Raw genomic sequence first — 111,783 nt, forward strand, 5'->3', positions numbered from 1 at the left:
CTCACCAGAAGGATCTTTCTTAACAGAGGGACCCTGAGTAGAAGGACCATCATCTCCATCTGCACCATCTCCTGCAGCATCTGCATCTCCTCCTGTAGCTCCTTTACGCTTTCTGCTTACAGTGGCCACCAAATTTACTGGATTGACTTTCACATTCACAGCAGAGTTGGAGGGAGTAGAGGAATTTTTTGCAGGGTTAGCAGGAGCAGAGGGACCCTGTGCAGGGTTGGCAGGAGGCGTGCTTTCAGATCCTGCAGCCACTGCTGGGTCCGTCTGGGCAGCAGAGGGAGGAGGAGGAGACTGTGCCTCGTTAATGGCGTCTGCCTGCACAGCTATGTCTGTCTGCGCAGCCATTTCTCTCTGTGTAACTATGTCTGCCTGCACAACCATTTCTCTCTGTGTAACCATGTCTGTCTGCGCATCCATTTCTCTCTGCGCAACTGTGTCTGTTTGTGTACCCCTGTCTGCCCGTGTACCCCTCTCTGCCTGTGTAATTGAGTCTGTCTGTGTCACCGAGTCTGTCTGTGTAACTATGTCTGCCTGTGTACCCGAGTCTGATATCTCAGATTCTGGCAAAGGTCCCGCAGCTACTGCTGCTGGTTCTGAGTCAAAACTATCGGCAGCTTTCTCACAAACCTGAACTGTGATTTTCTGGTCACCGTAATCAGAATCAGAAACCAATTACGAACCTCTCTGAGCTTTTCTATGTTTCCTCTTACATCTACGCAGGTCGGAAGAGCAAGTAGCCTTACGTCTTTCGTGACACAGTGCTATCAGCAGCCATATGATTATTCCAAGAAACAACAAAATTAAGGCTAGCACAAGATATCTAGGGTACCACTGGTTCCAAAGACCCTCTGTAGTTGTAAGAGGAGTAACAAACTCAAATGCGTCTGCTAGCACATCCATAGTTGAGTTACCATATCTTCTAAGCCCAATAAGACCACAACAGAATTCAACAGCATTCAGTAACTTGTTCTTAACCCAAAGAAATGACTTATATGCCACATATCTCACAATCTTGTCTATCATGCAGGAAACAGCCCATCTGTAGACAATCACACTGATAATAGACAAAATAGAATGACTCAGAACCCAAAACAGCTTCATTTTGCTTCCTAATCTGAGCAGAAATAAATCACAAGCAATCGAGCCCTGAGCTGGAGCGCCAAAAATAAAAAGTGTGTCGGTGTGAGCTGTAATTCCCCCCCCCACCGACAATAACCAGGCTAGCCCAGTCTGGAAGCCAATGAAGGCTGTATTTAAAAGCAGATGAAATGCAATGAATATGTACAAATATACAAAATTCACAACATTCACAAATATAAACAATCAACAGGAAAGCACAACCAAGCTCCCTTTGCTTCCCCCCAAGGGGACCCTCCCAAAGGGGCCTCCCTCTCCCAGGAGCTTCCCCCCCAGACCCCCCTGGACAGAGAAGCAGAATTAGTTAAGCAGAAAGTTGTTAACTTAGCTGCCAAGGTCAGTGTGTTATCTTCAGCCAGAAGAGAAGAAGAAACAGCAGCCAGACAGCCCAGCAACTGCCCCCACTGCCGAACGCAGAATGTGCAGAATGCCTACTTTGTTTTGGGTAATAGTTCTTAAACATTTCTATCTATCCAATGGAAGTGTTTAGAACAATCGTTATTTTGATTTCTTACACCCAATAGTGACTTATTTACACTCTTTCACTTTCTCTGTTCTGAACTTTGCAAGGAAAAAATTAAAAAGACAGTTTCAAACCATCAGAAGTGGCCACCAAATTTACTGGCTTGGTTTTCACATTCACAGCAGAGTTGGAAGAGCAAGTAGCCTTATGTCTTTCTTGACACAGTGCTATCAGTAGCCATATGATTATTCCAAGAAGCAACAAAATTAAGGCTAGCACAAGATATCTAGGATACCACTGGTTCCAAGGACCCTCTGTAGTTGTAAGAGGAGTAACAAACTCAAATGCGTCTGCTAGCAGATCCATAGTTGAGTTACCATAGCTTCCTAGCCCAATAAGACCACAACAGAATTCACCAACATTCAGTAACTTGTTCTTAAGCCAAAGAAATTACTTATATGCCACATATCTCACAATCTTGTCTATCATGCAAGAAATGGCCCATCTGTAGACAATCACACTGATAATAGACAAAATAGAATGACTCAGAATCCAAAACAGCTTCATTTTGCTTCCTAATCTGAGCAGAAATAAATCATACAAGCAATCGAGCCCCGAGTTGGAGCGCCAAAAGTAAAAAGTGTGTCAGTGTGAGCTGAAATTCCCCCCCCACCAATAACCAGGCTAGCTCAGTCTGGAAGCAAATGAAGGCTGTATTTACAAGCAGAGTCTAAAATCTACAATGAAATGCAATGAATATGTACAAATATACAAAATTCACGACATTCACAAATATATACAATCAACAGAAAAAGCACAACCGATCTCCCTTTGCTTCCCCCCAAGGGGACCCTCCCAAAGGGGCCTCTCTCTCTCTCAGGAGCTTCCCCCCAGACCCCCCTGGACAGAGAAGCAGAGTTTAGTTAGAGCAGAAAGTTGTTAACTTAGCTGCCAAGGTCAGTGTGTTATCTTCAGCCAGAAGAGAAGAAGAAACAGCAGCCAGACAGCCCAGCAACTGCCCCCACTGCAGAACGGAGAATGTGCAGAATGCCTACTTTGTTTTGGGTAATAGTTCTTAAACATTTCTATCTATCCAATGGAAGTGTTTAGAACAATCAGTATTTTGCTTTCTTACACCCAATAGTGACTTATTTACATTCTTTCACTTTCTCTGTTCTGAACTTTGCAAGGAAAAAATTAAAAAGACAGTTTCAAACCATCACAGTTGCTCTTCCCTTCTCTGGCCGTGCGGTGTTGCTTTTACAGCTGGTGGTGTGTGCCTTTTGCTGGTGTTCATCCCGGTAGGGCTGTGGTGGTTCCTGTCGGGACTCTCTCCCTTGGAGTACTTTTCGAATTTGGTGTTCGCAGCTTTTTCCCGGGGTTTTCCTTTCGGGTTGCTGTTGGACTTCGATGGCAGCTTGTTTTTTTCCACAGCTTGCAATGATGCTGTGGTGATCTAGACTCACATGCTGAATCTGAGCCTGAAGTGGTGCTCTCTGTGCCTTTACGGTCATGGTGATTTCCCTTGCTGGGATGCCGTGCAAGGTGTTGAGCTGAAGTAGCTTTGTTGCAGGAGGTTTTGTTTCCTGATTGCCCATTCGGGCTGCCCAGTTGCTGGAAGCTTGTTTCTCTGCTGGCTTGGGGGTTGCCTAGCTACGCTGAGTCGAATCTCGCCTTTGTTGAGGAGAATTGCCGATCGTTGGAGCTGATGGCTTCATCGTTGCCTGGGGGTGTGGACCCTGGTCTGGCTTGCAGAACCGGTTTGGTAACTGCTGACCCTCCTGGTGGGGGTTGAGCTGATGTTGCTCACAGGATGGTACTGGGCGTCTCCTGAATTTAAATCAGCTGGCTTCTGCTTGTCAGCTTGATCAAGCAGAATGAGAATCACGGGTCGTATACCCTGAATGCTTCGGAGGTAGCATTTGGTTGTCCTTGTGCCTTGAAGGCGGATATGGTTTCTTTCATGTGCAACTCGACTGAATCGCGGAGTGTCTGTCTTTGCCTCTGACTTTACCAGTTCCCTTTCCAATTGGAAAACTTTTTGGTCAAAAAAATTGATTTCCTCCTGCATCTGTACATCTGTATGATGCAAGATGTCAAGAGAACAGTGTGCTTGCTGCTGGATTAATTTAGTTTTGCAAAAATGCGGTCTGGGTTTTTGCAATTTTGCTACAGCCCACTCCAAATCTGAAGCTGTAATTTAGTATCCCAAGTTATAGAAAATATTTTACTGCTGTGCATCCTGCCAACTCCACCAATTCTGTGGTGATGATTAGGGATGGAGGATGATAGTTATTAATTATGAATTGTGAAAATTATTGTTTATTAAATATTAAAATTATTAATATTCTATTAATGGCCTTTATATATTAATTTGAATGCACGGTTGTAAAAATATATTCCATAACTGGTTTAGTATATAAAATTTGATCCAATTATAATATTTGCAAAGTCGATTTCTAATTAAGGGAACGAAAGGTGCAGTTCCGCCTCTTGTCCACTAGATAGAGACTCGACAAGATGCTGGGTGGCTTGCAACTATGTACAGAGAAATTTATAATGTTATCACAAGTGTATCAGTGTGAGCTGAAATCCCCCCACACCGACAATAACCAGGCTAGCTCAGTCTGCAAAGCAAATGAGAGCTGTATTTACAAGCAGATCTACAATCTATGATAAAATGCAATTAATATGTACAAATATACGCTACTCACAACATTCACAAATATATACAATCAACAGAAAAAGCACAACCAAGCTCCCCTTGCCTCCCCCCAAAGGGGACCTTTCCCAAGGGGCCTCTCTCCCGGGGGCCTCCTCCCCCAGACGCCCCTGGCAGAAAGCAGAGTTAGTAAAAACCAAAGAGGCTGTTAACTTAGCTCGCCAAGGTCAGTGTGTTATCTTCAGCCAGAAGAGAAGCAGCAGCAGCCAGACAGCGCAGCAAGGAAGCGAACTCCCCACTCCGACTGCCCTAGCTTTGTTTTGAGTAGTGATTCTTAAACATTTCTATCTATCCAATGGAAGTGTTTAGAACAATCATTATTTTGCTTTCTTACACCCAATAGTGACTTATTTACACTCTTTAGCTTTCTCTGCTTGAACTCTGAGAAGAAAAATTAAAGAGTTTCAAACCATCACACACAAGGCAAGTTAATCTGGTATGTCACACGACTACGTGCAGGTGCTTTGAATGGATTGTTACTAAATGCTGCACACATGAAAAAATACAGTGTGTGTCTTTGTAGCGAAACAAGTTGCTGGGTTACGCTAGCTACTCGCTGCTCTGTCGGCTGTCTGCCTGGGGCTGGTCCGTCCGGGCGGTGCCCTTCTTTCTCCTCCCACCTCCGCGGGTGGGGCAAGGCTTGCTTTCTCCTCCCATGGCCGTGGAGAGGCAAGGCTTTCCGCCAATCAGCGGTTTCCCCAAATAGGGTTGACCTGGCAGGGCCGGTCTGGAGGAGTGATCCTTTGTGGCGGGGCCAGGTCCTTCGGGGTTGGCCCTCGCGATCGAGATGATGGTTCCTGGTAGGCGGGGTCGGCTGTCTCCGATCCTGGAGACGGGTTTCGGGGAAGGGGTGCGGTGAAGTGGCACTTTCCCCGGGCTCGAAGTGAGCTGATAATGCTGATTCTCTCGGCGACTGCTTTCATTTAAGGTCATGTGCAGTCCTTGGCTTGATCTCAACGGAGAGGATATGTTTCTCTAGGGAAATCCCGGGTTACTTTACCCTGACGGCACAGGGCTGTGGAGCGGCGACAGTGGGCAGCTCCTTTTCTCTCCTGCAAATGGCAGGGGTCACGCAAGATGAGTTGCTGTTTGATTAGCTGCTGATGGCTGCAGCAGTTCTGGACTGCCAGGCTTGGGCTAGTCCCTCCCCTTCTGGGCTAAAGCTTACCCTTGGGGTGTCCTCCAGTCCTCTCGAAGATGCAACTGGGCTTACGATGCTGGCTTTCTGCATCAGCGAAGGGATCATCCTATGCTGGTTCCTCGAGCAGCTCAGGGGCTGGCTTCTTTCTGTATTGCAGAGGCTTCTAGTATGCTTGCATGTGGGAGTGAGAAGACTTACATCTTACGCAGCGCGAGCTTACGTAGCGAGAGAAAGCAAAAGGAGAGAGCAAGTTGGTAAACAAATGGAGAATACTTATAGATTTCTTGAGGCTGGATCTGGCCAATGGGCACACTTGTCAACAACCTGTTTCAACCTATAGATAGGGTGAAGCTAGAATTATGCCCTTAGATGGAAAGAGCACGAGCATGCCATGCGATGGGTGCTTGTAGTTGTTTACTCCTTAGGAGACAGGTTGGTGCCTGGGCCTTTGTCCTCCTCTCCTGAAAGGAGGGTGGAAAGGGGGAACCTACCAAAACATGTTGGGTCAAGTTTTCTGGTATTTGGGGACATAATTCTGGGCATATGGTGCCTTCACCACACTGAGTCTTTCAGTTTAAAGCCCACCTCACCAAGTTGGCCAGCCTGCTGCCAAAGATTCCCTTACTTCTTTAAGACAGGTGTATTCCATCCCTCCCTAAACCATGACCCTCAGCACCACATCTATACATACAGATTCACATGTGCAACTCCTGGACCCAAACAAGCACATTGGCATATTACCTCTTGTTTTTTGAAGCACCTCTTATGAAAGTTAATTAAAGCTTCCAGTGCACTGCTGTTCTATATTTGAAAACCAGCATTAAGCAATAGCAGGAGTTGCATATTATAATTAACAAGTCCTTACAAGCAATTTTATTGGAGTTTAAAATTTCTTTTTGCTGATTTCTTATATCGCAAACTTAATTAGAAAAGTAATTATCAAGAAATGTTATAGTTTCAGATAAAATTATAGTCTTATATTTCTTACACATTTTATCATATTATTTGTCTTTAACCAGAACTGAGTAACTGATTTTTTTTAATTGTTGGTGTAAAAGCCAAGCAAATTTATACGAAAATCGTAATAACCATGCTGTCCTTTTGTAGCATTTACTTGAAATGATGAAAATTACCAAGAAGGGAAAATGGAGGAATCCTTTATATTTCCTTTCCTCTTTTATGCCAATATTGCTTTTATTTTCTGTTACACTTCTTCCTATCCCACACTCCATTTCTTTTCCCATGCCTTCCTTTCTCTTTTCCTCAGTGGGATTATGGTATCACTGTTTTGCATTCCTGTTGTTTCTCCCCATCTATAGTTACCTTAATGATTTGGACCGCATAGCAGATTTGACCTATCTGCCAACTCAGCAAGATATACTTAGAGTTAGAGTCCCAACAACAGGGATCATTGAATATCCATTTGACTTACAAAGCGTCATTTTCAGGTAGGAACAAAGTTTTACATTGATTTGCTTTGTTTCTTTTGTTTCCTTTTACATTAGTAATACCATGTATAGGATACTGGTTAAAAGTATAAATTATTCAATGTTTTTAATATTTGAGCTTGTTCATTTTTTCATGTTTTTGTTCATATGTGATTAGCAGAGATAAACAGACTTGTCTTTTTCAGAAAGCAGCTGTTATTGATAGAAATATTTTTAAAATAAAATTATACGCAGTTTTTAAATTAATAACAAATGATTAAATGTAAAGGTACCACTTCTGTATTTGATTTTTGGAGAGAAGTGACATTTTGTAATTTTAATACCATTACTACAAATTTTCCTCATAGCTCATTTTGAGTGCAAATACAATTGCTTAAATAATAACTATGCAATTACAATTTCAAGTTAGACACTTGAGTGTCTAGTTACATTAAGATCCAGAAGGAATTGGGAGTATACTCTGCCAGCAAATTTGAGTTTTTATTTTGACTATTAACAACTTTAGTAAATGCAGATTATATTCTATTTATATTCTTAATTAGGAAGCATTGACTAATTTGGAATTCTGACTGATAATTTCTTGGGAGAAAGACAGGCCACCAACTTCATTCCATGGATGTGTGTTTCTGCAGAATATACAGAGCATATGTGCTAGAATTGTGGCTCAGAATCATTAGAGTTTTGAATATCAGAAATTTCAGGACTTTGTGACCCATAATAATTCAAATTCAGAAGGCACATCAGGCTAAAAAGCAAATACAATTACCTGTTTACTTACAACACGTTCCATTAGTCTTGAATACAAATGGCAACATTTTAAAGAAAAAACAAATTGTAGTTTTAACTAAATCCTTGAATTCAGGGTTCCATATGCAATTGTATGTTTATCTGCTAAAGTATTTGTGGAGTTGATATGATCATCATTAATTTTGCAGAATGGTGGATGTAGGAGGCCAACGATCAGAAAGAAGAAAATGGATACATTGCTTTGAAAATGTCACATCTATCATGTTCCTAGTAGCATTAAGTGAATATGATCAAGTGCTTGTGGAGTCAGACAATGAGGTAAGAATCAGCATAAAAAATACAGGTTTTAAGAAAAAATAATTTAATTAATTTTACATTTTAAATATTATTTTAAAATTATTATAACATATGTTTGTAGAAACCTTCAGTATAACTGTTTGCGTTTTTACATAATTATTTGTATATTAAATTTCTTGGACCAGTAAAGTATCATAATAGATGGAATACTTCATGCTAAACAGCAAACATAAAGTTGTTAGTTCTTTTAACACATTGTCAAAGCATACAGACTTGCCCAATCCTGGCTGTTTTCAAAATGTCTACCAGCAGTCTTATGCAACTACATATAATGAAATGAGAAGTTCTACAGGGATTAAGAGGCTAATCCGAAATAATACGACACAAACTGATCTCCTCCATGGAGAGTCAGTGGAACCTATCTATTTTGTGTTAAAAGTGGAATGGTTGACTGTAGAGAAATGTTCTTATTTTAGCTATTGGCATAGTTAGTGTTATGTAGCTGAGCCATAAATATAGACAGTGGGAATTAAAACATTCTTTGCTAGAACAGACCCTAGGCTTATATTTTCTGCTTGTATTGCTAATTCAAAGAATAACAGAAGTAAGAAACTCATGGGTGGTGATGTAGCATCTGCTTATGTCAAGTGGCCCCAATCAGGGTCAGGGAGTGGTTTGACTATGACTGGAAAAGGGGTCATGACAGCTTCAGAATGAAAGTGCTGGCTAGAGCAAAATATCATGGGGCTTGAAGTTTGGACTGTAACATGAGAGGCTTCCTGTTTCCAGTTGCTGTTTCTGGTTTTGGGGTGTGGGTCTTTTCTGCTGGGGTGGCTGCTGTGTGCTTGGGTAGGGGGAAACATTTTATCACTGGCTTCTGCTGTTGCTTTTGCTTTTGCCAAGGTAACTGTGCAGCATATCATCTTGTTAAACTCCTTATCTCAACCCAGAACTCTTTTTTTTGTGTTACTTTACCTCCTGTCTGCATGTGAGGGGTTTGCACCTACAAAATGTTAAAATATCTTTCTTAACTAGTAAACAAAACACAGTCACTTTAAAAACCCAAAACAGCTCCTGCAAACTGTGAAAAACTCTGAGTGAGGGGGAGAGAGAGGGAGAGAAGCCAGATAGAAGAGAAGGGGGTGTGCCACTCTGTGAACAGACGATGGTGGACACAGCAACCTTCTTCCATTGTTTACAATCCATTGTCTTCAGAAACGTGCAGGTTTTCAAGCATTAAAACTAAGGTCCCAACTGCATGAACACTGCTTTTGGTTCCAAAGCCCCCTTTTCAGTAGCTTCTTGGTGCTGAAAAAAACAGGCTAGTATTCCTTTAAACCAGATATGTGCAAAGGAAAGCCAAAGGTGGGGGTAGTGGAAGATAACTGAGTTCTGAAGTTCTTGGCAGCTTTCTTATCAGTCATAGAAACTATAAATCTTCACCACAGAGGGAAATCTCTCTTGAAACTTGAGGAAGCTTGCAGCAGTTGTATTAACACTCCTTTTTCCTGAGAAATTCCTATGCTGTTTTTAGAAGAGATGTGAAAAATATAGCAGGCTTAAGAACAGCAGTGTAAGTAATTTTCCAAATAAGAATAATTTCTTTAGGTACATCATCTCTTAATTAACTGCAGTTTCTTCCCTATGTTGTCCATAGAGCACTATTAGTTGCTGAGAGACATGGCTCTAAATCCACACTGTAAAATGAAGCTTTTTTCCCCTCTGATAGCAGATAACCCCATGCTAATTGAAAAATATTTGCTGTGACTGCTCACCTTCTTGTCTAGCAGGGGTGATGAAAGATGCATACGTGCTATGCAAACACCATTCATTTCGGCCACAGATTTCATCACTGGAGAATTCTTCTTCATGTCTTCAAATCTGCCAAACCACATTGAAGTGCCATTTGTTGTTCCTCCTCTGGTTCGGGGGCCATTGGTTGACAAATGAAGGCATGAACCCCATTGGGTTGGAAGGGACCTCTGGAGATCATTTAGTCCAACGCCCCTGCTAGAGCAGGATCACCTAGAGTAACTCACACAGGAACAGTTCCAGGCAGGTTTTGAATACCTCCACAACCTCTCTGGGCAGCCTGTTGCAGTGCTCTGCCACCCTCAAAGTGAAGAATTTTTTCGTTATATCTACATGGAACTAGTTTGTGTCCATTGTGTCTTGTCCTGTCACTTGACACCACTGAGAAGATTCTGGCTCCATCTCTTTAGATATTTATTATAAACATTAATGGGAGGATTGTTCCATATTCACAGAATCACAGAATCAATAAGGTTGGAAAAGACCTCAAGGATCATCGAAGTCCAACCTGTCACCCAAGACCTCATGACTACTAAACCATGTCACCAAGTGCCACGTCCAATCCCCTCTTGAACACCTCCAGGGATGGTGACTTGACCACCTCCCTGGGCAGCACATTCCAACATCTAACAACTCTCTCTGTGAAGAACTTTCTCCTCACCTCGAGCATAAACTTCCACTGGTGCAGCTTGAGACTGTGTCCTCTTGTTCTGGTGCTGGTTGCCTGGGAGAAGAGACCAACCCCCTCCTGGCTACAACCTCCCTTCAGGTAGTTGTAGACAGCAATAAGGTCTCCCCTGAGCCTCCTCTTCTCCAGGCTAAACAATCCCAGCTCCTTCAGCCTCTCCTCATAAGGTTTGTGTTCGAGGCCTCTCACCAGCCTTGATTGTTGTGGTTGAGACAAAGACAGTTTAATAGGTAAAGCAAAAGCGGTACATGCAAGCAAAGGAAAATAAGTCATTGACTACTTTCCATTGAAAGGCACATGTTTAGCCATTTCCAGGAAAGTAGGGTTTCATCATGTGTTAGCAGTTACTTGGGAAGACAAATGTCATAATGCCAAACATCCTTCTCCTTCTCCCAGCTTCTTGTGCACCTCAGCCTACTCACTGGCAGGCTGGAGATTTGCGCAAAGGGGATCTCTATGTTGTAACCAGTTCCTAATCTAACTCACTGTCCTTCTATACCACACTTCCTGAGCTTACTCACAAGGATGTCATGGGAGACAATGTCAAAAGCCTTACTAAGGTCAAGGTAGACTACATCCACTGGTCTCCCTGCATCTTCCCATTCAGTTATGACATCATAGAATGATATCAGATTAGTCAAGCATGATTTCCCCTTGGTAAATCCATGCTGACTGCTCCTGATCATCATCTTCTCTTCCAAGCACCTAGAGATGACCTCCAGAATGAGCCACTCCATCATTTTTCCAGGGATGGAGGTGAGGCTTAGTGCTCTATAGTTTCCTGGAACCTCTTTCATGCCCTTTTTGAAGACTGGAGTGACATTGGCTTTCCTCCAGTCCTCAGGCACCTCTCCTGTCTGCCAGGATTTTGCAAAAATAATGGAGAGTGGTGGAGCGACAACATCAGCCAGATCTCTCAACACTCTTGGGTGCATCTCATCAGGTCCCATGGACTTGTGAATATTCAGTTTATTTAACTGATCCCTCACCCAGGCTTCATTGACTAGTGGAAAGTCCTCCCTCCTCCAGTCTTCTTCTTCATCCAGGGTCTGGACTTCATAGGGGATTTCAGCCTTAGGAGTAAAGACTGAAGCAAAGAAGGCATTCAGCAACTCTGCCTTCCCTGCATCCTCAGTTATCAGGGCTGCCTCCTTGTTCAGCAGTGGGCCCACCCCTTCCCTATTCTTCCTTTTCCTACTGATATATTCGAAGAAGCCCTTCTTGTTCTCTTTTACTTCCTTTGCCAGTTTTAGTTCCAAGAGGACTTTGGTCTTCCTTGTTGCCTTCCTACATGCCCTGGCAACTACTCTATAGTTCTCCCAAGTGACAAGTCCCTTCTTCAATGAACTGGAAGTGTCTTTCTTCAATGAGTTTTCCTTCAGAAGCTCCTTGCTCATCCATGCAGGTCTCCTGGCACATCAACCCCTGCACCTGGGGAGAAATAACCTCCTGCATCAATAAAGATATAGGGTTGACATGCCAGAAAGCAGCCTCATGGGGAAGGACGTTGGAGTCCTGGTGGAGAATGAGTTATCCATTGGACAGCGATGTACCCTTGTGGACAAGAAAGCCAATGGTATCTTGGGGGGCAGCTTTAAACCATCACACCTGCCTTCTACCGGGGGAGATAAGGGATAATGGAGATAACAGAATCTATTGGGATGTGTACATCCAGTGGCCTGGCACTTCAAAATTTCAGAAGTATAGGGCCTTGGTTGACATAGGAGCTCAGTGCACCATAATACCATCAAATTATCAAGGGGGAGAATCTATAACTATTTAGGGAGTCACTGGTGGATCTCAAGAGTTGTTTAAGATAGAGGTTGACATAAGTTTAACTGGGAAGCAGTGGAAGAAACATACTATTGTAACAGGTCCTAATGCACCTTGTATTTTGGGAATTGATTTTTTGAGAGAAGGGCGTTTTAAAGACCCTAAGGGTTACAAATGGGCTTTTGGAATAGCAACTGTAGACAGTGAGGGAGGAAAATTGAAGTTGTCTATTAGACCTGAGCTTTCAGATTAATCTGCAGTTGTGGGACAACATGAGATAGAGGATGTGAAGTTGCAAGTTGCTTCTCAAACTGTGCATCACAGACAATACAGAACCAACCGTGACTCTTTGGTGCCCATTCAAAACTTGATTCGTCAACTGGAGAGACTGTCATCAGCAAAACTCATTCACCTTTCAACAGTCCAATCTGGCCTGTGAGAAAGCAGAATGGAGAGTGGCGTCTGACAGTTGATTTCCATGCCTTGAATGAAGTAACTCCGCCCATGAGTGCAGCTGTACCAGATATGATGGAACTCCAATATGAGCTGGAATCCAAGCAGGCCAAATGGTATGCTACCATAGACATTGCTAATGCTTTCTTCTCTATTCCCATAGCAGAGGAATGCAGGCCTCAGTTTGCCTTCACGTGGAGAGGAATTCAGTACATATTCAATCCTTTGCCCCAGGGGTGGATTCACAGTTCAACCATCTGTCATGCCGTGATCCATGATGCTTTGGAGAAAGGTGGAGCTCCAGGACACATTCAGTTCATCGATGACATCATCGTCTGGGGTGAGACTGCTGAAGAAGTCTTTGAGAAAGGTAACAATATCATTGACATTCTCTTGCAAGCCGCTTTCGCTATCAAGCGAGACAAGGTGAAAGGACGTGCTAGAGAAATCCAGTTTCTGGGAGTGCAGTGGCAAGATGGTTGCCGTCACATTCCAATGGATGAGAAAGAGTCTCCACCATAGCAAATCCCGTCAATAAGAAAGAAACTCTGCGTTTCTTAGGCATAGTGGGATTTTGGAGACTGCACAGTCCTGGATACAGTCAGATTGTGAAACCTCTCTATGATGTGACTCGAAAGAGAAACATTTTCCAGTGGGGTCCTGACCAACAAGCAGGCTTTGACCACATAAAGAGAGAGGTAGTCCAAGAGATGGGTCGGGAACCTGTCTGAACTGGTCCAGACATTAAGAACATTCTGTACACAGCCACGAGTGACAATGGTCCAACCTGGTGCTTATGGCAAAGAGCTCCAGGAGAGACACGAGGACGTCCCCTTGGTTTCTGGGGTCGTGGCTACAGAGGCTCAGATGATAACTACACTCCAACAGAGAAAGAGATTTTAGCTGCTTATGAAGGAGTGAAAGCTGCTTCTGAAGTGATTGGAACTGAGTCACAACTTCTGCTAGCTCCTAGATTGCCAGTTCTGAATTGGATGTTCAAAGGGAAAGGTTCTTCACCACATCATGCAACAGATGCTACCTGGTCTAAGTGGATGGCTCTGATAACACAGACAGCTCGAATGGGAAATCTCGAAAGGCCTAGTTTGGTGGAGGTGATCACAAACTGGCCAGAAGGCACAAGCTGTGCAAAACCTCCAGAGGAGAGAGTAACTCGTGCTGAGGAAGCTCCTCCTTTCAGTGATCTATCTGATGATGAAAAGAGATATGCTTTGTTCACAGATGGTTCCTGTCGTCCTGTTGGAAACAAGAGAAGGTGGAAGTCTGTAGTGTGGAGTCCAACGTGCAGAGTTCAACAGGCAAGAGATGGAGAAGGAGAATCCAGTCAATTTGCAGAGGTAAAAGCTGTCCAGCTAGCTCTTAACATAGCTGAACGTGAGAGATGGCCAAAGCTTTATCTCTACACCGACTCATGGATGGTAGCCAATGCCTTGTGGGGTTGGCTGAAAGACTGGAAAAAGAATGGCTGGCAGAGAAAAGGAAAGCCTATCTGGGCTGCAGATCTGTGGCAAGATATTGCTGCTCGCATTGAGAGGATCCCAGTGAAAGTGAGACACATCGATGCTCACATTCCTAAGAGCAAACCTACTGAGGAACAACAACACAACCATCAGGCAGATTTAGCTGCAAGAGTTTCCCAGGTGGACACAAACTCTGATCCTGATCTTGACTGGTAGCACCGAGGTTTGTTGTCCTTATCTGAGTGGGCCCATGACTCGTCAGGACATCAAGGCAGAGATGCAACCTACCGATGGGCTCGTGACAGATCCATTGACATTTCCATGGATGCTATCACACAAGTTATCCATGACTGTGACATTTGTGCTGCTATTAAGCAGGCAAAGAGAATCAAGCCCTTGTGGTACGGTGACCGATGGTCCAAGTACAAGTATGGTGAAGCATGGCAGATTGACTACGTCACTCTATCGCGTTCTCGATCTGGTAAGCAATATGTGCTGACTATGGTAGAGGCAAGCACTGGGTGGTTGGAAACTTATCCAGTTCCACATGCAACTGCACGTAACACCATTCTTGGTCTGGAAAGACAAATCCTGTGGAGACACGGAACTCCAGAGAGGATTGAGTCAGACAACGGAACTCATTTCAAAAACAATCTTGTGAAAAACTGGGCCAAAGAGCATGGCATCGAGTGGATATTCCACATTCCCTACTATGCACCAGCTGCAGGGAAGATCGAACGCTACAACGGTTTGCTGAAAACCACTCTCAAAGCCATGGGGGGTGGATCTTTAAAAAAACTGGGAGAAGCATTTGGCACAAGCAGCCTGGTTGGTGAATAGTAGAAGTTCAGTGAATCGAGATGGACCTGCCCAATCAGATTTGTTGCAACAGGAAGAAGGTGATAGAGTCCCTGCTATCAGAGAAAAGAATGTGTTAGGTAAAACTGTTTGGGTATTTTCTCCTTCAGGAGAGGCCAAACCTGTCCGAGGGGTGGTTTCTGCTGAAGGTCCTGGTCACACCTATTGGCTGATGCAAGAAAACGGTGAAATTCAGTGTATTCCTCAAAGAAATCTAACTTTGGCTGAGAGAGGTTAAATTCAGAGTGTTGTACAGATACAACATCGCGCCAAGAGGAGAATCCATGAGATCTACAATGGACCTACCCTGCGAACCCTGAGAGCCCTGAGTCACCTGAGAGTCCCTGTTCCTTTCTTCACTCCATCTGTGAAGAAACAAGCTGTTTGCTGTTTTTTCCTATGGTTTGACTCTTTTGAATCATCTACATCTGAGATAGCCGGAAAGGACTATGATCTTTATTCACCTATTGTTGTAAATATTATTTTAGAATAGACGAATAGTTGTAGCAGCCAATGGAATTGTTTAGAAGGGGTGGACTGTGATGGTTTGAAGCTGTCTTTTTAATTTTTCTTGGCAAAGTTCAAACAGAGAAAGCAAAAGAGTGTAGATAAGTCACTATTGGGTGTAAGAAAAGCAAAATAATGATTGCTCTAAACACTTCCATTGGATTGATAGAAATGTTTAAGAACTGTTACCCAAAACAAAGTGGGGCACTCTGCACTCTCTGCATTCTGCAGTGGGGGCAGTTGCTGGGCTGTTTGGCTGCTTTTTCTTCTTCTCTTCTAGCTGAAGATAACACACTGACGTTGGCGAGCTAAGTTAACAACTTCTCTGCTTTAACTAACTCTGCTTTCTGTCCAGGGGGGTCTGGGGGTGAGGCCCTTGGGAGAGAGAGGCCCCTTGCGAAAGGTCCCCTTTGGGGGGAATCAAAGGGATCTTGGTTGTGCTTTTCTGTTGATTTTATATATTTGTAAATGTTGTGAATTTTATATATTTGTACATATTCACTGCATGTCATCGTAGATTGTAGATTTTGCTTGTAAATACAGCTTTCTTTTGCTTCCAGACTGAGCTAGCCTGATTATTGTTGGTAGGGGGGGAATTTCAGCTCACACTGACACAGCAGGGCACCCCTAATTGTGGGGATTACATCCACATGTACAGCTGGCACAACGTCTAGCACCTGAGTTAGACTCAGTCTATGAGCTATCAGAGCTGTTCTGGGAAACTGAGGAAGTGACAGCTACCCTTCTGGTATTGCTACCTCGGGCTCTGCCACTCTGCAGTTCCCGTAACCTCCTGGAAAGATCAGAAGTATGTTGACCATCCCATCTGGTCACGTTTTTACCAAACTGATCACGCAGAGTTATCCAGATTCTCCGACGTGATTGCCTCTGTTGACTGTATTGGTTTGGCCTGTTTTGGAATGGCCTCCTTGGAGGACGTCTGTTTCTAAGAGCTGAAACTTGTATCCATCTGGAAGAAGAAGAATTGGCATCATCCCCCTTCTCTCAAGTTCGATTTGGAGGTTTTAAGTTCCTTTCATGCAATTCTTTATCTCTCCAGACAGAGTTTCAATGGCTGAGACCAAAGAAACACGTGTGACAATGTAGGAGATTGGCCAGAATCAAGACACGGACTCAATATGAGTTTAAAATCTTGCTCAGCCAGAGTCAAGACACGGACTCAAAATGAGTTCAGGATCTTGCTCATTTATTGCTAAAAGACACAGGCTCTTCTGCCATGGGACAAGCCAAAGCCACCATGTGGCTCCCTGCTGTGGCTGGCACCACTGCTCTGAGGCTCCTAATGGCCCAACCAGGGGCCATTTCCTCTCCCTGCTCCACACTGATGTCCGTGCTGTTTGAAAAATCAAAGGCTGGGGGAGAATCTGCAAAAACCTCCACTGCCAAAGTCTCTGGATGTTTATGCGTGCAAGCTGTTAGCACATCACTCAGAGCAGTATTTCCCAAGGCACACAAAACTCATTGGCAATCAATGTTTCCCACTTACTTCTCCAAGGCAGCCTCAGTGTTGGGCACTGCTTTAATCTCTCTGATCTTATCTTCCTTCTTAGCATAGTCCCAAAACTTAGCTCTGATCTTATCCCGGATTCCTGGGTCATAAACTATCCTTCTAGTGTTAGAGAAGTGGTGCTCAGTTGCTGAAAAGAGCATCTGCTGAAGAGCAGAGGTACCGATAGACTTCTCATATTGCTTAAAGAGTTTCTGAAAGGCTTCTAGGACAGGTTTCTGCTCCTGAGCCATACGTTTCCCCTGCTCTTTAAGAATATCTCTAAGAGTATTCAAAACAGTTTTCTTTCTTGCATGCAAGTCCTGCACAACTTTCCAGCCCAAAACTTGATGGTTATCCAGCTGAGCAGTCCCTGGAGCCACTTTTTCCACAGGGAAAGCCATGGGCTCACTAGAGTTATCAGAAACACTCATAATGGAATGCATCTGCACTGGAATGGTGATCGTATGTGGCACTTCCAGCTTTTCCACTAAATCCAAATCACCCTCTGAAGCAGCTTTCTGATGAACCAGCTGCCAAAATCAAGCTGGTGATGGAGGGGTCACAGTTACACCACAGGGAGGTAAAAGTCCATGAAGTAGATGGATGGGGAGGTCAACATCCTCCTCCCCCATAGTCTTTTGCGACCTCACAGCCCGGGGTGAGATCTCCTTCTCACCTTCTTCCTCACTGTCAGATGGGAGGGGAGGGAATTGCTGCTGCTGTTGGGGATTATTAGGGTCATTACGATTCTTGTTTGTTAAGTGCTCCTTCAACTGATCGTGTGGAGATTGATAGACCAATGGCAACTGAGCAAAGTCTTGGGGACTTTTCCACTTCATAAGGATCTTAAGCTGCTCATTAGGAAAAGGATATTTCTGCTCTCCAGTGCCCTTTTCCTCTGGCGCCGACGAGCAGCTGAGCAGCTAGGGGCAGGGGGGGCGGAGGGTGCCGGCATGTCCTCCACTGCTTTAATTACCTCCCCCACACGCAGCTCAATTCCCTTTTCTTTTAGCTCTGTTTTAAGTTCCTCTTCCTTTTTATCTTGCTCTTCCTTGGTGTCTTTTAGCGTTTCATTAAGTGTTCGCCAGGTAGTAGCTATATCTACAAGTTCAAACCCTTGCTGCTTACCCCATAAAAGCATCCTCCTTAGATCATAATCACTAACTTTTACACCTCTACACTTCAGGAGCGTTTTCCAAGTTCCAATGAGTAAGTCCTCTTCCTTTGATAGATTCTGTCCCATTATGTTCCTGGTGGCTCACCTTAATAGGTGCGAAGTACAGGTCCAGGCCAAGGCAGATTCCTGTGATGCAGGCTGGAGGGCCTCTCTGGCAGGGCCGCACGCCTCAGCGGTGGGACGTGGCACGGTTCTCTTGGCTCAGGCGGCCCCTGGGTCCCTTGCCGGTGGCAGCAGCGGCGGGGGGCGGCACTGGTCGTCCTCCCCCATCTCCCGCAAGTGGGTCCGCAGCTCCCTGCCCAGCTCCTCGTGTCTGTGTGTCCGTCCGTCTTGTCTGCAGGGCTGCAATGGGGTGAGTGCCCCCCACCCCTAGTCCCATTTGCACTTCAGCTGGCCCTGCCTCCTGCCTCTCTGTGATACTAAACATGAGTTCGTGGTCCTTAAAACGTCCTTTTTCTTTTGCCCGTTGACAAAGCTCTTTGAGCTTCTTCATGATTACGCCAGCACCTCGCTTAGCAAGTAATAATAGCGTGAGTGAAATGTGAGTGCCGCGTCCCGACCCATACTTGGTGAAGCGGTCTTACCGTTGCAAGTCCGAACTGGCGCGCTGAGTCGGAATCCAGCTGTCTCTCCAGGATGCCACCCGCTCCAATCTCCTATCCCCCGTCTGCACCTTTTTCTTCATGGTCGTCAGACGTGGGGTTCCCAGGGTCCCTTACAGGAGGTGAGTCACAATCTCACATCCAGCTACTGCTGCTTTTGCCATGCAGCACCACACCTGTCCAGGGTCAGGAATCGTTGCACGGCAACCATCTCTCTGCCAGCTTCTGCCACTACTTCTTGACAGAGCCTGTTCTCTCGTTGCAATGCAACTAAATCCTTAATAGAGACGTCCTGATCTAGTCCCTGTTCGGGCGCCAAATGTAGGAGATTGGCCAGAGTCAAGACACGGACTCAATATGAGTTCGGGATCTTGCTCATTTATTGCTAAAAGACACAGGCTTTTATAGTATTATGTGCTGTCCATGCGAATAACATTAGCTCACTATTGGCTAACATACATTGTTCATGCGCCCATTGCTGTATGCTGATTGGAATATAATATCAGCAATGTCTTCCTGCCTTGCAGCTTCAGCAGGATTCAGAGTTTTATGATCTCCATACATTACTTCTCGCACAGCAAACAGTCTCAGATGCTTAATTCCCTCATCCATCGTGTTCCAAGGCCAAGGGTTCCATGGTAGATCATCTCTGCTAGGGTACCTCATAAGGACCACCAGTAGGAGGCGTGCCTACAGAGGAACCTTACCAAGGCACCTGCCTAGATGCCTGTCTATTCCTGTATCTTTCGAAAGTGTCCCAAGCTACAATGCTGACTTGTCACCTACCACCAAAGCTGGAGCTCGTGAGTCGTAACATCTCCCTAGCCAGTTCAGGATTGGCTCAGTGTCTCCTCCAATGTAATCTTTTCTTACATGCCTAATTTCCTGCCTGGGTGCATTAGCTGACTGTATGTCATCCTTATCATCATCATCTTCCTCTTCTTCTTGAACCTGCTGTCCCCATGCTCCTATTGCAAGCCTCCGTGCAATTTCCTTAAGTTCAGAAGCACCTCCATTAGTTCTTAATTTACCAGGACTCATATCCTCTCCTGCATCTCCACCATCGATGGGTGGCCTCATAAAATCATCCAGATTTTTAAGGCTAACCTTTTCTTCCTCTTCAGAAGCATCTTTTTTAACAGAGGGTCCCTGAACATAAGGATCCTGACCTCCTTCTGCACCTTCTGTACCTCCTGCATGTCCTTCTGCAGCTTCTGCACCTCCCTTGCGCTTTCTGGTCAGGGTAGCAATTAGATTCACTGGTTTTGCTTTTAAATCCACAGCAGGGTCAGCAGAAACAAAGAGATTCTGTGCAGTGTCAAGGCTGTCTCTGCTGCTCTCTGCAGCTGTTCCTGTTTTGACTGCAGAGGCCGGAGGAGACTGTGCCTTGTTAATGGCCGTTGCTTGTATAGCCGCCACTGCCATCTTAGGTCCTGGCAGAGTTCCCTCAACTGCTTTGGGCTGTGTCTGCCTTTCTCCTGGCATAGTGCCAGAGACACCGCTTTTCCTGTACAGTATAATCAAACTCTCTATTTGCCCCATTACTAAAACTGCCTATATTTGACCCAGATTTTTTATGCCTCCTTCTACATCTAAAGCAAACAGCTCCATGCCTCTCTCGGTCCAGTGCTATCAGTAGACATGCTATTATCACCACCAATAGGAAAATTAGGCACAGCAAATAAATTATTTTAGTGTCCCATTTCCCCAGATATGATTCTGTAATAGGAATGGTGAATTCATACGCTTCTGCTGGCAGAGTTACAGTCGAATTACCATAATTTCCCACTCCAATAAAACTAAGGCAGTAATCACCAAATCTCTTCAACTTGTATTTAAACCAAGGAAATAACTTCTATGCGACATATCTTCCAATCTTATCTATCATAGCCGAAACAGCCCATTTATAAATTACCACAGTCAGAACAGAATATATTAAATGCCACAAAATCCACAGCAGCTTCATTTTGCTACCTAATCTGTGTAGGAATTAATCTATCAAGCAAGCAATTGCCCCACACTGAAAGGTGCCAAAATTAATTGTTGTAGTGTGGTGGGCTGAAATTCCCCTCCCACATTAACAACACCAGACTAGCTCAGTTTGGAAGCAAATGAAGCTGTATTTATAGGAAAAATCTACAGTCTACAATGTGAGCTCTTTAATACTGCTGATCAATATCACTGGCATGTTATGGGCTTTGTGGAATCTGGTGCCATCATGGCATGAAAGGAGACAGCCTTTGGGTGAGGAAATACTGAAATGTGCCTTGAGGCAGCCGGACCCTGGGTGGCAGGGTGTGTGGAAGGATTTGGGCAGATTCCTAGGATGGTTATCACCTCCCATAGCCTGGGACTTTACCCCAGAAGAGACATGCAATCCTGGTAGACTGACTTGCCACCTGATAGAAGGGTGCCTCGCCTACCCCAATGAAAACCAGCAACTTCTAGCAATGTATTGGGGCCTGGCTTGTGTTTACTGAGCCACAGTTAATCACTCAAAGAGAACTGTGGCTGAGGCAGGCACCCAAATGTCACTTGAGGATACCATGGTTGAGATGGGGACCCAAACAGCAACCAGAGTGATTGCCCCAGTAGTGAAAAAGAAGCAGTGGACAAGAACGTCAACAGGTCCCTATCATCAATTAGTAAGCAAGGAGGAGGTGTTGTGGTTGAGGGGAGGAAATTATTTATTAATTACCCTCACAACAATAATAAACGATATGGCAAATGGGTATTAATAAAAATAGTAACCCTTTATTAATGAAATATGCCAAAACTCGTTGAATAGGATCGTTGTATGGTTGGAATATATAGTTACAATAGGAATATGCAGTTTTAGGGCAAATATAAACAATTCAATGCAAATTAGGAGGCAATAACTTGGAAAGAGAAGGTCCCCGAGAGCAAATAGAGCTCGATTACATCAGGGGGAGGCTCGATAAGAACCTTTAAACCCAAAGGGCAATGAAGTAATTACTCACAGCTAGTTTTACCCACATGGGGATGCTGCTGCTGCTGCTGTGTGAGAGTTTACCGCGTGGTCCCAGGCTGATCTGGCTTCAGCGGACGGTGGCCAGTTAATGACGCTCTTCGCAACGGACGCTTGCTTGGTTTCTGGGTAAACTGAGGCACGGCACAATTCTAGTAGCAAGTGGAAGCAGGCTAGGCTTGTGGGTTCTCCGGCTTGCGGGTTCTCCGGCTTGCATGTGTATGGCTCGTGGCTTTATCCCAGGGTTTGGACCAGGCACTCGAGGCAGGCCAAGGCAACTCGAGGCAGGCCAAGGCAACTCAAGGCAGCTTCTACGAGACGGGTCCAAGTAGGCTTGAAGCAAGGTTTGAAGCAAGGCAAGGCAAAGGTGACTACCCAGTCACTTGTATATATGCATCTTGCCAGAGATTGATTAGTCCAATGGGGCACTGAAGCTAACCTGTAGCTGCCCAATGGCATTCTGCCAGGCTATAACCATAAAAGGCAGAAACAAAACCTTGTATCTGGGGGAACAGTGGTCAGCTTACGTGCTCTCACCCCATCTTGCTTACCAGACAGGCAGGAGTCCTGTCCCCTTTGTTCTTTTTCCCGCATTGCCCTGTTTTTCTGCAGGAGGGAAGGGAGAGAAAGGGACCCTGTCTAGACATCTTAAGGCCTCTCTGGATTTGTACTGGGCCATGTCGTGGCCCTACCATGACAGGAGGATTCTGATCAAGGGGCTGGTCCATCAACTGGGAGATCAGAGGGAGTGAGTGAAATCAAGCACAAGAAAATTGCCTCTAGTGTTTGTTTTGTATGCAACGTATTTGAAGAAGCCCTTTCCATTGACCTTGACCTCTCTTGCAAGGTTTAATTCCAAGGAGGCCTTAGCTTTCCTAGTTGCCTCCCTACATCCTCTGACAACAGTATTATACTCCTCCCAAGAGGCCAGCCCCTCCTTCCATGATCTGTAGACTCTCTTCTTCCACTTGAGTTTGCCCAGCAGTTCCATGTTTAACCATGCATGCAGGTCTCCTGGCTCCCTTTCTTGATTTCGTACCTGTTGGGATGCTCTGATCTTGAGCTTGTGTACTGGTTTGAGGCCAGACAGATCGTCTCTTGCCCTGAGAGGGACAAAAGAATGACACTCACACAAATGGATTGGAGAGTGATGGAAAGTTTAAATGGAAAAGCAATTGGTGAAGCTACAAAACATTACAAAGCATAGTGGCAAAGAACATCCCAAAGCATACAGAACCCCTTACATAGTACCCAGAGGCTTCCCAATCCTTCCCTCCTCCCACCTGAGGGTATACCCAAAACCCCCAGGGCTCTTTCTTCCCCCCCCCCACTGCTAGGCAAGTCTCAGGTTGGCCAGGTCTGAGACTGCCCCCCCTCCATTCTAGTCCTGGCATTAGGCCTAGACAGGCCTAAGAGGCCTGAGATACTCCCCCACCGTTACCCGATAAGAGAAAGCATCTCCCATGGGGGCAGAGAGGGAAGAAAGAGGAAGAGAATGACTTTGCAGATGGATTTATAGGGTGCAGGATTTATGGGTAGAAATATGCCGTTTCCTGTGTCCACCCCATTGGGTGGGCACCTGGGACACCAGAGGTGTATCTCATGTGGCAGTAGCAGGGGGCACCCAGTCTAAACTGCCACAGCTTGGAAGAAGTGGTCCTTGAATGTTAACCAAGTACCTTTGCCCCTTTACCTTCTAGTTCCCTGTCCCATGGGATTTCCCCTAGCAATTGTTTGAAAAGGCCAAAGTTGTCCCTGCTGAAGTCCAGGGTTGTGATCCTGCTTGGTGTTTTCTTCCTACAGCACAAGATCCTGAACTCCACCATCTCATGATGGCTGCAGCCAAGGCTGCCCTTAACCTTCACTGCTTCAACCAGACCCTCCTTTTTAGTGAGTATAAGATCCAGTAGCGTTCCTCTCCTAGTTGGCTCATCCACCATTTGCATCAAGAAGTTATCATCAATGTACTGAAGGAATCTCCTGGAATGTGGATGGCTGGCTGAGTAGGCCTTCGGTCAAATATCTGGGTAGTTAAAATCCCCCATGAGAATTAGGGCCTGTAATTGCTAGGCTACTATCAGCTGCCTGTAGAAGGCCTCATCAGCTTCCTCATCCTGATTAGGTGGCCTGTAATAGAATCCCACAACAGTATCACCCATGCTGGCCTGCCCCTTAATTCACACCCACAAACTCTCAACTCACTCCTCATGCACCCCTGAACAGAACTTTGGGGTCAGACCTTTTAGTAGGACCTGTAGTGAAAGGACAAGGAGTAAACTAAAAGAGGGTAAATTCAGACTTGATATAAGAATGCATTTTTTATGATGAGGGTGGTAAAGTGCTGGAACGTGTTGCCCACAGGGGTGGTAGAGGCCCCATCCAAGGAAACATTCAAGGTTATTTGGGGATCTGAGCACCCTGTTCTATTTGAAGATATCCCTGCTCATTGCAGGGGGATTTGACTAGATGAGCTTTAAAGATCTCTTCCAACCCAAATCATTCTATGATTCAATATAGATTTGTTTTTATCATATCAGAACATTGCTTTATTCTCATCCTTTTCCAGTCCCCCTGTCATGGGTTGAGTTGAATGTGCTGCTGTTATTCATACCATGCTGCAGTCATGCCAGCTTCAAAACTGAAAGTGCTAACTGGAGCAAAGTATTATGGGACGTAAAGTTCAGATTGCAACATGAGAGGCTTCCTGTTCCTGTTGCTGCTTTTGGGTTCTGGGTCTTGGGTGTTGGCTTCCTGCAGGCATGGCAGCGAGACTGGTGGGAGTTGGGTAGCTCACTGGTTTTGGCTTTCTGTTTTATGCTGTTTTTTTTTCCTGTATTTCATCGCACTTCTGCAAATAGGCTGAACTAAGGTAATCATGAATTGCATTATTAAGTAGATTATTAGTGAAGGTAATTATGCATTGTGATTATGATATGTTATATTAAACTCTCATCTCTACCTCAACCCTGAGTTTTGTGTGTTACTTTTCTCCTCACTTTTGTGTTGGGGGAGCAGGCAGGTTAGCCCTTATGCTAAACCCAGAAAACAAGAATTTATTTCTTTATTCCACATAAAGTAGTGTATTTTTGTCAGAATGTGGGTGCAACAGGAATATGCAATAGTTTTAAATGTGCTAGTTCTCTTCTTAAATTAAGAAACTTAGAAGAAATATTATTCGTATTCCTTACTGTGATGTAATAGGTTCATTAAGGAAGAGAATAATTGAACTTGGATACTTGGATAATCAGTCCATGGATATTTTTTCACACTGCAATATTCAAATAACATTTGATCTGTGAAATAATATTAAAATTTCATCACTGAAGTGAGTCTGTATACATGCCCTACTTTTTCTTATGGATAGCATCAGTTTGAAGCTATGATAGAACCTAACGTTTCTTTTATACTTGTGCTTGTCATTTGTGTAAGAGATCTGACTCAAAAACTTACAATGTTCTGTTGCTCCTCTTGCATTGCTTTCGTGACCTGATTAAACAGTATAATTTTTTGGTAAGATGGCCTACTTTCTTTTTCTCTTTAGTCTACTCCATGATATTGCCTGAAGTATTTTTCCTTGTAGTATGCATTTAAAAAAGATAACTATTTTTTTTAAATTATCTGTGATTCTTTTCAGTTAATTCATTGTTTCATTAATCTCATTTTCATGCATAAATATAAATCTATAAGAATTATTATTTACCATTACGTGCATCTGTGTTTGCTTATGACTTCATCATTCTGAAACTGCTTAAGGCTGTTCTTAAGGCTTAAGTTTATATTTTCAAAATGTAGTGCTTGATAAACCTTCTGCTGTAAATCTATTTCTTTCTTTGTTTAGCTTATTCAAGAGAAATACATTTGGATTATAAATCAGATTAGTCTATAGTAAATTGAGAGTTTTCACTAGTATATTTCAAGGGCTTTTGCTTACTGGGTATGTATGAGATTGAGGTAGATGCTATTTCTGACTTCATATGCTTAGAGGAGTTAAGTCTTCAACTACTCTGTATGGGAACATGATGCATAGAAATGAGACAAGTGTTCAGAGTGTCTGTCTTTCAGAGCCCTGTGTAGGATGATGCTTAAATGATATATCCATGAAATTGCAATCTAGTGACAAAGATCCACTGCCAATCCAGTGACAAAGATTCAGTTAAAGAATTGGAGTTTTCAAATGGGAAGAAAAGCATGCATAGCTACCCAAGTTCTATTATAACTTCGACTCCTGCAACAATCAATGCTCAGAAACAACATCATCTCTCCTCTCTTAAGTATGTGTCTAGTTTGTACATAAATAAGCATCTTGATTTTGGTGCATAAATACAAAATATGAAAAATTGCTAAGGATCATAGAATCATAGAATTGTTAGGGTTGGAAGGGACCTCAAGGATCATCTAGTTCCAAGCCCCCTTCCATGGGCAGGGACACTTCACACTAGATCAGGTTGCCCAGAGCCACATCCATCCTGGCTTAAAAACCTCCAGGGATGAGGCTTCCACCACCTCCCTGGGCAACCTGTTCCAGCGTCTGTGGCGGTTTAGGCTGGGTTCCTCCTGTTACCGCCACATAAGCTACACCTCCAGTGTTCCGAGTGTCCAACCTAATAAGGTGGACACAGGAAATGGCCTATTTCTATCCATAAATCCTGCACCCTATAAATCCATCTGCAAAGTCATTCTCTTTCTCTTTCTTCCCTCTCTGCTCCCGTGGGAGATGCTTCCCTATTGGGTAATGGTGGGGGAGTATCTCAAGGCCTCTTAGGCCTGTCTAGGCCTAATGCCAGGAGGAGAAGGGGGGGGGGGGGGGGGGCAGTCTCAGACCTGGCCAGCCTGAGACTAGCCTAGCAGTAGGGGGGGGAAGAAAGAGCCCTGGGGGTTTTGGGTATACCCTCAGGTGGGGAGAAGGGAAGAGCTGGGAAGCCTTTGGGTGTTATGTAAGGGATTCTCTACGGTTTGGGTTATTCTTGTCACTATGCTTTGTAGTTTTTTGTAGTTTCGCCAATTGCTTTTCCATTTAAACTTTCTATCACTCTTCAGTCCGTTTGTGTGAGTGTCATTCTTTTGTCCCTCTCGGGGCAAGAGAGGATCTGTCTGGCCTCAAACCAGCACAGCATCTCACCACCCTCATGGTGAAGAATTTCTTCCTAACATCCAATCTGAATCTACCCATTTCTAGTTTTGCTCCATTCCCCTAGTCATATAATTAAATGACACCCTAAAAAGTCCCTCCCCAGCTTTCTTGTAGGCCCCCTGAAGATACTGGAAGGCCACAATCAGGTCTCGGGGCATTCTCTTCTCCAAACTGAATAGTCCCAACTCTCAGCCTGTCCTCATAGGAGAAGTGCTCCAGCCCTCTAATCATTCTCGTGGCCCTTCTCTGGACACGCTCCAATACATCCAGATCCTTCCTGCAATAGGGGCTCCAGAACTGAATGCAGTACTGCAGGTGGGGTCTCAGCAGAGCAGAGTAGAGGAGGAGAATCACCTCCTTCGACCTGATGGCTATGCTTCTCTTGATGCAGCCCAGGATGTGATTGGCTTAGTATATTTAAACATGTCTTTGAAAAATTTCAGATGATGTACAGACTTGAAATGCCTCTGTTTTCTTAAACGAGTATAAAAGGGCAGATAGATGTTCTAAATTCTGCCCTTAATAATACAGTATGTCTATCTAGTTACATTGGTGGAAATGAGGACAAAATTTGATTCAGGTGACATAATATATTCCTTACATTATTAGTACCGTAAATTAAGTAAATCTTCCCTCAGTCTGATATGATGTGATGAAGGGAAAGATAAGTTAAATTGTCAGATGTGTTTGACCTTTTCACTCTTCCAGAAAAGTCTGTCAGAATTAGTAGTGAGAGGAAAAACGAAGGGATCAGCTCTCTGATAAATTTATGTCACATTTTCCCTGAGGTATACCAGTGGATCTGGAGAAACTTCCAGTTTTATCAAAAAGCCGTTTAGAACTTTTAAATAAGTTATAATTATTTTTAAATTAATTTATTTATATCAACTTCTTTCCTTAAATAAAGGATTTGTTCCTATATAAAGCATGTTGCTATTCCATATTCCAGGATAAACTGCATTCAAACACGGATCACAGGTAGCTGTTCTAAATATATAAAATCTCATGGTCTCAGGACAATAAATAGACAAATGAGCTCCAGTTTTCCAGGAGAACTAGTAATTGAGTGGATTAGAGACAGCAGAGTATAGTTTTAAAATCTGAGTTGACAGAAAAAAAAATTTAATGACCTTTGCAGAGCTCATTAAGTAGTTAGTAATAATAGGAATGGCAAAACAAATAATAGTATTTATTGATGCTTGGACAAATGTCTTTTCCATGTTTAGACATGAAAAGTCTAAGAGTTATGATTTCATATAACTTTTTTAGTATGTATTCCCAGAGGAAAATAGAAAAGACACTTAGGACATGATTTCCTCAGTTCAGCTAAATTAATGGATTAAACACTGCTAAATTTATAATAGGCTGCATGAAATTCTGACTTTTAAGCTATCTAAAATAAAAAGTATTTTCTGAGATATCATTGGAGACTGAAAAGCTACAGAGGTAGTAGATGGCATAAAATATTCATTGATAAAAGATGACTTTTAGACATAAAGCAGAACATCCATTGGCCAAAACAACTGGAGAAGAAATGCCAGTTTAAAATATTTTGATCAGAGTTAATATATTTTGGTTGAATGAATATAGATAATATGATTGTAAAATATGAGTTTGTAACAGGATTGGATGCAAATTTCACTAGTATTTAGAACTGTAATATTCTTTCCCCTTTGACTTTTGAGTAAGGAATTTCGCTAGTGCCCTATATATAGAATCATAGAATTGTTAGAGTTGGAAGGGACCTCAAGGATAACCTAGTTCCAAGCACCCTGCCATGGGCAGGGACACCTCACACTACATCAGGTTGCTCAGAGCCACATCCAGCCTGGCCTTAAAAACTTCCAGGGATGGGGCTTCTACCACCTCCCCAGGCAACTTCTTCCAGTGTCTTACCACCCTTATGGTGAAGAACTTCCTAACATCCAATCTCAATCTACCCACTTCTAGTTTTGCTCCATCCCCCCTAGTCCTATCCCTCCTTGACACCCTAAAAAGTCCCTCCTCAACTTTCTTGTAGGCCCCCTTAAGATACTGAAAGGCCACAATAACGTTTCCTTGGAGCCTTCTCTTCTCCAAGCTGAACAACCCCAACTCTCTCAGCCTGCCCTTGTAGGAGAGGTACTCCAGCCTTCTGATCATCCTTGTGGCCCTTCTCTGGACACATTCCAGCATGTCGATATCTTTCTTGTAATATGGGCTCCAGAAATGGACACAATACACCAGGTGGGGGTCTCACCAGATTGTAGTAGAGGGGAAGAATCACCTCCCTCAACCTGCTGGCTATACTTCTTTTGATGCAATACAGGATACAATTGGCTTTCTGGGCTGTAAGTGCACACTGACGCCTCACGTTGAGTTTCTCATCCACCAGTACACCCAAGTCCTTTACTTCAGGGCTGCTCTCAAGCCAGACACTGCCCAGCCTATATCGGTGCTTGGGATTGCCCTAACCCAAATGCAGGACCCTGCACTTGGTCTTGTTGAACCGCATGAGGTTGGCTTGGGCCCAACTCTCCATCTTGTCAAGGTCCCTCTGGATAGCATCCCTTCCCTCCAGCGTGTCTGCCACACCACACAGCTTGGTGTCATCAGCAAACTTGCTGAGGGTACACTCAATGCCACTGTCCATGTCACCGACAAAGATATTGAACAAGACTGGTCCCAGGACTGAGCCCTGAGGGACTCCGCTTGTCACTGGCCTCCACTGGGACATGAAGCCATTGACAGCCACTCTTTGGGTGCAGCCATCAAGCCAGTTCTTTATCCACTGATTTGTCCATCCATCGAACCCAGACTTTACCAGTTTGGAGACCAGGATGTCATGTGGGACAGTATTGAAGGCTTTGCCAGGTCAGGTAAATGATGTCTGTTGCTTGTCCCTTGTCTATTAATGTTGTGACGTTTTCATAGAAGGCCACCAGGTTTGTCAGGCATGATTTGCCCTTGGTGAAGCTAAGTTGATTATACCCAATCACCTCTTTGTTACTCTTCTGTCTCAGCAGTGCCTCCAGGAGGATCTGCTCCATGATCTTACCAAGCACAGAGGTGAGACTCACTGGTCTATAGTTCCTTGGTTCATCCTTCTTTCCCTTTTTGAAAATAGGGGTTATATTTCCCCTTTTCCAATCAGTGGGGACTTCCCTGGATTGCCACAACTTTTGGAATATAATAGAGAGTGGTTTAGCAACCTCATCTGCCAGTTCCTTCAGCACCTATGGGTGTATCCCATCATGTCCCATGGACTTGAACGCTTTCAGGTTCGTCAGATGGTCACGAACCTGATCTTCACTCACAATGGGCCGTTCTCTCTTCCACCCCCTGACATTATCTTCCATGACTGTGGGAGTGTGGCTGGAGCCCCTGCCAGTGAAGACTGAGGGAAAGAAGACATTGAGAACCTCAGACTTCTCTGTGTCATTTGTCACCAGTTCACCCATTTCCTTTCTGAGGGGGCCTACACCTTCCCTAGTCTTCTTTTTGCCATTAATATACCTATAGAAATATTTGCTGTTCCCCTTGATCTCCCTGGCTAGAATTAATTCGAACTGAGTTTTGGCTTCTCTAACCAGGTCTCTTGCTGCTCAGACAGCTTCCTTATATACTCTCCGTTCTAGCTGTCCTTTCTTCCATTCCTTGTAGAGTTTCTTTTTGTGTGACAGTGTGTCCAGGAGCTCCTTGCTCATCCAGGCAGGTGTTCTAGCATTCTTTCCTGCCTTCCTCTTTTTGGTATACTTTGCTCCTGGACACGCAGAAGGTGATCCTTGAATACTGACCAGCTGTCCTAGGCCCTTCTTCCCTCTAGGGCTTTGTCCCACGATACTTTGGCCAGAAGATCCCTGAAGCGATCAAAGTCTGCGTGCCTAAAGTCCAAGGTCGTAAACTTGGAATATGTCCTTCTAGTTGCCCTGAGGATCTTGAATTCTGTTGCTTCATCGTCACTGCAGCCAAGGTTATCCCTGAGCATCACATTGCTCACCAACCCTTCCCTATTGGTGAGAACAAGGTGCAGCATAGCACCTTTTCTTGTTGGTTCCTTTACCATTTGGAGGAGGAAGTTACCATCTATGCATTCCAGGAACATCCTGGATTGCTGGTGCCTTGCTGTGTTGTCTCTCCAGCAGATGTCAGGGTGTGTGGTGGGTTGAAATTCCCCCTCCCACATTAACCACACCAGACTAGCACAGTTTGGAAGCAAATGAGGCTGTATTTACAAGCAAAAACTACAACCTACAATGGAATGCAATGAATATATACAAATATACAGTATTTACAATATTTACAGATATGTACAATTAATAAAAACACCACAAAACCCTCCTGGCCAATGCCAGGAAAGCTGTCTCTCTGCCTCCCCCTGCCCTGCCTTCTCCAGACCCCCCTGGCCAAAAGGAGAGAGAGAAAAGAAGCAGAGATTTATGTTAGACTTAGCGTTCAAGGTCAGTATGCAGCTTGTTATCTTCTTCAACGAAGAAAGCAAGAAGAGAAACACAGAAAACACCCTGCTAGACTGCCCAGCAGAAACACAGTGAACCTTGTTTTAAGAACAAAATCTTAAGGGACCTTTTCCCAATGTAGTTGTTTAGAATAATCATTATTTTTCATTTTTACACCCAATAGTGATTTATTTACATTCTTTTACTTCTCTGCTTAAAATCTGAAAAAAAAAATTAAAGGCATAGCCTTAAAACCATTACAGGGTGGTTGAAATCCCCCACGAGGATCAGGGCTTTTGAATGTGAAGCCACTTCTGTTTGCCTGTGGAGGGTCTCATCTGCTTGGTTCTGCTAGTCAGGTGGCCTGTAGCAGACCCCTACTGTAACATCACCTTCCCCTGTCTTCCCTTTAATCTTCACCCATATGCCTTTTAGTTTGACCAGCAGGTCTCAACTCAGCCATGGTGATCTTTTATCTTCCTTGCCTGATTTCTTACACCTGGGGATTGAGATCTCTTCAGCTCTATGGCAGGCTGTCCCTGTGTGCCGAAAAATGAGTTGGCGGGGAAGGCGCCCAGCCTGGCTGAATAGGGACATTTGGCTGGACCTCAGGAACAAAAGGAGAGTCTATGGCCTTTGGAAGAGGAGATAGGTCTCTCATGAGGACTATAAAGATGTAGTGAAGCTATGCAGGGAGAAAATTAGGAGAGCCAAAGCACAACTAGAGCTCAACCTAGCTATAGCCGTTAAGGAAAATAAAAAATGTTTCTATAAATTCATTAACAACAAAAGGAGGACTAGGGAAAATCTCCATCCTTTATTGGATGCATAGGGAAATATAGTGACTAAGGATGAGGAGAAGGCTGAGGCCTATTTTGCCTTGCTCTTTAGCACTGGAACCAGCAGTTCCCTGGACACTCAGCCTCATGAACTAGGAGGCAGGGAGGGGAATCAGAATGAGGTCATCCCAATAAATGAGGAAGTGGTCAGTGACCTGCTATGTCGCTTAGATGCACACAAGTCTATGGGGCCGGATGGGCTACACCCAAGGGTGCTGAGGGAGTTGGCAGATGTGCTTGCCAAGCCACCTTCCATTATTTACCTGAAGTCCTGGCTAACTGGGGAGGTCCCAATGGACTGGAAGGTAGCAAATGTAACATCTATCTACAAGAAAGGAAGAAAGGAGGATCTGGGAAACTATAGACCTGTCAGTCTGACCGCGATACCAAGAAAGGTGATAGAGCAGGTCATCTCAAGCGCCATTACACACCATATAGAGGACAACCAGGGGATCAAGCCCAGTCAGCATGGGTTTATGAATGGCAGGACCTGCCTGACCAACCTGATCTCCTTCTATGACAAGATGACCTGACTATTGGATGAGGGAAAGGCTGTGGATATTGTCTACCTAGACTTCTGAAAAGCCTTTCACACCGTTTCCCACAGAATTCTTGTGGACAAACTGGCTGCTCATGGCTTGGATGAGCACACGCTATGCTAGATAAAGCACTGGATGGGCGAACAAAAATGCTGTGTCCAGTAGGAGTAGGGAGGTGATTGTCCCCTCGTACTCAGCTCTGGTGAGGCCACACCTCGAGTATTGTGTACAGTTTTGGGCACCTCAGTACAGGAGAGATGTGGAGGTGCTGGAGCGAGTGCAGAGGAAGGCAACAAAGCTGGTGAAGGGCCTGGAAAATAAGTCTTATGAGGAGCAACTGAAGGAGCTGGGGCTGTTTAGTTTGAAAAAGATGAGGCTGAGGGGAGACCTCATTGCTGTCTACAACTACCTGAAAGGACATTGTAGAGAGGCTGGTACTGGTCTCTTCTCCCAGATAATTATTGATAGAACAAGACGGAATGGTCTCAAGCTGCTACTGGGTAGGTTTAGACTGGACATTAGGAAAAAAATTTCATGGAATGAGTGGTCAGGCATTGGAATGTGCTGCCCAGGGAGGTGGTTGAGTTGCCAGCCCTGGATGTGTTTAAGGGTCACTTAGATGTGGTGGTTGGGAATATGGTTTAGGGGTGAACTTTGCAGAGTAGGGTTATTGGTTGGACTTGATGATCCTGAGGGTCTTTTCCAACCTGAATGTCTCTGTGATTCTGTGATTCTGAATAGATCCAGGTCTCTGCCATCAGAAACAGACATCCACTTGCTAGGACAATTTGAACTAGGCCAGTTCAACCCAGACAGCAACAATCACGTGGGAGTCTTTGGATAATCCTGCATGACCAATTTGGTGAAAACATGAATAAGTGGAACGGTCAGCCCACTTCTGTTCTTTTCAAGAGAGTGTGGGAGCTGCAGAGTGGCAGAACCAGAGGTAACAATACCAGAAGCGTATCTGCCACTGCCTCAGTTTCCCAGGACAACTTCAATTGCTCCAAAAGTGGATCTAGCACTAAGCACTGTGTCAACTGTACATGTACATGCAATGCTCATAACTAGTGGTGCCCTCCCTCCTGCCAGGAGGAGGAGAGGGATAATGGAGATAACAGAATATATTGGGATGTGTTTATTATGGGTCAACATTAATGGGATGAGCTTCAACAAGGCCAAATGCCAGGTCCTGCACTTGGGTTACAACAACCCCAAGCAAAGGTACAGGCTTGGGGAAGTGTGGCTGCAAAGCCGTCAGGCAAAAAGGGACCTGGGGGTTCTAATCAACAAGCAGCTGAATATGAGCAAGTAGTGTTTCCCCAGGTGGCCAAGAAAGACAATGGCAACCTGGTTTGTATTAGAACTGCTGTGTCCAGTAGGAGTAGGGAGGTGATTGTCCCCTTGTACTCAGCTCTAGTGAGGCCACACCTTGAGTATTGTGTCCAGTTTTGGGCACCTCAGTAAAAGAGAGATGTTGAGGTGATGGAGCGAGTGCAGAGGAGATCAACAAAGTTGGTGAAGGGCCTGGAGACAAATCTTATGAGGAGCGACTGAAGGAGCTGGGGCTGTTTAGTTTGAAAAAGATGAGGCTGAGGGGAGACCTCATTGCTGTCTACAACTACCTGAAAGGACATTGTAGAGAGGCTGGTGCTGGTCTCTTCTCCCAGGTAATTATTGATAGAACAAGACGGAATGGTCTCAAGCTGCTACTGGGTAGGTTTAGACTGGACATTAGGAAAAAATTTTCATGGAATGAGTGGTCAGGCATTGGAATGTGCTGCCCAGGGAGGTGGTTGAGTTGCCAGCCCTGGATGTGTTTAAGGGTCACTTAGATGTGGTGGTTGGGAATATGGTTTAGGGGTGAACTTTGCAGAGTAGGGTTATTGGTTGGACTTGGTGATCCTGAGGGTCTTTTCCAACCTGAATGTTTCTGTGATTCTGTGAAAGCATCCTTAAAGATCTGCCAGCTCTGTTCTGCTCCCTTATCTCTAATGGCTGTTTCCCATGGGGTCCTATTTACTAACTCTTGGAAGAACTGGAAGTTTGCTTTCCTAAAATTTAGAGTCCTGAGTATGCTTCCTCATATCCCTTAGGACAGTAAACTGCACTAGCACATGATTGCTGCAGCCCAGGCTGTCTTCAACTTTGACATCCCTGATGACTTCACTTGCATTTGTGACCATCAGGTCCAATAATGTATCCCCTAGGGTTGAGCTGTTAATTTCTTGTCTTAAGAAGTTGTCATCTAGCCACTCCAGGAGCCTCCTGGATTGCCTACAGCTAGCTGTGCTACTTTTCCAGCAGATGTCAGGGTGGTTAAAATCCCCCAGAAGGATGAGAGCCTGTGATTGTGATGTCTCCTCCAGCTGGAGTAAGAAGACTTCATTGATAGCCTCCACTTGATCGGGCAGCTTGTAGTAGACTCCAACCACAAGGCTCCCTTTGTTGTTCCGATCCCTAATTCCTACCCATAAGCTTTCAACCTGCTCATGGCTATTCTTTAGTGGCAACTCTTCATACTCTATCCACTTTTTACATAGAGGGCAACACCTCCACCCCTTCTTCCTCTCTTGTCTCTTTTGAACAGCTTGTAGCCATCTATAGCCACATTGCAGTTGTTGGATCCATCCCACCAAGTTTCCATAATTGCCACTGTATCGTAGTTTTCCTGTATCAGGGTTGCTTCCGACTCCTCCTGTTTATTGTCTATGCTGCATGCATTGATGTAGGGGCATTTCAGCTGGGCTGCTGGCCATGTCACCTTCTTAGAGGGACACCCCTTTATTCCCCCAAGGTGTTTCATGGAAGCTACCTTCCTGTATCGTATTGCCTCAGAAGCCCCTGAAACACTTCTGTAAGACTTTGCCTTTACTGCAGTGTTCACAGCATGCATCAGGGCAACAGGTTGAAGGCCCTTACTATCACCCCATCCTTCCAACCCTGGCGTGTCTTCCTGCCACTTGTCACAGACTTTTTTGATATTATTGTCACCATCTCCCACCTCAAGTGAAATGGCAGACCGAAGGCTGTTCTTAGGCTCTTCTCTAGTGAGCCTGGTTTTATACCCATCCCCCTTCAAGCCTAGTTTAAAGCCCTTTCAATGAGCTTTGCCAACTCATGTACAAGGATCCTTTTCCCCCTTTGAGACAGATGTACTCCATCTGTCACCAGCAGACCTGGTGCTGTATAAACTTCCCCATGATCAAAGAACCCAAAATTCCAACGGTGGCACTGGTCTCTGCGCCATGCGTTAATCAGGCGTGTTTTCCTCCCTCTTTCAGTATTTTTCCCTACCACTTGAGGGACTGATGAAAACAACTTGCATCAGGGTATGGCTCCACCAATCTATTTCACTCTCCCATTCTCTGATGCCTCTTAACCTTTCTACCTCCTCCCTCAGTTCAACCACCTGCCTGAGCAGATCATTTATTTGATCACACTGCACTCAGGTGGTGTCTCTGTCTCCTTCTAGAACAAGTTCCAAGCTCAAGCATTCACTGCAGCTGGAGACCTGCATGGCTGTATGCTTGCATGGGAGCTCGCTCTGAGTTCCCACGTTCTTTCTCACTGGCTTTTGTCTGCGTTGTGACCATGTTCTTCTCTTGAGCCAGGAGGGGACAAATCCCTGTTCACTGCATCCCTCACACCCTGCACATGCGCCCTTGCATACTGATGTTCTTCCCCTCACGCTTGCCCCATGGAGCTTGCACCACACCTCTGCAATGGCTGGTCCTTTTCACCATGGTCCCCTTCCACAGTGTGGACTTACTGGCACCGACTGACACTGGAGCTGGCCCCCTCGGCATGTCTAGTCCACAACTAATGTCTCTTTCTTTATTGAGACAGACATCTTAAAATACTAACATTCATATAATTTTAAAAGCTTAAATTTCATATGAGATTTGCTTACAGGGTTTTCACTAGCAAAATAAAGCATGAGCTGACAATGTGCACTTGCAGCCCAGAAAGCCAACCATGTCCTGGGCTGCATCAAAAAAAGTGTGACAAGCAGGACAAGGGAGGTGATTCTCCCCCTCTGCTTTGCTCTTGTGAGACCCCACCTGGTGTACTGTGTCCAGTTCTGGTGCCCTCAGCATAAGAAGGCCACTGAACTGCTGGAGCAGGTCCAGAGGAGGCCACAAAGATGATCAGAGAGCTGGAACACCTCCCCTGTGGGGACAGGCTATAAGAGTTGGGGCTGTTCAGCCTGGAGAAAAGAAGGCTCCAGGGAGATTTTAGAGCAGACTTCCAGTACCTGAAAGGGGCTTACAAGAAAGCCGGGAAGGGTGTTTTTAAAAGGGCTTGTAGTAACAGGATAAGAGGGAATGCATTGAAGCTTGAAGAGGGCAGATTTAGACTAGATATTAGGAAGAAATTCCTTACAGTGAGGATGGTGAGACACTGGAACAGGTTGCCCAGGGAAATTGTGAATGCCCCCTCCCTGGAGGTGTTCATGGCCAGGTTGGATGAGGACTTGAGCAACCTGGTGTAGTGGAAGGTGTCCATGCCCATGGCAGGGGGGGTTTAGAACTAGAATCATAGAATCATAGAATCAGTCAGGGTTGGAAGGCACCACAAGGATCATCTACTTTCAACCCCCCTGCCATGGGCAGGGACATCGCACACCAGATCAGGCTGGCCAGAGCCTCATCCAGCCTGGCCTTAAACACCTCCAGGGATGGGGTCTCAACCACCTCCCTGGACAACCCATTCCAGGCTCTCACCACTCTCATGGTGAAGAACTTCTTCCTCACTTCCAGCCTGAATCTCCCTACTTCCAGCTTTATTCCATTCCCCCTAGTCCTATCACTATCTGATATCCTAAAAAGTCCCTCCCCAGCTTTCTTGTAGGCCCCCTTCAGATACTGGAAGGCCACAATAAGGTCACCTCGGAGCCTTCTCTTCTCCAGACTGAACAGCCCCAACTCTTTCAGTCTGTCCTCATAGGAGAGGTGCTCCAGCCCTCTGATCATCCTGGTGGCCCTTCTCTGGACATGTTCCAGCATGTCCATATCCCTATTGTAATAGGGGTTCCAGAAGAGGATGCAGTACTCCAGGTGGGGGTCTTACCAGAGCTGAGTAGAGGGGGAGAATCACCTCCTTTGACCTGCTGGCCACACTTCTCTTGATGCAGCCCAGGATCTGGTTGGCTTTCTGGGCTGCAAGTGCACATTGACAGCTCATGTTGAGCTTCTCGTCCACTAGCACCCCCAAGTCCCTTTCCTCAGGGCTGCTTTCCAGCCAGTCACTGCCCAGCCTGTATTTGTGCTTGGGATTGCCTCGACCCAGATGCAGGACCCTGCATTTGGTCTTGTTGAACCTCATGAGGTTGGCTTGGGCCCACCTCTCCAGCCTGTCAAGGTCCCTCTGGATGGCATCCCTTCCCTCCAGCGTGTCTGCTGCACCACACAGCTTGGTGTCATCAGCAAACTTGCTGAGGGTGCACTCAATGCCGCTGTCCATGTCACCAACAAAGATGTTGAACAAGACTGGTCCCAGGACTGAGCCCTGAAGGACTCCGCTTGTCACTGGCCTCCACTGGGACATGGAGCCATTGACAGCCACTCTTTGGGTGCGGCCATCAAGCCAGTTCTTTATCCATCTTGTGGTCCACCCATCAAACCCATGTGTCACCAGTTTGGAGACCAAGATGTGGTGCGGGACAGTGTTGAAGGCTTTGCTCAGGTCCAGGTAAATGACATCAGTTGCTCGCCCCTCATCTGTTAATGTTGTCACTTGTTCATAGAAGGCCACCAGGTTTGTCAGGCAGGATTTGCCCTTGGTAAACCCATCCTGACTGTACCAAATCACCTCTTCACTATCCTTCTGTCTCAGTAGTGCCTCCAGGAGAATCTGCTCCATGATTTTACCAGGCACAGAGGTGAGACTGACTGGCCTGTAGTTCCCTGGTTCTTCCTTCTTCCCCTTTTTGAAAATGGGAGTAATGTTTCCGCTTTTCCAGTCAGTGGGGACTTCCCCAGACTGCCAGGACTTTTGGAATATAATAGAGAGGGGTTTAGCAACCTCATCTGCCGGTTCTCTCAGTACCTGTGGGTGTATCCTGTCAAGTCCCATAGACTTGAACACTTTCAGGTTCTTCAGGTGATCACGAACCTGATCTTCACTTATGATGGGCGGTTCTTCCTTCTGGTTCTTGCCATTAGCTTCCATGACTATTCCAGGAGTGTGGCTGGAGGCCCTTGCAGTGAAGACTGAGGTAAAGAAGTCATTGAGAACCTCAGCCTTTTCCAGGTCACTTGTGACCATTTCCCCTGTTTCCTTTCTGAGGGGGCCCACACCTTCCCTAGTCTTCTTTTTACCATTAATATACCTGTAGAAATCCTTAGTGTTCCCTTTAGATAGAACTAGTGTTCCCTTTAGATAGAACTAGATGATCCTTAAGGTCCCTTTCAACCCAAACCATTCTATGAATCTATGAATCTATGTTGCTGTAGTAAGGTAATATGATATTTGTATGCGGCATTGTAATTTATTACTTTTCTCACACAATCGATGGGAGGGACAGGGGAGGACACTTTCTCAGCTTTTGAGAATTTTTAATATCCTTGGAACATGGTCTTATTGCTACATCTTCTGAATGTCCCAGGTCTTGTTTAGGGGGACACAATTTATTTCCAAGAAGAGAGAGCTGTCCTGAGGCTGATTGTTATGAGCATGTGGGAAAGTATGGGCAAGTGCCTCCACTGTTTTGGAATTTCACCCCTGAAGAAGTGCAGAATCCTGACAAACTAGGAAAATATTTGGAAAAAGCGTGTTGGCAATCTTGCAATTCCTGAGACACACAAATCACTGTGATGTGCTGGGGCCTGGCCCATGCCTGTTGAGATCCTCCCAACACCATTCAACGCCCTCAAGGGGAAGAGGTCTCTGGACCTAAAAACAAATTAACAGGCACTGTGGCTATTCAAACCCCAACAGGAGGCACTGCAGCTACATCAGAGACCCAGCCTATACCAGTATCAATAGATCCTAACACAGAACAAGAAATACACAAGGAAAGCAGCACTTTTTGCAAGGGATGATGATGAACCAGGCCTGTCACAACAACAGGAGGAAAAAGCAGAGATAATGACTTGATCACTATCCCTGAGTGAGAAGAAGTGGAAGTGAGTCTAACTGGGAATGAGTGGCATTAAACACCTGTGGTGAATGATGCCTGTACCCAGGACTACATCCCAAATAGTGGCAGGACATGTCCCTACATGTTCAGCTTGAACCCCGTCTTCCCTCTCCCTTCTGGAATGGGGGGAAGTCTTGGTGCCACTTAGTCTAGGTAAACAATTCCCTGAGTCCATTGGGGTAAACAAAGCTCAGGCGACCTGCTCGTGCTGGCTTTGTTTAAGGGCTATGCTCACACTATATTTGGTGAAACATCATTTCATTGGTTAATTGCTCTGGATGCTCACTGGACCAGTGTTCGTGTGGCAAATGTTAAATAGGGGTTGTTTTGGTAAACCAGTGCTCCTTGTTCCATGCTCCATGCTCCTTTATCCATGCTTGTACCTGTGCCTGTTCCCGTATGCATGCCCATGTTTGCCTAGTGCCTTGTGCTGCTGAGAAATCCGCTTTTGCCCGGGACTCGAACTGGTGTGTCCGAGGGCATCGCCGCAGATCGCCACCTTTGCCCAACTGATTGCCGAGCACACCGCCCATCCTGGATCGCTACAGCCGCCCTGAAGTGGGGACATCGCTTCAGCAGGACTGGCACCCCGCCTCCCCCCCGGCCAATCCCCACTGATTGTGGAAAAGGTCGCCCCAGCCTCACAGAGAAGCCGCTTTTGCTGTGCCCTGTGACCGCGGCGACAAGGCTTTTTCCCCTGGAGCGGCAAGCTAGTTTTATACAGCGCACCCCACGAACTGACTTGCAAAAGCCTCCAAGGCTCACCGGCAAACCTCCAGGACTCCTTTGTTCCGAGAGGAACTACAACCACACGGCACAGCGCCACGCAGTCGGCGCCATGTCAATTGCTTTATTATGGTACATCCGTGCTACAATTTCCGGAAATACAAAGCAGTATTAAGAAAAGACCTTGCGAAGTTCTTCATTTAGTGAGTAAGCTAAATATTTCTTCATAGAGTTTCTGTAGTATTTTGTGCCAAACTGCCTGTTTGTGGACTTGCTGATCCCCGACAAGCACTCACTCCCCCCCCCCCCCTCTTTCCAAGTTAGTTTCACTTTCTAAACATCTAGATTTCCTCAAACTGTTTAAAGTGCCTGTATATATATACATTCTGCAGAACTGATTCTTTCCAAGTGAATATTAGAACCTGTAAATATCAACTGTAAATAACTTGTAATATAGTGTAAATAAATATTTATAAAACCTCCCCTGCTTATTTTCGGCAAGACTTTACATTTCACATCAGTTATGGGGCAGTGTAAGGGCTATTCGATAGGTGAACATTTCTGCAGAATGGGATATATACCGAATATGGCAGTTTAGGCTGGATGCCCCCTGCCACTGCTACATGAGATACACCTCTGGTGTCCTGGGTGCCCACCCATAGGGGTGGACACAGGAAATGGCGTATTTCTACCCATAAATCCTGCGCCCTATAAGGCCATCTGCAGAGTCATTCTCTTCCTCTTTCTTCCCTCTGCTCCCATGGGAGATGTCCTCTCTTATCGGGTAATGCCGGGGGAGTATCCTCAAGGCCTCTTAGGCCTGTCTAGGCCTAATGCCAGGAGGAGAATGGAGGGGGGGGCAGTCTCAGACCTGGCCAGCCTGAGACTTGCCTAGCAGTAGGAGGGGGGGGAAGGAAGAGCCCTGAGGGGTTGGGTAGACCCTCAGGTGGGAGGAAGGGAGGACTGGGAAGCTTTTGGGAATCCTGTGAGGGGACTCTGTATGCTTTAGGATGTTCTTTTCCACTATGCTTTGTAGTTTGTAGTTTTCCGTAGCTTCACCAATTGCTTTTTCCATTTAAACTTTCCATCACTCTCCAATCCATTTGTGTGAGTCTCACTCTTTTGTCCCTTTCGGGGCAAGAGACGATCTGTCTGGCCCCAAACCAGCACAGATTTTTGGTAGCAGAGGATGGTTACTGCGGGGCTCTGCAGGTTGGTTTGGAGAGGTGCAGGGGTGGAAAAGTTAAAATGGTATCTGGGCGTTGTTGTTTCTGGTGGCTGGGCTCAAGGCTTTATGCTGGCGCGATCGTGTGGGCGTTTTATGGGTTCCGAGGGGACGCCCTGGTGCATGGCGGTGGCGTAGAATCCCATCTGCCCTTCCAAGCGGCAGTGGTGATTTTGTAGCCATTTGCTTCGGGGGAAAAGCTTAAGAATGCGGTGCCTGTCCCTTTCCCTTTTGTTCCCCGCGGCGCCAGCGGCGAGCAGAGCGGCGCGGAGCCGAGGAAGGGGGAGGGACAGTCGGAAGCAGACCAGGGTCGGCTTGTCCCGCGGCGGTGGGGGCTGGCCGCAGCAGGAGGTGAGCGATGGCTCCCGTAATCAAGAGGGCGAGCGGTGGCTCCAGTTCAAAGGCTGCTTCCGAGGGCCCAGGGAGCGAGTATAGCTTTGGCTGGAAAAGCCGCTCGTGTGGCCCAAGGGGTGGCGGCGGTTTGGATCTGTACCGCGGCTGCAAAGGTGACGGCGGCTCTCGCTGTTATCTCTCCCTTGACTTTCGGACGCGTTCCGAAAATGGCGCCTAAGCACCTGGCTCCGCCTCTCTTCTCGGCGGGTTGCAGTGCAGCCACTCCCTCTCCTGGGGAGGGCTCTGTAGCCAGATGCCTCCACGCCTCGGTGCGCTTATCGCTCAGGAGGTGCGGCGGCGTGCCTGCGCGCGGCGGCGTGCCTGCGCCTGGAAGCGATCAGCACTTGCGTTGGGAAAGGTCCGTGACTGAGAAGTTGTGAGGTTGTTTCCAGGTGGCCAGGATGTCCGTCGGACCCATGAAGAGTTCACCGTGCAGAAGAATGAACTCTGCATTGCTGGGAGGTTCCACCAATGAGGGAGAAGAGCTGGACTGAACTGTTACCTGAGCCCGAGAGACGCTTCGGAAGGACGCCCAGATGAGGACCTGGACTTTGCCAGACGTCATCTAAGGACTGTTCTGATTTGATGATATGTTTTGGGTGCAGGAATTATGGGTATGAAATAAGGGGTGGAATGTGGCAGTTTAGGCTGGATGCCCCCTGCCACTGCTACATGAGATACACCTCTGGTGTCCTGGGTGCCCACCCAGAGGGGTGGACACAGGAAATGGCGTATTTCTACCCATAAATCCTGCACCCTATAAGGCCATCTGCAGAGTCATTCTCTTCCTCTTTCTTCCCTCTGCTCCCATGGGAGATGTCCTCTCTTATCGGGTAATGCCGGGGGAGTATCCTCAAGGCCTCTTAGGCCTGTCTAGGCCTAATGCCAGGAGGAGAATGGAGGGGGGGGCAGTCTCAGACCTGGCCAGCCTGAGACTTGCCTAGCAGTAGGAGGGGGGGGAAGGAAGAGCCCTGAGGGGTTGGGTAGACCCTCAGGTGGGAGGAAGGGAGGACTGGGAAGCTTTTGGGAATCCTGTGAGGGGATTCTGTATGCTTTAGGATGTTCTTTTCCACTATGCTTTGTAGTTTGCAGTTTTCCGTAGCTTCACCAATTGCTTTTTCCATTTAAACTTTCCATCACTCTCCAATCCATTTGTGTGAGTCTCACTCTTTTGTCCCTTTCGGGGCAAGAGACGATCTGTCTGGCCCCAAACCAGCACACCGAAAAAATCAGATATAGAATGGGCCTGAGAAAATTTGACAAATTCAGACCAAATCATTGAAAAACTGACCGAGTATGTGATCAAGCTATGCATTGAACCGGCAGCAATGGCCGAGGAGAGGGTCATTGCGATCGGATCCTGCATAACGCGAGCACAAGACGAATTTACAGCATTAGAGGAAAAGATTAAAAAACTTGATGAAAAAACCAATTTGCTAGAAAGAGAGTTAGAGAAGTTGGAGGCACAAAACCAGAAACTCCTTGATTTATTAAGGCTGCAAATTAAAGAAAGCAGCGCCACTATTAAAGCATTATCGGAATCAGATACAGACTCTGTTTCAAACCTTCCCGGGACTTCCCGACTGCGTAGTGCCGACGAGCTTCACAGAGACAACACGGCATCCGGAGCCATATCCCCTCTACCGTCTTTTTACGAGCTACCCCCAGCACAAGCGTGTGAAAAGGACTTAAAAGTAGCGAACTCTACTGCAGTGCGAGACCTCGGACCGACAGTCTCCTGGAAGCAACCGAGCCTCCAAATGCTGTGAATGGCGAATTTGAATGCACCCGCTCAGCCCAGCACGTCAGCAGCACCGCGTGAATTGAATCTGCCTGTCAGCAGTGCTCCAAAAAGCAAAGTCCGGACTTGCTGATCCCCAGCAAGCACTCACTCCCCCCCCCTACCTCTTTTCAAGTTAGTTTCACTTTCTAAACGTCTAGATTTCCTCAAAATGTTTAAAGTGCCCGTATATATATACATTCTGCAGAATTGATTCTTTCCAAGGGAATATTAGAACCTGTAAATATCAACTGTAAATAACTTGTAATATAGCGTAGATAAATATTTATAAAACCTCTATAAATATCTCCGCCGCTTATTTTCAGTGAGAATTTACATTTCACATCAACACCCCATAGTGCCTGGCCCAGAAGCCCTGTGCATCCTTTGCTTAGGCTACCTCAGGAAAGGATATTTCAAGGACCCAAAAGGGTACTAGTAGGCCTTTGGCATAGCTGCCTAGGAGAGAGAGGAAATTGAACAGTTTTCCACCTTGCCTAATCTCTCAGAGGACCCTTCTTTGGTGAGGTTGCTGACCATTAAAGAACAGCAGGTGTCAATTACTACCACAACGATGCACTGGCAACAACATCACACCAACTGAGATTCTCTGATTCTTATCCACAAGATGATTTGTCTGCTGTAGAGCCAAGGGCTGATCAAAAAAAATCACTTTACCTTAACAGCCCCATATGGCTAGTACAAAAGTCTAATGGAGAATGGAGACTAACAGTAGACTACCATGGCCTGAATGAAGTTACACCACTGCTGAGTGCTGCTGTGACAGACATGCTGAAGCTTCAGTACAAACTGGCATCAAAGGCAGCCAAGTGGTATGCCACAACTGACATTGATAAAGTGTTTTTCTCAATCTCTTTGTCAGCAGAGTGCAGGCCACAGTTTGCTTTCATTTGAAGGGGAGCATCCGGTACACATGGAGTCAACTGCCCCAGGGGAGGAAACGGTCACACCATTTGTCATGGACTGATCCAGACTGCACTGGAACAGGGTGGAGTTCCAGAACACCTGTGGTACATTGATGATGTCATCATATGGAACAACACAGCAGCAGTATTTTTTGAAAAAGGGAAGAAAATAGTCCAGATCCTGAGCTGAAGGACAATTTCACCATAAGCCAAAATAAGGTTAAGGGACTTGCACAGGAGATCCAGGTTTTACGAATAAAACGGCAAGATGGGTGCCACCAGATCCCAATGGATATGATAAACAAGGCAGTAGCTATGTCTCCTCCAACCAGTTAAAAGTAAACTCAGGCTTTCTTGGGTGTTGTGGGTTTCTGGATGATGCATATCCCAGACTGTGGTTTTATCATGAACCCTCTCTATCAAGTGACTTGGAAGAAAAATGATTTTCAGTGGGGCCCTGAGCAGCAGCAGGCCTTTGAACAAATTAAACAGGAGAATGTGCATGCAGTAGCCCTCAGGCCAGTCCAGACAGGACAAGATATTAAAAATGTGCTCTACACCACATCTGGGGAGAATGGCCCTACTTGGAGCCTCTGGCAGTGTATCAGTGTGAGCTGAAATCCCCCCACACCGACAATAACCAGGCTAGCTCAGTCTGGAAAGCAAAATGAAAGCTGTATTTACAAGCAAATCTACAATCTATGATGAAATGCAATGAATATGTACAAATATACACAATTAACAACATTTACAAATATATACAATCAACAGAAAAGCACAACCAATCTCCCTTTGCTTCCCCCAAAAGAGGACTTTCCCAAGGGGCCTCCCCCCCAGACCCCCCCTGGCAGAAGGCAGGGAGATAGAAGCAGAGAAGCTGTTAACTTATCTCGCCAAGGTCAGTGTGTTATCTCCAGCCAGAAGAGAAGAAGCAGCAGCAGCCAGACAGCCCAACAAAGTTGCCCTGACTGCCCCTACTTTGTTTTGAGTAGTGGTTCTTAAACATTTCTATCTATCCAATGGAAGTGTTTAGAACAATCATTATTTTGCTTTCTTACACCCAATAGTGACTTATTTACACTCTTTCGCTTTCTCTGCTTGAACTTTGCAAAGAAAAATTAAAGAGACAGTTTCAAACCATCACAGGCAGAAAGCACCCAGGGAGACTTCAGACACACCCCTAGGATGGGAAATGTGCTGCAAATAAACAACCTAGCTGTTAAAGACTCTTCAGTATCAAGGATGATGACTAAAATACAAATATGAAGAGGACTGGCAGATTGACAATATCGGACTTTCACAAACCCACCAAGGCAAGCACCATGTACTCACAATGCTGGAAGCAACCACTGAATGGCTGGTAACATATCCAGTGCCCCATGCCACCACCTGGAACACCATCCTGGGCCTTGAAGAACAAGTCCTGTGGCAGCATGGCACCCCAGAAAGAACTGAGTCAGATAATGGGACTCATTTTTGAAACAGCCTCATAGACACTTGGGCCATGGAGCATGGCATTGAGTGGGTGTATCACATCCCCGATCATGCACCAGCATATGGGAAAATTGAACACTACAATGTACTGCCAAAGACTACGCTGAGAGCAATGAGGGATGAGATCTTCAAACATTGGGACACATTTAGTACAAGACACCTGGCTACTTAACACCAGAGGATCTGCCAATTCAGCTGGCCTTGTCCAGTCAAAACTCTCATGTACTGTAGAAGGAGATGGAGTCCCTTTACTGCCCATGAAGAATATATTAGTGAAGATTGTCTGGGTTAATCCCTGCTTCAGGCAAAGGCAAACCCATCCCTGGCATTGCTTTTGCTCAGGAACCTGGGTGTCCCTGGTGGATGATGTGGGAGGATGGAGAAGTCTGATTTAATTTTGAGTGAGAACAGCCAGTGAATTAAATTGTATGATAATTGTTAAATACCTCAGCTGGGCATGGCATAGATGGCACAGAATAAAGGGGTGGATAAAGTCCTGGGTTTGGCTAGGATAGGGTTAAATCTCTCACAAGAAGCTAGGAGGGGCCACAAGATAGCCAACAGAACCAGCCAGTGGGATACTTGATTCCATAATGACTATTTGGATTCTAAAGGTCATATTGCATCATTTGATTTAGCTGCAACTAAAATTTTTAGTGTTTTAAAACAATAGGAATATAGGAAACTTTGTTATCATTAAGTTGTCCATGGTATAACAGATCAAAGTTGTTTTTATTGTCAAAAAATATTCAAGCTAAAGTTTGTTGTATTAAAATTACATTAAATGCATGAATACAGGATAAGTATTTTTAGTGTGTATTTATTTGTGCTTGTATACAGGCATGTAGATGCAGGACTATATGAATCACAGAATCACAGAATCAACCAGGTTGGAAGAGACCTCCAAGATCATCAAGTCCAACCCATCACCGAGCCCTATCCAATCAACTAGACCATGGCACTAAGTGCCTCATCCAGTGTTTTCTTAAACACCTCCAGGGTTGTCAACCCCACCACCTCCCTGGGCAGCCCATTCCAATGGGCAATCACTCTTTCTGTGAAGAACTTCTTTCTAAGATCAAGCCTAAACTTCCCCCTGCGCAGCTTGAGACTGTGTCCTCTTGTTCTGTCACTGGTTGCCTGGGAGAAGAGACCAACCCCCTCGTGGCTACAACCACCCTTCAGGTAGTTGTAGACAGCAAAAAGGTCACCTCTGAGCCTCCTCCTCTCCAGGCTAAACAACCCCAGCTCCCTCAGCCTCTCCTCATAGAGCTTGAGTTCCAGATCCCTCACCAGCTTTATTGCTCTTCTCTGGACATGTTCCAATACCTCAAAATCTTTCCTAACTGAGGGGCCAGAACTGGACACAATACCCAAGGTGTGGCCTAACCCGTGCTGAGTACAGAAGAAGAATGACTTCCCTGGTCCTGCTGGCCACACTATTCCTGATACAGGCCAGGATGCCATTGGCCTTCTTAGCCACCTGGGCACACTGCTGGCTCATGTTCAACCTACTGTCAACCAATACCCCCAGGTCCTATTTCTGCATGGCCGCTCTCCAGCCACTCTGTCCCCAGACCATAGCACTGCTTCAGGTTGTTGTGCCCAACGTGTAGAACCCTTCACTTAGACATGTTAAATCTCAGCCCTTAAGAACAAAGGGGTCCAGGATGGTTGGACCTACTTCAAACAGGAGCTCATAAAGGCACAGGAATTGGCAGTTCCCACATGCCGTAAGATGAGCCGGCGGGGAAGACGAGCGGCCTGGATGAGCAAGCAGCTCCTGAAGGATTTAAGAGAAAAAAAGAGGGTTTATCGCCTTTGGAAAGGGGGGGAGGCAACTAGTGACACGTTTAAGGATGTTGCTAGATCATGTAGGAGAAAAATTAGAGAGGCAAAAGCACAGTTAGAAATTAAACTGGCCGCTTCCGTGAAGGATAACAAAAAGCATTTTTATAAATATATTAATGCTAAAAAGAGGGTCAAGAGGAGCCTCCACTCTTTGTTGGACGTGGAGGGTAACATTGTGACTAAGGATGAGGAGAAGGCTGAGATTCTAAATACCTTCTTTGCCTCCATTTTCAACAGTAAGGCAGGAGGACTTCAGGATAACTGGCCTCCTGAGCTGGTTGATGGGGTCAAGGAGCAGTGTTGTACTCCTGAAATCCATGTGGAATTAGTTTGAGAATTGTTGAGTCACTTGGATATTCACAAGTCCATGGGACCTGATGGGATTCATCGTAGGGTGCTGAAAGAGCTGGCAGATGAGCTGGCCGAGCCTCTCTCCATCATTTTCCACCAGTCCTGGCTCACTGGAGAGGTCCCTGAAGACTGGAAACTGGCCAGTGTGACACCCATCCACAAGAAGGGGCAGACAGAAGAACCTGGGAACTACAGGCCCATCAGCCTGACCTCAGTGCCAGGGAAAATCATGGAGCAGATTGTCTTGGGGGCAATCACTGTGCACATGAAGGATGGCCAAGGAATCAGGCCCAGCCAACATGGATTTAGGAAGGGCAGGTCCTGCCTCACCAACCTGATCTCCTTCTATGATCAGGTCACCAGCCTGGTAGACGTGGGAAAGGCTGTTGATGTAGTCTACCTGGACTTCAGCAAGGCCTTTGACACTGTCCCCCACAGCAAACTCCTGGCCAAGCTGGCAGCCCGTGGCTTGGACAGCAGCACTGTGCGCTGGGTTAGGAACTGGCTAGAGGGCCGAGCCCAGAGAGTGGTGGTGAATGGTGCCACATCCATCTGGCAGCCTGTCACTAGTGGTGTCCCCCAGGGATCAGTGCTGGGCCCCATCCTGTTCAATATCTTTATCGATGATCTGGATGAGGGGACTGAGTCAATCATCATTAAATTTCCAGATGACACCAAGCTGGGAGCAGGTGTTGATCTTTTAGAAGGTAGAAGGGCTCTGCAGACGGACCTTGACCGTCTAGACAGATGGGCAGAGTCCAACAGGATGGCATTCAACAAATCCAAGTGCCGGGTGCTGCACTTTGGCCACAGCAACCCCATGCAGAGCTACAGGCTGGGGTCAGAGTGGCTGGAGAGCAGCCAGGTGGAAAGGGACCTGGGGGAATTGGTTGACAGTAGGCTGAACATGAGCCAGCAGTGTGCCCAGGTGGCCAAGAGAGCCAATGGCATCCTGGCCTGCATCAGGCATAGTGTGGCCAGCAGGAGCAGGGAGGTCATTGTACCCCTGTACACAGCACTGGTTAGGCCACACCTTGAGTACTGTGTCCAGTTCTGGGCCCCTCAGTTTAGGAAAGATGTTGAATTGCTGGAGCATGTCCAGAGAAGGGCAACGAGGCTGGTGAGAGGCCTTGAGCACAAGCCCTATGAGGAGAGGCTGAGGGAGCTGGAACTGTTTAGCCTGGAGAAGAGGAGGCTCAGGGGAGACCTCATTGCTGTCTACAACTACCTGAAGGGAGGTTGTAGCCAGGAGGGGGTTGGTCTCTTCTCCCAGGCAACCAGCACCAGAACAAGAGGACACAGTCTCAAGCTGCACCAGGGGAGGTGTGGCAGTTTAGGCTGGATGCCCCCTGCCACTGCTACATGAGATACACCTCTGGTGTCCTGGGTGCCCACCCATAGGGGTGGACACAGGAAATGGCGTATTTCTACCCATAAATCCTGCGCCCTATAAGGCCATCTGCAGAGTCATTCTCTTCCTCTTTCTTCACTCTGCTCCCATGGGAGATGTCCTCTCTTATCGGGTAATGCCGGGGGAGTATCCTCAAGGCCTCTTAGGCCTGTCTAGGCCTAATGGTACGAAGAGAATGGAGGGGGGGCAGTCTCAGACCTGGCCAGCCTGAGACTTGCCTAGCAGTAGGAGGGGGGGAAAGGAAGAACCCTGAGGGATTGGGTAGACCCTCAGGTGAGAGGAAGGGAGGACTGGGAAGCTTTTGGGAATTCTGTGAAGGGGTTCTGTATGCTTTAGGATGTTCTTTTCCACTATGCTTTGTAGTTTGTAGTTTTCTGTAGCTTCACCAATTCGCTTTTCCATTTAAACTTTTCCATCACTCTCCAATCCGTTTGCATGTGTCATTCTTTTGTCCCTTTCAGGGCAAGAGATGTTCTGGCTGGCCTCAAACCAGCACAGATTTTTGATAGCAGAGGATGGTTCCTGCGGGGCTCTGCAGGTTGGTTTGGAGAGGTGCAGGGGTGGAAAAGTTAAAATGGTATCTGGGCGTTGCTGGTTTTGGTGGCTGAAATTCCCCCCCCACCGACAATAACCAGACTAGCCCAGTCTGGAAGCAAATGAAGGCTGTATTTACAAGCAGAGTCTAAAATCTACAATGAAATGCAATGAATATGTACAAATATACAAAATTCACAACATTCACAAATATATACAATCAACAGAAAAAGCACAACCGATCTCCCTTTGCTTCCCCCCAAGGGGACCCTCCCAAAGGGGCCTCCCTCTCCCAGGTGCTTCCCCCCCAGACCCCCCTGGACAGAGAAGCAGAGTTAGTTAAGCAGAAAGTTGTTAACTTAGCTGCCATGGTCAGTGTGTTATCTTCAGCCAGAAGAGAAGAAGAAACAGCAGCCAGACAGCCCAGCAACTGCCCCCACTGCCGAACGCAGAATGTGCAGAGTGCCTACTTTGTTTTGGGTAATAGTTCTTAAACATTTCTATCTATCCAATGGAAGTGTTTAGAACAATCGTTATTTTGCTTTCTTACACCCAATAGTGACTTATTTACATTCTTTCACTTTCTCTGTTCTGAACTTTGCAAGGAAAAATTAAAAAGACAGTTTCAAACCATCACAGTCCACCCCTTCTAAACAATTCCATTGGCTGCTACTATCATTTATCTAATCTAAAATAATATCTACAACAATAGGTGAATAAAGACCATAGTCCATTCCGGCTATCTCAGATGTAGATGATTCAAAAGAGTCAAATCACAGGAAAAACAGCAAACAGCTTGTTTCCTCGCAGATGGAGCGAAGGAAGGAACAGGGACTCTCAGGTGACTCAGGGCTCTCAGGGTTCGTGCACCGTAGATCTCATGGACTCTCCTCTTGGGCGCGATGCTGTATCTGCGCAACACTCTGAATTTAACCTCTCTCAGCCAAAGTTAGATTTCTTTGTGGAATACACTGAATTTCACCATTTTCTTGCATCACCCAATAGGTGTGACCAGGACCTTCAGCAGAAACCACCCCTCGGACAGGTTTGGCCTCTCCTGAAGGAGAAAATACCCAAACAGTTTTGCCTAACAGATTCTTTTCTCTGATAACAGGAACTCTATCACCTTCCTCCTTTCGCAACAAATCTGATTGGGCAGGTCCAGCTCGATTCACTGAACCTCTACTATTCACTAACCAGGTTGCTTGTGCTAAATGTTTCTCCCAGTTTTTCAAAGATCCACCCCCCATGGCTTTGAGAGTGGTTTTCAGCAAACCGTTGTAGCGTTCGATCTTCCCTGCAGCTGGTGCATAGTAGGGAATGTGGAATATCCACTCGATGCCGTGCTCTTTGGCCCAGTTTTTTACAAGATTGTTCTTGAAATGAGTTCCATTGTCTGACTCAATCCTCTCTGGAGTTCCGTGTCTCCACAGGATTTGTCTTTCCAGACCAAGAATGGTGTTACGTGCAGTTGCATGAGGAACTGGATAAGTTTCCAGCCATCCAGTGCTTGCCTCTACCATAGTCAGCACATACTGCTTACCAGATCGAGAACGAGGTAGAGTGATGTAGTCAATCTGCCAGGCTTCACCATACTTGTACTTGGACCATCGGTCACCGTACCACAAGGGCTTGATCCGCTTTGCCTGCTTAATAGCAGCACAAATGTCACAGTCATGGATGACTTGTGTGATAGCATCCATGGAAATGTCAATGGATCTGTCACGAGCCCATCGGTAGGTTGCATCTCTGCCTTGATGTCCTGACGAGTCATGGGCCCACCGAGCTAAGAACAGCTCACCTCGGTGTTTCCAGTCAAGATCAGGATCAGGATCAGAGTTTGTGTCCACCTGGGAAACTCTTGCAGCTAGATCTGCCTGATGGTTGTGTTGTTGTTCCTCAGTAGCTTTGCTCTTAGGAATGTGAGCATCGATGTGTCTCACTTTCACTGGGATTCTCTCAATGCGAGCAGCAATGTCTTGCCACAGATCTGCAGCCCAGATTGGCTTTCCTTTCCTCTGCCAGCCATTCTTCTTCCAGTCTTTCAGCCAACCCCACAAGGCATTGGCTACCATCCATGAGTCGGTGTAGAGATAAAGCTTTGGCCATCTCTCACGTTCAGCTACGTTAAGAGCTAGCTGGACAGCTTTTACCTCTGCAAATTGACTGGATTCTCCTTCTCCATCTCTCGCTTCTGCAACTCTGCGCGTTGGGCTCCACACTGCAGATTTCCATCTCCGCTTGTTCCCAACAAGACGACAGGAACCGTCTGTGAACAAAGCATATCTCTTTTCATCATCAGACAGATCACTGTAAGGAGGAGCTTCCTCAGCACGAGTTACTCTCTCCTCTGGAGGTTTTGCACAGCTTGTGCCTTCTGGCCAGTTTGTGATCACCTCCACCAAACCAGGCCTTTCGAGATTTCCCATTCGAGCTCTCTGTGTTATCAGAGCCATCCACTTAGACCAGGTAGCATCTGTTGCATGATGTGGTGAAGAACCTTTGCCTTTGAACATCCAATTCAGAACTGGCAATCTAGGAGCTAGAAGAAGTTGTGACTCAGTTCCAATCACTTCAGAAGCAGCTTTCACTCCTTCATAAGCAGCTAAAATCTCTTTCTCTGTTGGAGTGTAGTTTGCCTCTGAGCCTCTGTAGCCACGACCCCAGAAACCAAGAGGACGTCCTCGTGTCTCCCCTGGAGCTCTTTGCCATAAGCACCAGGTTGGACCATTGTCACTCGCGGCCGTGTACAGAATGTTCTTAATGTCTGGACCAGTTCGGACAGGTCCCAGACCCATCGCTTGGACTACCTCTCGCTTGATCTGGTCAAAGGCTGCTTGTTGCTCAGGACCCCATTGGAAACTGTTTCTCTTTCGAGTCACATCATAGAGAGGTTTCACAATCTGACTGTATCCAGGAATGTGCAGTCTCCAAAATCCCACTATGCCTAAGAAACGCAGAGTTTCTTTCTTGTTGATGGGATTTGCCATGGTGGAGACTCTGTTTATCACATCCATTGGGATGTGACGGCGACCATCTTGCCACCGCACTCCCAGAAACTGGATTTCTCTGGCAGGTCCTTTCACCTTGTCTCGCTTGATAGCGAAACCAGCTTGCAAGAGAATGTCAATGATTTTGTTACCTTTCTCGAAGACTTCTTCAGCAGTCTCACCCCAGACGATGATGTCATCGATGAACTGAATGTGTTCTGGAGCTCCACCTTTCTCCAAAGCATCATGGATCACTGCATGGCAGATGGTTGAACTGTGAATCCACCCCTGGGGCAAACGATTGAATGTGTACTGAATGCCTCTCCAGGTGAAAGCAAACTGAGGCCTGCATTCCTCTGCTATGGGAATAGAGAAGAAAGCATTAGCAATGTCTATGGTAGCATACCATTTGGCCTGCTTGGATTCCAGCTCATATTGGAGTTCCATCATGTCTGGTACAGCTGCACTCATGGGTGGAGTTACTTCATTCAAGGCACGGAAATCAACTGTCAGACGCCACTCTCCATTCTGCTTTCTCACAGGCCAGATTGGACTGTTGAAAGGTGAATGAGTTTTGCTGATGACCTTCTGACTCTCCAACTGACGAATCAAGTTTTGAATGGGCACCAAAGAGTCACGGTTGGTTCTGTATTGTCTGTGATGCACAGTTTGAGAAGCAACCGGCAGCTTTACATCCTCTATCTCATGTTGTCCCACAACTGCAGATTCATCTGAAAGCTCAGGTCTAATGGACAACTTCAATTTTCCTCCATCAATTTCTACAGTTGCTATTCCAAAAGCCCATTTGTAACCCTTAGGGTCTTTAAAACGCCCTTCTCTCAGAAAGTCAATTCCCAAAATACAAGGTGCATTAGGACCTGTTACAATAGTATGTTTCTTCCACTGCTTCCCAGTTAAACTTATGTCAACCTCTATCTTAAACAACTCTTGAGATCCACCAGTGACTCCCTGAATAGTTATAGATTCTCCCCCTTGATAATTTGATGGTATTATGGTGCACTGAGCTCCTGTGTCAACCAAGGCCCTGTACTTCTGAAATTTTGAAGTGCCAGGCCACTGGATGTACACATCCCAATAGATTCTGTTATCTCCATTATCCCTTACCTCCCCCTGGCGGAAGGCAGGGCACCCCTAATGGTGGGGATTACCTCCACATGTACAGCTGGCACAACGTCCAGCATCAGAATTAGGATCACTGTTGGAGCTATCAGAGTTGTTCTGGGAAACTGAGGAAGCGACAGCTACCCTCCTGGTATTGCTACCTCGGGATCTGCCCCTCTGCAGCTCCCGTAACCTCTTGAAAAGATCAGAAGTTGGTTGACCATCCCATCTGTTCATGTTCTCACCAAACTGATCACGCAGAGTTATCCAGATACTGCCACGTGATTGCCTCTGCTGTCTGTTTTGGTTTGACCTGTTCTGGAATGGCCTTCTTGGAGCACGTCTGTTCCTAACAGCTGAAACTTGTATCCATCTGGAGGAAGAGGAATCAGAATCATCCCCCTTCATCAAGTTGGATATGGAGGTTTTAAGTTCCTCCTTCAGCTCTTTCATGCAATTCTTCATCTTTCCAGACAAAGTTTCAATGGCTGAAACCAAAGAAGTACGTGCAAGACTATCCTCCAATTGCCTCATTTGGTCAGTGAAATGGCCAACAGTAGGAGGCACTCCACCATAATTTCTTGCCACAATCCTGCTTGCCAGAATAGTAGCATAATTAGGAGGAGCAAGCTTAATGAGCTTTTTGGCAAGGCCTGTTCCAACAGGAATTTCATCAGGATTCAGAGTCTTATGATCTCCATACATTATTTCTCTCACAGCAAATTCTCTCAGACGCTTGATTCCCTCAGCTATTGTGGTCCAAGGCTTAGGGTTCCATGGTAAATCATCTCTGCTGGGGTACCTCAGCGAGACTGCCAGTAGGAGGCGTGCCCACAGAGAAGCTTTACCAATGCACTTGCCTAGATGCCTGTCTATGCCAGTATCCTTTGAGAGCATCCCCAACTGAGAGGCCGACTTGTCACCTACCACCAATGCTGGGGCTCCCATATCAAAACACCTGGCTAGCCAAGACAGGACTGGCTCATTATCTCCTCTGATGTAATCCTTCCTCACATGTCTAATTTCCTGTCTGGGTGCATTAGCTGACTGTATGTCATCCTCATCATCATCATCATCATCCTGAGGTCGCTGTCCCCATAATCCTATTTTAATCCTCCGTTGAATTTCCTTGAGTTCAGAGGCACTGCCTGCAGTTGCTAATTCAGCAGGGTCTACATCTCCATCATCCATGTGGGGTCTCAAGAGGTCTGCCAGAGTTTTAAGGCTAACCTTCTCTTCCTCACCAGAAGGATCTTTCTTAACAGAGGGACCCTGAGTAGAAGGACCCTCATCTCCATCTGCACCATCTCCTGCAGCATCTGCATCTCCTCCTGTAGCTCCTTTACGCTTTCTGCTTACAGTGGCCACCAAATTTACTGGATTGGCTTTCACATTCACAGCAGAGTTGGAGGGAGTAGAGGAATTTTGTGCAGGGTTAGCAGGAGCAGAGGGAGTCTGTGCAGGGTTGGAAGGAGGCGTGCTTTGAGATCCTGCAGCCACTGATGTGTCCGTCTGGGCAGCAGAGGGAGGATGAGGAGATTGAGCCTCGTTAATGGCATCTGCCTGCACAGCTATGTCTGTCTGCGCGACCATTTCTCTCTGTGTAACTATGTCTGCACAACCATTTCTCTCTGTGTAACTATGTCTGTCTGCGCATCCATTTCTCTCTGTGCAACTGTGTCTGTTTGTGTACCCCTGTCTGCCCGTGTACCCCTCTCTGCCTGTGTAATCGAGTCTGTCTGTGTCGCCGAGTCTGTCTGTGCAAGTATGTCTGCCTGTGTACCGGAGTCTGCTATCTCAGATTCTGGCAAAGGTCCCGCAGCTACTGCTGCTGGCTCTGAGTCAAAACTATCAGCAGCTTTCTCACAAACCTGAACTGTGATTTCCTGGTCACCGTAATCAGAATCAGAAACCAATTCCGAACCTCTCTGAGCTTTTCTATGTTTCCTCTTACATCTACACAGGTCGGAAGAGCAAGTAGCCTTATGTCTTTCTTGACACAGTGCTATCAGCAGCCATATGATTATTCCAAGAAACAACAAAATTAAGGCTAGCACAAGATATCTAGGGTACCACTGGTTCCAAAGACCCTCTGTAGTTGTAAGAGGAGTAACAAACTCAAATGTGTCTGCTAGCAGATTCATAGTTGAGTTACCATATCTTCTAAGCCCAATAAGACCACAACAGAATTCAACAGCATTCAGTAACTTGTTCTTAACCCAAAGAAACGACTTATATGCCACATATCTCACAATCATGTCTATCATGCAGGAATCAGCCCATCTGTAAACAATCACACTGATAACAGAGGAAATAAAATTACTCAAAATCCAAAACAGCTTCATTTTGCTTCCTAATCTGAGCAGGAATAAATCATACAAGCAATTGAGTCCCGAGTTGGAGCGCCAAAAATAAAAAGTGTGTCGGTGTGAGCTGAAATTCCCCCCCCCACCGACAATAACCAGACTAGCCCAGTCTGGAAGCAAATGAAGGCTGTATTTTCAAGCAGAGTCTAAAATCTATGATGAAATGCAATGTATATGTACAAATATACAAAATTCACAACATTCACAAATATATACAATCAACAGAAAAGCACAACCGATCTCCCTTTGCTTCCCCCCAAGGGGACCCTCCCAAAGGGGCCTCCCTCTCCCAGGTGCTTCCCCCCCAGACCCCCCTGGACAGAGAAGCAGAGTTAGTTAAGCAGAAAGTTGTTAACTTAGCTGCCAAGGTCAGTGTGTGTTATCTTCAGCCAGAAGAGAAGAAGAAACAGCAACCAGACAGCCCAGCAACTGCCCCCACTGCCGAACGCAGAATGTGCAGAGTGCCTACTTTGTTTTGGGTAATAGTTCTTAAACATTTCTATCTATCCAATGGAAGTGTTTAGAACAATCATTATTTTGCTTTCGTTCACCCAGTAGTGACTTATTTACATTCTTTCACTTTCTCTGTTCTGAACTTTGCAAGGAAAAATTAAAAGACAGTTTCAAACCATCACACTGGGCTCAAGGCTTTGTGCTGGCGCGATCGTGTGAGCGTTTTATGGGTTCCGAGGGGACGCCCTGGTTCATGGCGGTGGCGTAGAATCCCGTCTGCCCTTCCAAGCGGCAGCGGTGATTTTGTAGCCATTTGCTTCGGGGGAAAATCTTAAGAATGCGGTGCCTGTCCCTTTCCCTTTTGTTCCCTGCGGCGCCAGCGGCGAGCAGAGTTGCGCGGAGCCGAGGAAGGGGGAGGGACAGTCGGAAGCAGACCAGGGTCGGCTTGTCCCGCGGCGGTGGGGGCTGGCCGCAGCGGGAGGTGAGCGATGACTCCCGTAATCAAGAAGGCGAGCGGTGGCTCCAGTTCAAAGGCTGCTTCCGAGGGCCCAGGGAGCATCGGTAGCTTTGGCTGGAAAAGCCGCTCGTGTGGCCCGAGGGGTGGCGGCGGTTTGGATCTGTACCGCGGCTGCAGAGGTGACGGCGGCTCTCGCTGTTATCTCTCCCTTGACTTTCGGACGCGTTCCGAAAATGGTGCCTAGCACCTGGCTCCGCCTCTCTTCTTGGCTGGCTGCAGTGCAGTCACTCCCTCTCCGGGGGAGGGCTGTGTAGCCGGATGCCTCCATGCCTCGGTGCGCTTATCGCTCAGGAGGCGCGGCGGCATGCCTGTGCCTGGAAGCGATCAGCACTTGCCTTGGGAAAGGTCCGTGACTGAGAAGTTGTGAGGTTGTTTCCAGGTGGCCAGGATGTCCGTCGGACCCGTGAAGAGTTCACCGTGCAGAAGAATGTCAATGATTTTGTTACCTTTCTTGAAGACTTCTTCAGCAGTCTCACCCCAGACGATGATGTCATCGATGAACTGAATGTGTTCTGGAGCTCCACCTTTCTCCAAAGCATCATGGATCACTGCATGGCAGATGGTTGAACTGTGAATCCACCCCTGGGGCAAACGATTGAATGTGTACTGAATGCCTCTCCAGGTGAAAGCAAACTGAGGCCTGCATTCCTCTGCTATGGGAATAGAGAAGAAAGCATTAGCAATGTCTATGGTAGCATACCATTTGGCCTGCTTGGATTCCAGCTCATATTGGAGTTCCATCATGTCTGACTCAATCCTCTCTGGAGTTCCGTGTCTCCACAGGATTTGTCTCTCCAGACCAAGAATGGTGTTACGTGCAGTTGCATGAGGAACTGGATAAGTTTCCAGCCATCCAGTGCTTGCCTCTACCATAGTCAGCACATACTGCTTACCAGATCGAAAACGAGGTAGAGTGATGTAGTCAGTCTGCCAGGCTTCACCATACTTGTACTTGGACCATCGGTTACCATACCACAAGGGCTTGATCCGCTTCTAGGCGCAGGCACGCCGCCGCGCGCAGGCACGCCGCCAGGTTTAGGCTGGAGGTGAGGAGAAAGTTCTTCACAGAGAGAGTGGTTGGCCATTGGAATGGGCTGCCCAGGGAGGTGGTGGGGTCACCATCCCTCGAGGTGTTCAAGAAGGGATTGGACATGGCACTTGATGACATGGTTTAGATAGTCATGAGGTTTAGGGTGACAGGTTGGACTCGATGATCTTTGAGGTCTCTTCCAACCTTCTTGATTCGATGATTCTATGATTCTATTCTATGATTCATGCCCATCTATCCAGCCTGTCAAGGTCCCTCTGCAGAGCCCTCCTACCCTCTAACAGATCAACACCTGTTCCTAACTTGGTGTCATCTGCAAACTACCTGATGATGGACTCAATCCCCTCATCCAGATCACCAATAAAGATTTTGAACAGGATCAGCCCCAGCACTGATTCCTGGGGGACACCACTAGTGACTGGCCACCAACTGGATGTGGCACCATTCACCACCACTCTCTGGGCCCAGCCCTCCAGCCAGTTCTTAACCCAGCGCAGAATGCACCTGTGCAAGCCGTGGGCTGCCAGCTTTGCCAGGAGTTTGCTATGGGGGACGGCATCAAAGGCCTTGCTAAAGTCCAGATAGACTACATCCACAGCCTTCCCCGCATTCACCAGGTGGGTCACCTGATCATGGAAGGAATCGGGTTGGTCAGGCAGGACCTGCCCCTCCTAAATCCATGCTGGCTGGGCCTGATCCCTTGACCATCCTGTAGGTGCTGTGTGATTGCACTCAAGGTGACCTGTTCCATAATCTTTCCTGGCACTATGATCAGGCTGACAGGCCTGTAATTCCCTGGCTCCTCCTTCCAGACCTTCTTGTGGATGTTGGCCAGCTTCCAGTCGTCTGGGACCTCACCAGTGATCCAGGACTGGTGGAAAATGATGGAGAGCGGTTTGGTGAGCTAATCTGCCAGTTCCCTCTTTACCCTAGGATGGATCCCATCTGGTCCCATAGACTTCTGGGGATCCAAGTGTCTCAGCTCTTACTGCTTCTTCCTGGATTAAAGGGGTACTATACTGCACCCTGACTCCATCTGCTATCCTACTATTGAAAATTGAGGCAAAAAAGGCATTAAGTACCTCTGCCTTTTCCTCATCTTTTGTTACTATATTCCCCTCCACTTCCAATAAAGAGTGGAGGTTGTCCTTGCCCCTCCTTTTGCCATTAATATATTTATAAAAACATTTTTTATTGTCCTTCACAGGCTAGTCTAAGCTCTAAATGGGCTCTTTCCTCTCTATTTTCTTTCCTACATGATCTAGCAACATCCTTAAACATTTCCTGGGTTACCTCCCTTTTTTCCAAAGGTGATACACCCTTTTTTTCCCATTAATTCATTCAGAAGCTCATTGCCCCTCCAGGGCAGTCATCTACCCCATTGGCTCATCTTTTGGCACATTGGGATAGCCTCGTCCTGCACCTTCAAGATTTCTTTCTTGAAGTAGGTCCAGCCTTCCTGGACCCCTTTGTTTTTAAGGGCTGTTTCTCAAGGTACTTTCCGAGTTTGTTCCTTAAATAAGTCGCTATCTGCCCTCCGGAAGTCCATAGTGGAGGTTTTGTTGATGCCCCTCTTAGTTTGACTGCATATTGAAAACGTTATTGTTTCATGGTCACTGGACCCCAGACAGCCTCCAACCACCACATCTCCCACCAGCCCTTCTTTATTTGTAAAGAGTAGGTCGAGGAAAGCCTCACTCCTGGTAGGTTTACACAGCATGCTGTGATAAGAAGCTATCCTCCATACACTCTAAGAACCTTCTAGACTCTCTCTTCTCTGCTGAGTTGTTTCCAGCAGATATCTGGCAGGTTAAAGTAACCCACAAGGACAAGGGCTGGTGATCTTGAGACAGTCTCCAGCTGCTTATAGAATAATTCATCAACCTCTTCATCCAGGCTGGGTGGTCTATAGCAGACTCCAAACAGGATGTCAGCCTTGTTGGCCTTCCCTCTAATTCTCACCCACAGGCACTCGACTTGATCATCCTTAATCTCTAGTTCCATGGCATCTAGAGCCTCGCTAATGTACAGGGCCATCCCTCCACTCCTTTTCCCTAGCCTGTCTCTCCTGGAGAGCCTGTAGCCATGAATTACAGTGCTCCAGTCATGTGAGTCATCCCACCACGTTTCTGTGATGGTGACTACATCATAGCTTTCCTGCTGCACCAAGGCTTCCAGCTCCTCTTGTTTGTTATCCATACTGTGTGCATTAGTGTACATGCGCTTCAGTTGGGCTGCTGATTTCGCCCCTGACTCTTGCTTACCACTCTCAGTCTCCTGTCTGGAGATTGTGGTTTCATCCCCTTCCCCCTTCAAATCTAGTTTAAAGCCCTGTAAATGAGCCCTGCCAACTCCCTTCCTAAAACCCTTTCCCCCTTGTGGGGGGAGCAGAGGAATAATATGAACTCCCAGATAGGATTAAAATACCATTTCCATGGGAAATAAAATCTCCAGAACTCATTGTTTATTTGAAAGCTAGAGAAAATGACACATGAATCTTCTGTGCCAAAATTATTTGCTGAGTGTATTATACCTGTTCATGCATGTTCACCATAGTCGTTTGGCTGTGGCTGGGGGCCAGACGCCCACCAAAGCCACTCTATCACTCCCCTTCTTAGATGGACAGGGGAGAGGGGAAAATATAACAAAAGGCTTGTGAGCTCATGTCATTTGGGAGAACTATAGAGAAATTGCCAGGGCATGTAGGAAGGCAACAAGGAAGGCCAAAGCCCTCTTAGAACTAAAACTGGTAAACAAAATAAGAGAGAACAAGAAGGGCTTCTTCAAATATATCTGTAGTAAATGGAAGAATAGGGAAAGTGTGGGCCCACTGCTGAGTGAGGTGGCAGCCCTGATACCTGAGGATGCAGAGAAGACAGAGCTGCTAAATACGTTCTTTGCTTCAGTCTTTACTCCTAAGACCAGCCCCTGTGAACTCCAGTAGGTGGATGAAGGAGAGAAAGCTTGGAGGAGGGGAGCCTCTCCATTGGTCAGTGAAGACTGGGTTAGGGATCAGTTACATAAACTGAATATTCACAGGTCCTTGGGACCTGATGAGATGCACCCAAGAGTGTTGAGAGAGCTGGCTGATGTTGTCGCTCTGCCATTCTCCATGATTTTTGCAAAATTGTGGCAAACAGGAGAGGTGCCTGTGGAGTGGAGGAAAGCCAATGTCACTCCAGTCTTCAAAAAGGGCAAGAAAGAGGTTCCAGGAAACTATAGGCCAGTGAGCCTCACCTCCATCCATGGAAAAATGATGGAGTGGCTCCTTCTGGAGATCATCTCTAGGCATATGGAAGAGAAGAAGGTTATCAGGAGTAGTCAGCATGGATTTACCAACGGGAAATCATGCTTGACTAATCTGGTAGCCTTCTGTGATGCTGTAACTGTATGGGTAGATGCAGGGAGACCAGTGGTTGTAGTCCACCTTGACCTTAGTAAGGCTTTTGCCAGTCTCCCATAACATCATTGTGAGCAAATTCAGGAAGTGTGGGATAGAAGAACAGACAGTGAGTTGGATTAGGAAGTGGTTACAAAATAGAGTCCAAAGAGTGGTGGTCAATGGTGCCAAGTCCAGTTGGAGAGCTGTAATTAGTGGAGTCCCGCCAGGATCAGTGCTAGGTGTGGTCCTGTTCAACATTGTGGTGGGTTGAAAATTCCCCCCCCCCCCCAAATTAACTTTGTCACACCAGCTCAGTGGAAGCAAATGAAAGCTGTATTTACAAGCAAAACCACAATCTACAATGAAATGCAATGAATATGTACAAAATATACAGTATTTACAGTATTTACAAATGTTCACAATTAACAAACAACACAAGGACCCCCCCCGGTCAAAGACCAGGGGAGCTGCAACAGCTTCTTCCTCCCTGCCTCCCCCTTACTCCCCTGTACAAAAGGGACAAGAGAGAGAGAGGAGAGATATTAGCCTTAGCCAAAAAAAAAGTGATGCAGCCAAGGTGAGTAAAGCCAGTTAGTGTCTCCCCAAGAGAAGAAGCAATGAAAGAGATTGTTTTGGGAAAAAAATCTTATGGGAGATCTCTCTCCAGTGGAATTGCTTAGAATAATCATTATTTTCCTTTTTACACCCAATAGTGATTTATTTACATTTTTACTATTTTCTGCTCAACATCTGTGAAAAATTTTAAAGGCTGTGGCAGTTTAGGCTGGGTCCCCCCTGCCACTGCCGCATGAGATACACCTCTGGTGTCCTGGGTGCCCACCCACAGGGGTGGACACAGGAAACGACGTATTTCTACCCATAAGTCCTGCACCCTATAAGGCCATCTACAAAGTCATTCTCTTCCTCTTTCTTCCCTCTCTGCTCCCCTGGGAGATGTCCTCTCTTATCGGGTAATGCCGGGGGAGTATCCTCAAGGCCTCTTAGGCCTGTCTAGGCCTAATGCCAGGAGGAGAATGGAGGGGGGGGGGGGTAGTCTCAGACCTGGCCAGCCTGAGACTTGCCTAGCAGCGGGAGGGGGAAGAAAGAGCCCCGGGGGAGTTGGGTTTACCCTCAGGGGGGAAGAAGGGAAGGATTGGGAAGCCTTTGGGAATTCTGTGAGGGGTTCTGTACGCTTTGGGATACTCTTTGTCACTATGCTTTGTAGTTTGTAGTTCTCTGTAGCTTCACCAATTGCTTTTCCATTTAAACTTTCCATCACTCTCCAATCCGTTTGTGTGAGTCTCATTCTTTTGTCCCTTTCGAGGCAAGAGACAATCTGTCTGGCCCCAAACCAGCACAAAGGCATAGTCTAAAACTACTGCAAACATCATTATCAATGACACTGATGAGGGGACAGTGTCTTCTCAGCAAGTTTGCTGATGATACCAAACTGGGAGGCTGTGATGGAGGAGTTATTAATTTATGAATTATGAAATTTGAATTATTAAAAGTATTTTTATTAAATATTAAAATTCATTAATAACCAATTAATTGCTATTTTATATACAGATTCTAGTTCACAGTTGTGAAATACATCCCATAACTGGTTTAGTATGTATAATCCTGACCCAATTAGAATATTTGCAGAATTAATTTCTACTGGAGGAATGCAGGGTGCAGTTCCACCTCTTGTCCCCCAGATGGCGACTCGACAGGACGCTGCGGCTGCTTTAACTATATACAGAGAAAGATTAAAGTGTTTCAGAGGCTGTCGTGAAGGCATCACATGCCCAGAATTATGCCCCCAGATACCAGCTAACTTGTCCCAACATGTTCTGGGAAGTTCCCCCTTCCACCCTCCTTTCAGGAGGGGAAGACAAAAGGCTCAGGTGCCAGCCTGTCTCCTGAGGGGCAAACAACTACAGGCACCCATCTCAATGGCATGCCTATGCTCTTGCCATCTACGGGCATAATTCTAGCTTCACCTTTCTATAGGTGGAAGCAGGTTGTTGTCAAGTGTGCCCATTGGGTAAGTCCGGCCTTGAGTGTCTATAAGTATTGCTCCATTTTGGTGCCATGTTGCTCTCTCCTTTTGCTTTCACTCATCATGCAACTCGCGACTGAGTAAGCTGAGCTGTCCCACATGCAAGCATACTTGGAAGCCTCTGCAAACATGGAAGCCAGCCCACGGAGTGTGCATCGAGGACCTGCAAAGGATGATCCCGTCGCCAGAGGCGCCGTAGACTCAGTCAAAAGGGACTGAGGGAAGCCCCCAGAAAGGGTAAGCTGTAACCCAAAGGGGGAAGGACTAGCCCAAGCCTGGCAGTCCAGAAACGCTGCAAGCTAATTAAGTAGCCATAAGCAGCCAAATAAGCAGAAATGCATCTTGCATGACCCCGCCGACCACGGGAGAGTGAAAGGGAGCCACCCCCTGTAGCCGCTCCTCAGCCCGTATCAGGGCAAAACACCCGGGATTTTCCCCGAGGGAAAAGAGAGCAAAAGATTAGCCTCTCCATTGAAGTCAAGGCAATGACTGTACCATTATAATTTAAATGGAAGCAGTTGCCCAGAGAAGCGGCAATCAGCTCACCTCGAGCCGAGCCGAGGAGGGGAAGCATCGCATCACCGCACCCCCCACCAGAGACCTGCCTACGGGAAAACCGCCCTCGATCGTAGGGCCGAGCACCGAAAAGACCGGGCCCTCCTGATCTGTCCTCCGGTCAGGGAGCCAGCCCCTCCCCGCAGACTGCGGGAGAACAAAGAAGCGAACTGCCCCTTCCCACAGACCGCGGGAAGAGAAAGCCAACCATGCCTCCCCCCCCAGAGCCGGGAGGGAGAAAGAAAGCGCCGCCCGAACGGGGCCAATCTCGGGCAGAAGCAGATACCCAGCGAGCCCGCTTGATCCAGCAATTTGTTTCGCTGCTGGGATGGTTTGAAACTGTCTTTTTATTTTTTTCCTTGCAAAGTTCAAAACAGCTGCATGTATCTTTCATGTGTGTAACATTTAGTAACATTCTATTCAAAGCACCCGCGCATAGCCGTGTGATATTTCCAGCTTAACCTGCCTCGTGACCACATTATAAATATCTCTATACCTAGCTAGCAGCCGCAAGCACCTTGTCGAGTCTCCATCTAGTGGACAAGAGGCGGAACTGCACCCTTTCGTTCCCTTAATTAGAAATTGACTGTAAATATTATAATCGGGTATGATTGTAAATACTAAATCAGTTATGGTCTATATTATTACAACTGTGCATCCAAATCAATATATATAAAGTAATTAATTGAATATTAATAATAATAGTAAACAATAATTTCATAACTCATATTTTCATAATTCATAATTAATAATCACCATCCTCCATCCCTATTCCCCCTCTCCACGACAGAGGCAATTCAAGCTAGAATGTCATGTGGCTAGGCGTGGGTGCTTTGAACTGAAAGTTAGCAAGTGTTGCACATGTGAAACTGAAAAGATACACTGTGTCTTGTGCTTGTAGCAAAGTAAGCTACTAGGTTACGCTAGCTGGCTGCTACCTGCTTGCTGTCTGCCCGGGGTTGGCCCAGGGCTGGTCTGTACTGGGCGGGGGGAGTCTCCCGGGGCTGAGGCTGCGGCTGAGTCACTAGCGGGCCACAGGGGGGCTTCCCTCCAGATGGAGTCGGTGACTTTCCTTCTCCTTCTGCTTCTGCAGGAGGGGCGAGACTTTCGCCAGTTGGTGGGTTCCCTTGGCGCGACTTCCTGGACATAGTCAGCCCTCCCAGGGTTGGCCCGCATGGTGGGGGGGAGTGGCAGTTCCCAGTAGGCGGGGTCGCATGTCTCCGATCCTGGCAGTGACAGGCTTTGGGGCCAGTGGAAGCAGCCCTGGGGAAGGGGCGTGGCTATGCAGAGCAGCGGTTCCCCTTGGCTGGCTCAAAGTGAGCTGGTGGTGCTGATTCTTCTTGGCGACTGCTTCCTGTTTAAGGTTACAAGGCAGTCCTTTGCTTGACTCAAAGGAGAAGACAGGACACTCTCTTTCAAGGTGGTCCTGACTTTGAATTACTCTGGTGCTACAGGGTTGTGGGGCGGTGAAGCAGGAGACTCCTTTTATCTCCCGCAAAGGGCGGGGTCATGCAGGGTGCATCTGAGCGTGAATCCTGCTTGTACGAGCCAGTACACACAAAGTCGTGGCTCTCGGTCTGCTGCTTATAGCTGTAGCAGAGACCTGGACTGCCGGGCTTGGGCTAGTCCCTTCCCCTCTGGGCTAAAGCTTACCCTCAGGGGTCCAATACTCTTTAAGACATGGCGGACTCTTCCGATCTGCTGGGAATGGGCTTTCGATGCTGTAGCCTTCTGTAGCTTCCAGTGAAGGGATCTCTTTTGCAGATTCTTCGGGCAACTGAGGCACAGCAGCCTTCCCGGGGCACTGGCTTCTCCGTACTGCAGAGGCTGCTAGTATGCATGCATGTGGGAGTGAGAAGACTTACAGGCAATGGCTATGGAGCTTCGCACCAAAGGCTTAAACACCATGAGCTTACAAGCTCGGGCAAAGTGAGAACGACTTGATTACAAGTTGGGGTAATACTTAAAAGTTTCTTGAGGCTGGATTTGACCAATGGGCACTCTTATTGACAATCTGCTTTAGCCTATAGAAAGCATGAAACTAGAATTATGCCCTTACTTGGAAGAAGCATGAGCATCCCATGAGATGGGTGCATGTAGTTGTTTACCCCTTAGACAGAAGGTTGTGGTTGTTTTGCCTTCTGTCTGGTGCCTGGGCCTTTGTCCCCCAATCCGGAAAGAAGGGTGGAATGGGGGAACTTGCCCAAACATGTTGGGACAAGTTTTACAGTATTTGGGAGCATAATTCAGGGCATATGGTGCCTTCCTCACAGAGGCTTAGCTAATATACATGAAGGCTGTGTGGCCATTCATCAAGACTTGGACAGACTGGAGAGCTGGGCACAGAGGAACCTAATGAGGTTCAACAAGGATAAGTGCAGAGTCCTGCATCTGGGAAGGAAAAATAAATTGCACCAGCACAGGTTGGGAGGTGATCTGCTGCAGAGCAGCCCTGTGGAGAAGGACCTGGGAGTCCTGGTGGACAAGAAGTTATCCATGAGCCAGCAATGTGCCCTTGTGGCCAAGAAGGCCAATGGGATCTTGGGGTGCATTAAGAAGAGTGTGTCCAGCAGATCGAGGGAGGTTCTCCTCCCCCTCTACTCTGCCCTAGTGAGACCTCACCTGGAATATCGTGTCCAGTTTTGGCTCCCCAGTTCAAGAGGGACTGGGATCTACTTGAGAGAATCCAACAGAGGGCTACAAGGATGATTAAGGGACTGGAGCACATGCCTTCTGAGGAAAGGATGAGAGACATGGGGCTTTTTAGTCTGGAGAAGAGAAGACTGAGAGGGGATTCAATAAATATATATAAATATATGAGGGCTGGGTGTCAGGAAGGAAGGGACAGCATCTTCTCACTTGTGCCCTGTGACAGGGCAAGGGACAATGGATGTAAACTACAGCACAGGAAGCTCCACCTCAACATGAGGAGGAACTTCTTTACTGTAAAGTTCACAGAGCCCTGGAACAGGCTCCCCAGAGAGGTTGTGGAATCTCCTTCTCTGGAGACTTTCAAAATCCATCTGGATGTGTTCCTGTGTGACCTGAACTAGACTATGTGGTTCTCCTCTGGCAGGAGGTTGGACTTGAAGATCTCCAGAGGTCCCTTCCAACCCCTAACATCCTGTGATCCTGTTATCCTGGTAGCAATGTTTGGACCATGTTCTTTGACCATTGCTTGGATCACATTTTTTTAACAATATTTTTGTGATTTGATGGTTGTTGAACAAATTTATTTCAGTGGATTTCAACTATTTGATCTCTCTGTCATTTTTATGGACACATAAAATTACAATATATTTTGAATGTTGCAATTTTAAGTTGGAGAGGTTAGGATTCTTCTTTGAGGTGATTTAAAAATACAGAGATGTCTTTCCAGTCTTCTAGAAGCAGTTCTTTTCATGAGGCTGGTCTGCAGAAAGTTTAAAGCAAGCGAAGAGCATAGAGGCTTCATGCCTGAATTCTGCATGTCTTTGAAGCAGTCTCTTACTGCGAGTTATTCGTCACAATACAATGGTTTATACAACCATTACAATTCTCTGTCTGTTAGTTATACCTGCATGATTATATTACTGATGGCAAAGAATGAAAGTGCTTCCAGTTCTGAAACTGCATTTACTTCTTTACATAGTGGAGGACTTGGCACTTACCTAATTTCCTCTTATTTCCCAACCTTACATGTAACAGCCCTATTATATTTCCAGCCAAGGAATATACTACAGATTCTTTGTGTGCAGCCAGACAGTTCTGCTACTTAAATAATTGCTGTTAGTCTTACTGGGAGAATGGAGATATTCCTAATTAATATAGACTTTCCACCAGAAAAAAAAATACTCAAATGCACAAACTTTTGTCAGGTCAAATAATGGAGCACATCACTGTAATGCTAAGTAAATTCAGAAATGTTAGTACCTGCTTTGTGATCATTGGGGACAAGGGGACTGAAGCTCTCTTGTGTCAGTACCTCCTCTTCATCTGCAATTATCTTTTACTGAATCCTCTCTCACTCAGATGACCATCTCTCTTACCAGCATAAACAGTGTACTGGGTGTATGTTGCAAGGTTTTGTTAGTGGACAGGGGAAGGCTGCCTGTGTGGGAAGAGGTCAGAGGCTAACCTGTGAAAAAAAACACAACTGGTTCCAGTTGGCTCCTGAATGGACCCACTACAAGCCAAAGCTGAGACAATCAGTTTCTAGTGCCTCTGATATCATAAAATCATGGAATCATTAAGGTCAGAAAAGACCTCTAAGATCACCAAGTCCAACCATAAACTGAACACCACCATGGCCACTAAAACATGTTCCAAAGTGCAATCTCTACATTTTTTGTAACACTTCCAGGCATGGTGACTCCATCACCTCCTTAGGCAGCCTGTTCCAAGGCCTGACCACTCTTTCAGTAAAGAAATTTTTCCTAGTATCCAATCTGTAGAGAAATGGTTAGAAGATAAATGGCCATGAGATGCACAATCCAAGATAGCTAACTATAAACAGGCTGACATGTCCTTGAGAGGCTGATAAGAGAAAGCTTGGCAAATCAGTAAACAGGAGATGAAGCCAGGTGTTAAAGCTGCAAGGCAGAAAAACATTGCTGATACCATATTCCAATCAGCGTACAGTAACGGGCGCGTGAACAATTTTAGCCAATTGCAGGCTAATGTTATTCACATGGACAGCGCATAATACTATAAAAGCCTGTGTCTTATAATAATAAATGAGCAAGATTCTGAACTCATATTGGGTCTATGTCTTGACTCTGGCTGAGCAGGATTTTAACTCATATTGAGTCCGTGTCCTGACTCTGGACAATCTCCTAAATTTGGCGCCCAAACAGGGACATGATCAGGACGTCTTTATTAAGGATCTTGTTGCATCGCAGCGAGAAGACAGGCTATGCCGAGAAGCTGTGGCAGAGAGACGAGTTACTATGTAACTGTTTCTGACCCTCAACAGGAGTGGCACTGCGAGGCCAAAGCGGCAGTAGCTGGGTGTGAGGTCACTTCTCACCTCCTGTATTGGGACCCAGGAACCTCACGTTGGAAAAAGGTGCGGACGGGGGACAGGAGATTGGAGCGGGTGGCATCCTAGAGGGAGAGCTGGAAATCAACTGAGCACGCCAGTTGTTGGACCCGCAAAGATAAGACCGCCTTACTGAGTATCAGTTGGAAGGCGGCATTCACGATATTGCTTGCTAAGCAAGGTGCTGGCATGAGCATGAAGAGGTTCAAAGAGCTCTGTCAATGGGTAAAAGAAAAACGACATTTGAAGGACCCTGATCTCATGTTTAGTATCACAGAGAAGCAGGAGGCAGGTACGGCTGAAGTGCGAAAGGGATTAGGAGCAGGAGGCACTCACCCCATCACAGCCCCGCAGACAAGACAAGACGGACACACAGACGCAGGTCGCTGGACAAGCAGCAGCACCACAACCCAGGCTGCCCGGCCTGGCCCTGGCACGGCCTCGCAGCCAGCCTCCGGCGGCCAGAGTCCAGCCAAGGGCAGAGCAGCACCAACCCACTGCCGCTGCCACGGGCAAGGGACCCGGGGGCTGCCTGAGCCGAGAGAACTGCGCCGTGGCCTGCCCCCGAGGTGTGTGGCCCTGCAGGAAAAGCCCCCCAGCCTGCATCATAGGAATCTGCCTGGCCCGGACCTGTACTTCGACACCTATTAAGGTGAGCCACCAGGAACATAATGGGACAATCTAATGGGAATCTAACAACCCCAGCCTGTAGCTCTGCATGGGGTTGTTGTGGCCAAAGTGCAGCACCTGGCACTTGGATTTGTTGAATACCATCATGTTGGACTCTGCCCATCTGTCTAGATGGTCAAGGTCCCTCTGCAGAGCCCTTCTACCTTCTAACAGATCAACACCTGCTCCCAGCTTGGTGTCATCTGCAAATTTAATGATGATGGGCTCAATCCCCTCATCCAGATCATCAATAAAGATATTAAACAGGATGGGGCCCAGCACTGATCCCTGGGGGACACCACTAGTGACAGGCTGCCAACTGGATGTGGCACCATTCACCACCACTCTCTGTGCTCGGCCCTCCAGCCAGTTCCTAACCCAGCACAGGGTGCTGCTGTCCAAGCCACAGGCTGCCAGCTTGGCCAGGAGTTTGCTGTGTGGGACAGTGTCAAAGGCCTTGCTGAAGTCCAGGTAGACTACATCAACAGTCTTTCCTACGTCCACCAGGCTGGTGACCTGATCATAGAAGGTCTTTCTCCATGGAGCTGCTTTCCAGCAGGGCAGCCCCTAACCTGTACTGTGCCTGCTGTTATTTCTCCCCAGATGTAGGACCCTGCACTTGTCCTTATTAAACTTCATGAGGTTTGCCTGCACCCAGCTCTCCAGCCTGTCCAGGTCACGTTGGATGACTGCACAGCCTGATGGGGTGTCAGCCAACCTCCCCGGTCTTTTGGAGATTATTTTTGTTAGCTGAGAAATACTGCTTTTCCCTTCACTGGATACCAGTTGATATAGCTTTTAAATGCTTTTTTTAGTCCTTTTCTGTTATTTCTCAGAATTTGACTTGTTAGAGTCAATTTTATTATTTCTGTAATTGCAAAAGTAATTAACTGAAGTAATTGCAGATTTTTCCAGAGCAAGACAGATCTTGGGAGGTGGTAAAAACAGTGTTTCTACTGCTCATATTCCTTATGCCAGGTGCCTAGAAGCTAGGGAAACCATAACAAGCTGTTGCTGCTGTCAAAAGGAGGTTGCTGTGAAGGTTGACATGACTGTTGTGAAAGGCTGTCAGCAACTGGGAAACCTTAAACCACCTCCCACTGTGCATTTCTGTATATTAGCTATTCTCCAGTTTCTGTTTGCAGCCTTTTCCATTACAACTGAAATAGGTTTTTGCTGGAACCAATTTTGTGAGTTAGAGCTGACTCAAAATCAGAGCTAATGATTGAGCAATCCTAAATAATACCTGCTCCGTACTTCTCCTGCCCTCTCTTCAAAGAGCCATATTGTCTTGCTTGATTTGGCAAGGCTTCCTTCATGTTGCATCTGATATAAAGTCAGATTCCCAATGCAGGCCTTGCTCTATATTCCTTGCTAGCCCATCCCTGATTTCAGAACTAGTTCATATTTCTTCAGCTATACAAACAGCTAGTTTAATGTGTTTGTAGGAAACAGTTTTCCCTTGGATATTAGTTTAGCACTGGAAAAGGGAACTCAGAGAGCTGGTGAAATCTCCATCCTTGGAGGACTTGCCTATAATAATGCTACTTTAATGCTACTTAAATGAAAGGCTGGACTAGATGGATTCCAGAGGTTCCTTTCAGCTAATACTTCTGGGATAATTCTCTGCTGCCATTTCATCAGTGTTTCAGTGGGAGGTGTGTGACAGTGTGAGCACTTGCAGCTTTTGATATTTAAATAGATGAAATATGTGACTGATACTTGTTCTACAGTGCATAATGGTCTTAGCAATGTAGCAGAATCTCTGCTGTTATACACACAGTCACGCTCTCTGTGTTCTCTTAGGTTATAAAAGCAACTGCTCTCATCTAATTGCAGGATTTTACCACTTATAGACCCTACTCTAAAGCCACCCACATAGTCAAACTCTGCATGTGTATTAGAGTATTGTATAATAAGTCTGATTCTTGAAATAAAATGTAAATTACAGTTCTGAATTTTATAATTAGTAATTTCTGGTTAAATGAAAGGAAAATTCTCCAAATGTAAGTGTCCCACTATCTTAGTGCAAATGAATGTAGGAGATTCCCTCTTGGGAAGAGCTACTCAGCAACAGAAAAGCATATGATGATATTTTCCTACTCAGCTCCTAACAGAGCAGCTTGCAACACAATTTCTCTCTTGACTTATGCCTAATGATAAACAACAGAGTAGTTTTGCAGAAGTACATACATATTTATAGTTAGAATTAGACTTAAGTACTGAATCCACAATGCCTGAAGTTGGAAGGGGTCTCTTGACCTCTCTGTTCAAGTAAAGTCAGCTAGACCAGGTTGCTCAATAATAATAATAAGGAATTAATGAGTAAGAAATTAATTGTCCTAATATTTATTCTCGAGGCTTAAGCTGGATATTTATCAGCTACCCCAAAATAGATTTAATGCACTTGCTCCCCATTGTATATGAGTTAAAAGTTTAACAAAAACAGTTCTTAAACTCAGAAATTCAAGGTGTAATATTTTCCTAAGAAGTCCTACTTTCCTACTTTCTATTAGTATTAGTGTTTAAGCTATAACATCTCATCTCTTTATTACTTCTGTTATGCCTTTGCTTTTTTTAAAATTCTCAATTTCTATCAAACAAAAACTACAAAAAGAAAAAAGCTTTATTCATGTGGGTCTTTCAATAGAAGCCAGAAGCTAATAGTTTCTCATAATGATACATTTTATATTCAGGTTTACAAGGATGACTTGGATGTTACAGGTAAAGGAGTGCCAGCGGGAAGTTAACAAAAATATAAATTATTTTTATTAATTTAGAAATCCCACCACCCATGTAACTTATATACAAATTTAGAAAAATATTATTTACAGGTTCGTTGCTCAGTTGCACAATATCTCCCAGAGCACAGAAATGGGTAGAAATGGTTAAAGATCAGTATTTGGAAAACGATAGGACCCAAGAGCAGTATATTGCCCCTACTAACAAGAGAAGGTATTCCCCAGAGACTCAGGCAGGTTCCCAATATACTCACAACACTGGTTCCAGTTGTGGGTAGTCCTCCTAGCGTCTCTGTTTCTCAAGGAATCCTTCAGGATTGCAAAGTGTGGTCCACACGTGTGGGGAGAGAAAATCCCAAGAGCCTCTAGTGCTCTCTAGCAAACCCATTTTATATCAGCTCATGGCCCAAACGTCCTGTGTCGTAAATGCCACAGATATATTCCACATGCCAAAAAAGGGCAAGAAACTGATCAGCATCAGATTCTGCATTGCTCTGCCCTGACATGTGACTTGGGGGAAGGAGCCCAGGTGTCATCTGACATGGCCTTGAAAGGCAGGAGGTGCCTTCCACCTTACCCCTCTTCCCACACTCCCTGATCTTCACCCCCATCCTGACTCCATGAGGGGGGAGGGGGGTTTTGGATGCATTGCCACATTCCACTCCGTTGGCGTTTTGACACAATATCGGCCATGGCCCCTTGGAGCGCTGGGCAATCACCTCTTGCCTCCAAAGTTAAAAGGGGTTACAGTCTAGTAAGGCTTGTTTGTGCTCCTCGTGGATTATCGTTTTCCAGTACAGACCAAATGAGTACCTTTAACCTGGGTCTCTGTGTGCAATACATGCAATGAAATCGATATATGATGAGGCAATGGACATTGTCTACAACGATGTAACAATAATTCTATATGGCTAGGGCTATCTCAGATGTAAGTGATTAAAATTTTTTAAAAAGCAAACCAGGGAATAAGAAGACAGTTTGCCTCTTCATAGATGAGAAGAAGAAAAGAACAGGGTCTCCCAGGTAACTCAGGGTTCATGCTTGTGTATGGTAGATTCTTCATGGATTCTTCTCTTGGGCATGATGTTATACCTGAAACAGAAACAAAAAAATTAAGGATTACTTGCATTGTAAAGTTCAGGAAAGTCATACAAAAGAAATAAAGTCATTTGCTATTACATCTTGGGATACATTTGTCTCTTCCTTGAAGCACATATATTTCAGTACCCATGAATTTGTTGGCTGATCATAACTGCATAGTCAGTATTTACAACAGTGCCTGTTACAGCTATCACGTCTGTGACCTGTGTCTTAAAAAATATTCTTGTGTCATTGAGTTTGCAAAAGGAAACCGCCCGCATATTTAATTTACCACTTAGATATGAATTGCAAATGAATCAGTTAAATCTTACATTCCAGTAGAAGGTGGAATGAAAGGGATCTGTTTATCAGGAAAAAAAAAAAACAACTGAAGTTGCATGGTAGATTTAAAAATAAATTTGTCTTTTTTTATTTCAGAATCGAATGGAAGAAAGCAAAGCACTCTTTAGGACAATTATCACATATCCATGGTTCCAGAATTCTTCAGTCATTCTGTTCTTAAATAAAAAAGATCTCTTAGAGGAGAAGATTATGTACTCTCATTTAGTTGATTATTTCCCAGAGTATGATGGTAAGTATATTGCCACCAGAGCTCATGCTTCATTTACACTGTGGTAATGACAAACTGTTTTAGCCTTGCCCATATTTTTCTTAGAGATTTATCTTACAATGATAATCACTCATTCTTCTTTACAAATTGTAAACAGTTAGTTTGTTTTTAAATTACTTTCTGATCACATTTCAAAAAAATATATTAAAAGAAAAAATATTTAAAATAGCAATTTTTAATGCTCCAAAATTTTAGTAATTTGAAGTCTCTAGATTTCTAGGATTTCATTTTATGGATGGTAGTATCTTTCACCTGAAATTATTGATTATAGATGAGTAATATCATATTAACAATGTACCTTATTCTGTCCTTGTTCATAAGTCAAGGTGAGGGTATGAACTGAAGTATAAAGATGAAATTACAGAAAAAACACAATTCTCATTTTTACAGTGTCTCACATACTCTTTTGATTTTTTGTTTGGTTTTTGTTGTTCTTTTGTATAAGGCTGGATATCTGAACAGAAGTGTCATAAGTTCTCTGTGGCTGTCAGACCAGTACCACTCCTCTCACCCTTTCATTATACCATTTCTTTTTTGTACCTTATACTACCCATGTGAAGTTCCAGAAAGCATTATGTGGAACACACAGCTATTTCTAAGTGTCTCGAAGGGGATATTATTAATTACCCTCACAACAATAATAAACAATATGACAAACAAGTATTAATAAATATAGTAACCCTTTATTAATGAAAATTGCCTAAACTCGTTAAGTAGGATTGTTGTATGGTTGGAATATATATTTACAATGGGAATATGCAGTCTTAGGGCAAAATACAAACAATTCTATGCAAATTAGGAGGCAATAACTTGGAAAGAGAAAGTCCCCGAGAGCAGATAGCACTCAATTACATCAGAGGGAGACTCGGTGAGAACCTTTAAACCCAAAGGGCAGTGAATTACTTACAGCTGGTTTTACCCACATGGGGGATGCTGCTGCTGCTGTGTTAGCTTTGGGATGCTTTCGTACGGCGCCGGCACAGCAGATTGCCGGCAGTGTGAGCTGAAATTCCCCCCACACCAACAATAACCAGGCTAGCTCAGTCTGGAAGCAAATGAAAGCTGTATTTACAAGCAGAATCTACAATCTACAATGAAATGCAATGAATATGTACAAATATACAAAATTTACAACATTTACAAATATATACAATCAACTGAAAAACACAACCAATCTCTCTTTGCTTCCCCCCAAAGGGGACCCTTCCCAAAGGGCCTCTCTCCCAGGAGCTTCCCCCCCAGACCCCCCTGGCAGAAAGCAGAGTTAGCTAAAGCAGAGAAGTTGTTAACTTAGCTCGCCAAGGTCAGTGTGTTATCTTCCGCCAGAAGAGAAGAAACAGCAGCCAAACAGCCCAGCAACTGCCCTCACTGCAGAATGCAGAATGTGCAGAGTGCACCACTTTGTTTTGAGTAATAGTTCTTAAACATTTCTATCTATCCAATGGAAGTGTTTAGAACAATCATTATTTTGCTTTCTTATACCCAATAGTGACTTATTTACACTCTTTCACTTTCTCTGTTTGAACTTTGCAAGGAAAAAAATTAAAAAGACAGTTTCAAACCATCACAACCACGTGGTCCCAGGCTGATCTGGCTTCAGTGGACAGTGGGCAGTTAACGATGCTCTTCGCGACGGGGACTTGCTTGGTTTCTGGGTAAACTGAGGCACGGCATGATTCTGGTGGCAAAGGGAAGCAGGCTAGGCAGATTCGGCTTCTAGGCTTGTGGCTTCTCCGGCTTGCTGTGTATAGCTTGTGGCTTTATCCCAGGCTCTGGACCAGGCACTTGAGGCAGGGCAGGGCAACTCGAGGCAGCTTTTACGAGACAGGTCCAAGTAGGCTTGAAGCAAGGTTTGAGCAAGGCAAGGGTGACTACCATGTCACTTGTATATATACAAATTGCCAGAGATCAATTGGCCTAATGGGGCACTGAAGCTAACGTGTAGCTGCCCAATGGAAAGGCGTTCTGCCAGGCTATAACCATAAAAGGCAGAAACAAGGATCTTGTTTCTGGGGGAACAGTGGTCAGCTTACGTGCTTTCACCCCAGACAAACAACCTGTTTACCAGGCAGGAGTCCTGTCCCCTTTGTTCTTTTTCCCGTGTTGCCCTGGTTTTCTGCAGGAAGGAGGGGAGAGAAAGGGACCTTGTCTAGACATCTTAAGGCCTGTCTGGGTTTGTACCGGGCCATGTCATAGCCCTACCATGACACTAAGGTACTTGTACTTTCAGAAATCTCTCCTGAGGTGAAAAGTTTGGTATTCTAAGGTAACTGAGTGGAGACTTTGGTAACAAAGAAAAACAATCAAATTCATACAATAACATCTCTTTTGTCATACCAGGGAATGAAAAGCAGATTCAAAAGCTACAAAAATGATTAAATCTCTCATTTTCAAAATTAGAGAATGATAAAAGGAAAAAGTTATATTTTTTTCTGTCTGATAGGAAAAGATGTACAGGATCAGACCATACTTATTTATGAGTCAGCATAAGTTCAGTTTGATAGTACTATACAGAACTGACAACTGAATAGAAAATATTCTTGTCCTTTCAAGTTACAAGTGCGTCAGGTCCCCTAGATGGCACAGGACTCCAGGTGTAGCATCACCAGTGTTAAGTAGAGGGGAAGGATTACCTCGCTTAACCATCTTGGAACATTCCTCCTAATGCAGCTCAGGATACCATTCAAAGTCTTTACCACAAGAGCACACTGCTGGCACATTTTCAACTTGGTGTCCATCAGGACCCCCAGGGCCTTCTCTGCAGAGCTGCATTCCAACCAATTGACCCCCATGGTGTCTGGGCTTGTTCCTCCTCAGGTGCAGGACTTGGTACTTCCCCTTGCTGAACTTGATGAGGTTTCTGTCAGCCTGTTTCTCCAGTCTGTCAAGGTCCCTCTGGATGGCATCCACTCCTCTCAGTTATGTGTCATCAGCAAACTTGATAATAGTACACTATGTTCACTTTTCCAGATCATTAAAGAAGATATTAAAAAGGATTGGACCCAGTATTCACCCCTGGGGTTCCCCACCAGTTACTGGCCTCCAACTAGACTTGGTGCCACTGACCAGCACCCTCTGATCCCAGACATTCAGTTGGTTTTCCGTCCTCCTCACTGCTCATCCAGTGCATACTTCATCAGCTTCCCTATGAAGATCTTATGGGAAACAGTGTCAAAAGTCTTAGTAAATTCTAGGTAGACAATATCGACTGCTCTCACCTCATCTACCAAGCCAATCATATCATCATGGAAGGTTATCAGGTTCTCAATTAGTCAGCTCAGAGAAACCCACTTGTTCTTCTTCTTTGCCATGGGTAAGGGAAACAAAAGAAGGTTATGGACCAGTAGAGCCATAACCAGTAGGCCAGACCTGAAAGTCTTTTAAGAGTCTGACTCTAATTCTGCAGCTCTTGTTGGACTTAACCCCTTACATGAGGTTATGGTTTGATTTTATTTCTTGTAGTAGAAAGATGGAATGGGTTACACAGTCTATGGTTTGCATGGGGTTACTCTGCGGTCTCATCTGCTCTTCCAGTATCCTGTTTGGAGATGCTGAATCATAGAATCATCAGTGTTGGAAAAGACCCTTGGGATCATCAAGTCCAACCATTGACCCTAATCTACACCCCTAAACCATATCCCTGAGCACCACATCTAAAAAGGACCTTTAAACACATCCAGGGATGGTAACTCAACCACCTCACTGAGCAGCCTATTCCAATGTCTGACTACTCTTCCTGTGAAAAAACTTTTCCTAATGTCCAGTCTAAATCTACTGTGTTGCAGTTTGAGACCATTCCCTCTTGTTCTATCACTAATTACCCATGAGATGAGACCAGCACCAACCGCTCTACAACATCCTTTCAGTTAGTTGTAGAGAGCGGTGAGGTCTTCCCTTAGCTGCCTCGTCTTCAAACTAAACATCCCTAGCTCCTCCAGTCACTCTTCATAAGATTTATTTTCCAGGCACTTCACCAGCTTCATTGGCCTTCTCTGCACTTGCTCAAGCACCTCGATATCTCTCTTGTATTGAGGTGCCCAAAACCGGACACAATACTGGAGGTGTGATCTCACCAGTGCAGAGTACAGGGGGACAATCACCTCCCTACTTCTGCTGGACACAGGATTTCTAATACAAGCTAGGATGCCATTGGTTTCTTGGCCACCTGGGCACACTGCTTGGTGTGTTGCTTCTTGATTAGAATCTCCAGGTTTCTTTCTGCTAGACATCTTTCCAGCTACACTTCCCCAAGCCTGTAGCATTGCTTGGGGCTGTTGTGACCCAAGTGCAGTACCTGGCATTTGACCTTAGAATCATAGAATCATAGAATCAGTCAGGGTTGGAAGGGACCACAAGGATCATCTAGTTCCAACCCCCCTGCCATGGGCAGGGACACTTCACACTAGATCAGGCTGGCCAGAGCCTCATCCAGCCTGGCCTTAAACACCTCCAGGGATGGGGCCCCAACCACCTCCCTGGACAACCCATTCCAGGCTCTCACCACTCTCATGGGGAAGAACTTCTTCCTCACTTCCAGCCTGAATCTCCCTACTTCCAGCTTTATTCCATTCCCCCTAGTCCTGTCACTACCTGATATCCTAAAAAGTTCCTCGCCAGCTTTCTTATAGGTCCCCTTCAGATATTGAAAGGCCACAATAAGGTCACCTCGGAGCCTTCTCTTCTCCAGACTGAACAGCCCTAACTCTTTCAGTCTGTCCTCATAGGAGAGGTGCTCCAGCCCTCTGATCATCCTAGTGGCCCTTCTCTGGACACATTCCAGCATGTCCATATCCGTCTTGTAATAGGGGCTCCAGAATTGGACATAGTACTCCAGGTGGGGTCTCACCAGAGCTGAGTAGAGGGGGAGAATCACTTCCCTTGACCTGCTAGCCACACTTCTCTTGATGCAGCCCAGGATCTGGTTGGCTTTCTGGGCTGCAAGTGCACATTGACAGCTCATGTTGAGCTTCTCGTCCACCAGCACCCCCAAGTCCCTCTCCTCAGGGCTGCTTTCCAGCCACTCACTGCCCAGCCTGTATTTGTGCTTGGGATTTCCTCGACCCAGATGCAGGACCTTTCACTTTGTCTTGTTGAACCTCATGAGGTTGGCTTGTGCCCAACTCTCCAGCCTGTCAAGGTCCCTCTGGGTGGCATCCCTTCCCTCCAGCGTGTCTGCTGCATCACACAGCTTGGTGTCATCAGCAAACTTGCTGAGGGTGCACTCAATGCCACTGTCCGTGTCACCGACAAAGATATTGAACAAGACTGGTCCCAGGACTGAGCCATGAGGGACTCCGCTTGTCACTGGCCTCCACTGGGACATGGAGCCATTGACAGCCACTCTTTGGGTGCGGCCATCAAGCCAGTTCTTTATCCATCTCGTAGTCCACCCATCAAACCCATGTGTCACCAGTTTGGAGACCAGGATGTGGTGTGGGACAGTGTCAACCTTGTTGAAGTTCATCCCATTAATGTTGGTCCATCAATCCAATCTATCCAAGTCCCTCTGTAGAGTCTCCCTACCCTTGTATGTGTCACCTAACTTGGTGTCATCAAGATCATCAATAAAGATGTTAAACAGAAGTGGTCCCAAGACTGAGCCCTGAGGAACACCACTTGTGACTGGCCACCAGCTGGATTTAACTCCATTGACCACCACTCTTTGGGCCTGTTCACCCAGACAGTGCTTTATCCAGCAGAGCGTGTGCTCATCCAAGCCATGATGGCTGTGGGAAACAGTGCCAAAGTTTTTTTGAAAGTCTGATTAGACGATATCCACAGCTTTTCCCTCATCCAATAGTCAGGTCATCTTGTCATAGAAGGAGATCAGGTTGGCCAGGCAGGACTTGCCTTTCATAAACCCATGCTGACTAGGCCTGATCCCCTGGTTGTCCTCTAGTTGGCATATAAAAGCACTCAGGATGTTCTGATCCATGACTTTCCCTCGTACTGAACTCAGACTGACAGGTCTATAGTTTCCCAGATCTTCCTTTCTGCCTTTCTTGTAGATGGGTGTTACATTTGCTACCCTCCAGTCCATTGGGACCTCCCCAGTTAACTGGGACTTCAGGTAAATAATGGAAAGTGGCTTGGCAAGCACGTCTGCCAACTCCTTCAGCACCCTTGGGTGTAACCTATCTGGCCCCATAGACTTGCATGCATCTAAGTGGCAGCGCAGGTCACTGACCGCTCTCTCTTTTATTGTAATGACCTCATTCTTCTTGCCCTCCCTGTCTCCTAGTTCATGAGGCTGGGTGTCCAGGGAACAGCTAGTTCCACTCCTAAAGACTAAGGCAAAGTAGGCATTGAGCACCTCAGCCTTTCCCTCTGCATCCAATAAAGGATGGAGTTTTTCCCTAGTTCTCCTTCTGTTGTTAATGAATTTATAGAAACATTAATTATTATCCTCATCAGATGTAGCTAGGTTGAGCTGTAGCTGTGCTTTGGGTCTCCTAATTTGATCCCTGCATAGCTTCACTCCATCTTTATAGTCCTCATGAGAGACCTGACCCTTGTAATGGTTTAGCACAAAGGCTAAACTGCCTGCTCCCCTAACACAAAAGTGGGGGAAAAAGTAACACACAAAACTCAGGGCTGAGATAAAGAGATAAGAGTTCAATATAACATAAGATAGCATAATCACAATGCATAATCACCTTAGCTAATAATTGAATTAATCTAATAATACAATGAATGACTACTTCAGCTTAGCCTGTTTGCAGAAGCAGCACAGCAAAATACAGGGGGGAACCCACCGCCCCCCCCCAGAATCACAGAATCAACCAGGTTGGAAAAGATGCCAGAGATCATCAAGTCCAACCTATTACCTAATATCTAACACCACCTGACAACTAAACCATGGCTCCAAGAGCCACAACCAACCTTTTTTTGAACACCTCCAGGGACAGTGACTCCACCACCTCCCTGGACAGCCCATTCTACTGGCCAATTACTCTTTCTGTGAAGAACTTTCTCCTCACCTCAAGCTTAAACTTCCCCTGGCGCAGCTTCAGATTGTGTCCTCTCATTCTGTCACTGGTTGCCTGGGAGAAGAGACCAACCACCACCTGTCTACAACTTCCTTTCAGGTACTTGTAGAGAGCAATAAGGTCTCCACTGAGCCTCTTCTTCTCCAGGGTAAACAACCCCAGCTCCCTCAACCTCTCCTCATAGGGCTTGTGCTCAAGACCTCTCACGAGACTCATTGCCTTTCTCTGGACACATTCAAGTATCTCAATGTCTTTTTTAAATTGAGGAGCCCAGAACTGGACACTGTACTCAAGGTGTGGCTTAACCAGAGCTGAGTATAGGGGCAGAATGACTTCCCTGCTCCTGAAGGCCACACTATTCCTGATACAGGCCAGGATGCCATTGGCCTTCTCGGCCACCTGGACATACTGCTGGCTCATGTTCAGGCAGCTGTTAACCAGTACTGCCAGGTCCCTTTCTGCCTGACTGCTCTCCAGCCACTCTGACCCCAGCCTGTAGCGCTGCATGGGGTTGTTGTGGCCAAAGTGCAGAACCTGGAACTTGGACTTGTTAAATGCCATCCTGTTGGACTCCACCCATCTATCCAGCCTGTCCAGGTCTCTCTGCAGAGAAACTCTAACTTCTAGCAGAGCAATACCTGCTCCCAGCTTGGTGTCGTCTGCAAACTTACTAATGGTGGATAATATCTCCTCATCCAGATCATCAGTAAAGATATTGAACAGGATTGGGCCCAGCACTGATCCCTGGGGGACACCACTAGTGACTGGCCACCAACTGGATGTGGCACCATTCACTACCACTCTCTGGGCTCGGCCATCCAGCCAGTTCATAAGCCAGCGCAGAGTGCACCTGTCTAAGCCACAGGCTGACCGCTTGTCCCAGAGTTTGCTATGCGGGACAGTGTCAAAGGCCTTGCTGAAGTCCAGACAGACTGCATCCACAGCCTTCCCCACATCCACCAGGCAGGTTACCTGGTCATAAAAGGAGATCAGGTTGGTCAGGCAGGACCTGCCCCTCCTAAATCCATGCTGGCTGGGCCTGATCCCTTGGCCATCCTGCAGGTGCTCTGTGATTGCCCTCAGGATGATCTGCTCCATAATCTTGCCTGACACTGAGGTCAGGCTGACAGGCCTGTTGTTTCCAGGTTCCTCCATCTGGCCCTTCTTATTGATGAGCATCACATTGGCCAGCTTCCAGTCATCTGGGACCTCTCCAGTGAGAAAGGACTGGTGGTAAAGGATGCATAGTGGCTTGGTGAGCTCATCTGCCAGTTCTCTCAGCACCCTAGTGTAACAGTGTGAGAGCTGAAATCCCCTTCCCACACCAAAAATAACCAGGCTAGCTCAGTCTGGAAGCAAATGAAAGCTGTATTTACAAGCAAAACTACAATCTATGATGAAATGCAATTAATATGTACGAATATACACTATTCACAACATTTACAAATATGTACAGTCAACAGAAAAACACAACCAAATCCCCCGGCTTCCCCCTCCCCTCGAGGGGCTGTGCTTCTCCCCCAAGGGGCATTTCCCCAAGGGACCTCCCCCCCAGCCAGATGGAATCCCCCCAGCCCCCCCTGCAGAAGGCAGAGAGTCAAGAAGCAGAGAGGCTGTTAGACTTAGCTTGTCAAGGTCAGTGTGTTATCTTCACCCAGAAAAGAAAAAGCAGGCAGACAGAAGCCAAGCAAACTGAGACTGCCCAACTCCCCAACCTTGTTTTGATTAGAGATTCTTAAACATTTCTACCTCTCCAGTGGAAGTGTTTAGAATAATAATTATTTTGCTTTCTTACACCCAATAGTGATTTATTTACATTCTTTCACTTTCTCTGCTAAAACTTTTTGAAGAAAAATTAAAAAGACAGTCTTAAAATCATCACACCTAGGATGGATCCCATCTGGTCCCATGGGCTTGTGAGGATCCAAGTGACTCAGCAAGTCTCTAACTGCTTCCTCCTGGATTATAGCAGGACTATACTGCTCCCTGACACCATCTACCAGTTCAGGAGGCCAGTTATCCTGAAGCCCTCCTGTCTTACTGTTGAAAATTGAGGCAAAGAAGGTATTTAGTAAATCTGCCTTTTCCTCATCTTTAGTTACAATATTCCCCTCCAAGTCCAATAAAGAGCAGAGGTTCTTCTTGCCCCTCTTTTTAACATTAATATATCTATAAAAATGCTTTTTATTGTCCTTCACAGAACTGGCCAGTTTAAGTTCTAACTGGGCTTTTGCCTCTCTAATTTTTCTCCGACATGACCTAACAACATCCTTAAACATATCTCAGGTTACCTCCCCCCCCTTTCCAAAGGCGATACACCCTCTTTTTTCCCTTAATTCCTTCAAAAGATGCTTGCCCATCCAGGCCGGTCACCTTCCCCATTGGCACATCTTTCGACACATTGGGACAGCCTGTTCCTGTGCCTTCAAGTGTTCCTGTTTGAACTAGGTCCAAGCATATTGGACCCCTTTGTTCTTAAGGGCTGCTTCCCAAGGTACTCTCTGGATTAGTTGCTTAAATAAGCTGAAGTCTGCCCTCTGGAAGTCCAAAGTAATGGTTTTGTTGTTGCTCCTCCTTGTTTCCCTGCATGTTGAAAACTCCACTATTTCTTGATCGCTGCACCCTGGATAGCCTCCTACCATCACATCTCCCACTAGCCCTTCTCTGTTTGAGAACAGCAGGTCAAGCAGGGCCTCACCCCTGGTAGGCTCACATAGCAGCTCTGCCAAGAAGCTGTCTTCCATATACTCTAAGAACCTTCTGGACTGCCTCCTCTGCTGTGTTAAGTTCCCAGCAGATATCTGGCAGGTTGAAGTCACCCACAAGAACAAGGTCTGGCAATCTTGAGATGACCTCCAGCTGTTTGTAGAATACTTCATATACCTCTTCATTCTGGTTGGGTGGTCAGACTCCAAACAGGATGTCAGTTTTGCTAACCTTCCATCTGATTTTGACCCATAGGCAGTCAATCTGTTCATCTTTAACCTCAAGTTCTGTGGCATTGAAAGATTCCCTAATATACAGGGCCACCCCTCCTCCTCTTCTCCCTCACCTGTCTCGCTGAAAGAGCTTATAACCATTCAGTGCAGTGCTCCAGTCATCCCACCACATTTCTGTAACGGCGAGTACATCATAGTTTTCCTGGTGTACCAAGGCTTCCAGTTCCTCTTGTTTGTTACCCATACTGTGTGGTTCAGTGGACATACACTTCATCTGGGCTGCTGATTTCACCGCTGACTCTAGTTTACCTCCCTCTGTCTCTTCTCTGGAGAGACTGGTTTCATCACTCTCCCTCTTTGAACCTAGTCTAAAGCCCTCTCAATGAGCCCTGCCAACTCTTGTGCCAGAGTCCTTTTGCCCTTTCTACGTAGATTCAGCCCATCTAGGTCCAGTAGGTCGGGTGAAGTGAAAGTTTCCCCTTGATCAAAGAACCCAAAATTCCGCTGCTGGCACCAGCCCTTGAGCCATTTGTTGATAACATGGTTCTCCTGTTCCTTTGAGTTATACGCCCCTGCCACTGAGGGAACTGAGCAGAACACTACTTGCGCTCCTGCCCCATCAATCAATTGACCAAGAACCTTGAATTCCTTTATGATTGTCCTGGTGCCCTTCTTATCAAGCTCATCACTGCCAGCTTGAATTACCAGCAATGGGTAATAGTCAGAGGGCTGGATTAGCTTTGGTAGTTTCCTCGTGATGTCCCATACCTGGGTCCCAGGTAGGCAGCAGACTTCCCTGTGGGATGGGTCAGGACGACATATAGGACCCTCCGTTCCCCTCAGAAGAGAATCACCAATAACAATTACCCTCCTCCTTTTTTTTAATGGTACTAGTCCTGATGCAAAGTGGGGACTGATTTGCTTTAGGCATCCCCTCAGATGGTACCCAGCATAAAAGAAAACCAGTGAGCTACCCCACTCCCACTCATCCTGCCACCATCCCTGTGGAAGAGCCAGAACCCAAAAATCTGGAACCCAAAAGCAACAACTGGAACAGGAAGCCTCTCATGTTGCAATCTGAACTTCAAGCCCCATAATACTTTTCTTCATTTAGCACTTTCATTTTTGAAGCTGGTATGATTGCAGCATGGTATGAATAAGAGCAGCAGATTCAACTCAACCCATGACACTCCTCTTCCAAAGGCCATAGACTCCTTTTGTTCTTGAGGTCCAACCAAAGGTCCCTATTCAGGCAGGCTGGACTTCTTCCCCAACAACTTGTTTTTTGGCACACAGGGACAGACTGCTCCTGTGCCTTTAAGACTTCTCTCTTGAAGTGTGTCCAGCCTTCCTGGACTCCTATATCCTTCAGGGTTGCCCCAAGGGACTTTGTCAATCAGAATCCTGAACAGGCTAAATTTTTCCCTCCAGAAGTCCAAGGTGGCAGTTTTACTAATCCCTCTCCTTGGGTCCCCAAGGACTGAAAACTCAATCATCTCATGATTGCTGTGCCCTAAGATGGCCTCCAACCTTTACTTCCCCCACAAGTTCTTCCCTGTTTACAAGAAGCAGGTCCAGGAGGGCACCTTCCCTGGTTGGCTCCCTCACCAGTTGTGTCAGGAAGTTATCTTCCATACACTCCAGGAACCTCCAAGACAGTTCTCTCTCTGCTGTATCATATTTCTAGCAGACATCTGTGAAGTTGAGAACAAGGGGAAGCGATTGTGAAACCTTTCTCAACTGCTTATAAAAAATTTCATTTACCTCTTCATCCTGGTTGGGTGGTCTATAACAGATTCCCACCACTTTTGTTGGCCTTACTCCTGATTCTTACCCATGAGGACTCAACCCTATCATCACCTTCGTTCATTTGTATGATTTTATATATCTCCCTAACATGGAGGGCCACTCCACCACCTCTTCCTTGCCTATCCCTTCTGAAAAGTTGATATCCATCAATTATAGCATTCCAGTTGTGGGAGTCATCCCACCAGGTTTCTGTGATAGCACAATGGCCTCCAGTTCCTCCTGTTTATTGCCCATGCTGCATGTATTGGTGTATAAACATCTCAGGGAGGGAGTTGATTACATAGTTTTCAACCTTAAGGGGTGGTAGACCTTCTGGTTATCTAAGATGCCAACACACTGCCTTAAAAGTTTTGGGCTACTACACCAGGGTTCTCACTGGCAAGGCCAGTTAAATCCCCCATCCCCCTTCAAAACTTGTTTAAAGCCTTGTCAATGAGCCCAGCCAACTCATGTGCAAAGATTCTTTACCCCTTATGGGGTAGATGAACTCCATCTATTGCCAGTAGACTCGGTGCCCATGGTCAAAAAAAAACAAAGTTCTGTTGGTGGCACCAACTTCTAAGCCATATATTAATCACATGGGTTTTCCTCTTTCCTTCAAAATCTCTCCCTGTCACTAGAGAGATTGAGGACAACACCACCTGTGTTCCCGAGCCCTCAAGCAATCTCCCCAAAGCCCTGAAGTCTTTTTTAATTGCTTTTGTACTCCTCTCCATAACCTCATCACTCCCAAGCTGCATAACCAGCAGCGGGTAATAGTCTGATGGTTGCACCAGATTAGGGAGTTTCTTAGAAATGTACCTGACCCATGCCCCAGGTAGGCAGCCAACCTCCTTGTGGGTTGGGTCTGGCCTGCATATGGGGCCCTCAGTTCCAGATTTGAAGAACTCATGAAAATTAGGCATTTTTCAGTTGGATCAATTCTCCCATGCACTCTCCTGTGTGGTAGCACAATTGAGAAAGTAGTGTATGGACGAGAAATACTAATCAGGATAGCAAATTGGACTGATTAAACCAAACAGTTGTACTACACAGTATGTCATAACAGCATTGGATGAGAGACTATGTGCTCAAGGGTCAGTGTCACATGAAGGTATGCTTTTGCAATTAATACTAAAAGACTGACTCATAGACTGGAATGAAGTGCTGGGAGAGGGGGAAAAAACAAAAAGGGGCCACACTTGGGAAGGAAAAAGAAAAATGTCTATCCACAGGAACACACTCCCTTCCAGAGTATTCAAAGAAAAATGATTGCACCCAACAACCTAATGTGGCCAAGCCAAACTGTAATACTTTATATATAGGACTTGACTGTCATATAGAGAGACGCTTTGAAGACTGCTAAATAGGGAGCAATGGAAGGAAACCCTATTCAATGCTCAAGCCCTTATGTCCAACTGGGGAATAAGCTTGGACAATCAGAGCAATAATAAAAGTCTCTCAGCTTCCTGCCATGATGAAAATCAGAGGGCCTTTCACTAGTGTAGGGTGAAAACGGCGTTCTCAACTCCCTCTCTAAAATGCCCATACACCAATGCACACAGCATGGGGAATAAACAGGAGGAATTAAGAGATCTGTGTGGGAATGAAGGGCTACTATCTGACTGCAACTGCAGAGACATGGTGGGATAGTTCACATGACTGGAATGCTACCATGGATGGCTATGTACTTTTTAGGAAAGACAGACCAGCAAGGCAAGCTCAACCCAGGGGGAGATGATAAAAGCATTGAAAGCTTATGGGTAAGAGTGAAGGGATGTACAAACGTGGATGATACGGCTGTGGGGGTTTACTACAGACCACCGAACCAGGAAGAAACTACTGATGAGGCCTTCTACAGGCAGCTGGAAGTAGCCTCAAGATCAAGTGCCCTGGTGCTCGTGGGTGACTTCAATGACTCGGATATTAGTTGGAAAGATCACACAGCCAAGCACAAACAGTCCAAAAGGTTCCTGCAGTACACTGATGACAACTTTCTCCTGCAAGTAGTAATGGAATTCAACAAGACCAAGTGTAGAGTCGTGCATGTGGGGAAGAACAACACCATGGATCAGTATGGGTTTGGGACTGACCATCTGGAGGGCAGCTCTGGGCAAAAGGACCTGGGAGTGCTGGTGGACAACAGGATAACAATGAGCCATCAATGTGCCCCTGTAGCCAAGAAGATCAATGGTCAGGGGGTGCATTAAAAAGACTGGGGCCAGCGGGTTGAAGGAAGTTGTCTTCTTCCTCTACTCTGACCTGGCGAGGCCTCATCTGGAATACTGTGTCCAGTTCTGGGCTCCCCAGTTCAATAAGGACAAGGAACTATTGGAGAGAGTCCACCAGAGAGCCACTAAGATGATTAGGGGAATGGAACATCAACCTTATGAGGAAAGGTGTGATGGTTTGAAACTGTCTTTTTAATTTTTCTTTGCAAAGTTCAAACAGAGAAAGCGTGATAAGCTTGGAGAGAACATGAACAGATGGGATGGTCAACCAACTTCTGATCTTTTCAGGAGGTTACGGGAGCTGCAGAGTGGCAGATCCCAAGGGAACAATACCAGAAGGGTACCTGTCACTTCCTCAGTTTCCCAGAACAACTCTGATAGCTCCAGCAGTGATTCTAATTCTGGTGCTGGACATTGTGCCAGCTCTACATGTGGAGGTAATCCCCACCATTAGGGGTGCCCTGCCTTCCGCCAGGGGGAGGTAAGGGATAATGGAGATAACAGAATCTATTGGGATGTGTACATCCAGTGGCCTGGCACTACAAAATTTCAGACGTACAGGCCCTTGGCTGACACAGGAGCTCAGTGCACCATAATACCATCAAATTATCAAGGGGAAGAATCTGTAAATATTCAGGGAGCCACTGGTGAATCTCAAGAGTTGTTTAAGATAGAGGTTGATATAAGAAATTGATGGAGGAAAACTGAAGTTGTCTATCAGACCTGAGCTTTCAGATGAATCTGCAGTTGTGGGACACCATGAGATCGAGGATGTGAAGTTGCCGGTTGCTTCTCAAACTGTGCATCACAGACAATACAGAACCAACCGTGACTCTTTGGTGCCCATTCAAAACTTGATTCTTCAGTTGGACAGTCAGAAAGTCATCAGGAAAACTAATTCACCTTTCAACAATACAATCTGGCCTGTGAGAAAGCAGAATGGAGAATGGCGTCTGACAGTTGATTTCCGTGCCTTTGTGTCGGTGTGAGCTGAAATTCCCCCCCCACCAACAATAACCAGGCTAGCTCAGTCTGGAAGCAAATGAAAAGCTGTATTTACAAGCAGAGTCTAAAATCTACAATGAAATGCAATGAATATGTACAAATATACAAAATTCACAACATTCACAAATATATACAATCAACAGAAAAAGCACAATCGATCTCCCTTTGCTTCCCCCCAAGGGGACCCTCCCAAAGGGGCCTCTCTCTCTCCCAGGAGCTTCCCCCCCAGACCCCCCTGGACAGTGAAGCAGAGTTAGTTAAACAGAAAGTTGTTAACTTAGCTGCCAAGGTCAGTGTGTTATCTTCAGCCAGAAGAGAAGAAGAAACAGCAGCCAGACAGCCCAGCAACTGCCCCCACTGCCGAACGCAGAATGTGCCGAATGCCTACTTTGTTTTGGGTAATAGTTCTTAAACATTTCTATCTATCCAATGGAAGTGTTTAGAACAATCGTTATTTTGCTTTCTTACACCCAATAGTGACTTATTTACATTCTTTCACTTTCTCTGTTCTGAACTTTGCAAGGAAAAATTAAAAAGACAGTTTCAAACCATCACAGCCTTGAATGAAGTAACTCCACCCATGAGAGCAGCTGTACCAGACATGATGGAACTCCAATATGAGCTGGAATCCAAGGAGGCCAAATGGTATGCTATCATGGACATTGCTAATGTTTTCTTCTCTATTCCCATAGCAGAGGAATGCAGGCCTCAGTTTGCCTTCACCTGGAGAGGTGTTTAGTACACATTCAATTGTTTGCCCCACGGGTGGATTCACAGTTCAACCATCTGTCATGCCGTGATCCATGATGCTTTGGAGAAAGGTGGAGCTCCAGAACACATTCAGTTCATCGATGACATCATCGTCTGGGGTGAGACTGCTGAAGAAGTCTTCGAGAACGGTAATAAAATCATTGACATTCTCTTGCAAGCCGGTTTCGCTATCAAGCGAGACGAGGTGAAAGGACCTGCCAGAGAAATCCAGCTTCTGGGACAGTGCTGTCAAGATGGTCGCCGTCACATCCCAATGGATGTGATAAACAGAGTCTCCACCATGGCAAATCCCATCAACAAGAAAGAAACTCTGCGTTTCTTAGGCATAGTGGCATTTTGGAGTCTGCACATTCCTGGATACAGTCAGATTGTGAAACCTCTCTATGATGTGACTCGAAAGAGAAACTGTTTCCAATGGGGTCCTGAGCAACAAACAGCCTTTGACCAGATCAAGCGAGAGGTAGTCCAAGCGTTGGGTCTGGGACCTGTCCGAACTGGTCCAGACATTAAGAACATTCTGTACACGGCCGCGAGTGACAATGGTCCAACCTGGTGCTTATGGCAAAGAGCTCCAGGTGAGACACGAGGGCGTCCTCTTGGTTTCTGGGGTTGTGGTTACAGAGGCTCAGAAGCAAACTACACTCCAACAGAGAAAGAGATTTTAGCTGCTTATGAAGGAGTGAAAGCTTCTTCTGAAGTGATGGGAACTGAGTCACAGCTTCTTCTAGCTCCTAGATTGCCAGTTCTGAATTGGATGTTCAAAGGCAAAGGTTCTTCACCACATCATGCAACAGATGCTACTTGGTTTCAGTGGATGGCTCTGATAACACAGAGAGCTGAAATGGGAAATCTTGAAAGGCCTGGTTTGGTGGAGGTGATCACAAACTGGCCGGAAGGCACAAGCTGTGCAAAACCTCCAGAGGAGAGAGTAACTCGTGCTGAGGAAGCTCCCCCTTACAGTGATGTCTCTGATGATGATAAGAGATATGCTTTGTTCACAGACGGTTCCTGTCGTCTGGTTGGAAACAAGCGAAGGTGGAAGTCTGCAGTGTGGAGTCCAACGCGCAGAGTTGCAGAAGCAGGAAATGGAGAAGGAGAATCCAGTCAATTTGCAGAGGTAAAAGCTGTCCAGCTAGCTCTTAACGTAGCTGAACGTGAGAGATGGCCAAAGCTTTATCTCTACACTGACTCATGGATGGTAGCCAATGCCTTGTGGGGTTGGCTGAAAGACTGGAAAAAGAGTGGATGGCAGAGACAAGGAAAGCCTATCTGGGCTGCAGATCTGTGGCAAGACATTGATGCTCACATTGAGAGAATCCCAGTGAAAGTGAGACACATCGATGCTCACATTCCTAAGAGCAAAGCTACTGAGGAACAACAACACAACCATCAGGCAGATCTAGCTGCGAGAGTTTCCCAAGTGGACACAAACTCTGATCCTGATCTTGATCTTGACTGGAAACACCGAGGTGAGCTGTTCTTATCTCAGTGGGCCCATGACCCATCAGGACATCAAGGCAGAGATGCAACCTACCGATGGGCTCGTGACAGATCCATTGACATTTCCATGGATGCTATCACGCAAGTCATCCATGACTGTGACATTTGTGCTGCTATTAAGCAGGCAAAGCGGATCAAGCCCTTATGGTACGGTGACCTATGGTCCAAGTACAAGTATGGTGAAGCCTGGCAGATTGACTACATCACTCTACCTCGTTCTCGCTCTGGTAAGCAATATGTGCTGACTATGGTAGAGGCAAGCACTGGATGGCTGGAAACTTACCCAGTTCCTCATGAAACTGCACGTAACTGCATTCCTGGTCTGGAGAGGCAAATGCTGTGGAGACACGGAAGTCCAGAGAGGATTGAGTCAGACAACAGAAAGCATTTCAAAAACAATCTTGTGAAATACTGGGCCAAAGAGCACGGCATCGAGTGGATATTCCGCATTCCCTACTATGCACCAGCTGCAGGGAAGATCGAACGCTACAACGGTTTGCTCAAAACCACTCTCAAAGCCAGGGGGGTGGATCTTTGAAAAACTGGGAGAAGCATTTAGCACAAGCAACCTGGTTGGTGAATAGTAGAGGTTCAGTGAATCGAGCTGGACCTGCCCAATCAGATTTGTTGCGAAAGGAGGAAGGTGATAGAGTTCCTGTTATCAGAGAAAAGAATCTGTTAGGCAAAACTGTTTGGGTATTTTCTCCTTCAGGAGAGGCCAAACCTGTCTGAGGGGTGGTTTCTGCTGAAGGTCCTGGTCACACCTATTGGGTGATGCAAGAAAATAGTGAAATTCAGTGTATTCCACAAAGAAATCTAACTTTGGCTGAGAGAGGTTAAATTCAGAGTGTTGTGCAGCTACAACATCGCGCCCAAGCGAAGAATCTATGAGATCTACGGTGCACGTACACTACAAACCCTGAGAGCCCTGAGTCACCTGAGAGTCCCTGTTCCTTTCTTCGCTCCATCTGTGAGGAAACGAGGTTTTTGCTGTTTTTTCCTGTGATTTGACCCTTTTGAATCATCTACATCTGAGATATCTGGAATGGACTCTGATCTTTATTCACTCATTGTTGTAAATATTGGTTTAGATTAGACGAATGGTAGTAGAAGCCAGTGAAATTGTTTAGAAGGGGTGGACTGTGATGGTTTGAAACTGTCTTTTTAATTTTCCTTTGCAAAGTTCAAACAGAGAAAGTGATAGAGTGTAATGAATCACTATTGGGTGTTACAAAGCATAATATTGATTGTTTTAAACACTTTCATTGTATAGATAGAAATGTTTAAGAACTATTACTCAAAACAAAGTGGGGCACTCTGCATTCTGCAGTCGGGGCAGTTGCTGGGTTGTTTGGCTGCTGTTTCTTCTTCTCTTCTGGCGGAAGATAACACACTGAGCTTGGCGTGCAAAGTTAAGAACTTTCTGCTTTAGCTAACTCTGCTTTCTGTCTAGGGGGGTCTGGGGGGAGGAAACCACTGGGAGAGAGAGGCCCCTTGGGAAAGGTCCCCTTTGGGGGGAAGCAAAGGGATCTTGGTTGTGCTTTTCTGTTGATTGTATATATTTGTAAATGTTGTGAATTGTTTATATTTGTACATATTCATTGCATTTCATTGTAGATTGTAGATTCACATATTCATTGCATTTCATTGTAGATTGTAGATTCTGCTTGTAAATACAGCTTTCATTTGCTTCCAGACTGAGCTAGCCTGGTTATTGTTGGTGTGGGGGGAATTTCAGCTCACACTGACACAAAAGGCTGAGAGACCTGGGGCTATATAGTAGTATTTATATGAAGCTCACAGATTGAGTTTTTCTTTTGTTTTCTGCTCTTAAGGTCCCCCTCCTAAAGAAGCTCAAATATTGAATTGACTTTAGGTAAAACTGACTTTCTCTTCTTAATTATCAGGACCACAACGGGATGCACAAGCAGCACGAGAGTTCATCTTGAAGTTGTTTGTAGACCTGAATCCAGACAGTGACAAAATTATCTACTCCCATTTCACATGTGCTACAGACACAGAGAATATACGCTTCATCTTTGCTGCTGTCAAGGACACAATCCTACAGTTAAACCTGAAGGAGTACAACCTGGTCTAACTGTACCTAGGAAACCCTCTAAGACCACCTTTGCATGATTGAAGATACATGAGAGGGGCTGTATTATCTGTGAAAACAAATTGCATAATGCTAATTTATTGTCCACAGATTTTAGTTAATATCATGATTTTATTTAAACTATATGGAGGAAAAACAAAAATACTGATGTAAATTCACAGTACATTTTCTTATTTTTCAGGCAATACTTTCTGATAAATGTGTTTCAAATTCTCAATCTGTAATGGTTTCAAGCAAAAGCAACAGGTTAAACTAAACCAGCAGGTTAACCTGTCTATTTTCCCCAACACAGAAGGAAGGGGAAAAACAACACACAAAAATCCTCTGCATTGAGACAAAGAGTGAGATAAGAGTTTACTGTGAAAATCAGATAACCATAGTATAAAATACATAATTATCTTAGCCTGTTTGCAGAAAAAGCATGTTGGAAAGCAGCAAGCAGAAGTAAGCAAGCTAAAAGGCCAAGCCAGAAAACTACTCCCCAATCCCTCCCTGTCCCACTGCCATCTCAGTGGAAGAGAGCCAACACCCAAAAATCTGAAACTCAAAAGCAGCACCCAGAACAGAAAGCCTCCCATGTTGCAATCTGAACTTCAAGCCCCATAATACTTTGCTCCAGACAGCACTTTCATTTTGAAACAGGCATGAGGCAGGATGGTATGAATAGCAGCAGACTAAAACTCAACCTATGACACAGCTGTACACTAACAAAGGATAATGTTTTTTTTATTATAGAAGCAAAATCAAGCTGGTTTCCTCTTTCCCTGACTATTTTTCTCTCCCTCCTTCCTCCCCCTCTTATGTTTTTAAAGGTACATCGGTCATTTTCCCAGATGCATTCCTTGGTAAAATATTTTCTGTTGAGCAATTTGGTCAGGAAAAATGGTATCATCAGAACTGAAGTTATCCGTTATGCACTTTCTCTAAAGGATCAGAAATATTGATACTATGATTTTTAAATTCTTGACATGGGTGTTTTCATTCTGTCTTCTGAAGCTAGAATATTGGGATTGCAAAATAGAAATAGTTGTGAATGGATTTAGTATTTAACCATACTTTCACAGTTCATAAAGTTGCATAGAAGACAGTAAAGAAATAATTAAAGATACAAACTTAAGATGTTCGTGGAATACCATAGAATCTTTTTTTTTTAATTACCATGTGTCATTATTTTCTCTTTTCCTTATTCACAAATGCCAAACAGAAATGTCATAGACACATTTTCCCCAGTGGATACAACCTGAAACAGTGGTAGTTTGTTGTGTTGTTTTTTTTTTCCAGTTGCATGCATTTTTTAAGTTAGAGCTTTTGTCTGGTGTGTTTTTCCACAGTAGAAAAAATATTTCTGCTGTATAAAATCTTGCCAAATCTGGTGTTTAAGAAAAACCCCAGTACCTTTGAAACATAGGATACCAATTGAAATGTCAAACTGATGGATTAGGAACTGACCTGTTGAGTCAACTGCCAAATGATAAACAAACAGTTTCATCTCATGTTCCCTTTTTTAGAAAGTGTTCCATTTTCTAATGCCAAAAACAACAGTGTGAGTGAATATGCTACTAGGTATATGTATACAGAAGACAGTTAAACTCTCTCCTTATGTCAAAGATGGCATGAGATTGCATACAATTTTTTGTGTAATAATAATATCAAAGCACCTTTGTACAGCATGAAATTATTGACAAATGATCACATTCAGGAACCTTTCTTGATAAGATTGCCTCTTAACTGATTCACAGACATTTGATAGGCTTCATGTAAAATAACCTCTCTTGATGTTTTTTAGAAATATTTATTAATGCAAATGAAACAGTATGATAATCGGTCTTCAAATTTAAACATAGAAAATTTTAACAACAAAAATGTAGCCCACATCAATGAGCACCTTAGGTTGAAAGGTGTTTTTTTTGACCAGGTACATGATTGCTAGCAACTCAGGTCAGACATAATTGGATTGATTATCTACAATGCCAAGTAGCACTGGAGTACACTTAGCAGAGAAATTACTGCCTCTCAGAGGAAAGATGGAAAAATAATGACTTATTAGTTGAGCAACAAATTTTACAATACTAATTAGATGGTTTTTAATCATTAACTCTCTGAACTCCAAAACAACAATAAGAACAGTTGACATTTTTTGCCCCCTCATAAAACACTTCATAACTGAAAACTGATTCTAGGTACAGTGCAATTATGAATGCCATAGTCATTGTACATGCATCTTTTTTTATATATATATCTATATTAAAATATATAAATATATATATATCAGCATCCATATTGGCATTGTAACCATTAATTTTTGGCAAATTGGACACACTGCGTTGAATATGTATCTATACAATTGTATCGTATGTCTTACAGCTAATTCACATTTTAAATAATGTTATTTTCACTTTTAAGAGAAGAATGTAAATTTTGTTTTAATTTAAAAAGAAAAAACTTTATTATAGCACAGAGTGGTACTAGCATTGTGCTGTATAAAATAATTTCTACATTCCTCAGTAAAAGTAAATTGAAGACACACAGGGGACATTCACAATCAAAACAATGCTTAAATCTTGTCAGGGCTTTATACAGATGTAGAAACAGTTTGTGTTGGAAGAATTTATGCCATTATATTTAGGATTAGAACATAAGCTCCTAAATATGAATTCGTATTTGGCAGATTCAACTTCAGTTAATTTTACCTTTCTAATAGCCATTATTAGAAAAGTGAATTTAGAGACATTCCAAAGTATTGGATGTAAGTTCTAATGGGTATATGCTATTTCCCTAAAACTATAATGAAGAAATATAGAGAATAAGATCAGTTAAATATTATTTCAGAAATTACAGAAACCTTACATCTAACAACAACAAAGTTGTTAGTGTTAACAGTTTTAAGGAGTTAAGAAATTGTATTTAATAAAGCTAAAGTAGGTAGTTGTAGGACATTTTAAGATGTGATCAGAACAGTTATTCTGGTTATATATGTCATTATAAAATTGGTCCCGATCTTGCTTATAAGCATAAGTCTCCTGTTTGGATCGTCAACTCTAGAGTGTGTGATAAAACCCTTCTTTTAAACTGGGAATAAATTTGCCACCTTAGACTTTGTGATATAAATAGAACGGTACCAAAAAAAAAAAAAAAAAAGAAACAAACAAAAATGCTGTCTAATGAAGGTTTGGGGTTTGTTTTGTGTTTTAATTTTCATAGAATCATAGAATTGTTTTGCTTCAAAAAGATTTCTAAGATGATAAAGTACAACCATCCACCTAACACCACCATGGCTATTAAACCATGTCCCTAAGTGCTGTGTCAACATGTTTTTTAACACCTCCAGGGATGGTGACTCCACCACCTCCCTGGGCAGCCTGTTCCAATGTCTGACCACTCTTTCAGTAAAGAAATATTTCCTAATATCCAACCTAAACCTCTTGTGATGGTTTAAAACTGTCTTTTTAATTTTTCTTCTCAAAGTTCAAGCAGAGAAGGTTAGAGAATGTAAATAAGTCACTGTTGGGTGTAAGAAAGCAAAATAATGATTGTTCTAAACACTTCCATTGGATAGACAGAAATGTTTAAGAACCACTACTCAAAACAAAGTGGGGCAGTCGGGATCTGAATTCGCAACTTGCTGGGCTGTCTGGCTGCTGCTTCTTCTCTTCTGGCTGAAGATAACACACTGACCTTGGTGAGCTAAGTTTTAACAGCCTCTCTGCTTCTTAACTCTCTGCTTTCTACCAAGGGGGTCTGGGAGGAGGAGGCCCCTGGGAGAGAGGCCCCTTGGGAAAGGCCCCTTTGGGGGAAGCAAAGGAAGGTTGGTTGTGCTTTTTCTGTTGATTGTACATATTTGTAAATGTTATGAATTGTGTATATTTGTACATATTCATTGCATTTCATTATAGATTTTATATTTGCTTGTAAATACAGCTTTTCATTTGCTTCCAGACTGAGCTACCCTGGTTATTCTCGGTCGGCGGGGGGATTTCAGCCCTCACACTGTTACAATACATATACATTTTTATTTTTGGTGCTCCAACGTGAGGCAATTGCTTGTATGTTTTATTTTTGCTCAGATTAGGAAGCAAAATGAAGATGTTTTGGTTTGTTCGGCATTTTATTTATTCTTGTCTGACCCTGGTGTTGTACAAATGGGCCATTTCCTCCATGATAGACAAGATTGTGAGATATGTGGCATATGAGTCATTTCTTTGGGCTAAGAGCAAGTTACTAAATGTTGTTGATTTTTGTTATGGTTTTATTGGGCTAAGAAGGTATGGTAACTCAACTATAAATCTGCTACCAGACGCATTTGAGTTTGTTATTCCTCTTACATCTACATAGGGTTGTTGGAACCAATGGTACCCAAGATATTTTATGCTAACCTTGAATTTGGTGTTTCTTGGAATAAACATATGGATGCTGGTAGCACTGTATCGAGAAACACATAAGGAAACACCTAAGGCTACTTGCTCTTGCAGCCTGCGTAGACGTAAGAGGAATAATAGAAAAGCTTAGAGAGATTTGGAATTAGGTTCTGATTCTCATTGCAAGGTACAGGAAATCACAATTAAGTGCAGGGAAGAAAAGGCTTGTGAGAAAGCTGCTGATAGCCTTGGCTCAGAGCCAGTAGCAGCAGCTCTGGGAATTTTGCCAGAATCTGAGATAACAGCCATGACTACTCATGCAGGTGCGATTAACGAGGCACAGTGTCCTCTTCCCTCTGCTGCCGATATGGACACAACAGCGGCTGCAGGGTCTCAAAGCATACTTGCTGACTCTGCACAGAATCCTTCTGTTTCTGCTGATTCTGCACAAAATCTCTCTGTTCCTGCTGACTCTGCTGTGAATGTGAATGCTAAACCAGTGAATTTGGATGATTCCCTCACCAAAAAGTGCAAAGGAGCTGCAGGAGGCGGTGCAGATGCAGCAGAAGAGGGTGCAGAAGGTGCATAAGGAGATGAGGGTCCTTCTCTTCAGGGTCCCTCTGTAAGAAAGATCCTTCTGGTGAGGAAAAGAAGGTTAGCCTTAAAACTCTGGCAGACCTCTTGAGACCACACATGGATGATGGAGATGTAGGACAGGATGTAGACCTTGGTAAATTAGCAACTGCTGGAAGTGCCTCCGAACTCCAGGAAATTGCACGGAGGATTACAGTAGGAATATGGGGGCAGCGACCTCAGGATGATGATGATGAGGAGGAGGAGGATGACATACTGTCACCTAATGCACCCAGACAGGAAATTAGACATGTGAGGAAGGATTACATCAGAGGAGACTCTGAGCCAGTCCTGTGTTGGCTAGCCAGGTGTTTTGATATGGGAGATCCAGCGTTGGTGGTAGGCGACAAGTCAGTCTCCCAGTTGGAAATGCTCTCAAAGGATATTGGCGTAGACAGGCATCTAGGCAAGTGCATTGGTAAAGTCTCTCTGAGGGCACACCTCCTACTGGCAGTCCTGCTAAGGTACCCCAGCAGAGATGATTTACAATGGAACCCTAAGCCTTGGACCACAATAGATGAGGGAATCAAGCATCTGAGAGAGTTTGCTGTGAGAGAAGTGATGTATGGAGATCATAAGACTCTGAATCCTGATGAAATTCCTGTAGGGACAGGCCTTGCCAAAAAGCTCATTAAGCTTGCTCCTCCTAATTATGCTACTATTCTGGCAAGCAGAATTGTGGCAAGAAATTATGGTGGAGTGCCTCCTACTGTTGGCCATTTCACTGACCAAACGCGGCAACTGGAGGATAGTCTCGCACGTACCTCTTTGGTTTCAGCCATTGAAACTCTGTCAGGAGAGCTAAAGAACTGCATGAAAGAGCTGAAGGAGGAACTTAAAACCTCCATATCCAACTGATTTCTCTTCCTCCAGAAGGATACAAGATTCAGCTGTCAGAAACAGACGTCCTCCAAGAAGGCCATTCCAGAACAGGTCAAACCAAAACAGACAGCAGAGGCAATCACATGGCAGCATCTGGATAACCCTGCGTGATCAGTTTGGAGAGAACAAGAACAGATGGGATGTTCAACCAACTTCTGATCTTTTCAGGAGGTTACGGGAGCTGCAGATCCCGAGGGAACAATACCAGAAGGGTACCTGTCACTTCCTCAGTTTCCCAGAACAACTCTGATAGCTCCAGCAGTGATTCTAATTATGGTGCTGGACGTTGTGCCAGCTGTACACGTGGATGTAATTCCCACAATTAGGGGTGCCCTGCCTTCCGCCAGGGGGAGGTAAGGGATAATGGAGATAACAGAATCTATTGGGATGTGTACATCCAGTGGCCTGGCACTTCAAAATTTCAGAAGTACAGGGCCTTGGTCGACACAGGAGCTCAGTGCACCATAATACCATCAAATTATCAAGGGGGAGAATCTATAACTATTCAGGGAGTCACTGGTGGATCTCAAGAGTTGTTTAAGATAGAGGTTGACATAAGTTTAACTGGGAAGCAGTGGAAGAAACATACTATTGTAACAGGTCCTAATGCACCTTGTATTTTGGGAATTGATTTTCTGAGAGAAGGGCGTTTTAAAGACCCTAAGGGTTACAAATGGGCTTTTGGAATAGCAACTGTAGAAATTGATGGAGGAAAATTGAAGTTGTCCATTAGACCTGAGCTTTCAGATGAATCTGCAGTTGTGGGACAACATGAGATAGAGGATGTAAAGCTGCCGGTTGCTTCTCAAACTGTGCATCACAGACAATACAGAACCAACCGTGACTCTTTGGTGCCCATACAAAACTTGATTCGTCAGTTGGAGAGTCAGAAGGTCATCAGCAAAACTCATTCACCTTTCAACAGTCCAATCTGGCCTGTGCGAAAGCAGAATGGAGAGTGGCGTCTGACAGTTGATTTCCGTGCCTTGAATGAAGTAACTCCACCCATGAGTGCAGCTGTACCAGACATGATGGAACTCCAATATGAGCTGGAATCCAAGCAGGCCAAATGGTATGCTACCATAGACATTGCTAATGCTTTCTTCTCTATTCCCATAGCAGAGGAATGCAGGCCTCAGTTTGCTTTCACCTGGAGAGGCATTCAGTACACATTCAATCGTTTGCCCCAGGGGTGGATTCACAGTTCAACCATCTGCCATGCAGTGATCCATGATGCTTTGGAGAAAGGTGGAGCTCCAGAACACATTCAGTTCATCGATGACATCATCGTCTGGGGTGAGACTGCTGAAGAAGTCTTTGAGAAAGGTAACAAAATCATTGACATTCTCTTGCAAGCTGGTTTCGCTATCAAGCGAGACAAGGTGAAAGGACCTGCCAGAGAAATCCAGTTTCTGGGAGTACAGTCGTAAGATGGGTGCCATCACATTCCAATGGATGCGATAAACAGAGTCTCCACCACGGCAAATCCCATCAACAAGAAAGAAACTCTGCATTTCTTAGGCATAGTGGCATTTTGGAGTCTGCACATTCCTGGATACAGTCAGATTGTGAAACCTCTCTATGATGTGACTCGAAAGAGAAACTGTTTCCAGTGGGGTCCTGAGCAACAAGCAGCCTTTGACCAGATCAAGCGAGAGGCAGTCCAAGCGTTGGGTCTGGGACCTGTCCGAACTGGTCCAGACATTAAGAACATTCTGTACACGGCCGCGAGTGACAATGGTCCTACCTGGTGCTTATGGCAAAGAGCTCCAGGTGAGACACGAGGACGTCCTCTTGGTTTCTGGGGTCGTGGGTACAGAGTCTCAGAAGGTAACTGCACTCCAACAGAGAAAGAGATTTTAGCTGCTTATGAAGGAGTGAAAGCTGCTTCTGAAGTGATTGGAACTGAGTCACAACTTCTTCTAGCTCCTAGATTGCCAGTTCTGAATTGGATGTTCAAAGGCAAAGGTTCTTCACCACATCATGCAACAGATGCTACCTGGTCTAAGTGCATGGCTCTGATAACACAGAGAGCTCGAATGGGAAATCTCGAAAGGCCTGGTTTGGTGGAGGTGATCACAAACTGGCCAGAAGGCACAAGCTGAGCAAAACCTCCAGAGGAGAGAGTAACTCGTGCTGAGGAAGCTCCTCCTTACAATGATCTGTCAGATGATGAAAAGAGATATGCTTTGTTCACAGATAGTTCCTGTCATCTTGTTGGAAACAAGCGAAGGTGGAAGACTGCAGTGTGGAGTGCAATGCTCATAGTTGCAGAAGTGAGAGATGGAGAAGGACAATCCAGTCAATTTGCAGAGGCAAAAGCTGTCCAGCTAGCTCTTAACGTAGCTGAACGTGAGAGATGGCCGAAGCTTTATCTCTACGCTGACTCATGGATGGTAGCCAATGCCTTGTGGGGTTGGCTGAAAGACTGGAAGAAGAATGGATGGCAGAGGAAAGGAAAGCCTATCTGGGCTGCAGATCTGTGGCAAGACGTCGCTGCTCGCATTGAGAGAATCCAAGTGAAAGTGAGACACATTGATGCTCACATTCCTAAGAGCAAAGCTACTGAGGAACAACACCACAACCATCAGGCAGATCTAGCTGCAAGAGTTTCCCAGGGGGACACAAACTCTGATCCTGATTCTGATCTTTACTGGAAACACTGAGGTTTGTTATTCTTATCTTGGTGGGCCCATGACTCGTCAGGACATCAAGGCAGAGATGCAACCTACCGATGGGCTCGTGACAGATCCATTGACATTTCCATGGATGCTATCACACAAGTCATCCATGACTGTGACATTTGTGCTGCTATTAAGCAGGCAAAGCGCATCAAGCCCTTGTGGTACGGTGACCGATGGTCCAAGTACAAGTATGGTGAAGCCTGGCAGATTGACTACATCACTCTACCTCGTTCTCGGTCTGGTAAGCAATATGTACTGACTATGGTGGAGGCAAGCACTGGATGGTTGGAAACTTATCCATTTTCTCATGCAACTGCACGTAACACCATTCTTGGCCTGGAGAGGCAAGTCCTGTGGAGACACGGAACTCCATGGAGGATTGAGTCAGACAATGGACCTCATTTCAAGAACAATATTGTGAAAAACTGGGCCAAAGAGCACGGCATCGAGTGGATATTCCACATTCCCTACTATGCACCAGCTGCAGGGAAGATCGAACGCTACAACGGTTTGCTGAAAACCACTCTCAAAGCCAGGGGGGTGGATCTTTGAAAAACTGGGAGAAGCATTTAGCACAAGCAACCTGGTTGGTGAATAGTAGAGGTTCAGTGAATCGAGCTGGACCTGCCCAATCAGATTTGTTGCAAAAGGAGGAAGGTGATAGAGTTCCTGTTATCAGAGAAAAGAATCTGTTATGCAAAACTGTTTGGGTATTTTCTCCTTCAGGAGAGGCCAAACCTGTCCGAGGGGTGGTTTCTGCGTAAGGTCCGGGTCACACCTATTGGGTGATGCAAGAAAATGGTGAAATTCTGTGCATTAATGTGGCAGTTTAGGCTGGGTGCCCCCTCCTACTGCCACATAAATTACACCTCTGATGTCCTGGGTGCCCAACCAATAGGGGTAGACACGGGAAATGTCGTATTTCTACCCATAAATCCTGCACCCTATAAGTCTATCTGCAAAGCCATTCTCTTCCTCTTTCTTCCCTCTCTGCTCCCATGGGAGATGTCCTCTCTTATCGGGTAATGCCGGGGGGGTATCTCAGGCCTCTTAGGCCTGACTAGGCCTAATGCCAGGAGGAGAATGGAGGGGGAGGCAGTCTCAGACCTGGCCACCCTGAGACTTGCCTAGCAGTGGGAGGGGGGAAGGAAGAGCCCTGGGGGTTTTGGGTAGACCCTCAGGTGGGAGGAGGGAAGGATTGGGAAGCCTCTGGGTACTATGTAAGGGACTCTGTATGCTTTGGGATGTTCTTTGCCACTATGCTTTGTAGTTTTCTGTAGTTTCACCAATCGCTTTTCCATTTAAACTTTCCATCACTCTCCAATCCGTTTGCATGTGTCATTCTTTTGTCACTTTCGGGGCAAGAGACGATCTGTCTGGCATCAAAGCAGTACAGATTTTTTGGTAGCAGAGGATGGTTGCTGCAGGAGCTCTGCAAACTGGATTGGAGAAGTGTAGAGGTTGAAAAGTTGAAATGGGTATCTGGGCATTGTTGGTTTTGTGTGGCTGGGATCAAGGCTTTGTGCTGGGGCGACCGTGTGGGCGTTTTATGGGTTCCGAGGGGACACCCTGGTGCCTAGCCGTGGCATAGAATCCCGTCTGCTGTTCAAAGGCAGCAGCGGCTACTCTACAGCTACTGGCACTGGGTAAAGCTTGAGAATGCGGTGCCTGTTTCTTTCCCTTTTGTTCTGTGCACCCCCAGCGGCGAGCAGAGTGGCACAGAGCCGAGGAAGGGGGAATGACAGTCGGAAGCAGACCAGGGTCGGCTTGTCCCGCGGTGGTGGGGGCTAGCCGCAGCGGGGAGGTGAGCGGTAGCTCCCGCAACTCAAGAAGGCGGGCGGTGGCTCCAGCTGAAAAACTGCTTCTGAGGACCAGGGAGCGAGTGTAGCTTTGGCTGGAAAAGCCGCTGTTGTGGCCCGAGGGGTGGCGGTGGTTTTGATCTGTACCGCGGCTGCAGAGGCGACAGCGGCTCTGTTGTTCCGTATATCGGGCAATGGCTGCTGTTATCTCTCCCCTGATTTTCGGACGTGTTCCAAAAATGGCACCTAGCACCTGGCTCCGCCTGTCTTCTTGGCTGGTTGCAGTGCAGCCACTCCCTCTCCCGGGGGAGGGCTGTGTAGCCGGATGCCTCCATGCCTCGGTACGCTTATCGCTCTGGGGGAGCGGCGTGCCTGTACGTGGTGTGCATTCGTGTAGCCTTGGGCCGCGGCTGGAAGCGGTCAGCACTGGGCTTGGTAAAGGTCCGTGCAGCTTTGGAAAGTCTCAGCATGATGCTGCCTGCAGGGGTGGAAGGAGTCGAGTCGAGGAGCCTGATTGTTCAGACTCGATTGCCCCGAGGGGTGGAAACATGCTGCTTGAGTGGATAGAGATAGATGTTTGATTGAGAAGTTATGAGGTTGTTTCCAGGTGGCCAGGATGCCCATCGGATCCATGAGGAGTTCACCATGCAGAAGAATGAACTCTGCGTCGCTGGGAGGTTCCACAGGATGAGGGAGAAGAGCTGGACTGAACTGTTACCTCAGCCCGAGGGAGAGATTCTTTGGAAGGATGCCCAGATGGAGACTTGGACTTTGCCAGACATGTCATCTAAGGATTGTTTCTAATGTGATGATATGTTTTGGGTGCAGGAATTATGGGTATGAAATAAGGGGTGGAATGTGGCAGTTAAGGCTGGGTGCCCCCTCCTACTGCCACGTAAATTACACTTCTGGTGTCCTGGGTGCCCAACCAATAGGGGTGGACACAGGAAACGTCGTATTTCTACCCATAAATCCTGCACCCTATAAGTCCATCTGCAAAGCCATTCTATTCCTCTTTCTTCCCTCTCTGCTCCCATGGGAGATGCTCTCTCTTATCTGGTAATGCTGGGGGAGTATCCTCAAGGCCTCTTAGGCCTGTCTAGGCCTACTGCCAGGAGGAGGATGCAGGAGGGGCAGTCTCAGACCTGGCTAGCCTGAGACTCGCCTAGCAGCGGGAGGGGGGAAGAAAGAGCCCTGGGGGTTTTGGGTAGACCCACAGGTGGGAGAAGGGAAGGATTGGGAAGCTTTGGGAATTATATAAGGGGCTCTGTATGCGTTGGGATGTTCTTTGCCACTATGCTTTGTAGTGTTTTGTAGTTTCACCAATTGCTTTTCCATTTAAACTTTCCATCACTCTCCAATCCGTTTGTGTGAGTGTCATTCTGTTGTCCCTTTCGGGGCAAGAGATGATCTGTTTGGCCTCAAACCAGCACAATTCCACAAAGAAATCTAACTTTGGCTTAGAGAGGTTAAATTCACTGTTGTGCAAATTCAACATCGTGCCCAAGAGGAGAGTCCATGAGATCTGCGGTGCATGAACCCTACGAACCCTGAGTCACCTAAGAGTCCCTGTTCCTTTCTTCACTCCATCTGCCAGGAAACAAGCTGTTTGCTGATTTTTCCTGTGATTTGACCCGTTTGAATCATCTACATCTGAGATAGCCAGAATGGACTATGATCTTTATTCACTCGTTGTAGATATTGTTTTAGATTAGACAAATAGTAGTAGCAACCAATGGAATTGTTTAGAAGGGGTGGACTGTGATGGTTTGAAACTGTCTTTTTAATTTTCCTTTGCAAAGTTCAAACAGAGAAAACAAAAGAGTGTAAATTAGTCACTATTAGATGTAAGAAAGCAAAATAATGATTGTTCTAAACACTTTCATTGGATAGATAGAAATGTTTAAGAACTATTACTCAGCACAAAGTGGGGCGCTCTGCACTCTGCATTCTGCTTTCAGGGCAGTTGCTGGGCTGTTTGGCTGCTGTTTTCTTCTTCTCTTCTGGCTGAAGATATCATACTGACTTTGGCGAGCTAAGTTAACATCTTCTCTTCTTTAGCTAACTCTTCTTTCTGTCCAGGGGGGTCTGGGGGGAAGCTCCTGGGAGAGAGAGGCCCCTTGGGAAAGGTCCCCTTTGGGGGGAAGCAAAGGGATCTTGGTTGCGCTTTTCTGTTGATTGTATATATTTGTAAATGTTGTGAATTTTGTATATTTGCACATATTCATTGCGTTTCATCATAGATTGTAGATTTGCTTGTAAATACAGCTTTCATTTGCATCCAGACTGAGCTAGCCTGGTTATTGTCGGTCGGGGAGGGGGGGGGGGGGGATTTTAGCTCACACTGACACAGCTGACTATGGTAGAGGCGAGTACTGGATGGTTAGAAACTTATCCAGTTCCTCATTGAACTGCACATAACACCATTCTTGTTCTGGAAAGACAAATCCTGTGTAGACACGGAACTCCAGAGAGGATTGAGTCAGACAACGGAACTCATTTCAAGAACAATCTTGTAAAAAATAGGCCAAAGAGCACAGCATCGAGTGGATATTCCACATTCCCTACTATGCCCCAGCTGCAGGGAAGATCGAACGCTACAACGGCTTGCTGAAAACTGCTCTCAAAGCCATGGGGGGGTGGATCTTCGAAAAACTGTGTGAAGCATTTAGCACAATGAACTTGGCTGGTGAATAGCAGAGGTTCTGTGAATCGACCTGGACCTGCCTAATCAGATTTGTTGCAAAAGGATGACGGTGATAGAGTTCCTGTTATAAAAGAATCTGTTAGGCAAAACTGTTTGGGTATTTTCTCCTTCAGGAGAGGCCAAACCTGTCCGAGGGGTGGTTTCTGCTGAAGGTCCTGGTCACACCTATTGGGTGATGCAAGAGAATGGTGAAATTCAGTGTATTCTACAAAGAAATCTAACTTTGGCTGTGAGAGGTTAAATTCAGTGTTGTACAGATACGACATCACGCCCAAGAGGAGATTCCATGAGTTCTACAGTTCACAAACCCTACAAACCCTGAGAGCCCTGAGTCACCTGAGTGTCCCTGTTCCTTTTTTCACTCTATCTGTGAGGAAACAATCTGTTTCCTGTTTTTCCTTTGATTTGAATCTTTTGAACCATCGACATCTGAGATAGCCAGAATGGACTATGATCTTTATTCACTCATTTTTATAGATATTGTTTTAGATTGGATAAATAGTAGTTACAGCTAATGGAGTTGTTTAGAAGGGGTGGACTGTGATGGTTTAAAACTGTGTTTTTAATTTTTGTTCATAAAGTTCAAGCAGAGAAGGTTAGAGAATGTAAATATCACTGTTGGGTGTAAGAAAGCAAAATAATGATTGTTCTAAACACTTCCATTGGATAGATAGAAATGTTTAAGAACTACTGCTCAAAACAAAGTGGGGCAGTCGGGATCTGAGTTTGTAACTTGCTGGGCTGTCTGGCTGCTGCTTCTTCTCTTCTGGCTGAAGATAACACACTGACCTTGGTGAGCTAAGTTTTAACAGCCTCTCTGCTTCTTAACTCTCTGCTTTCTGCCAGGGGGTCTGGGGGGAGGAGGCCCCTGGGAGAGAGGCCCCTTGGGAAAGGCCCCTTTGGGGGAAGCAAAGGAAGGTTGGTTGTGCTTTTTCTGTTGATTGTACATATTTGTAAATGTTATGAATTGTGTATATTTGTACATATTCATTGCATTTCATTATAGATTTTATATTTGCTTGTAAATACAGCTTTTCATTTGCTTCCAGACTGAGCTACCCTGGTTATTCTCGGTGGGGGGGGGATTTCAGCCCTCACACTGGTACAATACATATACACCTCCCCTGGTGCGATTTCAGGCCATGTTCTCTCGTTGTATCACGTGATAATAGGGAGAAGAGACCAACCCCCACCTGGCTCCAACCTCCTTTCAGGGAGTTTTCGAGTGCAATGAGGTCTCCCCTCAACGTCCTCCAGACTAAACAATCCCCATTCACTCAGCCACAGTTTTGTTATGGGATATTGTGTGTTTGTGTGCGAGAGAGAGATTGATTTTGTGTTTTGTATAAAATAAAAAGAAACCTTCATGCTTTATTGATATATTGTGGTTGCAGTATTCAAGAATGTGTGCCACTGGTCTACTTATGGTATATTTTAATTTAGTTGAACCTCCAGCAATGTTTAGGTCATTTGAGCATATTCTGAAAAAATGAGTATTCGGTACGCTAATGCAAGCCTTACATGAATCATGTATCACAGCATTGCAGTGTGACAGTGTTTACAACAGCATTTCTTTTTAAATGACATAGCTCTTCCCACTTGCAATGTATTCCATTAAATCGATTTCTGCTACGCAGTATAGTGCTTGAATCCAGCATATGTGCCTCTAACATGAAGCTGAAGGCTAAAATATAGCAGAGAATGTTTTAACTTCATCAAAGTACTGTGTCCAGTTCTGGGCCCCTCAGTTTAGGAAAGATGTTGAATTGCTGGAGCATGTCCAGAGAAGGGCAACGAGGCTGGTGAGAGGCCTTGAGCACAAGCCCTATGAGGAGAGGCTGAGGGAGCTGGGACTGTTTAGCTTGGAGAAGAGGAGGCTCAGGGGAGACCTCATTGCTGTCTACAACTACCTGAAGGGAGGTTGTAGCCAGGAGGGGTTTGGTCTCTTCTCCCAGGTAACCAGCACCAGAACAAGAGGACACAGTCTCAAGCTGCGCCAGGGGAGGTTTAGGCTGGAGTTGAGGAGAAAGTTCTTCACAGGAAGAGTGGTTGGCCATTGGAATGGGCTGCCCAGGGAGGTGGTGGAGTCACCATCCCTGGAGGTGTTCAAGAGGGGATTGGACATGGCACTTGGTGACATGGTTTATAGTCATGAGGTTTAGGGTGACAGGTTGGACTCGATGATCTTTGAGGTCTCTTCCAACCTTCTTGATTCTATGATTCTATGAAAATTATTTAATTTCACTGAATGCCATAAATAAGAGAGGAAGGAAGGAAAACATCTTGGGAACCTGTGTTTTCTAGGTTTTCACTAGTACAAGAAGCCTTAAACTCACTTTTTTCACTAAGTAACTGACATTCTTCTGACATATAGGATGATGAAGCTATAAGGGCAGTTTAATTTTTATAATTCAGACTTTTGATTTTCGAGTTGCATGATCTGTAATTTTTAATCATATTGTCACATGATTGTGAAACACTTTTTTAATTTTAAAAGTGAAGAAGAGACTTTATGCTGGCTATCAGTCAGAACTGACTGCGTGATTCACAAAAAAAATTAAGAGAATGAAAGGGCTGCATATGAAGACATTGTTAGCTTCCAAGCTTTTGGTTGTAGAATGCAATGGACTTGCAGATTACTCAGTCTAATGCCTCTTCCCTTGTTATGCATTCTTCAAAAAATAATGAAGTAATAAGAGAAAAAAAGACATTAAGCCACATGAAAAAAAGCCCAAATAAATTATTATATGTACTGCTGTTCTTGGAGCTCTGTGCATGGTTATCCTACATTACATTAGCAAATTAATGAAGTGTGCACATTATATTAACAAGGTTTACAAATTACCTACCTCTAATTATGAAACCAATAAAGTAAATACTTTTGGAGAGACACTGTCACAAGTTAGGAAATGAAAATGGCCTACTGTGGACCTTTAATGTCTATTTTAGACATTCACACTTTTCAAGACACAATCTCTCTTCAAACATAAACAATTAACGTCATATGTCCCTGTCCAATTTGTTAGTTTAGAAGAGATCTTGAAAAACAATGTGCTTTGGTTTGATAAGAACCACTGCTATCACTTTTTTTTTTTTTTACTTTTATTTACTCATAATATGTTGAATTGTATCAATCAAAGCAAACATTTCTATGTAATCAGTAATCCATTGAGGGTCATTATTGATCTAGTTGCAGGGATTTTACTGTAACTTTCACTCAAGCTTTTCCAGAGTACCCATGCTGCAGTAAAGAAATAAATAGAACAATTATTTGGGCAAGGTTGATGCTGATGATAGTGTCAAAAATGCAAGAAAATTCAACCAGATCAATCTTATTCCAAAGCTATTTTTGTGGGTGTTCTTTTTTCCTCTCAAAATGAAGTCTATTGCTGGATTCCTTATTTATCATACTGCAGGAAATCTTTATTTGATCAATATTTTGGGGGGAGGGTATCAGATACATTTTTAAAATTTGCTGTGTTTAAAAAAATAAAGATGATATTTACTATTCTTAAAGTGTCATTTAAATGCATGTGTTGTCTATTTTGGGGTGGACAAAAAATACAGTATGTTTCTTTTTTGAAAAAACCAATGCTCCTCAAAAAATCTTGTGGACTAAAAATACAGTATTTTTTTCCATAACTTTGTATTATAGTATCCTTGTTCCTTGACATTTAGCTTTTCTGAAATGAATTTGGGCTTCTTGTTCTCTCAAAATGTTTCATATGATAAATATTGTATTATTCTAGTGATTACTTTTTAAATTGTGTATGCTCTGTCCTCATTGTCCTTATATTAATATTTCCTGAATATCTTTACTACAGCTAGAAGGTTCAAAATATTTAAGATTCAGTAGAGTGAACATAGTTATTTGACATTATTACTAAAGATTTTTTGGTTCGTGTACAACATAAAATCAGAAGCATGGGGGAAAGAAATAATAATCATATGTCTTTATTAATAGAAAACTTTCAGAATTTGTAGGCTAAGTGGATTTCTTAAGAGTTTTGCATGACTGCAGTAGTACTGCAAGAGCAGACAGTTTCTTTGATCTTTTTGACTAAGCGATGATAGGAATAACAGAAAGATGCCTACATATTGCTTTTCCGGATTCTGGCTCATACTTGGAACAACAGTCATTGGATCTCACATTTTTACAGCTGAATAGAATGTTA

General features: G+C 45.4%; 1 protein-coding gene across 1 annotated transcript; it reads left to right on the plus strand.

The window, feature by feature from the left end:
• The first annotated feature begins 5,118 nt into the window (after positions 1 to 5,118).
• LOC128979912 (guanine nucleotide-binding protein G(q) subunit alpha-like) lies at positions 5,119 to 94,530 on the plus strand. Its single transcript, XM_054398307.1, has 5 exons — positions 5,119 to 5,186; positions 6,792 to 6,920; positions 7,856 to 7,985; positions 75,017 to 75,170; positions 94,340 to 94,530. The coding sequence occupies exons 1-5, from the start codon at positions 5,119 to 5,121 to the stop codon at positions 94,528 to 94,530; spliced, it is 672 nt and encodes a 223-aa protein (XP_054254282.1).
• The last annotated feature ends 17,253 nt before the right edge of the window (positions 94,531 to 111,783 follow it).

This window comes from Indicator indicator, assembly GCF_027791375.1.
Source record: "Indicator indicator isolate 239-I01 chromosome W unlocalized genomic scaffold, UM_Iind_1.1 iindW_random_scaffold_120, whole genome shotgun sequence".
NCBI lineage: Eukaryota > Metazoa > Chordata > Aves > Piciformes > Indicatoridae > Indicator > Indicator indicator.

Excerpts from the sequence above, each read along its gene's own strand:
- LOC128979912 (XM_054398307.1), top strand. The coding sequence starts at position 5,119 with ATGATGGTTCCTGGTAGGCGGGGTCGGCTGTCTCCGATCCTGGAGACG. Across the intron at positions 5,187-6,791 it reads GGTTTCGGGGAAGGGGTGCG|TTACCTTAATGATTTGGACC; the intron begins GTGAAGTGGCAC and ends CCCCATCTATAG. Across the intron at positions 6,921-7,855 it reads TTACAAAGCGTCATTTTCAG|AATGGTGGATGTAGGAGGCC; the intron begins GTAGGAACAAAG and ends TTAATTTTGCAG.